Source organism: Mesoplodon bidens, assembly GCF_964165515.1.
Source record: "Mesoplodon bidens genome assembly, chromosome: 4".
Taxonomy (NCBI): Eukaryota; Metazoa; Chordata; class Mammalia; order Artiodactyla; family Ziphiidae; genus Mesoplodon; species Mesoplodon bidens.
In genome coordinates, this window is record NC_138160.1 from 150,349,941 (window position 1) to 150,491,570 (window position 141,630).

Genomic DNA, 141,630 nt, shown 5'->3' on the forward strand with positions numbered 1-141,630 from the left:
CAGGGGGCTGGACTCTCAGGGTCCCGCAAGGTTGAGGAGCTGGGCTGCGGTGGGGACTCCAGGAGGTGGGTTCTCCCCTCCAGCCACCGCCTTCCAAGGGTAGACGTTGAACGGATCTTGGCAGGGGATTCCTTGGTTCTTGCAGGAGGGGAGCAGGGAGAAAATGGAAAGATTGAAATTTTTCCCCCTTCAGGGTCCTTCTAGACCTAAATCTTTCTCCTTGCTTAACAGTGGGGTTAAACCACGGTCTTCCAACCTACCCTCCTGCACTGTGGACAATTTGGGAGGCTGTTTTGGGGGCGTCCTACGCATTGTGGGGTGTTTGGCAGCATCCCAGGTTTTGATGCCAGGAGGAACCCCAGGTGTAACAACCACAAATGTCCCCAGACATCGCCCAGTGTCCCCTGGGAGTGGGGGGACAAATTGCCCCTGGTTGAGACCCTCTGGGTTTAACCTCTTTAACCAGAATGAATAACCGGATTTGCTCATTAGCATGTTTTAAAAATTAGCATGTTTTGCCTGGGAGAGTCAAGAGGTCCCTTTCGCCTACTGTAGAGATGGGAAAGTGAGGCTGGAGTCGGCTGGGGCCCCAGAGCAGTACTGGAACCAGACTGCATCCTGGTCTCCGGGAACAAGCTCTCCGGTGCCACAGGGCAGCAGCAAACTGGACTCGGGGAGTGACTGCAGCGGGTGGCGTGTGCCCCTCCACCTCAGTCTCTTCACTCTGCTGATTTCCCAAAGGGCCCCCAGGGTCGGACTTTTCCCGCCGCCCTGATGGGTCTCGAACCCTCAACTCAGAGCTCGCTCCTCTCTCCTGCAGGTCACAGGAGCAGCGTTCAAGAAGGGGCCGAGCGAGGCCGCGCGCGCGCGCGCGCGCCCTTGTGGGGATTGTAGTCCCGGCTCCGCCTCCGCTTCGCGCTGACTCCGCCCCTGGAACTACGCTCCCATCGTGCGCCGCGGCGCCAGGCGGTGGCGGAGGCGGGGCAGGCGGGCCGGTTGCTAAGACTTGGTGGGGTGCGGCGCTTCCGCCCGTCTCGTCAGGTAAGCGCACGGCCCCGGGGTCTCGGGCTCTTGCGTCCCAGGCTCCCGCGGAGGGCGAGCGGGAGCTGGGGCGGGGATCGCGGCTGCGGTGGACGCCGGCCGCGCGGGGAGCTAGTAAGCAAACTGGGCCGGGCTCGTGCGCGCCTCGCGCGGGCGCGGGGAGCGGCGCGTGTGCGTGTGCGTGTGCGCGTGCGCGCGGGGCTGCCGGGCCGCGGGACCCCGGCCTCCGCGCCATCAACCTTCTGCGCGTGCGCGCGCCCCTGCCGTCCGTGGTGGAGACCCCGTGCCCCAGCTGTTTCCGGCGTGCTTTGCCCAGGGGTCCTCTCGGCCAGCTCTCTACCGCCGGGATGTCCACTGGACTGTCCACTTACCAGCTTCCCGCCCGCTTTGGGGGAAAGGCCCCAATCTTTCTGTACGTCCTAAACATTGATAATCCTTCCTGATACTTAAGGAAAGTGAGTTTTCAAGACCTTTTAAAATTGTGACTTCTGGTCTCTCCCACACCCCACATGCGCGAGGTTCTCAAATTTTCATGCACGAAGGCCCACTTATAGGGTGGCCAGGTTCTGCAAATAAACATGCAGGTTGCCCTCTTAAATTGGAATTTAGTGTAAACAACACACACACATATATTTTAAAATACGTATATCCCAGTGATTGCATGGGACAACAATTATACTAAAAATTTATCTGCTCATCTGGAATTCGAATTTAGCGAGACGTCCTGCATGTTATTTGCAGACCCCACTCTGTTGGGGAGCTTGTCAGAAATGCAGATTTTGGGGCCCTCCCCCTCCTATGGGGCCGAGTCCTGGAAACAGTATTTCAAACCAGCGCACACCCAGACAGTGTGAGTCAGGAGACTCCAGCCCTGGCTGTTCTGCTCAGGGCTCCCCACCCTCCCTCCAGGCCCAGCTCTGGGTCACCACCTCCGAGGAGCCCTCCTGGAGTCTGCCCGTCGCAGGGCACTGGGCCCCTGAGCCTCCTGTGGATTTTCTCACTTTCTGCCCCAGGCAGCCATGCATGGCAGTGGCAGTGGATCCCATTTCACAGTGGGGGAAGCTGGGGGTGGGGTTAGGACAGGTAACACCAGGTCTCAGCCAGGAAACTGTGGGCTGGGTGAGGGCTTCGGGCAGGGCCTAGACACACCCAGGGGTGAGATAAGGCCCCTTCCTCTGGTTGGGTGTCACCTTCAGAGCCTGACTCAGCTTGCTGAATAAGCCCCGTTGCCTCCTCGGACCCCAGACCCACAGCCCAGGAGTTCCAGGGCACCCAGTGAGGGGACTGGCTGTTAGGTGTCCTGGCTCCCTGGTTCCGCAGACCCTCCAGGGCCTGCCCCACGCAGTTGAGCCCTCCCTGAGCCTGGCAGCTGGTGCCCGCCACAGAGGCTACAACCATAAGTGTAAACAGTTGTGAAAGGGGCTGCCCCCCCCCATTGTAGCACAGGCACCTTTAGGAGGTGCCCTCGCTGTAGGCAGAAGGAGGTGGATGCACCCAGGGAAGGGCCTGAGCTTGGCGGGAGCAGCAAAGAGCACAGCGGGGGGGGGCGCGCAGTGGGGTGCCCAGAGCTGGGGGGTGGATGTGGGGCTTCAAGGATGAAAAGAGGACCAGGTCAGCCTCTGAGTGCGCGCGCTTAGGTCCCCGGGGATGATGAAGCAAGTCGCTGGGCGGGTCACCCTCTGCAGACCCTGTTTCTCATCTGTAGAAGGGCCTCAGGACCCCCATTGTCCGGGGCTCAGAAGGCAGATTTGGGGAGCTGCTGGCCACCTGGCCTTAGCGTCAGGTCCTGCTCTGTCCTCCCAGCCACGTGGCCCCAGGCAAGTTCCTTGGCCTCTAGAAAGGGAACAGCCCCACAGTCTCTGTCCTGGGTCATGGGAAGGAGTCGGGGATCCTGTTCACGGCAGTGTGAGGACGTGCGGTGGTTCCAGCACCAGCAGCAGTCACGAGGTGCTGGGCCTCGTTTGGGGCCGGCTGCCCTGGCGACCACCAGATGTCCTCCATCACCCCCAAGAAGCAGCAGCTTTACTGAGATATGATTCACACACTGTGTGGTTCACCCACTTAAAGTGTATGTTTGAGTGTTTTTTAGTGTATTTACTATGTTGTGTGATCATCACGTCTAATTCCAGAACATTCCATCCCCCCAACAGGAACTCTGTCCCCATCCGCAGTCATTCCCCATCCCCTCCACCAGCCCCTGACAGCCACGAACTCACTCTCTGTGTCTGTGGATTTGCCTGTTCTGGACGTTTCCCACCAATGGAAGCACACACTGTGTGTCCTTCTGTGTCTGGCTTCTCTCACTGAGCATCGTGTTCTCAGGGTCCATCCACGCTGTAGCGGGTGTCAGGACTTCACCCCTTTTCATGGCTGAGTGATGCTCCCGTGTGTGGAGGGACCACGTTGTGTTTATCTGTCCATCTTTCTGTGGACATTTGGGTTGTGTCCACCTTTTGCTGCTATGAATCCTGCTGCTGCAAACATGCGTGTGCAGGTGCCTGTGTGGATGTGTGTCTCAGTTCTGGACACACACCTAGGAGCGGATGGTGGCCTGCTGTGGTTTTTAGGCATCCTCCCTGGGAGCCGGCAGCCCGGCCAGCAGTGTCCCAATGGCAGCCCCCTGTATTTGTCACTTGTTTTATTTTGATCAGACAGAGCTTGCATTCTTGGAGACACAAACGGGACTGTGTCTGTCTTGCCTGGGAGACAATTCTCTCTTGCCTGGGAGACAATGGGAGCTTTTGTGGCCTGGGGCAGGCTGTGCAGGCCCTGGCATCCTGGGCACAGTGTGTGCCGGGAGCAGATTCAGAGCCAGTGCCCCGGACCCTCCTGAGGGCCCCGCCTGGCCCGGGCGTCATGGGCGCCCGAGGGGCCCATCCACGCTGGCCGCTTCTCAGAGCTGCCATCTGCACCCCTGGTCCTGTGCGTTTGCCGAGCTTGTATCGTGAGCTTCAGACAGGCAGTGGTGGGCGAGGATCTACCGTGTCCTCTGGGGGGCCTGTGAGCTGGGGCACATCACAGGAGCAAAAGCCTCGTCCCGGGGGAGAGGCGGAAGGGGCTGGCCCACTCCAAGACGCCGCCAGGGTGCAGGGCGCTGCGGGCATGGCACCGAGATCCTCTGGGGTTCTGCGAAGGTCATCTGTAGTGCATCTCTAATGTCATCCAAGGCAGCCCTGACCAGTAGGAATATAATGCGGGGCATGTATGTGAGATGGAGCGTTTAGAAGCCATGTTTTTGAAAAGTACGAAGAAACAGGTGACCTTAACGTTAGTAATACGTTTCTTTAACCTGAGACAGGCAGAGTGTTCCCACTTCAGCACGTAGTCAACACAGTCGTTCCCCGGTATCCATGGGGAACTGGTTCCGGGACTCCCAAGAATAACAAAATCCGAGGATGCTCAGAGCCCTTATATAAAACGGTGTAGTGCAGACGGTCCTCGGTATCCGTGGAATACAGAAAAAACTGAGACAGTTCATGTTCATTCTTTTGTATTAAGTCTCTGAGGTCCGGTGTGCATTCTCCCAACATGAGACATCTCAAAGCAAAAGGGGGAAAAAAGACACCGTAACGAGGGCGGTTTAAACTCTGTGCAAAGCAAGTATTAGTAGGCGATGAGTGAGAGCACGACCGCTGATGCGTCTCGCTCGGTTGGACGAGCCTCCAGATTCGGCACGCTCCTGGGACCGACCCCTCGTCCGGCCCAGCAGGCTTCCCGCAGCTGAGGATGATGCCCTGCTCCGGTGTCTGTCCCCGCAGTCGGAGCCCTGCAGAGGATGGACCCCACGCCGGGCGACGTGGAGCCACACAGAGACGCGAAGGCCGGGAGCTCCGAGCGAGAGCCGGTGTGGCAGGCCCTCCCCATCCTGTCTGAGCAGCAGTCGGGTGCTGTGGAGCTGGTGCTGGCCTACGCCGCGCCGGTCCTGGATAAGCGCCAGACCTCACGCCTCCTCAAGGAGGTGTCAGCCGTCCACCCGCTGCCCGCACAGCCTCACCTCAAGAGGGTGCGACCCAGCCCCCGCCCCGGCTGCCCACACGCGCTGGAGATCCTGTTGTGCCTGGCGGGGCCGGCCGCGGGCATGAGATCGCTGGCCGAGCTCCTCCCACCGCCGGCCGTGGACCCCCGTGGCCTGGGGCAGCCCTTCTTGGTGCCCGTGCCCGCGCGGCCGCCCCTGACCAGGGGCCAGTTCGAGGAGGCGCGCGCCCACTGGCCCACCACCTTCCACGAGGACCGGCAGGTGACCCGAGCCCTGGCCGGGCAGCTCTTCTCGGCGCAGGAGCGGGTGGCGATGCAGGGCCACATGGAGCGGGCCGTGTGGGCTGCGCAGCAGGCAGCCTCGCGGGGCCTGCGGGCCGTGGGGGCAGTGGTGGTGGAGCCGGCCTCGGGCCGCGTGCTGGCCACGGGCCACGACTGCAGCAGCGCGGCCGGACCCCTGCTGCACGCCACCATGGTGTGCATCGACCTGGTGGCCCGGGGCCAGGGCCGCGGCGCCTATGACCTCGCACCCCACCCCGCCTGCTCCTTCGCCCCAGCCGCCACCCCCCCAGGCGTCCGCGCGGGCTCCGTGCGCAAGCTGGACGAGGACGCCGATGGCCTGCCCTACGTGTGCACCGGCTACGACCTGTACGTCACCCGTGAGCCCTGCGCCATGTGCGCCATGGCCCTGGTCCACTCCCGCGTGCGGCGCGTCTTCTACGGGGCGCCCTCGCCCGACGGCGCGCTGGGCACCCGCTTCCGCCTCCACACCCAGCCGGACCTCAACCACCGCTTCCAGGCCTTCTGTGGTGTGCTGGAGGCCCAGTGCCGCCGGCTGGACCCCGACGCATAGGCCCTGCCCGGACCTTCCTCAGCCTCCCTCATGTTGCCAGGGGCTGTCGACCCATCTCGGCTTGGGGACACTTGTGCTGTTGCTGCTGGCGCGTGGGGTGCACGCCTGTCTGGGTGAGCTCTTCCCCGGGCTTGGGCGTAACGGAGCTCCAGCCAGGCTGAGTAGCCGGGCAGCTTCAGACCTGGGCCTCTGGGGCCACCGGGATTGTGTCTCCTTTTCTCAGGTGTCAGGAAACAGCTCTGACGTGTGAAAATAAACAACTGAAAACTAGGTCGGTGTCTGGGACTTCCCTGGCGGTCCAGTAGTTAGGGCTCTGTGCTTCCAGTGCAGGGGGCGCGGGTTCGATAAGATCCCACGTATCACGCGGTGCGGCCAAGAGGAAAAAAGAAACCAGGTCGTTGTCTGTTGACGGAGGAGCGAGGGTCCCTGGGTTGGGGTGGCTGCTCCTGCCGACACCTGGGCTTGTACTGGGGGGCGGGGTGGGCCACGCATGGGCAGGGCGGGGCCCCCGGAGTCTGGAAGGCTGTGGCTGGACTCTGGGGAGAAGCCCGGCCAGCCTGGACTCCGCTGACCACATCAATTTCCCGTCCTTTGCAGGTGCCCACGGGGTCCCCACAGGGGCTCTTGGGCTCTTCCAAGGCGGGTTAGCACTAGGACCCGTGTGCGTGGGGCTCGGAGCAGCCTGTTTGTCCATCCAGCAGACACACTTTGACTGACCACAGGGCCCTGAGACATCCCTGCTCTGAGCCCCCACTCCAGCCCCCAACCCGGGGATGCTCCCAGCCCGTGGGGACAGGGCAGGGGGGCTCAGCCAGAGCCGGAGCAGTGGGCAGACAGTGGGGCCTGCAGGCAGGAGGGCAGGGCCAGGCTGGGCTGAGGGTCCCGGTGGGGCCCTCACTGAGCAGGGGGCTGGGGGTGCACCCAGAGAAGTCTCTGTCACTGGATCCTTCCCACCTGGACCACCTCCAGGCAGGGCTCCCCCACCCACTCTGGTGCCAGGCACAGGGGGCAGTGCAGGGCCAGCTGTACCGTGAGGGCCTAGTGGGCGCTAGGCATGGCCACATTGCCTGGCCCGTTTCCTGAAGATGGCACCATCTGTCCGCAGGGCCCTCATGGAACAGGTGAATTCAGCTCAGTTACACGCCTTGGTGGTGTCTCCTGTGAGGGGCTGCTCTGTGACACGGGCTCCTGGGTTCCTTCTGGGCAGGGCCGCTGGGTGCCGGGCCTGTCCCCTGGCGTTTTACCTGGATTGCAGTGGGGTCCTTGGCCTTGCAAGGCTCACAAGGGCAAAAACCGCAGACCAGAGAGGTTGTGTGGTTTGCCTGAGGTCACACAGCAATGAGCATGGACCTATTTATCAGTGATTCAGAGATTCTTTGTGGCCATAGGAGGTGCTCAGAGCCATCCGTGGATAAAGGGGAAGTTTGGGGGGGTGGGGGAGATGAGGCAGGAGGGCAGTGGGGGTGGGTTGCCGGGATCCTCTGGCCTGATGCCTCCCCTCGCAACGTGCCAGGCTGCCCGGGGGGGATCTGAGGTGAGGTGGTGACTGGGATCGCACATTCAGGGCTGGGCCAGCCTTTGGGCCAAGAGCCCAGATACCCCTGTGGACGGTTTGGTGGTTAGGACGGTGCCCACGGTGGCCCTCTGGGTCTGCAGCTGGCGTTGGGGTCGCCCAGCAGCCATGGGGACCCCCTGACTGTGACTGTCTCCCCTCCAGGTGGCTTCAGGCTTCCGCCCCTGCCCTGTCTTCACAGCGGAAATGTCAGGTGAGTCCTGGCTGCATCGCGCAGCGAGGGTTCCGGCTTCTCCACCCCTCTGGGAAGCGCTCAGGCGCTGGACGCTGTGCTGCGGGCAGGATCACGTCCCCCTTGAGGCCCGTGCAGTGCCTGCCATGGCAGCGTGTGCGCTAAAATGGAGCCATACAGAGATGAGCACGGCCCCTGGGCCGGGGGACACGCGAAACCGGAGAAGTTTCGTGTTGAAAACCATGCAGTCTGGACCCTGGGACCCTGGAACAGGACCCTACTGCAGATGTAACTTAATTTGAGGTCCCAATGGAATAGGGTGGCCCTGATGTCTCATGGCAGACGTCTAAGAAGGAGGAAACGTGGGCATAGACACACACAAGCCAGGGAAGATGGGGGCGGACACTGGAGGGAGGGGTCCACAAGCCCAGGACGCCTGGAGCCCCCAGAAGCTGGAAAGGGCAGGAAGGACCCTCCCTTGGAGCGTGGCCCTGTCACACCTGGATCTCAGTCATCTGGTGTCCAGAATGGAGATGGATAAATCTCTGTTGTGTTAAGCCCCCCAGTCTGTGGTCGTTTGTTACAGCCGCCCTGGGAAGTTCGTATGTCCCGAGTGCCAGAACCTTCCCTGGAGTCAAAGGTGTGAATGGCACGTGGGCCCCACCATCGAGTCTGTGTGTGTTCCTGTGACTTCTGAGAAATCACCACCAACTCAGTGATTTAAATAAAATTTGTTCTCTGACAGTCCTGAGGTCAGGAGTCCGACTGGGGTCTCACGGGGCTAAATCCAGGTGTGGGCAGGGCTGGTCCTTCCGGAACCTCCAGGGCAGCATCGGTTCCCGCCTTTTCCAGCTTCTAGAGGTGCAGCATTCCTGGCTCGTGGCCCCTCCTGCATCCTCACAGCCAGCAGTGTAGCATTTCCCGTCTCTCTCTGCGTCTGATCCTCCCGCCTCCCTCTTATAAGGACCCTGGGATGATGCTGGGCCTCTCGGGGAATCCAGGGTCCTCCCCATCCCAGGGGCCTTAGTCCCACCTGCAAAGTGCCCTCTGCCCTGTGGGGTGACATGTCCACAGGTCCTGGGACCAGATGGGGCACATCTTTGGGGCCGCTACAAGCTGATGGCAGTGTGGGTTTTGTTCTGGCCCCTCTGTCCCTGCAGGAAAGGAGAACAACTTCCCCCCACTGCCCAAGTTCATCCCCCTGAAGCCCTGCTTCTACCAGAACTTCTCTGACGAGATCCCTATTGAGCACCAGGTCCTGGTGAAGAGGATCTACCGCCTGTGGCTTTGTGAGTGGACAGGGCAGGAATGGGTGGCCACCTGCACCACCCAGAGACCCAAGACTGGGACAGGGGCAGGCTAGGAGGCCGCCCTGCACCCGGGCGGTGAGAGCCTGAGGGTTTGGTAATAAAGCTCCTTTCTGATGAGCTTCTGTCCGGTGTGGATGGAGCAGGTGGGGGGACTGGGCCCTCTGGACCCTTCTCTGGCGTGGGGTCCCTGCACTCATGGGAGCTGCCGTCCAGGGGTGGGGGGTGTCCCGGCTCAGCCCCTCTCTCCCCCCTCGCCCCCTCCCCACAGTCTACTGCGCCACCCTGGGCGTCAACCTCGTCGCCTGCCTGGCCTGGTGGATCGCCGGCGGCTCAGGAGCCAACTTCGGTCTGGCCCTGCTCTGGCTGCTGCTCTTCTCCCCCTGCGGCTACGTGTGCTGGTTCCGGCCCGCATACAAGGCCTTCCGGTGAGTGGGGTGGGCGGCCTGCACCCTCCAGGGCCCTCAGGGAGTGTCTGGTGCTGACAGCCCCAAACTGAGGGGAACAGGATACCTCACTGCGTGTGCTCCCCTCCGTGCCCAGCCCCGCATGGGCTGCATCCTGGTCTGCGTCTGCCGCCGGGCCCAGGTGTGAGCTCCACCCCTTCCTCTTGTCCAGTTTGGATGGCACTTTATATCGGGTCTGCAGACAACGGCCCACGGGCCAAAACCAGCTGCTGCCTGTTTTGTTCACTTTTAATAACTATTGAGATAATATTTTACATATTCTGCAGCTCACCTGCTTAACCATTCAGTGTTTCTAGTATCTTCACAAGGTTGGACAACCATCACCACTGTCTAATTCCAGAACATTCCATCACCCCAAAGAGAAACCTCGTGCCTATTAGCATCCCCCCATCCCCCTCCCCAGCCCCTGACAACCATGAACCTGCTCTCTGTGTCTGTGGATCTGCCTGTTCTGGACGTTTCCTGTCAGTGGAATCACAGCCTATTTGTCCTGTGTCTGGCTTCTCTCACTGAGCATAGTGTTCTCAGGGTCCATCCACGTTGTAGCGAGTGTCAGGGCTTCACCCCCTTTCATGGCCGAGTGATGCGCCCGTGTGTGGAGGGACAGCAGGTTGTTGTTTTTTTTTTTTTTAAATAGTATTGTGGGGTTTTTTGTTTGGCTGTGTTGGGTCTTTGTTGCTGTGTGCAGGCTTTCCTTAGTTGCAGAGAGCAGGGACTACTCTTTGTTCCAGTGCGCAGGCTTCTCATTGCGCTGGCTTCTCTTGTCGCCGAGCACGGGCTCTAGGCGCACGGGCTTCAGTAGTTGCCGCACAAGGGCTCAGTAGTTGTGGCTCACAGGCTCTAGAGCGCAGGCTCAGTAGTTGTGGCGCGTGGGCTTAGTTGCTCTGCGGCATGTGGGATCTTCCTGGACCAGGGCTCAAACCCGCGTCCCCTGCATTGGCAGGCGGATTCTTAACCACTGCGCCACCAGGGAAGTCCCCCCACAGTTGTTTATCCATCATCCATTGATGGGCGTTTGAGTTGTTGTCACCTTTTGGGTGCTGTGAATCTTGCTCTGTGAATGTTCACCCCCAGCCAGCTCCCTGCTACTCAGGTGTGTGCCATGTTTGCCCCTGGAAGGTCCCTGAATCCAAGACTCAGTGGGAGTCAAACAGGGCCCCTGGTGCCCTCTTGGAGGCAAGAACCAGAAACCCACTCTCATGTGCTGAAGCAAAAGGGGCCTGTTGCTTGAGGCCCCAGGCTGGCTGGTGCGACTGTGTGCAGGAACGGGGACCCCCAAGGGCTTCGGGGACTGCCTGGGAGCAGCCCTGAGCTACGCGAGCATCCCTGCCTCCCCCACCCTTCCTCTGCTGTGGGTCCCCCAGCGCCTGCCCTCCTTTCATGATCCGGAAGTGGCCTGGGTGAGCCCCGTGCAGCCTCCCTTGTCCGGGGCAGCAGGCATGGGTCCAGCATGCAGAGCACCTGAAATCCACGATGAGTCTCCCTCGGGCCACGCGGGTGCGGGCACGTGCTTAGGACGCAGGAGGCTCTTAACCTCCCCAGGAGGAGTGTGTCTGGGTGACATCCTCTGGGAAGGGCAGCGCTGGGCCCCTCCTGATGGGAACTGCACGGGAGGGGCCGTCCTACTCCCGCAGCCTCTGCCTCTTCCTCCTCGGCCTCAGTAACGGCTCTTTTCCTTTCCTCCAGATCTGACAGCTCCTTCAATTTCATGGCGTTTTTCTTCATCTTCGGAGCCCAGTTCGTCCTGACCATCATCCAGGCTGTCGGCCTCTCGGGATGGGGCGCGTGGTAAGCAAGGCCCCCGAGAGCCCGCAACGAGCGGGGTCAGCTCTGGGGCCACGAGTCACTTGCTCATAACTGTTCGTGCAGGCTGAGCTCTGTGACGAGGACCCCAAAACTCTGACAGCTGGGAGAGGGCTGACGTTTGTTCCTTGCTCTTGTCTACCCTCCAGGGAGGTGCCGGCCCAGGGGGCCGGGTGCGGCGGATCTGCCCGCCTTCTGCCGCCTCGTGCGTGGTCACCCGGCCCCAGGAGGACCTGGGAAGCGTGGTCCATGATGTGTCTGGGGGGTGGGAGAGCAGCTCGAGGGCCTGCCCTGAGCAGCCACCTGTGCCTAGGCCTACCTAGGGGGTGAGCCGTTTTCCATTTGTTTGCTTTTGGGGTATCATATGAGGTTTCTGTGGCTACTGTAACAAATTACTCCAGATGTAGTGACTTGAAATGAAAGAAACATGTCACGTTCTGGAGATCAGAATTCACTTAACCTGTGAGTGGGCAGGGCCGGTCCTTCCGGAGGCTCCAGGGGAGCATCGGTTCCCGCCTTTTCCGGCTTCTAGAGGCGCCGCATCCCTGGCTTGTGGCCCCTCCTGCATCCTCACAGCCGGCAGCGCAGCATCTCCTGTCTCCCTCTGCCTCTGACCCTCCCACTTCCCTCTTATAGGGACCCTGGGATAATGCTAGGCCCCCTGGGGTATCCAGGGTCCTCCCTGTCTTAGGGGCTTTAACTTAAGCCCACCTGGAAAGTCCCTTTTTCCACCTAAGGTGCCACATCCGCGGGGCCCTGGAGCAGGACGTGGCAGTGTTGGGGCAGCGGGTCCGTCTGCGGCAGGCAGTGCCCAGAGGTGGCGCTGGGCGGTTGCTCTTCCTGCCTTGTGTGCCACCAGGCGTGTCCCCACGTCTCTTGGTAGAATTTCTCGGCATGTCAGGACCTTGGCCGTGTGAGCGGCGGGGAGTCTTCTGGGTCACGCCCTGTGGTGCATCTTCTGGCTCCTAGGTGGGGGGCGCCTGTTGCCATTGCCTTCAAGGTGTCTGTCCCCGTCACTGCCATGTCCGTGGGGACGGCTGCCACATGCCCTTGGCAGTGGTGAGCTGTGCGCGCTCCTTTTGTTCTTGAGGCCCCGCTGAGGTTGCACGGCCTCTCGGTGTCCGTTTGCCGCCGGGCCTTCACCCCTCCCCAGGATCGTCACCCAGGGTCACCCAGGGTCATCTCCAGGGTGCGTCTCTCTGGGTTCCTGACATCACTCCCTCCCTGCATGGTGAGCAGACCCTGAATGCTGGGCCTCCTCTTGGCCGATGCCTTCCCAGATGCGGGTCTGGGATCCCCAGGACCACCCCAGGTGCAGGGATTCACTGGGCGACCCCCAGGCATGGCCGAGACCCCAGATCCAGCGGGAGAGTAGGTGCCCGGGTGGACTCCACGTTTGCACAGGTGGTGTTGGGACGGGGAGCCCCCGAGGTCTGGTTCCAGACGCAGCCTCACGCCGGCACCCAGCTGCCTTCTGCTTGGCCCCCCATTGCCGTGGTTTCTGCACGGACGGGCAGGGTGCACACACCTTCCTTGGGGCCCAGCCTGCAGAAAGGGAACATCGGAGCCGACCTTCCCACCTCCCGTGGGGGCCTCCCCAGCTGGTGACCTCACCTCGCGCAGGGGCTGCCCCGAGATGTTCCCCTTGTCTGGGAAGTCGTGGGGAGAGGGAGGGGGGTAGTAATAACAACGGTGACAGTGATGGTGACAGTGCTCCTGGGTGTGCAGGGGGGCTTGGGCACCTCCCGAGGGCTGGCTCATTTGCTCCCCTTGAAGGGGTCTCCTGACTTCCTAGTCTGCAGACGGGGATGGGCGTGGATGGGGGCAGGGGGTAGGGTGAGGGTTAGGCTCCGTACCTGGTACCCAAGGCCCTCCCCTTCCTGCCATTGTGGGCAGCTGTCCTGGCTCTGGTCCCGTACGGGGACCCCCAGGCTCCACAGACGTGGGGGAGTAGATGGTGCCTGGCCCGGGGGCCACCTTGGGGCTCAGTGCTGGGGCTGGGGCCGAGGAGCTGCAGCTCTGCCCGTCTGCGTTCACCCTGACGGGCCAGCCTGGGCTTCCCCCACCTGGGGTCTGCCCCGCTGCTGAGCCTCCCCGCCCGGGGTCTGCCCACTCCGGGGGTCTCCTCCTGGCTGGCTGGGGTCTCCCTGTTCCCAGGGTCTCACCCTCCTGCCCAGGTGGCCGCAGTCCTGCAGGTCACCTCCAGGGAGCGAGTGGACCACCCTGGGGTCAGCGTGTGGAGCCTCGGGGATACCTTCCGGGGGCACCGGCTCCCATCCAGTCCCGGGCCCGCAGGTCTGTCCCTCCCCGCTCACCCCAGACGCTTCCCTGTGAGTCCGTGCAGGAGGTGGACTTTTAAAACCTCTGACACGTCTTATACGTAAAAGGCCGCGATGCTGCTTTGCACCAGGAAGCCAACAGTGACCCCAGCACCTCAGATGCTCACATGTGTCCTTCCTGCCCTCTCGTGACCTTCTCACGTGGGGCCCCTTAGAGGTTCACGGACCCGGGGCAGAGCCCGCTGCCCACCACTCAGCCAACTCCCCGCCCACGTCCTCGCCTCGACCACACATGGTGGGTGCAGTGCTCTTACCCACCTGCAGGTGTCTTGGGTTTCCACAGTGTTTCCATGACAAGTCTTTCCCCTCGGGGATCCCTGTGGGTTGTTAACGTCTGGTCTTTGTGGTTGGTTCACATCAGACTCCAGGTGAGGTGTGCACGCCTCTCTGATCCGGGAGCTCGACCGTCTGTAGTCTCCACGGTAAGGGCTTTATCTAGGTGTCTTCACAGCCAGGAAGGCAGCCTCTTAAGCGCACGATTCAGTGGTTTTCAGTGTATTTACAAGGATAGAGGTTCATCACCTCTATCCAATTCCAGCACATTCCGTCACCCCAAAAAGAAGCCCGTCCGCATCATCAGTCACCCCCACCCCCTCCCCAGCCCCTGACAACCACGCATCCCCTCTCTGTGTCTGTGGACTTGCTTGTTCTGGACGTTTCCCATCAATGGAATCACACACTGTGTGTCCTTCTGTGTCTGGCTTCTCTCACTGAGCGTCGTGTTCTCAGGGTCCATCCACGTGGTAGCGAGTGTCGGGGTTTCTCTCCTTTTCATGGCTGAGTGATGTTCCCGTGTGTGGAGGGACACGGTATGTGTATCCATTTACAGAGACATGGGTGGACGCTTGGGTTGTGTGTGCCTGTCTGTTATTGCGAGTCGTTCTGTTGTGCAGTTTCTACAGGTATCCGTGTGAACGTGTGTTCTCGTTTCTCTTCCACCTGGTTGTGGAATTGCTGGGCGACACAGTAACTATTTAGCCGTCTGAGGAGCTGCCAGGCCCTCCCATAGCTTTTGCAGGCTGCACCCCTGTGCTGTCCTTTTGCACCTTCTGTCCCCATATCCCTGGCTCTGTCCCCTCAAGCTCCTGGCCGAGTGGCCTTGGGGGAGCACCTGGCACCCTCGTGTCCCTGCTGCTTTGTCTCCAGGCCTGTCATCCTCCCTGCCCTCCCCCCACTGCCACTTGCCTTGGCTGACCCGCCTGGTGGGTGCAGCAGGCTCTGCACGTCTGTCCGTAGCTGGTCAAGGCCGGTTTATCACCCACTGTCCTGAGTGGGTCACCCTGGGCTGTTGGTGAGATCGTTCTCTGGAAGCTCCGGCTGCTGGTCCCTCTGGGAGGCTGGGCAGTGGAGCAGGTCCCCATCCTACAGCCCCACCCTCCCCAGTGGCCAGGATCCATGGCCCCAGATCCGATGCGAGATTATTGGTCCCCAGAGTGGCCCCTCCCCCAGCAGAGCCAGCCCCTCTTCCCCTCCCAGTAGCCCACAGGACAGCATCCAGCCCCCCACTGGCCCAGCCCCAGCTGCCTGTCTACCCACCTGAGCCCCCCAGCCGCCCAGCTGTGCTCATACCCCTCAAAGTGTAAAGCAGTGTGTTCTGTTGTCCTTGTTTGTACACAAGGACGTCTCTCCTGGTTTCACAGAGGGGCGAGGCCTGTTCGTGTGTGCCTGCAGCAGGTTGCATACATCTTATAAACTCTCTCAGGAAGGATACATAGTAGATGAGCTACACCAGTTCCCTCTGGGCTGGGGAGGGGGTCGGCAGGAGAGAGACTGTCTATTGTGTATTTTTTTTTAATTTCCTGAATCTTGAACCGTGCGGTGTCATTACTTGCTAAGAAGAAACATTCTCAAAAACACCCTATTTCCTGCCTCTCCCTCCCAGAGACCAGATGGGTGTTCTTCCGCATGTGGACTAGGGACGCACCCAGTGACCACCAGCTTTCTCTTGTTTTGCTGTCTCCTTAATAAACTGATGTTCCAGTCATTCCCAGCCAGTGGGCATTTACAGGTTACCCTCAGCTTTTCCTTCTTACAGCAATGGCCGTGGCGTAAATTTTTACAAGTGAAATAGTTGGGGGAAAAGGAATGAGCACTGGGGCTTCCCTGGTGGCGCAGTGGTTGAGAGTCCGCCTGCCAATGCAGGGGACACGGGTTCGTGCCCCGGTCCGGGAAGATCCCACATGCTGCGGAGCGGCTGGGCCCGTGACCCATGGCCACTGAGCCTGCGCGTCTAGAGCCTGTGCTCCGCAACAGGAGAGGCCACAACAGTGAGAGGCCCGTGTACCACAAAAAAAAAAAAAAAAAAAGGAATGAGCGCTTAAGTCTTGTTCTGGGTCACACCCCATTGCCCTCCAGGAAGGGTGCACCCCACACTGACAATGTAGTGTTTGTTTCTCTATTCCCTCACTATGTTTGCCGGGACGATGGTGTCAGAACGAGACTTTTTCTAACTTGCACATCTTTGTTGGTGGGTTCGAGCATCACTTCCAAAGTTCGTTGCTCCTTGTGAATTGCCCATTTTCTCTGCCGGTCATTTACCTTTTTCTTGTTGATTTATTGGAGCTCTTTACACATGAGGGATGGTGGGCCCTTGTCCGGTGGTCATGCTGGCTCCCACACACTCTCTCGTCCCTTGCAGTGGTTGGCTGGCTGCGATTGGGTTCTTCCAGACCAGTGTCGGGGCCGCCGTGGTCATGCTGCTTCCGGCCATCATGTTCTCCATGTCGGCCGCCATGATGGCCATCACGATCATGAAGGTAACTCCTCTAGGTCCCGAGACATCCCGCTTCCTCTCTCGCATCCTGTGTCCTGACCTCCCAGCCCCGGGGGCTTGTCTTACCCTGTTTCGGTAGCAGGAGACCGAGCATCGGGAAGTGAAGTGAGCGCTGTCAGCAGGGCACACCCTCCGTGGTCCAGACCCTCGACCTCTCAGGCCAGGGCACTGCTTTCCCGCCCACATGGCCTTCCAAGGAGGAGGGACTCAGGGAGACAGCGCCCTGTGGCCGATGGCGACCACTGCCTGCCAGAGCCCCTAGCACGCGTGTCCCAGAGGGTGGTCCACACTGCCAATTCAGCCACCACCGGCCACTAATCACTGTTTCCAGTTAAATGCAAATTGAGTAAAGTTAACTAAAACTAAAAATTCCTTGTGTCCGTCGCACCCACCTCCTCCCGAGCGCTCAGGCCGTGAGGGGCTGGCGCCAACCAGCTCCACCGTCACGGGCTCTCCCTGGACAGCCCCACTCCAGGCATTTGGAGGATTCCAGCTGGAACATGAGCCCTATAGTCTGGGGGCATCGGCTGCGTGAGGGTTGTCCTGGGGCCATGTGGAAACCGACGGGTGACGAGGCTGACGGTGCGTCCACCTGGCCTTCCCGGAGGTGACCCTCTCGGCCGTGCCCCTCCTGTGCGCCCAGTACCGCTGCTCAGGGAAGCCAGCCCTACCCACGACTTTTTTTTTTTTTCTTCCCCATGCCGTGGGGCTTGTGGGATCTTAGCTCCCTGACCAGGGATCGAACCGGCACCCTTGGCAGTGAAAATGCAGAGTCCTGAGCACTGGACTGCTGGGGAAGTCCCTGAAAGCTCGGTTTTGAGTCCCTTCCAGCCTCCGTGCCGTGGGATCTCAGCTGTTTTGTCAGGTTTTGAGGCCTGCACTGTTCCATCGGAGCCCTGGGTCATCTGGAAGGACAGAGGGGTGCCTGCTCCTCCGTGTTTGCCCCTGAAGTCCCCTGGCTTTATGGATGACCCGAAGGGGGCAGGAGGAACCAGCAGAAAGCAGACCCCGGGAGGCTTGGGGAGATGCTGGGACGAAGGCCACACAGGGACAGCTGTGGTTCCACCAGGAACATCTCAGCAGCAGACGGGAGGGGTTCCAAGCTGAGCGAGTCCTCCAGAGCAGAGCTGCCCCATCGGGGTCCCCAGCACCACCCCGGTTTGGGGGTTCGCCGGGAGGCCATTGCACAGGAGAAAGATAAAGGACAAAAGTGTCAGCTTCACTGCTCAAGAGCCTCAAGTTAAAACAAATGCCATCTTTTCAGTTAGTGGATTTGCTGGGATTTCCAGAAATAGCCCAGCCCCATGTCTGAGGGGCCCAGCCTTCCTGGACGGTGGGGAGGAGGCAGTGGTCCGTCCCCAGAGGTCTCTGCTGAGGAAGTCATTGCAGAGATGCCCTCGGCAACACGGGGGCCCGGGGCCTGATGTGCCCCGGGGGGTGAGTCACCGGGTGGTCGCCAGGCAGCAGACCTGTCCTGGACGAGCCCCTTTCTGCTGGGGCGGTGGAGACCCTCGGACGGGCAGGCAGTGGTCACAGCGCAGGCGTGGCCTTCAGAGCCCCCGTCTCAGCTTCTGCACTTTTTCTAAAGTTCCTGCAGTTTGTCATCCGTTTAAGAAAAGCCCCGCCTCGAATCCAAGTGGGTCTCTGCACTGTCCTTTTTTCCACCCCCGCAGGTGCACAGCATCTACCGCGGGGCTGGCGGGAGCTTCCAGAAGGCACAGACGGAGTGGAGCACAGGCGCCTGGCGGAATCCGCCGTCCCGGGAGGCCCAGTACAACAACTTCTCAGGGAACAGCCTGCCAGAGTACCCCACCGTGCCCAGCTACCCAGCCAGCGGCAGCCAGTGGCCTTAGCAGGAGCCCGGCGGCCCCGCTGCCTGTCTTCCACCGGCCCACCTGCCCCTCGCCATCCACTCCCGCCACCCTGGGTTTGATGAGGCCCCTCCGCCAGCCGGGACGGCAGACCCGGGGGCTCTCGGGGACCCGCCCCTGCATTCACCTCACTCCCGAGAGCAGGGCTCCCTGCAAGCTCTGCCCAGAAGCTGTCCGGCCGCCGCTGTCCAGCAGAAGGACACCCCCTGTGGTCCTGAGTGTGTTTAGTCACCGTGACATCCACTGTGCTGCAGCCACACCCTCTCCCCTCGGGGTCTCGGGGGGCTGACCTGGGCCTTGCAGGTCAGAGGTGGGCCGACTGCCCCCTTTCCAGAGCTGCTGACGCAGAGAAGGGCCCCGGCCCTGCGTCCACCCTTCCCGGCCTTGCGTCCACCCTTCCCGGCTTCCATCCGGGTGGTTGCCCTCGGCCCAGCTTCCAGTAAGAGGGAAAGAGGGAGGCCTTCCCAGCACCAGGTTCTGGTCCCTGGTGGGAGACAGAGGGGCTCGACGGTAGCTGGATCCTCCATGTGTTTGCCCTCTTGTGGACTTGCCGCCTCACTGCCACGATCTGAGCTTCACCCCGTCTGGCTGGCTGGCTGTCTGTCCATCTGTCGGTTGGCAGCTTGCCTCCAGTCCCCCTGCCCGTGGCCATGCTCATTCTGAGATGCTCTCATCCCCCCCGGAGGGGTCTTAGAGCTGGGACCGTCAGGTAGGACCTCGTCAGATCCGAAACCTGGGACCAACTCGCTCTGCGGGGAAGGGGAGCCGCCGGTCTGTCTCAGATGGAAGCAGATGGGAAACCAGACGCATCTCCGCAGAGCGCGCGCCCCAGGCCAAGCGCTGGGCCCGAGGCTCGTGGGCTGCCATCCACGCAACCCTCCTGGGACCGCGGGACCAGGAGTTGGAGTCCCTGAGGGGACAGAGGAGAGTGACAAGTCTGTGCCTTATTAGGAATCTGAACCTGCCCCTTCTCTCTGCCCTCCGGTCCTTCCAGCTCCTTCCCAGACAAGCAGCCTGCACCTGTGTGAGTGGATGGGCCCCCGTCCAGGCTCCCGGGTGCCCCACACGCTGCCCCTCGGCTCCTAGTCACCCAGCCCTCGGGGCAGGACGCCCTTCCTGTCGCACCAGCTGGGCCGCCCCCCACGCCCCCGCCTGCTTGCTTGGCTACTCGTGCTGACCACCCCGCGGTGCCCGAAGGCGGCCGCGAGAAAGCACCCGGGTCTGGGACCCTAATGGGCCCCTGAGATGGGAAACCCGGGTCCCGTCGCGTCCCCAAGGCCACCTCCCGTGACGGAGGCGTGCGCCACACTCCCCGTGGGGCCGAGTCGCGCGTGAGCGGGGCGCCACCAGTGACGGGCGATGAGCAGGCATCAGCCAGCCCGGGATCGCCCACGGCACCCACCCCCACCCCACTCCTCGCTGTGCGTTGTGGTTTTTGTTACGTGAGAATATCCAGGAAATAAAGACATCCTTTCTGCATTAGAGGAGCATCCGCGGGGGCTGTTTTTGGCGCCACGTGGTATCACCTCCGGGGCCTTCATCCCCTGGATCCCAGCGCCCACGGCCTCCGGCGGGATAAACCAGGACCAGGCTGTGTGCTGGGCCAAGTCCCGTCCACGCTGCCGGCCGCCCCTGCCAGGGACCCTGCCCCACCCACCGCGGAGCCTCGCCCGCAAGCCATGTCCCTTCGTGTTCTTGCTTTCAGTCACATTTTCTTCATGCTCAACAGCTTTCAACCGAAAAAGAAAATTTGCAGGAAGTGAGACAGCAGCTCCACTTGCCATGAAGGAGACGTGGGGGCTGAAGTGGCTGGGATAGGAGCAGTGTGGGTCTGCAGAGGCCCCAGTCCGGCTCACGGGGGGCCCTGGTGGTGGAGTGGACACCCCGCGTGGACACGGGAGAGCGGCGGCGGGTCTGTTACCCCACGGACACCAGGGGAAGGAAACGAAGTCCGCAGAGAGGAGGCAGACAGAACCCAGAGCAAGTGGCGTGGGTTTCCTCGCGTCCACCCAAGTTCACTTGAAGTCCTGACCCAGCACCTCAGAGTGGGACCTGTGTGGGAACGGGGTCTTTGCGGGAGTAGTTAGTTAAGGGGAGGTCACACAGAAGCAGGTGGTCCTAACGCAGCAGGACTGGTGTCCTTAAGAGGGGGCCGTTGGGACACACACGGGGAGGGGCCGTGTGAAGGCAGAGGCAGAGACGGGGTGAGGCCGCTCCGAGCCCAGGGTTGTGGGGACCCCCGGAAGCCAGGGGAGAGTGGGGGCGGAGGGTGGCAGGTGGTCCCTGGGCAGGAGCCAGCCTGGGACCCCGGATCTTGGGCTCTGCCCTGCCGAGCTGAGGGGATACACGTGTGTGAGCTGCGCAGTCTGCAGTGCTGGGTCGTGGGCGGTGTAGGGCTCGCCTGTCGGTGTGGGGGACGCGGGTCTGGGGAAGGGCATCTGCGTCCTCGGCTCAGAGGTGATGTGGGGGACCCAGGACAGGTCGAGAAGGGGACCGTCTGCTGGGGCGGCTGTGACAGGACCACTGACCTGGGACCTAAACGAAGGATTTATCCCTCCCGGTTCTGGATCCAGGTGTGGCTGGACCGCACTCCCTCCAGACTCCAGGGGAGGGTCCTTCCTGCCTCTCCCACCCTCAGGGCGCTCCAGGCTCTGCCTCTGTCCTCACAGCCTTCTCTTCTGTCTCTTACGAGGAAACCATCCTTGGATTTGGGGCCCACCCCACATCCGGCATGATCTCAGCTGGATCCTTACCTTTAATACATCTGAAAAGACCCTGTTTCCAAGTAAGGTCACGGGTTCCGGGCCACCGCTCAGCCCGTCCAGGGAAAGAGAACCGAGGCTGCACCGAGGGGCTTGGCTGTGGGGATGGGTCCCTGGGATGGACGAGAGCATCATTCACGGGGGAAGGGGCGCAGGTGAGGGTGAGGGAAGGGCACCTGCAGACGCCCGTGGGAGCCTTCCTGCAGGGGAGACTGGGCTCAGAGCATCCTCAGTGGGATCCGAGGGGAGGGGCTGACCTTGGTCAGAAGCAGGGACAGGTCACCTCTGGTGACGGGAGGCCGGAGGCCGGCGGACCAGGCAGGTCCTGCAAATTGTGAGTAGTTGATAGCTGACAGCTTCTCACCAGCTGTCCTCCAGCTCGGGGTCCCCTGGGCACTGTGAGCACTGGGGTTGGAGCATCTTCTGAGGACCGTCCGGGGTGCTGCGGGGTGTGGAGCAGCCTTGCTGGCCCCACCCCCTTGATGCCAGTAGTCCCCCAGTCGTGATGACCACAGACGTCCCCAGACATGGCCCCATGGCCCCTGGGGCAGGACCACCCGGGTGAGATCCCTGCTTTAGCTGCAAGATCTGACCTGGCAAATCTGTTCTCAGTGGAGGTCAAGAGCAGCAACTGAACAAGAAAACTTGATGAAGTTTTTTTTTTTTAATCTGATTGAGGGATCAAGTACCCTCAGTTTCATCACAAAGCATCGATGATGATGGAAGTCACTTCCAGGAGTAAGAACATGAAACAAAAAAAACGAGAAAGTTTTTAAAAGGGGACTTGCCTGGGCGTCCAGTGGTTGAGACTCCGCGCTCCCAATGCGGGGGGCCCAGGTTTGATCCCTGGTCAGGGAACTAGATCCCACATGCTGCATGGCATGGCCAAAAAACAAAAAACAAAAAAACGGTAACTGGAAGCGATTTAACTTTGCTATGGAGAAAATGAATGATTGATCAGGATTACATTTGATTCGTAGAGTTTACTCTGAACCTCCTCTCAGAGAAAGCTCATCAGTTTGGGGGCGGGGAATCTGGATTTAGATGCTGTGCCTTCATCAACAAAGATCCCGGGGCCAGGGGGCAGGTGGAAAGGTCCATATAACAGACGACCACAGACTGGGTGGCTTAACACGGCAGGAATTGACGCCCACGTTCTGGAGGCCTGAGCGCAAGGCTGAGGTGTCACAGGGCCCTGCTCCCTCTGAGACCTTTGGGGGGGCCCTTCCTGCCTCTCCCAGCTCGGTACTGTTATTTACTATATTAGGATTGAAGACAGAAAATTTTGAAACATTTTTAATGTCATTTAAAAAATAAACTCATTACATTTGAACTGTTTTTTTTTTGAAGTAGAGTTGATTTACAATGTTATGTTAGTTTCAGGTGTACAGCAAAGTGATTCAGGTATACATACATATATATATATATATATGTTCTTTTTCAGATTCTTTTCCATTATAGGTTTTTTTTAACATCTTTATTGGAGTATAATTGCTTTACAGTGGTGTGTTCCATTATAAGTTATTAAAAGGTATTGAATATAGTTTCCTGTGCTATACAGTAGGTCCTTGTTTATTTTATATACTGTAGTGTGTATATGTTAATCCCAAATTCCTAATTTACGCCCCCTTCCCCCTTTGGTAACCATAAGTTTGTTTTCTATGCCTGCATTTTAACGTTTTTAAAAACCACATTTTCCAAAAATAAAAATAAAAAGAAAAGGATGAGTGACATTGCTTTCATTTTTCAAATCTCTGACTTGTGGCTTCAGAGAGGAGGAGCTGGATTCTCCCGTGGGCTCCTTTGCAGCAGGATGTTTTGGACCCGAGACACAGATTGAGGGTGAAAGCTTTACCCGGGAGGCGGAAGGCATAAATGAGCAGGTCACAGCTGTGGGCAGTCAGGAGGGCTCAGTCCCTCGAGGACCCTGCCTCAGGTTGTCTGCCCATGGGGGTGGGGTGCTGGGGGCATTCATCCTCCACCTCACACACCTGGGCTGGGGACCGGGGGGGACTTGACTCTGCCCTCAGGTGGAGAGTGCTGGTCTGTGTGCCTGCGTCTGTGTGTGTGCACATGCGTGTGTGTTTGTGGGGAATGTGTTTGTGTCTTGTTATGAGTTGAATTGTTTCTCCCCGTCACCCCCCCCCCAAATTTGTATGTTTAAGTCCTAAACCCTAGGACCTCACTGGGAGCATATTTGGAAATCGGGTCATTGCATGTGGGATTAGTTAAAATGAGACTATAGTGGAATGGGGTGGTCCAAACACAGCAGGGCTGGTGTCCTTATCCCAGGGGGAGTTTGGACACAGACGAGACACGCAGGCAGAGAGAACACCGGGGGTGGCTGAAGTGTTGCTGTCACAGCCAGGGAACCACCAGAAGCTCAGGGAAGGGCCTCCCCTCTCCCCTTCGGAGGGACACCTCAACCTTGGACTTACAGTCTCCAGAACCAGGAGAAAATAAATCTCTGTTGTTGAAGCCACTCAGTCTGGGTGCTTTGTTACAGCCATCCCCAGACACATCCACAGATGGGTTGTCCTGTCGCCTGGCCAGTCTTCATCTCTGCTCCTGTGACCCCAGCTGTCACCAACCAGGTCCTTCACCCACAACCCAGAATGTCTCCCCACTGCCTCGTGGCTTCTGTTCACCCATCGGGTAAGCCGGGCATCTCGCCTCAAGCATCAGAAACCAACTCCGGCTGTCTCGAGACGGCCCCGGAATTCACTGGAATTGATTTTTCAGAATAAATTGATTTATAGGAACTTAGCAGATGCCCACGGAATTGTTGGGTGGCTGGGGACCCTGAATCAGACCCCAGACCAGGAGCGAAGGTGGCTGTGAGGACCAAGAGATGCTAATAGAACATCATCTTTCATTTATTTATTTATTTATTTTTTATTTTTTATTTTTTTTGCGGTATGCGGGCCTCTCACTGTTGTGGCCTCTCCCGTTGCGGAGCACAGGCTCCAGACGTGCAGGCTCAGCGGCCATGACTCACAGGCCCAGATGCTCCGCGGCATGTGGGATCTTCCCGGACCGGGGCATGAACCCACGTCCCCTGCATCGGCAGGCGGACTCTCAACCACTGCGCCACCAGGGAAGCCCAGAACATCATCTTTTAAAGCATCCTGCGTGGTGAGAGGATAGGACCACGGCCTTGCCCCTGGAGTGAGCTGGTGGGAGCTGGCTCCAGGCTCCAAATCCCGAACAGGACTGTTCAGTGGCTGTTTTAGTCTCCTGGGGCTGCTGTAACAAATTAACACAAAGACCGTGGTTTAAAAGAGCAGATTTGGACTTCCCTGGTGGCACAGTGGATAAAGAATCTGCCTGCCAATGCAGGGGACATGGGTTTGATCCCTGGTCCGCGAAGATCCCATGTGCCATGTAGCAACTGAGCCCGTGTGCTGCAACTAAGAAGCCCATGTGCTACAACTAAGGAGCCTGCCTGCCACAACTAAGACCCAGTGCAACCACATAAATAAACTTTTTTTTTAAAAGAGCAGAAATTTGGGAATTCCCTGGCAGTCCAGTGGTTAGGACTCTGTTCTTCCACTGCTGGGGGCCTGGGTTTGATCCCTGGTTGGGGAACTAAGATCCTGCAAGTCATGTGGCGTGGCCTAAAAAAAAAAAAGAAAAAAGAAAAGAGCAGAAATATATTCCCTCCTGTTTCTAGAGGCTGGAAGTCTGAAATCAGGGTGTCAGCTGGGCTGGTTTCTTCTGAAGCCACCAGGGAAAATCTTTTCCATGTCTTTCTCGGCTTCTAGTGGCTCCAGAAATCCTTGTCATTCCTTGGCTTGTAGACACATCACTCCAATCTCTGCCTCTGTGGTTATGTGGCCTCTCCCTGTGTGTCTGTGTCCAAATGTCCCTCTTCTTACAAGCACACCAGCCATTGCATCAAGGCCGCCCTAATCCAGTGTGATCTCATCTTAACTTGATCACGACTGCAAAGACCCAATTTCCAAATAAGATTGCATCCCAGGTCCCAGGGCTCAGGACTTCAACATACCTTTTGGGGACCACAATTCATAACAGTGGCTAAATCTGGGTGCACATCTGTATGCGTTTCCTGGCATGGCCGTAACAAAGTACCACAAACTGGGTGGCTCAAATCAGCTATTTTTCCTCTGAGGGTCCTTCCTGCCTCTTCCAGCTTCTGGGGGCTCCAGGTATCCTTGGTTTGTGGACATATCCCTCCAGTCTCTGCCTCCGTTTTCATGTGGCTGTTTTCTCTCTGTGTCCCTCTTCTTATAAGGACGCAAGGCATTGGATTTAGGGCCACCCTAATTCAGCACGACCTCATCTTAACTAATTACATCAGCAAACACCCTATTTCCAAGAAGGGTCACATTCTGAGGTTCCAGGTGGATGTGAATTTGGGCGGATGCTATCCAACCCTCTACCTTGCCCAGGCCTTGGCCCCCAGGAGTGGGGTGAAGGAGCTCCTCGTGGAGGCTCCTTGGGGACAGGTAGGACATTATATGCCCCATGCTCGGGTGATTAAGCCTTCCTGGTTTGGTGGGATTTTCGGGATTTTAGCAATGAAAGGTCCGGGTCCCAGGAGACCCGGGTATATTGGGGTGCTTGGTCACCCTACACTGTGTCTCAACAATGGGGGGTGGTGGATGCCAGAGAAACCACACAATGGCAGGCCACCATCTGGGTCACATCTCACACAAGTCATGTACCTTGTCCTCCATCCGCTGAGCAGTCCTAGAGGAGGATCTGATTGGCTCATGCTTGGCCAATCAGAGATGGCTGGGAAATCACATGGTACAGACCTGGTTGCTGGGGGCTGTTCTCAGAGGATGGGGAGGCCCCTGGGGTGAACAGTTTGCCCTGGGGAGCTTCTGCATCCTCAAGGCCTTGGTTTCTTCATGGCCGCCCCTCACTGCCCTGTATGTGTCTTCTGGCCTGTTTTCCCTCCATAGCTCACAATGACCAAAGAGAGAAATTTGATTTGTCCCAATCACTGGTGAGCTCATGGTGCCAGTCCTCGCCTGCAGCCACTGGGATTGAGGCGGGGTGTGTGTGTGTGCTGGGCCCACCTTCTACCCACTGGTGGAAGGCAGCAGCGTTGGAGGTTTGAAGCTGGTAGACACTGGGCATGTCACTTGGCCTCTGTAATCCTCAGTTTCCACAGCTCGAAAATGGAGATGTAGGTGTCCAAGCTCCTGCCCCACTGGGGCAGAGGCCTGGCTGCACAGAGGGCTAATTCCATTCAATTCAACAAAAGCTAACTGGGGCACCCGCTTGTGTCTGTGGGCTGGTGCTGGACACCAGGATGCAGCCCTGATTCTGTCCTGGGGTCTCTCCATGCACCTGCCTCTTACAAGGGTAAAGGAACAGAAGGGGGTGCTTCCTGCTTGTCTCTTCCCTGAAATCTACAGCTGTTTGGGATTTATGGGGAGGCTGGGATGTTGTTTGACTTTCCCTGGCGGATGGGTAGGGGTGGGGGGAGGGGGCAATGTGGAGACTAGCTCATCCTCTTTGCAATGTTCTTATTATTTTATCGAGCCCCAAATGGGCTGTTTCCTAACCCAGCTTCCCCAAATGGTGTCCCCATGATCAAAGCCAAAAGGAAGCAGGAACATGTGGAGCACCTTTGAAGTGGGTTAAAAAAGAGGGAGCATGAAAGGCTGTTTGCTTTTTCAAAGATCCCAAGTGATTAGAGAGGAATATGTCCATTTGAGGCAGAAGGTCCTATGCTGGCAGTTCTTTATTCACTAATTCATGGATTCTCATGATGTACCCGAGGGGGCTATCGTTAGTTACAACTTACAAACGAAGATGCAGAGGACCCGAGGGGGTTAGTGACCTACTCATAGTCACAGAGCCTTTGGCCGGCAAGCCCCAGTCCCGTGGCCTTTCTGCATTCTTTCCTTTGCACAAGCCCCCCTGCCTTTTACAGGGACAAGGCTGGAGCTCGGGTTTAAGGCTCAAATACATGTGGAGGAGAGGCCACCATGCCTCCTGCTCCCCTGGGAGTTGAGCACCTGAGGGCAGATTGTTTTTGAACGTCAAGAGTAGGTGCCTACTGAATACAGGCACAGCATTGAGCAAAACAGATTCAGTCCCTGTTCTTGTACGGCTGGTGGAAGCCTTTGATTTGAAACAAACAAAGTTAAGGCTCAGGTTGGAGAGTGAGGATGCAGTGAGAAAGGACAACAGGGGAACGTGTCTTGGGCTTCCCGGAGGCGGTGACACTGCAAGTGGGGCTGAAGGAGGAGGACTGGGGCAGGACAAACCCTAAACCGTTGTCATTCCGCCGCCCCCCTCCAGTTTAATTCTCTCCCCCGTTTTTGGCTGCCGAGACCATGGAAATCTTCTTCCCGTCTGCTACATCTAGCTCTTAGCCTTTAGGGCCTGGCCCTTGGTCACTCTGCCCCAAGTCACCTTGTAACACCATCTGAAACCGTCGTGTCCATTTATTCACCGTCCTGTCCATCCCCCGGCTCAGGACTTAGAACTCGCTGGGAATCCATGCCAAGAGCCTAGCTCACCATTCTATTTTCAGAGCCGCTGGCAGGCACTTAATAAAGACGAGAATGAGTGAGTCTCCTCCAACGGTAAAAATGCCCCGCCGGAGGAGGCCCTGTCCCGGGGGGAGCAGAGCCTCACTGCAGGGCCCTTGCCAGTCGCCCCCTCCCCAAGCTTCCTCTCGGTCCGGGGTGGACTGACAGTGCGTGAGCCAGCACTCTGCAGACGACACTTGTTGAGCGCCAGCTGCGTGCCAGGGCCCGTACTCGGCCGGGAGGCCCAGCTGGACCAGTGCCTTGGGTGACCCCCTCCTTGGCTCCTCGCTTACGTCACTGTTTCTTAGGACGCGGAGAAGTGCCGCCAAGCCGCTCGCCCGTCGACCTAAAGGCCTCGCCCCTCCCGGCCCCACCTAGCCGACTCCCGCCGCCCGCTCCGGAAGTCGGCCTGCCCCGCGGTGACCACGCCCCGCGGCAGCGCCCCGCCGTGACGCCAAGTGGCGAGACGTTGACGTCACAGAAGCGCGGTGGGGCGGTGTCCGGGCGACCGGCCACGCGTCGCCATGGCAACGGCAGGGCGGGCCAGGGCCGGCGGCGGGAGCCCCACCTCCCGGGAGGGTGGGTGGGGCCCGGTTCCTTCCCCCCGCCCGTGCGCGCCCTCGCGGCCGCGCGCCTCCAGTGGTCCCGCGGGCTGAGGCCCGGCCGCGCTGGAGCGGCCGCAAAGCGCGGCGGTCGTCGCGCGGCTCCACCCGCTGCCGCGAAGCGGCGGGCGCGCCGCCGGGCCCCGCCCCGCGCGGTGACGTCACGCGCGCGCCCATGGCCGCCGGCCGCTGCGCAGTGGGCGCCGGGCCCTCCCCCGCGACGCTGGCGGCGTAAACGCGGGCCGCGAGCGACGCTGAGAGACAGGGGCGAGCCGGGCGCCCGCGCGGCGGGTACAGCCCGCGCCCAACATGCGGAGGCCGGCGGCGGCAGCGGCGCGGGAGCGGGGGCCCGAGCGGGCGCCGGAACCGGAGCCAGAGCGCGAACGGGGTCCGGAGCGGGGGCCCGCGCCGCGCTGCTGAGGGAGCCCGAGCCGCCCAGCCCGGCCGTCCGGCCGCGGGGCCACGGCCACGGCCACGGCGGAGGCCGTCAGGTAACGACGCGGACGCCCTTGTCGGCGGCCGCGGCCACGCGCCCCGGCCCTGCGACCCCACCCCCGCGGACCCCCGGACCCCGCCGCCCTTATACCCCGAGGACCTCCCAGATCCGGCACCCCGCAGCCCCTACACCCGCACTTCGGACCCCCGCAGACCCCTGCACCCCGTGTCCCGCACCCCGCGGACCCCACAGTCCTGACCCTTTCCTGTGGACCGCTGCACTCCCGACTCTGCTTCCCCACTGACCCCTGCACTGCGACCCCCCTGCCTCTCCAGCTCACTGACCCCCACACTCTAGACCCCAACCGCTCAGCACTTCTCCCGTGCACCCCTGATCTTGCCGCTGCCAGCGACCCCCGAACTCAGGCCCTGTCACCTCTCACCCCCACTAATCCCCATACTGCAGACCTCATTGTCCCTCCCGATTCCTCGCTCCAGACCCTACTGTTCCCTGACTCCAGACCTCAGTGTCCCCCACTGTCCCTCAGCCCCACCCCACCTCCCCCCTTCACCACCCCCCAGCGCTCAAGCCCACGGTCCGCTCCCCGCGTCCTCCCACCCCTCCAGCTCTCTCTACTGGGCCCATCGCTCCTCCCCACGCTGGCGCATACACTCGCCCCTCTGTGGCCCTGCAGGTTTTAGCGGGGAGCTGGGAGCAGGGAAGGGGAGCAGCAGTAGGGGTCTGGTCTGGGGGACCTGTTGTGGGCTGCTCAGGAACTCCCGGCTCTCGCCTGGCTGCGCCTCCCCCTTCCGCCCTCGCCACCGGCTTTGTTTTCCGGAAACACTTCTGATCAGGGAGGGGGGTGCGGTGTCTGCGTGCCCAGCAGCCACACTCATCCCCTCCCTGCCCTGTGCTTCCCCTGTTTTCTCTGCCCTAGTTTTCTCAGGGGAAGTGTTCACTATCGGGCTGGGGGCCTGAGAGCCCTGCTGTGACGTCCGAGGCGTCGTCCTGGGCAGGCTTTGGGCAGCTGGGGTAGTCCCTTGGCCTCCGGATGGCATTGTTTTCAGGAAACGGCCTGGAGAGCTCTGTGCACGTAGGTGGAGCCTAGCATTCTCTCCCCAGCCCCTTCCACAGGGGGACCCTGGCCCGGCCAGCATCTGGGATTCCAGGCTTGTTCACACATCTATCCCCGAGGGGCTTCTGGGGGCCGTCCCCGTCCCTGCCCCAGGGGACACGGACAGGCTCAGTTGGCGTTTCCGGGCCCCCACGGGCTCCTGTGGCTCAGGGATGTGAGAGATCAGTGGGAGAGCACAAAGGTTCTGATCTGGGGGCAAGACCAGGGGCTGGGGGATGGCTCTGATTGGAGGGGGCGGAGGCTGCCCTTGAGAACAGGCTGAGCTGGGCCGCTGGTTTGAAAGGGGGAAGTTTGTGGTCCTCGCCAGGAGTTTGTTTTTATCTTCTGCGTCTCCACCAAGTTGTGGCTCTAGAGGCACGTGGCCAGGTGGGTTGGGGGGTTGACTGTAGCACCCCCAGGAGCGCTCACAGGCCTGGACAGGCCCGCCTCACTGTCTCCAGGGCCCCAGGTGTTCAGTTCCCCTGCTGCGGTGGTGTCTATGGCCCTGCCTCTGAGGAGTGGAATGGGAGGGCCACTTGGGGGTGGTGGGTGTGGGCCGGGGGTCCAGCTGGTGGGGGGCAGCTCCCAGGCTGGGGGGCCAGTTGTGTCTGCTGCATTTGGCCGTGGAGGGAGGGAGGTCGGGAAGGAGCTGGCTGGACCCCCACCCTAGGGGTGGGCCAAACCCCGGGGTCTGCAGTGGTCGTCCAGCCTGGCTCTGGTTTTTCTGTGTGCAGTTGCCAGTTGGGTCTTCTGGTCTGATTTCGGGTTCCTCTAATTTTCCTGAAGCGGGTTGGGGACAGGCGTCTCATTCCCTGGCTCAGAGGTGTGACAGCAGAGCCCTGTGTACACAGACTCCTCCGAACTGCTGCTGCTGGTTCCATCTTAACCTCCTCCTTTAAGCTACATAGTGATTACCTCTGGATTGCAAGAGGAAGCAGGTGAGGTTTTTTATTTTAACACTGAAAGCTTTCTATCTGTTCGTCCCAGCTCTGGGGAAGCCAGCCAGCCAAGAGGCGTTCTGGACAGCTGCAGGGGCAACCTGTGTCCTGGTGGGTCTGAGTGAGCACTCAGTGTGGGCCCAGTCCCCGCAAGGTTGTACCTGGGGAAGTAGCACGTCCCCTGGACATCCTGGGGCACCAGGAACTCCTTGTTCCAGTGCTGCCCCGGCCACCTCAGAGCAGCAGGGTTTCTCCTCATGGTTGTTGTGGGTTTGGGTTGCTGCCCTCCCACCTCCCCGCAGAGGCCTTACTGGGAGGCCTTACCAGACTGCAGGCTGGGGAGGGAGCTGGCAGCGTGGTGTCATGGCCAGGGGCATTGGGTGGGTCAGCATGGGTGGTGCATGCTGCTTGGGGTCGCGGAAGGCCCTACCTCGGGCAGCTCCGTGTCTGCCCGTCCCCATTTGGGAGCTTTGGGGGGCCTGTGCTGGGCGATGGCCCAAGTGCCCGTCCTGCAGATGAGGAGGTGAGGCCTGAGTGAGCTCCAGTAGGAAGACCTGTGCTCCTTGGGAACCTCTGTGCCCGCTGGCTGTGGCCTGCGCAGGAGGCTGGTGGCGGGAGGACCGGCTCCCTGGGCTCCTCTGGCCCACAGGGGCTGTGAGTACCCATCTCCTCTCCTGGCCTCAGCCCCTCCCTCCTGTCCAGGCCGAGCCCACGCCCGCCTTTGTAGTGCGGGGCTCCATGCAGAGGGTCGGTGGGACTCTCCGGGAGAGTGGCTGGTAGCAGCACCTCCTTCTCCGAACCCCGTGCGTCCCCTGGTACCCGGCACGGTCTACGCATGTGGGCCCGCCCTGCTGTCACGCAGCTCTTCCTATAAGCCCCTTTCAGTGAGTGGCAGAAGCCAGGTTGCTGGGGACAGACTACGGTGCTTTAATTCTAGAGGGCGAGCCCCTCCCCTCACCGTGGAGACCCAGCCTGCAGACCCTGTGCAGAGTGCGTGCGGGGCGCCAGGAGGTCCCAGCAAGTGCAAGTGTCGCGGTGCCTGAGCACCCCTGGTGCGGGACTGCTCTCCCCCAGTGCCCCCGCCAGCAGCTCGCCCTTTGGAGAACGGAGAGCTGCCCACCATCCTCCCGCTGCTCGGAGCCTCTCCTGCCGGTGGCGGGCAGGGGCACCCAGGTGCTAGATCTGGTCCCGGGTCATCCTGGCTCATGGTAGGATTGCTATTTAAAGGTAGAAATAGATATACGGTATGTGTTACAATTTTACGTCGGTCCATGATGCACCTCAGTCTTAAAAAGTTGTTCTTGGGGACTTCCCTGGTGGCGCAGTGGTTAAGAATCCACCTGCCAATGCAGGGGACACGGGTTCGAGCCCTGGTCCGGGAAGATCCCACATGCCGCAGAGCAACTGAGCCCATGTGCCACAACTACTGAGCCCGCGCTCTAGAGCCTGCGTGCCACAACTACTGAAGCGCGTGCACCACAACTACTGAAGCCCGCGAGCCTAGAGCCCGTGCTCTGCAACAAAGAGAAGCCACCGCAGCGAGAAGCCCGTGCACTGCAACGAAGAGCTAAGGCAGCCAAAAGTGGAACTTCCGCCCTCTTTTTTTTTTTTTTTGCGGTACGCGGGCCTCTCATTGCTGTGGCCTCTCCCGTTGCGGAGCACAGGCTCTGGACGCACAGGCTCAGCGGCCATGGCTCACGGGCCAGCACGGGCCCATGCTGCTCCGCGGCATGTGGGATCCTCCCGGACCCGGGCACAAACCCGTGTCCCCTACATCAGCAGGCGGACTCTCAACCACTGCACTACCAGGGAAGGCCCTCTGCCCTCTTGAATCAGGGGACAGCCCTGCCTGGTGTTGGGGCCAGGCCGCTCCCCCGCCAGCCCCCTGCAGGACGTAGGGTTGTAGGGCAACGTCGCTCACTGTGGGGCCTTGGTGAGTGTTTGCGGTGCTCCCTCGTGGCCGCGCCCGTCATGGGGGGCTCTGCTCACTGTGGTTCCAGGGCTTGGCTGGTGGGCACGTGGCAGAGCTCTGCTGGGCGCCCAGTGGGTGACCCAGCCAGGACTGTGGGGCAGCTGGCTGGGGAGTAGCCTGAGATTAAGAATCCCAGGCAGAGAATTCCAGAAAGACCAGGGACTTTCGTGGGGGGACGGTGGGGTGACGAGGGCTGAGGTTGGGAGAGGTGCCTGGGGATACGTGCAGGCTCCCTTCCTCGTTGCTTCTAGAACAGGCCTTGGGTGTCATTTCAGGGGGCCACGCTGGGAGACTGGTGTCTTTACAGAAACTTGACCGTGCTGTGTGCCAGGCCGCACCGTCTCGGGGATCACCCACATGGACGGGCTGGCCTTGAAGCCAGCCGCTCGTGTAGCTTAACCTGAGCGGGCTGGGAGGGCCCAGGTCAGTGCCGATAGCTCCCAGGACCCCCCGTGCCACCCCGTGCACCTGTCGCCCCACCAGAGCCCACCTTCATCTTTGCTCTCACGCCTGCACGGGGGCAGTTTGGGGAGCTCCCGCCCTGGCCTGGGCCCTCCCTCGGACTGCTGGCCCTCAGTCATGAGCTGCTTGTTTCCTGAAGCTGCGGCCGTGGGTCTAGTGGGAACCTGCGTGAGGGACTCTTTCTAGAACCAGGTCTTTCCTCTCAGCACTGTGGGCGTCGGGGCCGGGTCATTCTCTAGGGCCGCCCCATCGTGACAGCTGCAAACATCCCAGGCGCTGCCTGGTGTTAGGGCGGCAGGATCAGCCCGGCGAGCGCCCCAGCTGGGTATTTCCTGCACCCCGCAGCCTGCGGTGAGCTGCATCTGAGGGCCCGGTGGGTGCCCGTTTCAGGTGCTCCCTGAGTGCGTCTCTGGGCCTCCACAGGCCCACCGTTGCCCCCCGGAGCTGGAAGTCTGTGGAAGCAGGTGGGGAGGGGACCAGCAGAGGGGAGGCCCGGAGGGATGCGGCTCATGTGGACTGGATGTGGTGGCCGGCCAAGGTCCCCCCATGGGGCAGTGTCTGTCCCCTCACCTCGGGCCGCCCTGCTGCTCGTCCGAGGGTGACCCTCATGCTCCCTCCTGGTTTCGCCCCCTGCCTCCAGGCTGCTGCCCGGGGAGTTGGGGCTTTCTCTGTGGCCAGATGAAGGGGGCAGAGCCAATCAGGAGACCGTCTCCCCTGGACGCTCCACTGCCTTCCCTCCAAAGCTGGGGCTCCAGCCTGGCCAGTCCCTGCGCACCCCTGGGTAGTGCCCCTCGCCCAGGCAGGCTGCAGGGCGTGCCCGGCGCCTCTCACACCCCAGCCTAGGCTTCGCCGTCTGAAATGGTCATGACAGTACCCAGCTTGCAGGCGGTGCGGAGTATTTTGGAGGCCCAGGTATCTATCAGGGTCCCCAGCCCCGGTCTGCAACACAGACAGGATGTAAGCCGTGTGGATGGTGGACAGTGTGCCGGTACCTGGTTGAAAAGTAGAAAGCAACAGGTGACGCTCTGTTTATGTCATTTAATTTCGTTTTCTGAGGTATGATCATTGAAACGTTAATTGGTACGAGAAGTTACCCGTTGAGGCGGTTTATGTCCTTCCTATTTGGGTATATATCCATACTCGTGGCTCATCACCATTTGGAAGCTAAGTTTTCATCGGAAACGCTTGATTTTAACAAATACACGGACTTGAGTAGAAAACCTCAGTGCCTTTGGGAATGTGAGTCCTGCCGGAGGCTGTCTGCGCTGCTGTCAGGCATGGCCACATGTAGCTGATAAAAGTGCGGGGCGCCCAGTGAAATTTTAGTTTCAGACAAACCACCGAAAATTGCTTAGTATAAATAGGCCTCAAATAGCGCGTTGGACATACTTGTAGCAGGACTTATTAGTTGCTTATCTAAGTTTCCGTGTCGGCTGGGTGCCCTGTGTTTTTATCTACGTCTGGCCACCCTGGGCTGGTGGCAGCCTACCATCTGGGGCTCAGGGCTTTGTTGGCCTCAGTGGGTTGGGGCCGGTGGCCGGCCTGCGAGGTGTAGAGGGGAACCTTCGCGATGAGGCGGTGGTGCTCCCAGGCGGCTGCAGGCCCCGCCCCGGCCTCCGCATCTGGGGGTGGGCTGGGCATCTCGTGACTCTGATGCAGCCTCTGGGCAGTGGAGGCTGCTCCAGCTCGCGGCCGATCTGGGGGACCAAAGTCAGGGTGCTGCTTGCTCGCTGAGCGGGGCCAGAGGCCAGCGGGGCAGTTCTGGGGTGAGAAGGGAGCTCCCGAGGGTGCCGGGGTGAGCGTGAGCCCGTCCTGGGCCATCGTGGGGACACCTCTGCGCCCCTGGGGCCTTGTCCAGGGCTGCTGGGAAGCACCGAGGCTGTGAGTCAGCCCTTCCTCCTCTCCCCACCTTCTCGCTGGTGTCTGCGTCTCTTACTTCCTGTGGGCACGAACCCCTTGATTCCTCTGAAGGATTTATTACATGTCTGTCATAGAAGCTGCTTCAACTGGTGGGAGTGGGAGGCGTGGCTCTGGCAGCTGCAGGTGCGTCGGACTTTGATCTGCGCTGGACAAGCCCTGTTCTCTGGGCTGCCTGCCAAGCCCCACGCCCTGTGCCCCTCCAGACAGCTTTGTGGAGATGCCACACACGCCCCTGGTTTTAGCTGAGGTACGACTCCCCAGACCATGAAGTTCGCTGGCGAGTACACCTCGGTGGTTTTAGTGTATTCACAAGTTGTGCAGCCGTCACTAAAATCATTTCCAGAACATTCCATCACCCCCAAAAGAACCATGTCCCCATGAGCAGTCACTCCCCAGCCCGTGACAACCACTCACCACTCTCTGTGTCTGTGGATCTGCCTGTTCTGGACGTTTCCCATCAGTGGAATCACACCCTGTGTGGCCTTCTGTGTCTGGCTTCTCTCACTGAGCATCGTGTTCTCAGGGTCCATCCACGTGGTAGCGAGTGTCAGGGCTTCACCCCTTTTCATGGCTGAGTGACATTCCCGTGTGTGGAGGGACCACATTATTTATTCACTCCTCAGTTGATGGACATGTGGGTCGTGTGTACCTCTTGGCCATCATAAGTCATGCTGCTGTGGATGTGTGGACACAGGTCTGCGTGGACGTGTTCTCAGTTGCCCCAGGTGGACACGGAGTAGGTTGAGTGGTGACTGCATGTTTAACTTTTGAGAAACCGCTGCTTGTTTTCCATGGTGGCTGCACCACCTTCTGCCCCACCCGCCGTGGGTGAGGGTCCCGTTTGTCCACGTCCCCACCAACTTCCTCTCCAGGTTCTGTGTCCTGGCCTCTCCCAGCATCTCTCCTGTCCTGGGTTGGGGTCTGTCCTTTGTGGTGGTGTCTGTCTCCTCAGAGCCTGGGAACCCTGGCCGGTTTTTGGAAGACCGTGCTCCCACTGCCCTGCACTTTCCAGAATGCCAGCCCTTTGGAGCATGTGGGCGCTGTGGCTGGTCCTGCCCTTTGACATCACAGACAGCGGGCTGGCCCGTGGACCTCGGTCCTGGCGCCCTCAGCTGCTCTCCTCTGAGCAGGCTTGTCTGGTGCCTGGAGTGACCGGCAGGCCCCACAGGGCCAGGTGGCCCCCCCAATTGTAATACCACAAAACCACTGTCCTCTCGTTGGTGTTTTCAGTAGCAAAAGCCACACGCACGTTGAGGAGAATGGCCATTGGGACGAAGCATGGGGATGTCTTGAGAACTTGCTCAGGATCTAGGAGGTGGGCACCAGCCACGCGTCGGTGAGGTCCTTCCAGACCGCTGAGCAACACGGGCGTGTTTGCAAGCGGGGCCAGCCACACGCTGTGGACGACCCCCCTCGGGATTGGCTGCGGGTTTCCTTCGTGTGGGGGAGAGAGACCGTCTCAGGCTGCGCCACGAGAAACGAAGCCCTGTGGGCCTCAGGCAAGCTCCCGGTGCACCCGGTCCGGGTGGGGGCGGTGGGGAGGGAGGACCGCGGAGGCTCCAGCCTGGATGCAGGAGCCCGGCCCATTGGGCAGGCGCTGGGCCTCCTTCCCAGAGGCAGCTACCTCGTGATGCCCCTGGCCCTGAGGGGAGGGGCCGGGTCTTTGTCCCTGATGCCTCACCCGGTGGGGGGCTGGCCGGGTGGGCTTGTGGGTGTGGTTTTCTGGCGAGTTTGCAGGTGCTCTGGGGGCCCCTTAATGTCCTCCCTCGTGTGTCTCTCCGGCCCCTGCGTCTGCGTGTTCCCCCCCAACCCCCCCGCAACCCCGCTTCCGCTCCCAGCCGGGGCTCCGCGTGAGGCTCTGTGCTGAGAACCCTCTTCCCCACCCCTTGCCCCCCTGCTCCTGAGCTCAGGAAAGTTTGCACGTGCTGGCTGGGGCAGGGAAGGCACAGAGGAGCCCCTGGGCTGCAGTCTGGCTTCCTTGCCGTGGGAGCGTGGAGGCCGCTTCTGCGGGCCCTGACGCCCAGGTTTCCATCGTTTCCATCGGCGCATGTGTCCCCACCCCACGCTCTGGCCCGCAGAGGCCTTCGCGTTTCCTCCCTGCTCTGCCCCTTGTGCTCTCGGACCCCTTTCAGCGAGTAGCCGCCATGTTCCCCCTTGGGACCTGCTGTGTCCCTGGCGAGCACGTTGGGTGGACGGGCTGCTGTCGATGGCGGTGAGCGCCGTGATGCTCTTCGAGGGGCCGGGGGTGGGGTGACATTGGAGTGAGGACTGGAGTGGGTACTGGGGGAGCTGCTAGAGGAGGTGGAGGTTGTTTTTTAAATAGACTTTATTTTTTAAAAGTTATTTATTTATTTATTTTGGCTGCGTTGGGCCTTAGTTGTGGCATGCGGGATCTTTCCTTGCGGCGCGGGCTTTTCTCTTAGTTGTGGCACATGGGCTCCAGAGCGTGTGGGCTCAGTAGTTGTGGTGGGCAGGCTTAGTTGCCCCGCGGCATGTGGGATCTTAGTTCCCCAACCAGGGATCGAACCCGTGTCCCCTGCATCGGAAGGCGGACTCTTACCCACTGGACCACCAGGGACGTCCCTAGATAGACTTTGTTTTAGAACAGTTTTAGATTTACAGAGAGGCTGTGAATCAGTTGGGAGGGTCCCCGTGTGCCCACGACCAGCCCCTTGGCACCGCCCGCGTCCCAGCTGATGGGCCTGTGTTCATACGTCGTCCTCAGCCAGAGTTCATGCTGCCCCACGTCCTCTCTGCCCCACATCCTCTCTGCCCCAGGCCCCCAGGCTGTGCTCGTGTCGCCTGCTCTCCTGGGGTGGGGGGCATGGCCGTCTCCCTGTCTCTGTCTCCTCTCCTCACAGGGCACCCGTCACAGCTTCAGGCCCACCCTCATTTGCAAATAAGGTCGCAGTCCCAGACTCCACGGGTGGGACGTGTCTTTTGGGGACACAGCTCAGCCCCCTCCTGGGACCAATGCGGGGCTGCTGACCTGAGTGCCCAGGACGAGGGGTCACGCAGGGCCCGTCATGTGGGCTGGGATGCTGCTGCCCCCTCCATGGGTGGCTAGCTTACTGCGAAGGTGTGGACAAGGCCTTGGCGGAGGGGCACCAGGGAGAGGCCAGCCTCCGCAGTGATGGAAAGTTCCAGACCTGCTCGTCCAGGGCAGTGTGTGGCAGCCCCGGCGATGCTGAGCTCCTGGCATGTGCCCGGTGCCACTGAGCGCGCTTCTGTGTGTTTGCCTTCTGTTAATGGGTGGCCCGTGTGCTGGGGCAGTACGGTCAGTTGTGCCCGTGCGGCCGGTCCAGCCCTGTCTCTGCGCCTCCAGTTGTCTTGTGTTCCACCTGGCATCATGTGGGGTTTGGACGCCCGCCGTCCCCGTGATCTGACTCCTTCTGTGTCCCTCCCCGCCCTCCCCGACCCCCTCCTGTTCTCCTTTTAGCTCTCTGTCGGGAGACTGTTAAACGTGCCCAGATGTAGGGAGAACAGTCCAGTGAGCCCGTGGCCCTGTGGCCCGGGCCCACCCGTTCCCAGCATTGCGGACGACGCAGCACCTCAGCTCGTCCCAGGTGCTGTGTCTGGGGGTCACTGCCGAGCACTCCTCCGGTAGGTTCTTGAGTCGCCCCTGTGCAGAAGCGCCCGGTGACTTCTGGGCTGAGGCTGTGGGGTCTCGTGAGAACGTTTCAAGTCTGTGGAGAGGTTTGAAGGCAAGCGCTGTCAGTTCCCCAGTCCTCCTGGGCTCGCCTCTAACTTGGCTGCACCTGTGCATCTCTGCCCACACCTGCTCTTCATGACCCCGAGCCTGCGGCTGCCCCCGAGCGTGAGGTCTGGCCGCCTTCCACACCTTTCTCCAGGGGGCGCAGGGTCTGGGCAGCAGCCCTGTGCATCCTCTCGGGGCCGCGGGCTGGCCTGTGCCACACACGGACTTTTCCTCTTGGTTGCTAAGAAGGTGACGCCGGGCCGCGGCCTCGGCGTGCTCCAGCGTTGCTGGTGGTGGTTACCTGCAGCCTCTGCCAGGTGGGGTGCTCCTTCCTCTCCCGTCTACTCAGGATTGTGTTCCATTGTCTGTAAATCAGTGTGTTGTGACCCATTTCTGCCTAATTCATTTGTAGGTGTCGACCTCGTCCCGGGGGTGGTCACTGTTCTAGGGCCACTTCCTAGCTCTGTGCTGTAACTCCACGTTGCAGTGACCTCAAGCTTCTAGGCTGCGGCCCCAGGGCTGGCACGTCTCCAGGATCCAGGTCCCTCTTGGGGAGTGGTGCATAGGCACCAAGACCTGACGCTCGGGGTGCTCATGGCTGCTGGGGTGCCAACCCCAGCTCTGGTGACCCTGGGGAGGAGGCCCTCCCTACATGTGTCACCAGGGCCCTGTGGGACGGAAATGGGCTCAGCCTGATGGAGGGACACACGTGTCCGGAGATGCCTCAAGGGGGCCACAGCCGTGATCCCACCAGAGTCCCGGCACTTCCCAGGCAGCACCCACCAGGGCCTGCCGTGTGCGGTGGAGTCAGGCAGCCTCCGAGGGGCCGCCCCCAGGAGGGAGGCTGCCCACCTCTGCCCCAGACTGGCCCTGCCTCTGGGCCAGGGCTGTGCCTGTGATGTCGGCCAGGGACTGTGACATCACTGGGTGGAGGCGCTCAGACAAGGGGGTTCCTGGGGCCTCTGCAAGGGGGACCTGGCCCGGGCCCTGACGAGATGGAGGACCCCCCAAAGAACATGGCAGGTAACTCACCTGAGCTGGAAGGCAGGCCAGGGGCCGCCTGGGGACTGGCCTGGGGCGGCGAGGGGGGTCGTCGGGGCTCAGCGGGGCCTGTGGAATTTAAGTTGGCCATGGGGGCCTGAGCAGAGCCCACACCCCTGGAGGGCCTTCCCTGTGTGTGGGAAGAGTCCAAGTGCCCCTGGGAGGACCTAAGGGCCATGTTGGTTGGATCGAGACTGGCTTTGTTTTAGGGTCGGGTCAAGGACTGGGTACCCCCACCCATGATGAGTTTTAGCTTCGGCGCTTGCACCGGGGCTGGCATCACACACACCTGCCTCCCGGTCCCCCAGGTGTGCCGGGGGGCACCTGCAGACTCCCAGGCTCCTGGCAACATTTGGCTCTGGTTTTAGCCCCGTGTCCACTCTCTGTTACCCCTGCTCCCCCCAGGTCAGCAAGGGACTCGCTCTTGCCATCCCCCCTCAGCTCCCAGGAGGGGACCCAGGATAACCGTCCTGTGGATGGTGGGGCGACCCCTCCGTGCACGCTGGGGGTGGCTGCTCTCGTCCGCGGGGTGAGCAGGGCTGGCGTCCTGTCCCTGGGAGGCTCAGGGTCTAGGACTCCTCCTCCGCCTCCCCGCGGTGGCCACACGCCTGCCTGTTGTCAGGAGGCGGATGCGGGGGCGTAGGCCTGCCCTGCTGCTGTGGGCCTGGCCGGGTGAGCTGCGGTGGGGCCTCTGGCGTCGCGTGTGGGCTGCAGGCCAGGGTGGGGAGTACACACGCCAGAGTCTCTGGTTTTGCCCCTGGCTGCCTGCCGGGAGCCCCGTGGACATCGGGGCGTGGGGACCAACATGGTGCACCTAGCACCGCAGCCCCTGTCGACGCGGGCTGTGCCCTGGCTCTCGGCTCACACAGGGCTCCTTCCCTGCTATGCCTGGTCACTCCCGTCTCTGCACGGTGCCTCCTGGACCCTCGGCCCACCGGCTGCCGCAGGTGTGCTTGGGAACGTGCCTCTCCGCGCTGGCTGGAGGGCCCCCTGTTTAACCGTGTAACTGAGAGAACAGGCCTGCTGCTGGGGGTTGTGGCCGGGAGCCCACTGCTGCCGGAGCCCTGGGCGCGGAGTAAGCGCTCACCTAACACCAGCCATCCTGGGAGGCGGCAGAGGAGAAGGGTCTGCCGAGGGGAGTGTTGCCGGACCCCGAGTCTTGCGTCCTGCAGGGGCTGGGAGCCAGGGCCTGGGAGTGAGCACCTGGGGGTAGGGGTGCTTCTGAACAAGCCCGAGGGGGCGTGTCTCGTGTCTTTGTGGCCGTCAGAGGTTCCGTGGGCTCGGAAGGGTTTGCACCCGGGGACGTGAGGCCAGGCGGAGGCGAAGGCCGTGCCTCTGTGGATCTCGGGCTGGGGCTGAGAGCATCTCCCGCCTGGCCTGAAAGCGGGGGTTGCGGCCCGGAAAGGAGGCCTGCTAGGGAGCCAGGTGCCGGCGGCTGGGCAGGGGCTCCCAGGCGGGTGGGCTTGGAGTACAGAGGAGTGGGGCCCTGGGAGGGGTTCCTTGTGTGTGCTGTGGGGCTGGGCGGTGTCGGGGTCCCCCGCCCCATAAAAGCTGCTTGCGCAAAGTGGGACCCAGACCTGAATCCCTGCCCGCGGCGGTGCGTGGGTCACGGCGGCGGGACGCAGGACGGCGAGGCGCCCGCCCTGCACTGGCGCAGACACGCCCAGCCCTCCTGGCCTTGTCTGCGTGGAGACCACCCTCAGAGGCTCCTTAAGAACCTCCGCGCTCGTCCCCTCCTGCTTGTGTGTGCGTCCCCCTGAGCTCACGGCACCATGGTGGCCTGCTGCTGGCGTCCGCCTGCCCCGCATCCTGGCTGCTTCTGCCGCTTGCAGGCGGGAGTGCCTGGCAGGAGTGCCTGGGGCGTCCTCGGGGAGTGGAGCCGAGGAGCTGGGAGAACGCAGGGCTCAGCTTTGAATCTTTGAAATTCCCGTGGGTTTTACATCCACCTCTGGTGTGCCTGCGTGTGTGTGCACAGGCGTGTGGTGTTTTATGGGGTTTTTAAAAAATTTATTTTTGGCTGCATTGGGCTTTCTCTAGCTGCGGCAAGCGGGGGCTACTCTTCACTGCGGTGCGCAGGCTTCTCACTGCGGTGGCTTCTCTTGTTGCGGAGCACGGCCTCTAGGCGCACAGGCTTCAGTAGTTGTGGCACGCAGGCTCAGTAGTCGTGGCGGGCTCCAGAGCACAGGCTCAGTAGTTGTGGTGCACGGGCTTAGCTGTTCCACGGCATGTGGGATCTTCCCGGACCAGGGCTCGAACCCGTGTCCCCTGCATTGGCAAGCGGATTCTTAACCACTGCGCTACGAGGGAAGTCCCCAGGCATGTGTTTTTAATTTCTTTCTGACAGGAAAGAAAATCCGGCTGGAAACCACCCTTAAGTATCCATCAGCAGGGTGGCCTGTAGATTTTGGTGTTCCCTCTCTATGGACTCCGGGAGGATTTCAGAGGAATGGGGGTAGAGTGTCCAGGCGTGTGGTCCGGGAACAAGGTGCCCAGGGCATACAGAACACGGGCTTGCTGTGTGTGTGCAGGTCTCGAAACAGCAGACGCAGGGGGCTGGGCACCAGGGGCGGTGGCTTCAGTTTTCTGCAGGAATCCCACGCCGGCTGGTTCCCATCTCAGGGAGTGTTTGCTTCCTGCCCGGTCCTGCTCCATCTGGCCTCTTGGTGGCTCCAAAAGTGAGTTGTGTGCACAGACTCCCGTGTGGTCAGGTGTCTGGCCGCTCTGAGCCTGGCTCCACCTGGTCCCCGTGCACACCTACCCCACTGCTGGGTGCCTTTCCCACAGGCACCCCTGAGATGAGCGTGTGTCCGGCGCTGGTATGGGCTCTGGGGGCGACGTGTACCCAGAGGTGAAGCAGGACCCCCACACCCCAGGCGGCTGTCCCAAAGCTGGGCAGCAGCAATGCCGGGGGATGCAGAGGGCATGGGCGGGCACGGGAAGGGGGGCAGCTCCTCCGGCAATTAAAAGAGAGCCTCCACCTGACCCAGCAGTTGCAGCCTAGGTCCGAGCCAGGAGGCAGCACTTGCCTCCTGGGGGCTGCACACAAACGCCCTGGCCGCACGGTTCACCGCAGCCCAAAGGTGGGCACAGCCCAGGTGTCCTCCCGTGGATGAGCGTGCCCCCCACACATAGCAGCATCACTCCGTCACGAGAAGGACAGAAGCCCTGACACTCGTGGACGGACCCTGGGAACACAATGCTCAGTGAGAGAAGCCAGACACAGAAGGACCCACGGTGTGTGATTCCATTGATGGGAAACGTCCAGAACAGGCAGATCCACAGACACAGAGAGTGGGTTCCTGGTTGTCAGGGGCTGGGGAGAGGGGGAGGAGGTGACTGCTGATGGGGACGGGGCTTCTTGTTGGGGTGATGGAATGTGCTGGAATTCGAGGCGATTGTAGCACAACTCTGCAACTGTGGTTCAGTAAGAACCGTTGAACTGTCCACTTTAGTTATTTATTTTGGCCTTGACGCGCGGCATGTGGGATCTAGTTCCCTGACCAGGGATCGAACCTGGAGCCCCTGCATTAGGGAGCGTGTGGAGTCTTAGCCACTGGACCAGCCGGGAGGTCCCACTCTTTCCTTTGTTGTTAATGTAGTAATTTCCTTGTAAGTTTGTAACAGCTGTTCCTAGTCGACTCCCAAATTCCTGATGGTGAACAGCTGTCCCCCCCCGCCCGCCCCCCAACAGGGAACTAACTGCTTACAGGTGGGGAGCGGCCTGGCCCGTGTCGTTGGAAGCCCTGAGACGCCGAGGGTGTGGGCCCGGCTTGTTGGCCACGCCCCTCCCTGCCCGCCTTTGGGCTTGCAGTGCTCCCGTGGCGTCCTCTCGGCTCAGGTTCCTCTCCTGCGAGCGCAGCCGGTGAAGGTGGAGACAGACGGGTGGCCGCCCGAGCAGGGGCAGTGCTTGGCCAGCGACCAGTGTGTCGTCCACAGGCGCGGACAGCGCTGGTCTCGGGCGGGGGCGCGCTGCTGGCGGTAGGAGCTGTGCGCGCGCGGCCCCGGGCCAGCCCCTTGCTTGGGTGGCGCGGCTGCGGTGCCGGGGTGTCGGCTGGTGGGAACCCCAGGCAGCGGTGGAGCTGGGCGTGCGTTTCTTGTTGGGGTCGGATTGTCCACACACACCGTCCATGTGGTTGGGAAGCTGCCGGACTTAAACGGTGAGGTTTGTCCTGAAGCCTGGGCCCCTGCCTGTCTGGGCATCTCCTGGGCTCCCGGGCTCTGGCCACTCCGGCCCTGCACGCCCCCTGGGCAGCAATGACCTGCATGGGTGCCGAGCACGGACTGGCGTGTGTGAGCGTCCCCCAACCCCGTCCTGCCGGCTGTGGGCCTGCCTCTGGGCGCATGGCCAGAGGTCCCCTCATTCGGGCCTGTCCTCGGCCTGCGATCTTGGCATCTGTGCCGTCGGTCACGCACGGTTGCTGGCTGGCCCTTCCGTCCATCAGGCCCTCGGTGGTAGGTGGGGACGCTGGGGGCCATGTGGGCAGCCAGTTGGGGGCTCGGGCACCCATGGGGGTGGGAGGCGACCCCCTCATCGCCCCCCCAGGGCACCGGGCCTCAGTGCTGGTCCTGCAACAGCCCGCCGGGGGCCCCCCGGATGCCTTCATGGGCTGTGGATGAGCTGCAGCTGGGCCACCTACCTGGCGTGAAGAGCCGCCGACGTGGGCAGGGCCTTCACCTGGCCTCACCTCCCCCTGACCCCTGCAGACGTTCAGGGGGCGTGGCCTCCACCAGGTGTCAGCCCTTGAGTGCTTGGTGGGGAGGGGAGCACAGGTGTGAGCCTCGCAGTGGCCGCTCTGGGCCCGAGGGGAGCGTGGGCAGGCAGAGAGCATGGGGAGGCGTTATAGGAGCAGGTTAGTGTTTTCTTTCTAAAGCGATTCCTGTGGCTTTGGCGTGAGAATTGGCCAGAGGAGACAGGAGGAGGCGAGGGCCTGTAGGAGGGCCTGTGACCCTCGCTGAGAGGAGGGGGTGGTTTGAGAGGCTAGGCCAGCTGGCAGGGGAGAGCCCCGTCCGTCTGAGCTGCAGGGTGACTGGTCCACATGGGGGTGGGAGGAGGGAGAAGCCAGCACCACAGACAGACCTTAGGGGTGTATCCCCACCCCCAGCTCGGTGGCCAGCCCCTCCCTGTAACCTGGAGGGCTATCCGGGTGCCCGCCGTTCCCTCCACAGCCCCAGCTTTCTGCTGGAGAGGCCAGGCCAGACTCGCCTTGGGCGCACGTGTCCAGCCAGTGCCATCAGGCTCACAGCCCATCTGCCCGCACTCGGGGCCCTTGCAGCCCCTCCTCCCCTCTCACTCTCCCACAGCAGCAGCCGGTCACCCACCTGACCACAGGGTCACGGGCTCCTGTAACGAGGCCCAGGGACGTTGATGTCACCTGGATATTGGGCAGGGGTGGGGTGGGGGAGAGGCAGCTCGGAGGCCCCCCAGGTCTGTGGCAGGGGCCTGTCTCCTAGCCTCGGGCACTTTCTGCTCTGCACCTGTCCTCTTCCGAGGAGCAGTGCCGGGGCCTCTGTTGCTCAACTAGGCGTCTCCTCTCCCAGCACAGCCATCCTCTAGTCTGCGGTGGACTGGCAGGCGGCATGTGGAATTCTCGCAGGCCCGAGCCTCTCTCCTCTCTGCCCCCAGAAGGTCACAGGTTGCACCTGCACGTCAGAGATCTTTCCAGAACGTGGTCCCGCCACCACTTAACGCCCAGTCCTGGGTCCGCGGCCAGGCTGTGCTCTGGGCCCCGGGGTGCGTGGCGGGCGGGCGCGTGCATCGCGGCCTTCTAACCCGCGCCTCTGTTTCTCCTGCAGCCGAGAGCCACGAGATTTGAGCCCCCGGGACCCGTCAGCAGCATGTGTCCTCCCCCCATGCGTGACCCGGAGGCCACCAAGATGAGCGCTGCGGCCGGGCCCTTGCGAGCGCCCGCGTCTCACTAGCAGGAGCCCGCCAGGCGCCATGGGGTGCTAGCCCCGAAGAGCCACCGCGACCGCAGGTCTCCGTGGAGCAGGGATTTGCACGGCAGCAGAGTCACCGTGGAGAGGCCAGGGTACCACAAACTTATGGATTTTGACAAGAAAGGAGGGAAAGGGGAGTCGGAGGAGGGCCGGAGAATGTCCAAGGCCGCCGGCCGGAGCAGCCACGGCATCCGGAGCTCGGGGACCAGCTCGGGGGTCCTGATGGTGGGCCCCAACTTCCGGGTCGGGAAGAAGATAGGCTGTGGCAACTTCGGGGAGCTCCGCCTAGGTGAGCCCCACTCGTTCAATTCCGGGGATGCGGGGGCGGGGGTGGTCATAAGGGCTGGGAACACAGGTAAGCGCGTGTGGGTTTCTGTCCCCTGCCCCGGGAGGAGGCTCTGCAGAGGCCTGGACCTCGACAGCTGTGGGGCGGTTGTGCCGGGGCCCCAGGCCCACAGAGCTCAGGAGGCTGGCAACGCAGAGCTGGGGGTCCAGGGGCATCTCTTGCACAGCACTTAGTGGTTGGAGCTTAGTGGTGGGTGACCCCCAGCCCCTGTCTAGTGGTCCGTGTCTGTCTGTCGGCTGGTGTTGCTGGTGTTTGACACGCCCAGTGGCCTGCGAGGCCGGGAGGAGAGGCCCGTCCTGAGCCTGAACCTTGGCCATGCCAGAGGTGCTGGGATGGGGCTCAGCAGCGGGTCCTCACTGCCCTGGGCTCTGGGTTTCTGAGCCAGTGGACTGTCAGCAGTGGGGGCCCAAACTGCTCATGGGAAGGGTGGAGGCGTGGGAGAGACAGGCCCCCTCCCCCGAGTGCGGGGCCCCGCGTGCCCAGCCCGACCTGCGCTGCACGGTAGCCGACTCTTCAGCTTCCCCTGACGGGGCTCCCGTGACCCAACCCTGCTGCCCCGTTGGCGTGTGCACGTATGTGTGTGCACACGCAGACTCACGTCCCCCGGCCCAGTCCTGTCCTACAGCCTGGGGGTGCCCCTTGTGGCTTTGGGGACCCAGATGGCTGTCCTGGGTTCTGGCCTTGGCATTGGGAGCTGCAGCCTAAACAGCACAGGTCTGGGTAAACAGATGGTGGAGCGTGTGTTGGGGACTATGGGGGTAGCAGCTTTTGGCTTAAAATGCTTTTTAAGAATCAAGGTTTGGTTGTTGCTCCATACCTCAGTATGTGAAACCCGCGGTACAGGGAGCTGACTGTGTTGGTTGTGCTGTGCAGTTTTGTGTCAGGGGCTGGAGCAGCTGCAGATTTCGGTATCCTCTGGGGCTCCTGGAAGCATTCCCCTGGAGGCTGAGGGGCAACTGTGTTCTTTCCTGCCAGGCTCCTCCGGCTCAGTGCCTCTGGTTTTCTGCGCCTGCAGTTAGTCGCTGTTTGTTACTCTGTCCATTTGTATGACTGCACCCCATTTCGTTCGTGCGTTCTCCTGCTGAGGGACATTTGGCTGTGCCCAGATTTGGGGTGTTGTGAATAAAATTGCCCTGAGCACCCTTCTTCAAGTCTCGTGTACGAGTGTTTTCATCAAAGTGCTGGGTCACGTGTGCTTATGAGAAACCGCCAGGCTGGTTTCCAAAGCAGTCGTACCACTTTAAACTCCCACGGGCAGCGTGTGAAGGTTCTCAGTATCCCACATCCTCATCAACACTTGGAGTTGTCAGGCTTTTCCATTTGGAGCGTGCTAGCGGGTGTGAAGTGGTGCCTCACTGTGGACTTTATTTGCATTTCCTTGATGACTACTGTTGACCACTGTTCTCCTGTATATAGTATGTCTTGTCTTGTGCCTGTTTCAGAGATTTTCTTTTCATCTCTGGGTTCGGATTTTGATTCGGCCTTAATTTAGGTGTGGTTTTTTTTTCTGTTTATCCTGTTTTGGGTTCATTGCACTTCTAGGATATGTATGTTAGCACTCTTTTAGTAAATTTGGAAACACTTGGCCATCATTACCTCAAATGTTCTTTCTGCCTCTGTTTGGTCTCCTCTCGTTCTCATACTCCAGTCACACATTCGGAGGGTTTGATGCTGTCCCACAGGTCCCTCAGGTTCCCCTCAGTTTATTTTTCAGTCTGTTTTCTTTCTTCAACCTGGATAGTTTTTATTGCCTTATTGTAAGTTCACCCTTCTTTTTTTCCTGCAGCGTCCAATATATTATTTGATACATCCACTGAATTTTTCATTTGATACACGGTATTTTTCACTTCCATTTGATTCCCTTATTTTTTTTTTTAATTTTTTTTTTTTTGCGGTACGCGGGCCTCTCACTGTTGTGGCCTCTCCCGTTGCGGAGCACAGGCTCCGGATGCGCAGGCTCAGCGGCCATGGCCCACGGGACTAGCCGCTCTGCGGCATGTGGGATCCTCCCGGACCAGGGCACGAACCCACGTCCCCTGCGTCGGCAGGCGGACGCTCAACCACTGCGCCACTAGGAAAGCCCTGATTCCCTTATTTTTCTGATGAGATTTCCCATCTGCTTGTTCATTTTGCCCATCTTTTCCTTAAAATCCTCGAACATACTTGCAATAGCTTTTTAAAAATATATATTTATTTTACTTATTTATTTTTGACTGTGTTGGGTCTTAGTTGTGGTGCGCGGGATCTTTGTCACAGTGCACGAGCTTCTCTCTAGTTGTGGCACCTGGGCTTCTCTCTAGTTGTGGCGTGCAGGCTCCAGAGCACATGGGCTCTGTAGTTGTGGTGCATGGGGTCTCTAGTTGAGGCGTGTGGGATTAGTTGCCTCGCGGCGTGTGGGATCTTAGTTCCCCGACCAGGGATCAAACCCGCATCCCCTGCACTGGAAGGCGGATTCTTAACCACTAGACCACCAGGGAAGTCCCAGCTTTTTAAAAATTGAGGTATAGTTGATTTACAATGTTGTATTAATTTCTGCTGTACAGCAAAGTGATTCAGTTAGTTATACATATATTCTTTTTTAAATATTCTTTTTCATATTGGTTTATCATAGGATGCTGAATATAGTTCTCTGTGCGATACAGTAGGACCTTGTTGTATCTGCTGACATCTTAGCTAACATCTGCTAACCCCAACCCCCCACTCCATCCCTCCCCCAACCCCTCCTCCTTGGCAACCACTAGTCTGTCCTGTATGTCTGTGATTCTGTTTCATAGACTCCACATATAAGTGGTATCATATGGTGTTTGTCTTTGTCTTTCTGACTTGCTTCACTTAATATGATAATCTCTAGGTCAATCCATGTTGCCACAAATGGTATTTTTTTTAATGGCTGAGTAGTATTCCACTGTGTGTGTGTGTGTGTGTGTGTACACCACATCTTTTTTCTCCATTCCTTTGTTGATGGACATTTAGGTCGTTTCCATGTCTTGACTGTTGTAAATAATGCTGCTAATGAATACAGGGGTTCATGTATCTTTTTGGATTAGAGATTTGTCTGGCTATATGCCCAGGAGTGGGATTGCTGGATCATATGGTAATTCTCTTTTTAGTTTTCTGAGGAGCCTCCATACTGTTTTCCACAGTGGCTGCACCAATTTACATTCCCACCAACAGTGTAATAGCGTTCCCTTTTGCAGTAGCTATTTTAAATGCAGTGTCTGTGGTGCCTCTGACGCTGTTTTTCCTTCTTGCAGTGCTGTTCCTTTTTCACATGTCTAGTGATGTTTTATTGTATGTTGGACAATGTGGGCGCCACACGTGAGGTCTGGATCGTGCTTCATCCTGGTGACTCATCGTGACCCCATCAGGGACTATTTTTCAGCTTTGATAGGGTGGGTGGCGAGCAGGCATTACTCAAGGGCTGGAGTCACCCCCTCCCAGGGTGTGGGCTTTCCGGGTTCTCAGCCAAATGTCCGGGGAGTTCAGGGCAGCCTCCGTGCTCTGGATGGTGGAGGCTCCAGCGTCTTCCTGCCCTGTGCAGCCCCGGCATCTCCCTTCTGCTCATGGCCTCCCGGAGGCATTCTCTGTCAGGCCTTGCAGACTCTCCCACTTTTCACACCTACAGCTGAGCTGGCTGTTGGTGAGGCTCAGAGCCTGGAGCACCTGAGGTCCCTGGGAAACTGTAAATCCAGACTTCAGATGCCCGCATGCACGTGCGCGCACACACACTCTCGCCTTAAACTCAGCTGGACTCCAGGACTTTGGCTTCCCCACGTGCACGGTCAAAACAGGAGGTTTCTTGACCAAGACACAGAATAAGATGACCAATTACCAGAAAAGATCAGTTAGGCATCATCAAAGTTTAAATATCCAAAAATGTTGTTAAGAGCACGAGTAGGGGGACTTCCCTGGTGGCGCAGTGGTGAAGAATCTGCCTGCCAATGCAGGGCACACGGTTGGATCCCTGGTCTGGGAAGATCCCACATGCCGCGGAGCAGCTAAGCCCGTGCGCCACAACTAGTGAGCCTGTGAGCCACAACTACTGAAGCCCGTGTGTCTAGAACCCGAGCTCCGCAACAAGAGAAGCCACTGCAATGAGAAGCCCGGGCACCGCAACGAAGAGTAGCCCCCGCTCGCCACAGCTAGAGAAAGCCCGCGCACAGCAACAAAGACCCAAAGCAGCCAAAAATAAGTAAAATTAAATTTAAAAAAAAGCACGAGTAGGCGAGCCACAGACTGGGAGGTGCTATTTGCTGAGCACCATTGGACAAAGCGCTGGTACCCAGGACGCAGGAGAAGACAACAGCTTGGTCAGTAATAAAAAAACAGGTGCTGCGATTAAAACTGGGCAAGAGATCTGAACAGACACCACCCAGAAGCAGATGGACAAGCGGCTGGGGGGTGTGGAGGGCGCCTCACCTTGTTGGCCCCGGACAGGACTTCTGCTCCGTGCGCAGCACAAGCCAGCAAACCTGCCCGAGAAGTGACCCGACGACCCCTGCAGGAAGGCCCGTGCGCAGCATTCAGTAACGGACACTGGAGACAGGCCAGGTGTGTCCGTCATGTGACGGACGCGCCCGGGCAGGAAGCCAGAGCGAGCCGTGTCATGCGTGTGCAGGGAACCCCAAGGAGCAGGGAGCATGTGGGGTGGTGTTCCACCTCTCAGGAGTTGAGGTGGCGGTGACGCTGTCTGTCCTCACGGGATCGGGGTGGCACAGGAGCACGCATTTGCCAAAGCTCATCAAATGCTGTGCGTTTCCCAGGTAAATGCCTCCTCCCAAGGGAAAAACAAGCACTAAGTACAAATTGAAGTTGATCTGCAGGCTGCAGTGTTTAGGGGGCAGGGTACTGAGGTCTGCAACTTCCAGATGCATCTGAAAATGAGATGAACAGGTGATAGCTGTGCAGCCGTGCAACAGAACAGAGCAGTCACGAATTGTGTGACCCAGGCAGCCAGGGTGTGGAGCTCCCTGCGCACAGCTCTTCCCGCTTTTCTGAATGTGTGAAACTTTCATAATAAAATGTTGAGGGGAAACACAAGAGGCATGCCTGTTACTTAATGAAACTGAGAATGAGGACTAGATGGGCGCTTTCTTTCTCTGCCACTGGGTGCCTTTTACTCGTAGTAACCGAGGAAGTGGAATCTGCAGGAGGGGCCCCTGCGGGCATCCCCTTTGCACAGTGGCAGTGAACGGAGCAGAGCTAGAAAGCTGGGAGAGGAAGAAATACAGCTGTGACTTGTCTCGGATGGCCTGATTGTCCACGTGCGGAGGCCAGAGTAGTCTTTCAGTAAACAATTAGGAATGAGTTTAGTAAGGCTGCTGCATATACCAACACAGATCAACTGTATTTCTCTGTTGGAGCAGCGAATGGAAAATAAATATTTAAGAATAGTCCCGATCGTGTAAGAGCACTAAAACCCATCAGGTGCCTCCAGAATAAATCTCACAAAGGCCGCACACACTCTCTACGCTGAGCACTAAAAACATCGCTGAGAGAAGTTAACTCTGGAGACGTGGACGGCATGGTTCTCCGCAGACTCGGGGCCACCCCTGCAGGTGTCTGGGGACCAGCTGACCCTATAGACAGGGATGGACACCAAGGCCCTGGAGGAGCTGAGGCTGAGCGGAAGACTCCAGGCCAGGCCACAGTGATGAGACAGCCGGGATGGGCAGGGACCCGGGGGACCTACTGACAGGCATGCGGGCCCCTGACTTGGGCCTGTGGGGTCACACACACTGGTGTCTTGGCCACCCATGGGTGGGGCAGAACGGCCTGGTGCAGCTGTCTCCCAGATTGTCCCACTGCAGTGGGATGGAGAGGAAGCTGAGGCCTCTTCCCACACTGGATCCTCTCAGAAATAAGACGCAGCAGTATGGCACTTTGGGCGTGAGGTCGCCTGGAGGAGCAGCGTGCTGTGGGGCTGAGTCGGAGCTCGGGACCTGGAAAGGTGGGATGGCAGCACCGGGAGGGGCAGAGGGTGGAGCGTGTGCGCAGCGCTCACCGTGCATGCAGACAGCCACCCGGGGGCTGGCCCACACCGTCTGGGGCTCAGCCACTGGTAGGAACTGTAGCAGGTGAACAGCTCGTGATTTTGCAGTTTCGTGAGGTTGAGCGCCGTGGCTTGTTCTCCGTGGGCACCTGGAGGTCCAGGTGGGCCAGCGATGGGCCGCGGGAGACATCCTGCCCCAGGCACATCTGTCTAACCTGAGGTCGCAGGTTACACTCCTTCCTCACGGGCTCCTGGCCGGGGCCCCTGCTCCACAGTGAGGGGGCGGGGCTTGTCCACTGGACGTGTACAGCTCAAGGCCGGAGTTCCTGGCGTTGCGGAATGGGGGGGTGCCTTCGGGGGTCCCTAGAGGCTGGAGCGGTGAGCGCAGGTCAGGCGGCAGGGGGGCCTCACAGAGCATCTGGGGACGGTGGGGGGAGAGTGTGTGGGAGGGGTGTGATGTCTCCTCCAGATTCCCTGCGGCTGGAGCTGAAGAAAGGCCTTGGGGTCACCAGGACTCTTTGTTGTGTTTTCACTTTTTTAGATGGGAGAAGTTGGAGCGCGTTGGCATGCTGGCGGGAAGGATCCCGCAGAGGACTTGGGAGCAGCCCCGAGTGGGCGGAGGCAGGGTTGGCCTGGGGGGCGGTGCTGGAGGAGAGGGCAGGACGGCAGGGAGGGGGCCCAGGAGATGAGGGCGTGGGGGGCAGATGTGGGTTCCCACGGCCGGTGGGAGTACCTTGCGGGCCTGGGAGGGATGGGCCCATCCTTTTCCCTTCCAGGTCTGGGAGGGATGGGCCACGCTCCAGGAGGGCTGCCGCAGAACAGGAGGTGCCCCTTGGAGTGGTGGGTCGTGAGCAGTCTCCTGTGTGCTGGGAGTCCTGCCGACCTGACGTGCCTCTCCTCCCACAGGAAAGAATCTCTATACAAATGAATACGTAGCTATCAAATTGGTGAGTCCGGGCCCTGCCCCCTTCCCCCAGTCCCCAGCCCGGGCCGGCCCCTCTCCGGCCCCCCAGCAGAGGCTGTCCCCACGGGCTGGGAGGAGGGCAGGACAGTGCCCTGCGTGACATCCACGTGTCCCCTCGTCCCTCCCAGGAGCCCATCAAGTCCCGGGCGCCGCAGCTGCACCTGGAGTACCGCTTCTACAAGCAGCTCAGTGCCGCAGGTACCCCGGGGCCGGGTGTGGGAGAGCAGGGGGAGCCCGCCCGGGCGTGGCGTGAGCCTGTGTGTCCTCCACCTGCAGAGGGCGTCCCTCAGGTCTATTACTTCGGCCCGTGCGGGAAGTACAACGCCATGGTGCTGGAGCTGCTGGGACCCAGCCTGGAGGACCTGTTCGACTTGTGTGACCGCACGTTCACGCTCAAGACAGTGCTCATGATCGCCATCCAGCTGGTGCGGGCCACGGGAGGGCGAGGGGGCCGGACGCTGTGGGGCGGCAGAGGGAAGGTGGGCGGGGCGGAGGGAGCCCGCTGAGGCCTGCCTGCCCGCAGATCACGCGCATGGAGTACGTGCACACCAAGAGCCTCATCTACCGCGACGTGAAGCCCGAGAACTTCCTGGTGGGGCGACCGGGCACCAAGCGGCAGCACGCCATCCACATCATCGACTTCGGCCTGGCCAAGGAGTACATCGACCCCGAGACCAAGAAGCACATCCCGTACCGCGAGCACAAGAGCCTGACGGGCACAGCGCGCTACATGAGCATCAACACGCACCTGGGCAAGGGTGAGCGGCGCGCGGGGCGGGCGGGGGGGCGCGAGGGCTGCGCTGACCTGCCGTCCCCGCCCACAGAGCAGAGCCGCCGTGATGACCTGGAGGCGCTGGGCCACATGTTCATGTATTTCCTGCGTGGCAGCCTGCCCTGGCAGGGACTCAAGGTGGGCGCGCTGGGGCCGGGGTGGGGATGGGGGTCTCCCGCGGGCAGTGCCTCGGTGCCGACCACGCTCTCCCCGCAGGCCGACACGCTCAAGGAGCGCTACCAGAAGATCGGGGACACCAAGCGGGCCACGCCCATCGAGGTGCTCTGTGAGAGCTTCCCAGGTGAGGGTCTGCCCCCTGTCCCCCGCACTCCCCACAGACCCCCTGCCCAGTGCCGCCCGCCCCCGCTCCTCCACGTCCCCCAGCCCTGTCGCTGTCCACAGAGGAGATGGCCACGTACCTGCGCTACGTGCGGCGCCTGGACTTCTTCGAGAAGCCGGACTACGACTACCTGCGCAAGCTCTTCACCGACCTCTTTGACCGCAGTGGCTTCGTGTTCGACTACGAGTACGACTGGGCCGGGAAGCCCCTGGTATGTGTGGGGAGGGGAGGCTGGTGCTGGAGGGGCCCCTGGCGTGTGGGGGCAGCTGGCAAGGACCCTGAAGCCCCTGTGCTCGGGGGCGGGGGTGGCTGGCACGTGATGTGGGGCGGGGGGTGGCTGCCGGGCCTCAGCCGCATCCTGCCCCCTTGCAGCCCACGCCCATCGGCACGGTCCACACCGACCTGCCCTCGCAGCCTCAGGTTCGGGAAAAAGCCCTGCTATACAGCAAAAACCAGGTGAGGGGCCGGCCGAGGACCCCAGCAGCGTGGGGGGGGGCAAAGCAGGGCCTACAGGACTCCCCTGCCCCTCTTGCCTCACAGGCACTGAACTCCACCAACGGGGAGCTGAATGCCGATGACCCCACTGCTGGCCACTCCAACGCCCCCATCACGGCCCCCGCAGAGGTGGAGGTGGCCGACGACACCAAGTAAGGCCCCTGCGGTCGCTGGAGGCTGGGACTCCCTGGGCCCACCCCCTCGTGCCCATTCCCTCATCCCCCTCTTCTCCAGCCTGCGCCCCCTTTTGCAGCCTGTGCCGCCTCCTAGCCTGTGCCTTCCCCTTCCAGGTGCTGCTGTTTCTTCAAGAGGAGGAAGAGAAAATCTCTGCAGCGACACAAGTGACCCCGGGGCAGTGGCCTCTGAAGCCTCCCGCTGCAGCCCCTCGGGGCCCACTTGTCCACGGCCGCGTGGCCACCGCTGGACGCAGAGTGCAGGCCCGGCAGAGCTGCCAGCCCCTGCGTGGGGTGACTTCGTTCACGTAAGACTTTGGCCGCGATTTCTACACCTGTGTCTAGTTCTCCCCTCCGAGAGCATTAACTATTTAAAACAAGGAAGAGAGAAAACCACAGCGGCCGCCCTGCCTTGTGCCCCCGTGCGTCTGCTGAGTGAGTAGCGCGGCCGCCTCCATCCAGCCTGCCGCTCGCCCGTTAGTGTCATAAAGTGCAGCTTGTCTCCCTCGATCCAAAGGCCGTTTTCTCGAGGGGGCGCTGCGGGGCGTTGCTGCCAGGGGTGAGCCCGCCCTGGGCCTCCCCAGACCAAAGGGGAAGGCGGGATGGGACCGGCCCCCAACTAAAATGCTGCACCAAAGCCTGGGCCGGTGGGCGCGGCCCACGGGGGTCCTGCACACCTGCTCGTGGAGCCGTCGGCCTGGAACTCGGGGTGGCCACCGCGTGGCCCGTGGGTGGCGCGTGCCCGCAGGCTCCTTGTGTCGCTCTGCGCTGCCGGCCGAGCCTTGGAGACAAGCGCCTTAAAGCCCATCCGAGCCCCGCAGGTGCGTGCGGAGCGGGCAGCCCGTCGGTGCGGCCCCCATGGTCCCCTGGGGCCCGCGTGCTGAGGGCAGAGCAACTGGGGGTGCCCCGCGTGTGCGTCTAGGTCTTGCTTTACAAAAAGTGTACAGAAATGGCACTTCCGTTTCTCTGATGCTTCCTGGAAGCCATAGAACTTAGGGGCTTTTTTAAAAAAATAAAGGAAAATGAAACCAATTCTGAGCGTGGTGTCCAGTCTTTCCAAGGGTCTTGGCTGAGCAGCAGCTCAGATAGCCAAGTCCCTGGGAAGGGACAGGCTAGGAGGCAGGACAACTTGGGGAAGGAGCCGGGGAGTGGCAGCCCCCTTGCTCACGAGAAATGAACAGTCGGAAACAAGGTAACAGAACTGAAGTGGATGTAAGAACCAGGTTTAGGACTTCCCTGGTGGCGCAGTGGTTAAGAATCCACTTGTCAGTGCAGGGGGACACAGGTTTGAGCCCTGGTCCCGGAAGATCCCACATGCCACGGAGCAACTAAGCCCGGGCGTCACAGCTACTGAGCCTGCGCTCTAGAGGCTGCGAGCCACAACTACTGAGCCCATGTGCCACAACTACTGAGCCTGTGCAGCTGGAGCCCGTGCCCTGTAACAAGAGAAACCACCGCAGTGAGAAGCCCGCGCACCGCAACGAAGACCCAACGCAGCCAAAAAAAAAAGAACTAGGTTTGGTCTACTCGGGGCTGGTGGAGAAAAGAGCCATTGAAGTAAATCACAGTGAGAACAGCAAACACGGGAGCTGAAGGACGGGCTCCTTGCCCTTGTCTGCACAAGTCCATCTAAAACCCTAACCCTAAGGCTTCCCTTCCAGGAGCAAAAAGGTGCCAGCTGTATGTGAATGGTTAGGTCTTGAGTGAACCCAACAGCACAAAGTGGGAAGCCTTGTGACGGCATCACAGTCACTGTGGATGCGGCTGAGGAAAAATGACTTTGGTGGCTATGGACTGATTGTTTATGTCCCCCAACATTCAGATGGTGCTGCCAGACCCACAGTGGGGGACAGTGTTAGGAGGCATGGGGCCTTCATGATGGGACTAGGGTCCTTGTAAGGAGAGGAAGAGAGACCAGAGTTCTCTGTGCAGGGTGAGGATACAGCGGGAAGGTAGCTGTCTGCAGGCCGGGACGCGGGCCCTCACCAGGAACCGGCTACACCGATCTCGGACTCCAGGAGAGTGAGAGATATCATCTGTGGTTTCAGCCTGTGTTGTTCTGTTACGGCAGTATCAGCTAAGAAAGCACAACAGCAGCAGTTCTTGAAACAGTTTCACAAGGATTCCAGGTAGTTGAAAACGATGATAACCCACCATCTGTCCCAAACAACATAGAACCACTGGGAGGAATGCCTGCTGTGTGCAACGTCCTGCCCACATTTCCAAAGTAAGTAACACCGCCAAGTCCCCCGTGGGAGCCTGGCCTCCCGCCCACCCCTTCCTCTCTGCTGGGCCTTGTGGGAGCATTGGCAGGGGGCAGCCAGCAAGGTGGGCAGAAGCCAAAAGGCAGAGGTTCACAGCACAACCTGAACATGTCCCTTGCCTCAGCCGGGAACCCCAGCTTCCCCAGGAGAGAGCATAAGGGTCGGAGAAGGGCAAGACTGTCCCAACAGCGTCAGAAGATACGAAACCATCTTGGATCAGAAATTCAAAAACAAGGGACGGATGAGGACAAAAACCAGACTTGGAAATGGCTGATCCAATTCTGGAAGGAAATGAAAGAACAAATGATTTTAGAAACGAAGGATAAACTAAGGTGCCCGAGGCTCCAGGGAAGATCTGAGAAAAGGCCTGGGAAGCAGAACAAGACGGTGAAGAGTTGACGCAGTTGCTGACGCAGGAGATGGTGGCTGAGTGAGTGTCGGTCTCGGAGTCTGAAGGAGATCAGAGTGGGTATTTAAAGCGGTTGCTAGGAGTTCCCTGGTGGTCTAGTGGTTAGGACTCCATGCTTTCACTGCTGTGGCCAGAGTTCAATCCCTGGTTGGGGAACTGAGATCCTGCCAGCCATGCAGTGCAGCCAAAAAATAAAAAAAAAAGCTGCTGCTGAAGGGAACTTTCCAGGTAGAGCCCAGAATCTCCACCATGAATTAGAGACAATCACCCACAAGGCACATCCTCGCAAGGATGTGGGACGACCTTACGAGGACGTGCACGGGGACGGCCATGATTGGGGCCTGCAGGCAGAGAGGTAGTAGAATCATGCACCGAGGCCTGAGAACTCGGCAGCTCAGCCTTTTCAGAACCTGGTGGAACGAGCCTGAGCTGAGGCTTCCACGTGCTGCCAGGGTATCCCTCCAGCACCGAGGCCTCGGAAGGCCAGTGCTGCCCAGCCCGGGATGGAGGGGTAGAGGCCACCTCTGTGTTGTGGGGAAGTGGAAATGGCGCAGCTGGGAGAGAAGGCGGAGAGGAGGCAAGGCCAGCCCTCTGGCAGTGACGGAAACAGAGGGGTCAGCTCATGTGGTGGTTTTCGTTATAAACAGGGAAGGAACGCAGAAGAGAGGGGCGCCTGTGTGATGTTGGCCTATTCCCACTTACCCCCACTTGTGCTATTTTTGCCATTTATTTTACTTCTGACATATGTTATAAGCCGGCAATTCCATCATTATATACGGTCAGCCTTTCAAATACATTTTAAAATAAATTTATTTTATTTATTTTATTTTTGGCTGCGTTGGGTCTTCGTTGCTGTGCACAGGCTTTCTCTAGTTGTGGCTTGCGAGCCCTAGAGCGCAGGCTCAGTAGTTGTGGCGCACGGGCTTAGTTGCTCCGTGGCATGTGGGATCTTCCCAGACCAGGGCTCGAACCCGTGTCCCCTGTGTTGGCAGGCGGGTTCTTAACCACTAATTTATTGATTTTTGGCTGCGTTGGGTCTTTGTTGCTGCACGCGGGCTTTCTCTAGTTGCCATGAGCGGGGGCTACTCTTCGTTGCTGTGCACGGGCTTCTCATTGATGTGGCTTCTCTTGTTGTGGAGCATGGGCTCTAGGCTCTTGGGCTTCAGTAGTTGTGGCATGTGGGCTCAGTAGTTGCGGCACGCAGGCTCAGTAGCTGTGGCACACGGGCTTAGTTGCTCCGTGGCATGTGGGGACTTCCCCAACCAGGGTTCGAACCCGTGTCCCCTGCATTGGCAGGTGGATTCTTAACCACTGCGCCACCAGGGAAGCCCCTCAAATACATTTTTAAAAAGAGTTTTGTATGTTTACCCACGTGGTCACGCTTCCCACTGCTCTTTGTTTCATCTGCTGACCCACCAGAGGTTCCATCTGAGATCCTATCCTTTCGGCCTGAAGAGCTCCCTTTAATACGTCTTGTGGTGCGGGTTTACTGGCAAAAATTCTCCCAGCTTTTAGTGGCCTAAAAATATCTTTATTTCGCCTACACTAGCAGAAGGTATTTTTAGTGGGAATGGGATTCTGCGTTGGCAGGTGGTTTGGGTTTGACTTTCTTGCCTCAGCATTTTAGAGATGCTATTCCGTTGTTCCTGATGAGAGGTGAGCTGGCACTGTTAACCCCTTCAAAGGAATGTGTCTTTTTTGTCCGGCTGCTTTTTTTTTTTTTTTTTTTTTGCGGTACACAGGCCTCTCACTGTCGCGGCCTCTCCCGTTGCGGAGCACAGGCTCCAGACGCGCAGGCCCAGCGGCCATGGCCCACGGGCCCAGCTGCTCCGCGACACGTGGGATCCTCCTGGTCCGGTCCTGGTCACGAACCCGTGTCCCCTGCATCGGCAGGCAGACTCTCAGCCACTGCGCCGCCAGAGAAGCCCCCGGCTGCTTTTTAAAAAAAATTTATTTTTGGCTGCGTTGGGTCTTTGTTGCTGTGTGCGGGTTTTCTCTACTTGGCGGCGAGCGGGGGCTACTCTGTTGCGGTGTGCGGGCTTCTCGTTGCAGTGGCTTCTCTTGTTGCGGAGCACGGGCTCTAGATGCACGGGTTTCAGTAGTTGTGGTGTGTGGGCTCAGTAGTTGTGGCTCACAGGCTCAGTTGCTCCGCGTCATGTGGGATCTTCCCGGACCAGGGCTCAAACCAGTGTTCCCTGCATTGGCAGGCGGATTCTTAACCACTGTGCCACCAGGGAAGCCCTGCTTTTTATATTTTGAACTCATTTGACTCTGATGGGTGTTTTTGTTTGTTTAAAGTACAGTTGATATACAGTGTTGTGTTAGTTTCGGGTATATAGTAAAGTGATCAGATTATATATGTATACATATATGTGTGTGTGTGTCCTTTTTCACGTTGTTTTCCATTAGAGTTTGTTACAAGATATTGAATATAGTTTCAGGGCTATACAGTAGGTTCCTGTTGTTTATTATATTTATAGTAGTGTGTTTCTGTTAATCCCAAACTCCTCATTTATCCCTTCCTCCCATCCTCTTCATTTATCCCTTCCTCCCATCCTCTTTGGTAACTGTAACTTTGTTATCTGTGTCTGTGAGTCAGTTTCTGTTTTGTAAATATGTTCATTTGTATTATTTTTTGTATTCCACATATAAGTGATATCACATGGTATTTGTCTTTGTCTGACTTACTTAGTATGATAATCTCTACGTCCAACCAGGTTGCTGCAAATGGCATTATTTCATTCTTTTTTATGGCTGAGTAGTATTCCATGTATAGATGTACCACCTCTTCTTTATCCATTCCTATGTCGATGGACATTTAGGTTGCTTCCGTGTCTTGGCTATTGTAAATAGTACTGCTGTGAATACTGGGGTGCATGAGGCTTTTCACATAAGAGTTTTGTCTGAGTTTATTCCCAGTAGTGGGATTGCTGGATCGTATGGTAGTTCTATTTTTAGTTTTCTGAGGAACCTCCATACGGTACACCATAGTGGCTGCACCAATTTCCATTCCCACTAACAGTGTAGGAGGGATCCCTTTTCTCCACACCCTCTCCAGCATTTATTATTTGTAGACATTTTAATGATGGCCATTCTGACTGGTGTGAGGTGATTCCTCATTGTAGTTTTGATTAGTGATGTATGTGTATCTACACATATATATGTATATGTATATAAAAAGATATATATGTATTTGTACTGTATGCAGATTAGGAATGATCCTGAACTGAATGATAATGTGATTATAATATACCAAAAAAATGTATATATCATATTTTCTTTGTCTATTCATCCATCAAGGGACACTTAGGTTGTTTCCATGTCTTGGCTATTGTGAATAATGCTGCAGTGAACATGGGGGGTGCATATATATCTTCAAGATAACCTGATTTCACTTCCTTTGGATATATACCCAGAAGTGGGAGTGCTGAATCATATGGGAATTCTATTTTGAATTGTTTGAGGAACCGTCATGCTGTTTTCCATTGTGGCTGTATCTATATATGATTTCTGTAGTGAATCTGTTCTTTTTCTAGTTTTATTTTTAACCGTCTAAAGGTATGGTCTTCCACAACAGTCTATATCGTAACCAGAAATTGAACCCCTTTTATTATCTCTTTCATGTCTGTAGGATCTGTAGTGGTGTCCCCCTTCTCTTGTTTTTTTTTTTAAAGGGAAGTTTATTTTTATTTATTTATTTACTTATTTATGGCTGCGTTGGGTCTTCATTGCTGCGTGCGGGCTTTCTTTAGTTGCAGCGAGCGGGAGCTGCTCTTCATTGCAGTATGTGGGCTTCTCATTGCGGTGGCTTCTCTTGTTGTGGAGCACGGGCTGTAGGGCGCGCAGGCTTCAGTAGTTGTGGCACGAGGGCTCAGTAGTTGTGGCGCACGGGCTTAGTTGCTCCGCAGCACATGGGATCTTCCCGGACCAGGGCTCGAACGCGTGTCCCCTGCAGTGGCGGGTGGATTCTTAACCACTGCGCCACCAGGGAAGCCCCCGCTTCTCACGTTTGGTGTTAGTCATGTGTTTTCTCTTTAAAAACAAACAGACAGAAACGTTTGCTGTTGTTTTATCAAAGGACCAAAGGTTGGTTTGTATGTCATTCGTTTTCTGCTTCATTTTTGGCCTCATTATTTTGTTATTTCTCCTGTTTGGGGTTGAACTTGCTGTTAATTCTCTAGTGTCTTAAGATGAAACCTGAGACCATGGATTTTAAACCTCTCTTCTTGGGAATACCCTGGCGGTGCAGTAGTTAGGACATGGCACTTTCACTTCGGGGCCCGGGTTAAATCCCTGGTCAGGGAACTAAGATCCTGCAAGCTGTGTGGTGCAGCCAAAAAATTAATGATAATAAATAAGTAAAATAAACCTTTCTTCTTTTCCAACCTATGCATAAAGTATAAGTGTTCCCCTCAATTCTGCTTTAGCAGGATCTTCAAATTTTGGTGTATTATAATCACCATCATTCAGTTCAAAGTAGTTCTTAATTTCCATGTGGTTTCTATTTTAGCCTATGTTTATGTCAAGGGGTTAATTACCAAACATTGGGGGATTTCTTGTCGTTATCCTGTGATTGATCCTAGTTTGATTCCACTTTAGCCAGAGAACATGCTCTGCAGGAGATAAATTATTCTTAAACCTGCATTAGGGTACATAGTATTACCTGTTGTGGTCATCGTTTCCTGTGCACTTGAGAAGAACCTGTGTTCTGCAGTTGCTGGGAGTAGTGTTCTGTGTATGTCCACTAGGCAAGTCTGCTGTTCATGTTGTTCCGATCTTAATGATCCTTCCTGATTTCTTCTGTCATTTATAGAGAGCTGTGCGATGGTGTCCATCTCCAACTATGAATATAGATTTGCCTATTTTTCAATTTTGTCCTGTCAGTTCTTGTTTTTAATATATTTTTTAAAATAGTTATTTATTTATTTATTTATTTATTTATTTATTTGGCTGCACCGGGTCTTAGTTGCAGCACATGGGATCTTTAGTTGTGGCATGCAGGATCTAGTTCCCTGACCAGGGATTGAACAAGTGCCCACTGCATTGGGAGTGCGGAGTCTTTTTTTTTTTAATTATTATTTTTTAAAAAAATTTTTAATTTATTTTTGGCTGCATTGGGTCTTCACTGAATGGAGTCTTCTTCATTCTTCCTCTTCCCCTCCTCTGGGACTCCACTGACAGACGTCAGGCCCTTTGTGTCCCACATCCCTTATGGTCTGTTTCATTTTCCCATTCTTATTACTGTTTACTTTCTTCACCTTGGACATTTCTTTGTTTTTTTGTTTTTTATTTTATTTTTTTGGTGGTACGCGAGCCTCTCACTGTTGCGGCCTCTCCCGTTGCGAAGTACAGGCTCGGACGCGCAGGCTCAGCGGCCATGGCTCACGGGCCCAGCCGCTCCGCGGCATGTGGGATCTTCCCGGACGGGGGCAGAAACCCGTGTCCCCTGCATCGGCAGGCGGACTCTCAACCACTGCGCCACCAGGGAAGCCCCACCTTGGACATTTCTTATTGCCCTGTCTTCTGTTGTGTCCAGTCTACTGTTGCTCCTAGCTGCCAATATTTTCATTACAGATATTGTATTTTTCAGTGCTAGACTGTCAAATATAGATATGTTCCAACTCTATTGAATTTTGTTATTTTTTTCTTATGTATTCATTTATTTTAATTTTTTTTTTACATTGGTGTATAGTTAATTTACAATGTTGTGTTTTAGGTGTACAGCAAAGTGACTCAGTTATACATATATCTATTCTTTTCCCACTTCGAATATTACAGACTGTTGAGTAGCGTTCCTTGTGCTATACAGTAGGTCCTTGTTGGTTATCTATTTTATGTCCAGTAGTGTGTATTTGTTAATCCCAACCTCCTAATTTATCCATCCCCCCACCTTTCCCCTTTGGTAACCATAAGTTTGCTTTCTAAGTCTGTGAGTCTGTTTCTGTTTTGTAAATAAGTTCATTTGTATCATTTTTTTTAGATTCCACATATAAGTGGTATCATAAGATATTAGTCTTTTCTGTCTGACTTCACTTAGTATGAGAATCTCTCGGTCCATCCATGTTGCTGCAAATGGCATTATTTCGTTTTTTTATGGCTGAGTAGTATTCCATTGCATGTATGTACTGCATCTTCTTTATGTATTCATCTGTCAGTGGACATTTAGGTTGCTTCTGTGTCTTGCCTATTGTGAATAGTGCTGCTATGAACATTGGGGTGCATGTATCTTTTTGAATTATGGTTTTCTCTGGATATATGGCCAGGTGTGGGATTGCTGAATCACATGGTAGCTCTCTTTTTAGTTGTTTAAGGAACCTCCATACTGTTGTCCATAGTGGCTGCACCAATTTTCATTCCCACTAACAGGGTAGGAGGGTTCCCTTTTCTCCACACCCTCCCCAGCATTTATTGTTTGTGGAGGGGTTTTTTAAATTAATTAATTAATTTTAATTTTGGCTGCGTTGGGTCTTCATTGCTGTGCGCGGGCTGTTTCTCTAGTTATGGTGAGCGGGGGCTACTCTTCGGTGCGGTGTGCGGCAGTGGCTTACTGCAGTGGCTTCTGTTGTCGCGGAGCATGGGCTCTAGGCGCGCAGGCTTCACTAGTTGTGGCACGCGGGCTCAGTAGTTGTGGCTCGTGGGCCCTAGAGCGCAGGCTCAGCAGTCGTGGCTTGCGGGCTGTAGAGTGCAGGCTCAGTAGTTGTGGCGCACGGGCTTCGTTGCTCCGCGGCATGTGGGATCCTCCCGGACCAGGGTTCAAACCCGTGTGCCCTGCATTGGCAGGCGGATTCTCAGCCACTGCGCCACCAGGGAAGTCCCTGTTTGTAGACTTTTTGATGATGGCTGTTCTGACTGATGTGAGGTAATACCTCGTATTATAGTTTAGATTTGCATTTCTCTAGCAGTTAGTGACGTTGAGCATCTTTTCATGTGCTTTCTGACCATCTGTATGTCTTCTCTGGAGAAAGGCCTATTTAGGTCTTCTGCCCATCTTTCGATTGGGTGTTTTACTCTTTTTGATATTGAGCTGCATGAGCTGTTTGTATATGTTGGAGATTAATCCCTTGTAGGTCGCATCGTCTGCAAATGTTTTTTCCCATTTCTTAGGTTGTCTTTTTGTTTTGCTTATGGTTTCCTTTGCAGTTCAAAAGCTTTTAAGTTTAGTTAGGTCCCATTTGTTTATTTTTGTTTTTATTTTCATTACCCTAGGAGGTGAATCCAAAAAGACACTGCTGCAATTTATATCAGAGAGTGTTCTGCTTGTTGAAATTATTATTACATCTATTTTGTCCATTTTTCTACTGTCTTGAATATATGAATTCTCTGATAACTCCAATTTCTTTTATTGTTTTTGAAGTATAGTTGATTTACCGTGTTCTGTTAGTTTCAGGTATACAGCGAAGTGATCCAGTTACCTGTGTATCTGTTCTTCTTCAGATTCTTTTCCATTATAGGTTATTACAGGATATTGGATATAGTTTCCTGTGTTATCAGTAGGTCCTTGTTGTTTATTTTAGACATAGTAGTGTGTGTATGTTAATCCCATACTCCCAACTAATCCCTCCCCCCACACCTTTCCCCTTTGGTAACTGTAAGTTTGTTTTCTATGTCTGTGAGTCTGGTTTGTACATATGTTCATTTGTATTATTTTTTAGATTCCACGTGTAGTGGATATCATGTGACATTTGTCTTTCTGATTTACTTTGTATGATAATCTCTAGGTCCATGGATGTTGCTGCAAATGGCATTATTTCATTCTTTTTTTATGGCTGAGTAGTATTCCATTTTATACATGTAGCATTTCTTTATCCATTCATCTGTCAGTGGACATTTAGATGGTTTCCATGTCTTGGCTATTGTCAACTATTATAGCGCCACTATTAGAGTGCTACTATGAGTGAGCATAGGGGTTACATGTACCTTTTTTTTTTTTGACGTGGACCGTTTTTAATGTTTTTATTGAATTTGTTACAATATTGCTTCTGTTTTATGTTTTGGTTTTTTGGCTTGAGGCATGTGGGATCCTAGCTCCCCATCCAGGGATTGAACCGACACCCTGTACACTGGAAGGCAACGTGTTAACCACTGGACCACCAGGAAAGTCCCTGCATGTACCTTTTTGAATTACGCTTGTGTCCAAATATATGCCCAGGAGTGGGATTACTGGATCATACGGTAGTTCTAGGTTTAGTTTTTTACGGAACCTCCGTACTATTCTCCATAATGGCTGTACCAGTTTACATTCCCACCAACAGTGCAGGAGGGTTTCCTTCTCTCAACACCCTGTCCAGCATTTATTATTTGTAGACTTTTTAATGATGGCCATTCTGACTGGTGTGAGGTGATTCCTCATTGTTGTTTTGATTTGCGATATATGTATCTATACATATATATGTACATAAATAGATATATATGTACTTATACCGTATGCAGATTAGGAACGATCCTGAACTGAATGATAATGTGATTATGGTATACCAGAAAAAAATGTATATATCATATTTTCTTTGTCTGTTCATCCATCAAGGGACACTTAGTTTGTTTCCATGTCTTGGCTATTGTGAATAATGCTGCAGTGAACATGGGGGGTGCATATATGTCTTCAAGATAACCTGATTTCACTTCCTTTGGATATATACCCAGAAGTGGGACTGCTGAATCATACGGGAATTCTATTTTGAATTGTTTGAGGAACCGTCATGCTGTGTTCCATTGTGGCTGTATCTATATATGATTTCTGTACTGAATCTGTTCTTTTTCTAGTTTTATTTTTAACCGTCTAAAGTTATGGTCTTCCACAACAGTCTATATCGTAACCTTTTATTATCTCTTTCATGTCTGTAGGATCTGTAGTGGTGTCCCCCTTCTCTTGTTTTTTTTTTTTTAAAGGGTAGTTTATTTTTATTTATTTATTTACTTATTTATGGCTGCGTTGGGTCTTCATTGCTGCGTGCGGGCTTTCTTTAGTTGCAGCGAGCGGGGGCTGCTCTTCATTGCAGTATGTGGGCTTCTCATTGCGCTGGCTTCTCTTGTTGTGGAGCACGGGCTGTAGGGCGCGCAGGCTTCAGTAGTTGTGGCACGAGGGCTCAGTAGTTGTGGCGCACGGGCTTAGTTGCTCCGCAGCACGTGGGATCTTCCCGGACCAGGGCTCGAACGCGTGTCCCCTGCAGTGGCGGGTGGATTCTTAACCACTGCGCCACCAGGGAAGCCCCCGCTTCTCACGTTTGGTGTTAGTCATGTGTTTTCTCTTTAAAAACAAACAGACAGAAACGTTTGCTGTTGTTTTATCAAAGGACCAAAGGTTGGTTTGTATGTCATTCGTTTTCTGCTTCATTTTTGGCCTCATTATTTTGTTATTTCTCCTGTTTGGGGTTGAACTTGCTGTTAATTCTCTAGTGTCTTAAGATGAAACCTGAGACCATGGATTTTAAACCTCTCTTCTTGGGAATACCCTGGCGGTGCAGTGGTTAGGACATGGCACTTTCACTTCGGGGCCCGGGTTAAATCCCTGGTCAGGGAACTAAGATCCTGCAAGCTGTGTGGTGCAGCCAAAAAATTAATGATAATAAATAAGTAAAATAAACCTTTCTTCTTTTCCAACCTATGCATAAAGTATAAGTGTTCCCGTCAATTCTGCTTTAGCAGGATCTTCAAATTTTGGTGTATTATAATCACCATCATTCAGTTCAAAGTAGTTCTTAATTTCCATGTGGTTTCTATTTTAGCCTATGTTTATGTCAAGGAGTTAATTACCAAACATTGGGGGATTTCTTGTCGTTATCCTGTGATTGATCCTAGTTTGATTCCACTTTAGCCAGAGAACATGCTCTGCAGGAGATAAATTATTCTTAAACCTGCATTAGGGTACATAGTATTACCTGTTGTGGTCATCGTTTCCTGTGCACTTGAGAAGAACCTGTGTTCTGCAGTTGCTGGGAGTAGTGTTCTGTGTATGTCCACTAGGCAAGTCTGCTGTTCATGTTGTTCCGATCTTAATGATCCTTCCTGATTTCTTCTGTCATTTATAGAGAGCTGTGCGATGGTGTCCATCTCCAACTATGAATATAGATTTGCCTATTTTTCAATTTTGTCCTGTCAGTTCTTGTTTTTAATATATTTTTTAAAATAGTTATTTATTTATTTATTTATTTATTTATTTATTTATTTGGCTGCACCGGGTCTTAGTTGCAGCACATGGGATCTTTAGTTGTGGCATGCAGGATCTAGTTCCCTGACCAGGGATTGAACAAGGGCCCACTGCATTGGGAGTGCGGAGTCTTTTTTTTTTTAATTATTATTTTTTAAAAAAATTTTTAATTTATTTTTGGCTGCATTGGGTCTTCACTGAATGGAGTCTTCTTCATTCTTCCTCTTCCCCTCCTCTGGGACTCCACTGACAGACGTCAGGCCCTTTGTGTCCCACATCCCTTATGGTCTGTTTCATTTTCCCATTCTTATTACTGTTTACTTTCTTCACCTTGGACATTTCTTTGTTTTTTTGTTTTTTATTTTATTTTTTTGGTGGTACGCGAGCCTCTCACTGTTGCGGCCTCTCCCGTTGCGAAGTACAGGCTCGGACGCGCAGGCTCAGCGGCCATGGCTCACGGGCCCAGCCGCTCCGCGGCATGTGGGATCTTCCCGGACGGGGGCACAAACCCGTGTCCCCTGCATCGGCAGGCGGACTCTCAACCACTGCGCCACCAGGGAAGCCCCACCTTGGACATTTCTTATTGCCCTGTCTTCTGTTGTGTCCAGTCTACTGTTGCTCCTAGCTGCCAATATTTTCATTACAGATATTGTATTTTTCAGTGCTAGACTGTCAAATATAGATATGTTCCAACTCTATTGAATTTTGTTATTTTTTTCTTATGTATTCATTTATTTTAATTTTTTTTTTACATTGGTGTATAGTTAATTTACAATGTTGTGTTTTAGGTGTACAGCAAAGTGACTCAGTTATACATATATCTATTCTTTTCCCACTTCGAATATTACAGACTGTTGAGTAGCGTTCCTTGTGCTATACAGTAGGTCCTTGTTGGTTATCTATTTTATGTCCAGTAGTGTGTATTTGTTAATCCCAACCTCCTAATTTATCCCTCCCCCCACCTTTCCCCTTTGGTAACCATAAGTTTGTTTTCTAAGTCTGTGAGTCTGTTTCTGTTTTGTAAATAAGTTCATTTGTATCATTTTTTTTAGATTCCACGTATAAGTGGTATCATAAGATATTAGTCTTTTCTGTCTGACTTCACTTAGTATGAGAATCTCTCGGTCCATCCATGTTGCTGCAAATGGCATTATTTCGTTTTTTTATGGCTGAGTAGTATTCCATTGCATGTATGTACTGCATCTTCTTTATGTATTCATCTGTCAGTGGACATTTAGGTTGCTTCTGTGTCTTGCCTATTGTGAATAGTGCTGCTATGAACATTGGGGTGCATGTATCTTTTTGAATTATGGTTTTCTCTGGATATATGGCCAGGTGTGGGATTGCTGAATCACATGGTAGCTCTCTTTTTAGTTGTTTAAGGAACCTCCATACTGTTGTCCATAGTGGCTGCACCAATTTTCATTCCCACTAACAGGGTAGGAGGGTTCCCTTTTCTCCACACCCTCCCCAGCATTTATTGTTTGTGGAGGGGTTTTTTTAATTAATTAATTAATTTTAATTTTGGCTGCGTTGGGTCTTCATTGCTGTGCGCGGGCTGTTTCTCTAGTTACGGTGAGCGGGGGCTACTCTTCGGTGCGGTGTGCGGCAGTGGCTTACTGCAGTGGCTTCTGTTGTCGCGGAGCATGGGCTCTAGGCGCGCAGGCTTCACGAGTTGTGGCACGCGGGCTCAGTAGTTGTGGCTCGTGGGCCCTAGAGCGCAGGCTCAGCAGTCGTGGCTTGCGGGCTGTAGAGTGCAGGCTCAGTAGTTGTGGCGCACGGGCTCCGTTGCTCCGCGGCATGTGGGATCCTCCCGGACCAGGGTTCAAACCCGTGTGCCCTGCATTGGCAGGCGGATTCTCAGCCACTGTGCCACCAGGGAAGTCCCTGTTTGTAGACTTTTTGATGATGGCTGTTCTGACTGATGTGAGGTAATACCTCGTATTATAGTTTAGATTTGCATTTCTCTAGCAGTTAGTGACGTTGAGCATCTTTTCATGTGCTTTCTGACCATCTGTATGTCTTCTCTGGAGAAAGGCCTGTTTAGGTCTTCTCCCCATCTTTCGATTGGGTGTTTTACTCTTTTTGATATTGAGCTGCATGAGCTGTTTGTATATGTTGGAGATTAATCCCTTGTAGGTCGCATCGTCTGCAAATGTTTTTTCCCATTTCTTAGGTTGTCTTTTTGTTTTGCTTATGGTTTCCTTTGCAGTTCAAAAGCTTTTAAGTTTAGTTAGGTCCCATTTGTTTATTTTTGTTTTTATTTTCATTACCCTAGGAGGTGAATCCAAAAAGACACTGCTGCAATTTATATCGGAGAGTGTTCTGCTTGTTGAAATTATTATTACATCTATTTTGTCCATTTTTCTACTGTCTTGAATATATGAATTCTCTGATAACTCCAATTTCTTTTATTGTTTTTGAAGTATAGTTGATTTACCGTGTTCTGTTAGTTTCAGGTATACAGCGAAGTGATCCAGTTACCTATGTATCTGTTCTTCTTCAGATTCTTTTCCATTATAGGTTATTACAGGATATTGGATATAGTTTCCTGTGTTATCAGTAGGTCCTTGTTGTTTATTTTAGACATAGTAGTGTGTGTATGTTAATCCCATACTCCCAACTAATCCCTCCCCCCACACCTTTCCCCTTTGGTAACTGTAAGTTTGTTTTCTATGTCTGTGAGTCTGGTTTGTACATATGTTCATTTGTATTATTTTTTAGATTCCACGTGTAGTGGATATCATGTGACATTTGTCTTTCTGATTTACTTTGTATGATAATCTCTAGGTCCATGGATGTTGCTGCAAATGGCATTATTTCATTCTTTTTTATGGCTGAGTAGTATTCCATTTTATATATGTAGCATTTCTTTATCCATTCATCTGTCAGTGGACATTTAGATTGTTTCCATGTCTTGGCTATTGTCAACTATTATAGCGCCGCTATTAGAGTGCTACTATGAGTGAGCATAGGGGTTACATGTACCTTTTTTTTTTTTTTGACGTGGACCGTTTTTAATGTTTTTATTTAATTTGTTACAATATTGCTTCTGTTTTATGTTTTGGTTTTTTGGCTTGAGGCATGTGGGATCCTAGCTCCCCATCCAGGGATTGAACCGACACCCTGTACACTGGAAGGCAAAGTGTTAACCACTGGACCACCAGGAAAGTCCCTGCATGTACCTTTTTGAATTATGCTTTTGTCCAAATATATGCCCAGGAGTGGGATTACTGGATCATACGGTAGTTCTAGGTTTAGTTTTTTACGGAACCTCCGTACTATTCTCCATAATGGCTGTACCAGTTTACATTCCCACCAACAGTGCAGGAGGGTTTCCTTCTCTCAACACCCTGTCCAGCATTTATTATTTGTAGACTTTTTAATGATGGCCATTCTGACTGGTGTGAGGTGATTCCTCATTGTTGTTTTGATTTGCGATATATGTATCTATACATATATATGTACATAAATAGATATATATGTACTTATACCGTATGCAGATTAGGAACGATCCTGAACTGAATGATAATGTGATTATGGTATACCAGAAAAAAATGTATATATCATATTTTCTTTGTCTGTTCATCCATCAAGGGACACTTAGTTTGTTTCCATGTCTTGGCTATTGTGAATAATGCTGCAGTGAACATGGGGGGTGCATATATGTCTTCAAGATAACCTGATTTCACTTCCTTTGGATATATACCCAGAAGTGGGACTGCTGAATCATACGGGAATTCTATTTTGAATTGTTTGAGGAACCGTCATGCTGTGTTCCATTGTGGCTGTATCTATATATGATTTCTGTACTGAATCTGTTCTTTTTCTAGTTTTATTTTTAACCGTCTAAAGTTATGGTCTTCCACAACAGTCTATATCGTAACCTTTTATTATCTCTTTCATGTCTGTAGGATCTGTAGTGGTGTCCCCCTTCTCTTGTTTTTTTTTTTTTAAAGGGTAGTTTATTTTTATTTATTTATTTACTTATTTATGGCTGCGTTGGGTCTTCATTGCTGCGTGCGGGCTTTCTTTAGTTGCAGCGAGCGGGGGCTGCTCTTCATTGCAGTATGTGGGCTTCTCATTGCGCTGGCTTCTCTTGTTGTGGAGCACGGGCTGTAGGGCGCGCAGGCTTCAGTAGTTGTGGCACGAGGGCTCAGTAGTTGTGGCGCACGGGCTTAGTTGCTCCGCAGCACGTGGGATCTTCCCGGACCAGGGCTCGAACGCGTGTCCCCTGCAGTGGCGGGTGGATTCTTAACCACTGCGCCACCAGGGAAGCCCCCGCTTCTCACGTTTGGTGTTAGTCATGTGTTTTCTCTTTAAAAACAAACAGACAGAAACGTTTGCTGTTGTTTTATCAAAGGACCAAAGGTTGGTTTGTATGTCATTCGTTTTCTGCTTCATTTTTGGCCTCATTATTTTGTTATTTCTCCTGTTTGGGGTTGAACTTGCTGTTAATTCTCTAGTGTCTTAAGATGAAACCTGAGACCATGGATTTTAAACCTCTCTTCTTGGGAATACCCTGGCGGTGCAGTGGTTAGGACATGGCACTTTCACTTCGGGGCCCGGGTTAAATCCCTGGTCAGGGAGCTAAGATCCTGCAAGCTGTGTGGTGCAGCCAAAAAATTAATGATAATAAATAAGTAAAATAAACCTTTCTTCTTTTCCAACCTATGCATAAAGTATAAGTGTTCCCGTCAATTCTGCTTTAGCAGGATCTTCAAATTTTGGTGTATTATAATCACCATCATTCAGTTCAAAGTAGTTCTTAATTTCCATGTGGTTTCTATTTTAGCCTATGTTTATGTCAAGGGGTTAATTACCAAACATTGGGGGATTTCTTGTCGTTATCCTGTGATTGATCCTAGTTTGATTCCACTTTAGCCAGAGAACATGCTCTGCAGGAGATAAATTATTCTTAAACCTGCATTAGGGTACATAGTATTACCTGTTGTGGTCATCGTTTCCTGTGCACTTGAGAAGAACCTGTGTTCTGCAGTTGCTGGGAGTAGTGTTCTGTGTATGTCCACTAGGCAAGTCTGCTGTTCATGTTGTTCCGATCTTAATGATCCTTCCTGATTTCTTCTGTCATTTATAGAGAGCTGTGCGATGGTGTCCATCTCCAACTATGAATATAGATTTGCCTATTTTTCAATTTTGTCCTGTCAGTTCTTGTTTTTAATATATTTTTTAAAATAGTTATTTATTTATTTATTTATTTATTTATTTATTTGGCTGCACCGGGTCTTAGTTGCAGCACATGGGATCTTTAGTTGTGGCATGCAGGATCTAGTTCCCTGACCAGGGATTGAACAAGGGCCCACTGCATTGGGAGTGCGGAGTCTTTTTTTTTTTAATTATTATTTTTTTAAAAAATTTTTAATTTATTTTTGGCTGCATTGGGTCTTCACTGAATGGAGTCTTCTTCATTCTTCCTCTTCCCCTCCTCTGGGACTCCACTGACAGACGTCAGGCCCTTTGTGTCCCACATCCCTTATGGTCTGTTTCATTTTCCCATTCTTATTACTGTTTACTTTCTTCACCTTGGACATTTCTTTGTTTTTTTGTTTTTTATTTTATTTTTTTGGTGGTACGCGAGCCTCTCACTGTTGCGGCCTCTCCCGTTGCGAAGTACAGGCTCGGACGCGCAGGCTCAGCGGCCATGGCTCACGGGCCCAGCCGCTCCGCGGCATGTGGGATCTTCCCGGACGGGGGCACAAACCCGTGTCCCCTGCATCGGCAGGCGGACTCTCAACCACTGCGCCACCAGGGAAGCCCCACCTTGGACATTTCTTATTGCCCTGTCTTCTGTTGTGTCCAGTCTACTGTTGCTCCTAGCTGCCAATATTTTCATTACAGATATTGTATTTTTCAGTGCTAGACTGTCAAATATAGATATGTTCCAACTCTATTGAATTTTGTTATTTTTTTCTTATGTATTCATTTATTTTAATTTTTTTTTTACATTGGTGTATAGTTAATTTACAATGTTGTGTTTTAGGTGTACAGCAAAGTGACTCAGTTATACATATATCTATTCTTTTCCCACTTCGAATATTACAGACTGTTGAGTAGCGTTCCTTGTGCTATACAGTAGGTCCTTGTTGGTTATCTATTTTATGTCCAGTAGTGTGTATTTGTTAATCCCAACCTCCTAATTTATCCCTCCCCCCACCTTTCCCCTTTGGTAACCATAAGTTTGTTTTCTAAGTCTGTGAGTCTGTTTCTGTTTTGTAAATAAGTTCATTTGTATCATTTTTTTTAGATTCCACGTATAAGTGGTATCATAAGATATTAGTCTTTTCTGTCTGACTTCACTTAGTATGAGAATCTCTCGGTCCATCCATGTTGCTGCAAATGGCATTATTTCGTTTTTTTATGGCTGAGTAGTATTCCATTGCATGTATGTACTGCATCTTCTTTATGTATTCATCTGTCAGTGGACATTTAGGTTGCTTCTGTGTCTTGCCTATTGTGAATAGTGCTGCTATGAACATTGGGGTGCATGTATCTTTTTGAATTATGGTTTTCTCTGGATATATGGCCAGGTGTGGGATTGCTGAATCACATGGTAGCTCTCTTTTTAGTTGTTTAAGGAACCTCCATACTGTTGTCCATAGTGGCTGCACCAATTTTCATTCCCACTAACAGGGTAGGAGGGTTCCCTTTTCTCCACACCCTCCCCAGCATTTATTGTTTGTGGAGGGGTTTTTTTAATTAATTAATTAATTTTAATTTTGGCTGCGTTGGGTCTTCATTGCTGTGCGCGGGCTGTTTCTCTAGTTACGGTGAGCGGGGGCTACTCTTCGGTGCGGTGTGCGGCAGTGGCTTACTGCAGTGGCTTCTGTTGTCGCGGAGCATGGGCTCTAGGCGCGCAGGCTTCACGAGTTGTGGCACGCGGGCTCAGTAGTTGTGGCTCGTGGGCCGTAGAGCGCAGGCTCAGCAGTCGTGGCTTGCGGGCTGTAGAGTGCAGGCTCAGTAGTTGTGGCGCACGGGCTCCGTTGCTCCGCGGCATGTGGGATCCTCCCGGACCAGGGTTCAAACCCGTGTGCCCTGCATTGGCAGGCGGATTCTCAGCCACTGTGCCACCAGGGAAGTCCCTGTTTGTAGACTTTTTGATGATGGCTGTTCTGACTGATGTGAGGTAATACCTCGTATTATAGTTTAGATTTGCATTTCTCTAGCAGTTAGTGACGTTGAGCATCTTTTCATGTGCTTTCTGACCATCTGTATGTCTTCTCTGGAGAAAGGCCTGTTTAGGTCTTCTCCCCATCTTTCGATTGGGTGTTTTACTCTTTTTGATATTGAGCTGCATGAGCTGTTTGTATATGTTGGAGATTAATCCCTTGTAGGTCGCATCGTCTGCAAATGTTTTTTCCCATTTCTTAGGTTGTCTTTTTGTTTTGCTTATGGTTTCCTTTGCAGTTCAAAAGCTTTTAAGTTTAGTTAGGTCCCATTTGTTTATTTTTGTTTTTATTTTCATTACCCTAGGAGGTGAATCCAAAAAGACACTGCTGCAATTTATATCGGAGAGTGTTCTGCTTGTTGAAATTATTATTACATCTATTTTGTCCATTTTTCTACTGTCTTGAATATATGAATTCTCTGATAACTCCAATTTCTTTTATTGTTTTTGAAGTATAGTTGATTTACCGTGTTCTGTTAGTTTCAGGTATACAGCGAAGTGATCCAGTTACCTATGTATCTGTTCTTCTTCAGATTCTTTTCCATTATAGGTTATTACAGGATATTGGATATAGTTTCCTGTGTTATCAGTAGGTCCTTGTTGTTTATTTTAGACATAGTAGTGTGTGTATGTTAATCCCATACTCCCAACTAATCCCTCCCCCCACACCTTTCCCCTTTGGTAACTGTAAGTTTGTTTTCTATGTCTGTGAGTCTGGTTTGTACATATGTTCATTTGTATTATTTTTTAGATTCCACGTGTAGTGGATATCATGTGACATTTGTCTTTCTGATTTACTTTGTATGATAATCTCTAGGTCCATGGATGTTGCTGCAAATGGCATTATTTCATTCTTTTTTATGGCTGAGTAGTATTCCATTTTATATATGTAGCATTTCTTTATCCATTCATCTGTCAGTGGACATTTAGATTGTTTCCATGTCTTGGCTATTGTCAACTATTATAGCGCCGCTATTAGAGTGCTACTATGAGTGAGCATAGGGGTTACATGTACCTTTTTTTTTTTTTTGACGTGGACCGTTTTTAATGTTTTTATTTAATTTGTTACAATATTGCTTCTGTTTTATGTTTTGGTTTTTTGGCTTGAGGCATGTGGGATCCTAGCTCCCCATCCAGGGATTGAACCGACACCCTGTACACTGGAAGGCAAAGTGTTAACCACTGGACCACCAGGAAAGTCCCTGCATGTACCTTTTTGAATTATGCTTTTGTCCAAATATATGCCCAGGAGTGGGATTACTGGATCATACGGTAGTTCTAGGTTTAGTTTTTTACGGAACCTCCGTACTATTCTCCATAATGGCTGTACCAGTTTACATTCCCACCAACAGTGCAGGAGGGTTTCCTTCTCTCAACACCCTGTCCAGCATTTATTATTTGTAGACTTTTTAATGATGGCCATTCTGACTGGTGTGAGGTGATTCCTCATTGTTGTTTTGATTTGCGATATATGTATCTATACATATATATGTACATAAATAGATATATATGTACTTATACCGTATGCAGATTAGGAACGATCCTGAACTGAATGATAATGTGATTATGGTATACCAGAAAAAAATGTATATATCATATTTTCTTTGTCTGTTCATCCATCAAGGGACACTTAGTTTGTTTCCATGTCTTGGCTATTGTGAATAATGCTGCAGTGAACATGGGGGGTGCATATATGTCTTCAAGATAACCTGATTTCACTTCCTTTGGATATATACCCAGAAGTGGGACTGCTGAATCATACGGGAATTCTATTTTGAATTGTTTGAGGAACCGTCATGCTGTGTTCCATTGTGGCTGTATCTATATATGATTTCTGTACTGAATCTGTTCTTTTTCTAGTTTTATTTTTAACCGTCTAAAGTTATGGTCTTCCACAACAGTCTATATCGTAACCAGAAATTGAACCCCTTTTATTATCTCTTTCATGTCTGTAGGATCTGTAGTGGTGTCCCCCTTCTCTTGTTTTTTTTTTTTTAAAGGGTAGTTTATTTTTATTTATTTATTTACTTATTTATGGCTGCGTTGGGTCTTCATTGCTGCGTGCGGGCTTTCTTTAGTTGCAGCGAGCGGGGGCTGCTCTTCATTGCAGTATGTGGGCTTCTCATTGCGCTGGCTTCTCTTGTTGTGGAGCACGGGCTGTAGGGCGCGCAGGCTTCAGTAGTTGTGGCACGAGGGCTCAGTAGTTGTGGCGCACGGGCTTAGTTGCTCCGCAGCACGTGGGATCTTCCCGGACCAGGGCTCGAACGCGTGTCCCCTGCAGTGGCGGGTGGATTCTTAACCACTGCGCCACCAGGGAAGCCCCCGCTTCTCACGTTTGGTGTTAGTCATGTGTTTTCTCTTTAAAAACAAACAGACAGAAACGTTTGCTGTTGTTTTATCAAAGGACCAAAGGTTGGTTTGTATGTCATTCGTTTTCTGCTTCATTTTTGGCCTCATTATTTTGTTATTTCTCCTGTTTGGGGTTGAACTTGCTGTTAATTCTCTAGTGTCTTAAGATGAAACCTGAGACCATGGATTTTAAACCTCTCTTCTTGGGAATACCCTGGCGGTGCAGTGGTTAGGACATGGCACTTTCACTTCGGGGCCCGGGTTAAATCCCTGGTCAGGGAACTAAGATCCTGCAAGCTGTGTGGTGCAGCCAAAAAATTAATGATAATAAATAAGTAAAATAAACCTTTCTTCTTTTCCAACCTATGCATAAAGTATAAGTGTTCCCGTCAATTCTGCTTTAGCAGGATCTTCAAATTTTGGTGTATTATAATCACCATCATTCAGTTCAAAGTAGTTCTTAATTTCCATGTGGTTTCTATTTTAGCCTATGTTTATGTCAAGGAGTTAATTACCAAACATTGGGGGATTTCTTGTCGTTATCCTGTGATTGATCCTAGTTTGATTCCACTTTAGCCAGAGAACATGCTCTGCAGGAGATAAATTATTCTTAAACCTGCATTAGGGTACATAGTATTACCTGTTGTGGTCATCGTTTCCTGTGCACTTGAGAAGAACCTGTGTTCTGCAGTTGCTGGGAGTAGTGTTCTGTGTATGTCCACTAGGCAAGTCTGCTGTTCATGTTGTTCCGATCTTAATGATCCTTCCTGATTTCTTCTGTCATTTATAGAGAGCTGTGCGATGGTGTCCATCTCCAACTATGAATATAGATTTGCCTATTTTTCAATTTTGTCCTGTCAGTTCTTGTTTTTAATATATTTTTTAAAATAGTTATTTATTTATTTATTTATTTATTTATTTATTTATTTGGCTGCACCGGGTCTTAGTTGCAGCACATGGGATCTTTAGTTGTGGCATGCAGGATCTAGTTCCCTGACCAGGGATTGAACAAGGGCCCACTGCATTGGGAGTGCGGAGTCTTTTTTTTTTTAATTATTATTATTATTTTTTTTTTTTTTTTTGCGGTAGGCGGGCCTCTCACTGTTGTGGCCTCTCCCCCTGCAGAGCACAGGCTCCGGATGCGCAGGCTCAGCAGCCATGGCTCACGGGCCCAGCCGCTCCGCGGCACGCGGGATCTTCCCAGACCGGGGCACGAACCCGCGTCCCCTGCATCGGCAGGCGGACTCTCAACCACTGCGCCACCAGGGAAGCCCCTTTAATTATTATTTTTTTAAAAAATTTTTAATTTATTTTTGGCTGCATTGGGTCTTCACTGAATGGAGTCTTCTTCATTCTTCCTCTTCCCCTCCTCTGGGACTCCACTGACAGACGTCAGGCCCTTTGTGTCCCACATCCCTTATGGTCTGTTTCATTTTCCCATTCTTATTACTGTTTACTTTCTTCACCTTGGACATTTCTTTGTTTTTTTGTTTTTTATTTTATTTTTTTGGTGGTACGCGAGCCTCTCACTGTTGCGGCCTCTCCCGTTGCGAAGTACAGGCTCGGACGCGCAGGCTCAGCGGCCATGGCTCACGGGCCCAGCCGCTCCGCGGCATGTGGGATCTTCCCGGACGGGGGCACAAACCCGTGTCCCCTGCATCGGCAGGCGGACTCTCAACCACTGCGCCACCAGGGAAGCCCCACCTTGGACATTTCTTATTGCCCTGTCTTCTGTTGTGTCCAGTCTACTGTTGCTCCTAGCTGCCAATATTTTCATTACAGATATTGTATTTTTCAGTGCTAGACTGTCAAATATAGATATGTTCCAACTCTATTGAATTTTGTTATTTTTTTCTTATGTATTCATTTATTTTAATTTTTTTTTTACATTGGTGTATAGTTAATTTACAATGTTGTGTTTTAGGTGTACAGCAAAGTGACTCAGTTATACATATATCTATTCTTTTCCCACTTCGAATATTACAGACTGTTGAGTAGCGTTCCTTGTGCTATACAGTAGGTCCTTGTTGGTTATCTATTTTATGTCCAGTAGTGTGTATTTGTTAATCCCAACCTCCTAATTTATCCCTCCCCCCACCTTTCCCCTTTGGTAACCATAAGTTTGTTTTCTAAGTCTGTGAGTCTGTTTCTGTTTTGTAAATAAGTTCATTTGTATCATTTTTTTTAGATTCCACGTATAAGTGGTATCATAAGATATTAGTCTTTTCTGTCTGACTTCACTTAGTATGAGAATCTCTCGGTCCATCCATGTTGCTGCAAATGGCATTATTTCGTTTTTTTATGGCTGAGTAGTATTCCATTGCATGTATGTACTGCATCTTCTTTATGTATTCATCTGTCAGTGGACATTTAGGTTGCTTCTGTGTCTTGCCTATTGTGAATAGTGCTGCTATGAACATTGGGGTGCATGTATCTTTTTGAATTATGGTTTTCTCTGGATATATGGCCAGGTGTGGGATTGCTGAATCACATGGTAGCTCTCTTTTTAGTTGTTTAAGGAACCTCCATACTGTTGTCCATAGTGGCTGCACCAATTTTCATTCCCACTAACAGGGTAGGAGGGTTCCCTTTTCTCCACACCCTCCCCAGCATTTATTGTTTGTGGAGGGGTTTTTTTAATTAATTAATTAATTTTAATTTTGGCTGCGTTGGGTCTTCATTGCTGTGCGCGGGCTGTTTCTCTAGTTACGGTGAGCGGGGGCTACTCTTCGGTGCGGTGTGCGGCAGTGGCTTACTGCAGTGGCTTCTGTTGTCGCGGAGCATGGGCTCTAGGCGCGCAGGCTTCACGAGTTGTGGCACGCGGGCTCAGTAGTTGTGGCTCGTGGGCCGTAGAGCGCAGGCTCAGCAGTCGTGGCTTGCGGGCTGTAGAGTGCAGGCTCAGTAGTTGTGGCGCACGGGCTCCGTTGCTCCGCGGCATGTGGGATCCTCCCGGACCAGGGTTCAAACCCGTGTGCCCTGCATTGGCAGGCGGATTCTCAGCCACTGTGCCACCAGGGAAGTCCCTGTTTGTAGACTTTTTGATGATGGCTGTTCTGACTGATGTGAGGTAATACCTCGTATTATAGTTTAGATTTGCATTTCTCTAGCAGTTAGTGACGTTGAGCATCTTTTCATGTGCTTTCTGACCATCTGTATGTCTTCTCTGGAGAAAGGCCTGTTTAGGTCTTCTCCCCATCTTTCGATTGGGTGTTTTACTCTTTTTGATATTGAGCTGCATGAGCTGTTTGTATATGTTGGAGATTAATCCCTTGTAGGTCGCATCGTCTGCAAATGTTTTTTCCCATTTCTTAGGTTGTCTTTTTGTTTTGCTTATGGTTTCCTTTGCAGTTCAAAAGCTTTTAAGTTTAGTTAGGTCCCATTTGTTTATTTTTGTTTTTATTTTCATTACCCTAGGAGGTGAATCCAAAAAGACACTGCTGCAATTTATATCGGAGAGTGTTCTGCTTGTTGAAATTATTATTACATCTATTTTGTCCATTTTTCTACTGTCTTGAATATATGAATTCTCTGATAACTCCAATTTCTTTTATTGTTTTTGAAGTATAGTTGATTTACCGTGTTCTGTTAGTTTCAGGTATACAGCGAAGTGATCCAGTTACCTATGTATCTGTTCTTCTTCAGATTCTTTTCCATTATAGGTTATTACAGGATATTGGATATAGTTTCCTGTGTTATCAGTAGGTCCTTGTTGTTTATTTTAGACATAGTAGTGTGTGTATGTTAATCCCATACTCCCAACTAATCCCTCCCCCCACACCTTTCCCCTTTGGTAACTGTAAGTTTGTTTTCTATGTCTGTGAGTCTGGTTTGTACATATGTTCATTTGTATTATTTTTTAGATTCCACGTGTAGTGGATATCATGTGACATTTGTCTTTCTGATTTACTTTGTATGATAATCTCTAGGTCCATGGATGTTGCTGCAAATGGCATTATTTCATTCTTTTTTATGGCTGAGTAGTATTCCATTTTATATATGTAGCATTTCTTTATCCATTCATCTGTCAGTGGACATTTAGATTGTTTCCATGTCTTGGCTATTGTCAACTATTATAGCGCCGCTATTAGAGTGCTACTATGAGTGAGCATAGGGGTTACATGTACCTTTTTTTTTTTTTTGACGTGGACCGTTTTTAATGTTTTTATTTAATTTGTTACAATATTGCTTCTGTTTTATGTTTTGGTTTTTTGGCTTGAGGCATGTGGGATCCTAGCTCCCCATCCAGGGATTGAACCGACACCCTGTACACTGGAAGGCAAAGTGTTAACCACTGGACCACCAGGAAAGTCCCTGCATGTACCTTTTTGAATTATGCTTTTGTCCAAATATATGCCCAGGAGTGGGATTACTGGATCATACGGTAGTTCTAGGTTTAGTTTTTTACGGAACCTCCGTACTATTCTCCATAATGGCTGTACCAGTTTACATTCCCACCAACAGTGCAGGAGGGTTTCCTTCTCTCAACACCCTGTCCAGCATTTATTATTTGTAGACTTTTTAATGATGGCCATTCTGACTGGTGTGAGGTGATTCCTCATTGTTGTTTTGATTTGCGATATATGTATCTATACATATATATGTACATAAATAGATATATATGTACTTATACCGTATGCAGATTAGGAACGATCCTGAACTGAATGATAATGTGATTATGGTATACCAGAAAAAAATGTATATATCATATTTTCTTTGTCTGTTCATCCATCAAGGGACACTTAGTTTGTTTCCATGTCTTGGCTATTGTGAATAATGCTGCAGTGAACATGGGGGGTGCATATATGTCTTCAAGATAACCTGATTTCACTTCCTTTGGATATATACCCAGAAGTGGGACTGCTGAATCATACGGGAATTCTATTTTGAATTGTTTGAGGAACCGTCATGCTGTGTTCCATTGTGGCTGTATCTATATATGATTTCTGTACTGAATCTGTTCTTTTTCTAGTTTTATTTTTAACCGTCTAAAGTTATGGTCTTCCACAACAGTCTATATCGTAACCTTTTATTATCTCTTTCATGTCTGTAGGATCTGTAGTGGTGTCCCCCTTCTCTTGTTTTTTTTTTTTTAAAGGGTAGTTTATTTTTATTTATTTATTTACTTATTTATGGCTGCGTTGGGTCTTCATTGCTGCGTGCGGGCTTTCTTTAGTTGCAGCGAGCGGGGGCTGCTCTTCATTGCAGTATGTGGGCTTCTCATTGCGCTGGCTTCTCTTGTTGTGGAGCACGGGCTGTAGGGCGCGCAGGCTTCAGTAGTTGTGGCACGAGGGCTCAGTAGTTGTGGCGCACGGGCTTAGTTGCTCCGCAGCACGTGGGATCTTCCCGGACCAGGGCTCGAACGCGTGTCCCCTGCAGTGGCGGGTGGATTCTTAACCACTGCGCCACCAGGGAAGCCCCCGCTTCTCACGTTTGGTGTTAGTCATGTGTTTTCTCTTTAAAAACAAACAGACAGAAACGTTTGCTGTTGTTTTATCAAAGGACCAAAGGTTGGTTTGTATGTCATTCGTTTTCTGCTTCATTTTTGGCCTCATTATTTTGTTATTTCTCCTGTTTGGGGTTGAACTTGCTGTTAATTCTCTAGTGTCTTAAGATGAAACCTGAGACCATGGATTTTAAACCTCTCTTCTTGGGAATACCCTGGCGGTGCAGTGGTTAGGACATGGCACTTTCACTTCGGGGCCCGGGTTAAATCCCTGGTCAGGGAACTAAGATCCTGCAAGCTGTGTGGTGCAGCCAAAAAATTAATGATAATAAATAAGTAAAATAAACCTTTCTTCTTTTCCAACCTATGCATAAAGTATAAGTGTTCCCGTCAATTCTGCTTTAGCAGGATCTTCAAATTTTGGTGTATTATAATCACCATCATTCAGTTCAAAGTAGTTCTTAATTTCCATGTGGTTTCTATTTTAGCCTATGTTTATGTCAAGGAGTTAATTACCAAACATTGGGGGATTTCTTGTCGTTATCCTGTGATTGATCCTAGTTTGATTCCACTTTAGCCAGAGAACATGCTCTGCAGGAGATAAATTATTCTTAAACCTGCATTAGGGTACATAGTATTACCTGTTGTGGTCATCGTTTCCTGTGCACTTGAGAAGAACCTGTGTTCTGCAGTTGCTGGGAGTAGTGTTCTGTGTATGTCCACTAGGCAAGTCTGCTGTTCATGTTGTTCCGATCTTAATGATCCTTCCTGATTTCTTCTGTCATTTATAGAGAGCTGTGCGATGGTGTCCATCTCCAACTATGAATATAGATTTGCCTATTTTTCAATTTTGTCCTGTCAGTTCTTGTTTTTAATATATTTTTTAAAATAGTTATTTATTTATTTATTTATTTATTTATTTATTTATTTGGCTGCACCGGGTCTTAGTTGCAGCACATGGGATCTTTAGTTGTGGCATGCAGGATCTAGTTCCCTGACCAGGGATTGAACAAGGGCCCACTGCATTGGGAGTGCGGAGTCTTTTTTTTTTTAATTATTATTTTTTTTTTTTTTTTTTTTTTTGCGGTAGGCGGGCCTCTCACTGTTGTGGCCTCTCCCCCTGCAGAGCACAGGCTCCGGATGCGCAGGCTCAGCAGCCATGGCTCACGGGCCCAGCCGCTCCGCGGCACGCGGGATCTTCCCAGACCGGGGCACGAACCCGCGTCCCCTGCATCGGCAGGCGGACTCTCAACCACTGCGCCACCAGGGAAGCCCCTTTAATTATTATTTTTTTAAAAAATTTTTAATTTATTTTTGGCTGCATTGGGTCTTCACTGAATGGAGTCTTCTTCATTCTTCCTCTTCCCCTCCTCTGGGACTCCACTGACAGACGTCAGGCCCTTTGTGTCCCACATCCCTTATGGTCTGTTTCATTTTCCCATTCTTATTACTGTTTACTTTCTTCACCTTGGACATTTCTTTGTTTTTTTGTTTTTTATTTTATTTTTTTGGTGGTACGCGAGCCTCTCACTGTTGCGGCCTCTCCCGTTGCGAAGTACAGGCTCGGACGCGCAGGCTCAGCGGCCATGGCTCACGGGCCCAGCCGCTCCGCGGCATGTGGGATCTTCCCGGACGGGGGCACAAACCCGTGTCCCCTGCATCGGCAGGCGGACTCTCAACCACTGCGCCACCAGGGAAGCCCCACCTTGGACATTTCTTATTGCCCTGTCTTCTGTTGTGTCCAGTCTACTGTTGCTCCTAGCTGCCAATATTTTCATTACAGATATTGTATTTTTCAGTGCTAGACTGTCAAATATAGATATGTTCCAACTCTATTGAATTTTGTTATTTTTTTCTTATGTATTCATTTATTTTAATTTTTTTTTTACATTGGTGTATAGTTAATTTACAATGTTGTGTTTTAGGTGTACAGCAAAGTGACTCAGTTATACATATATCTATTCTTTTCCCACTTCGAATATTACAGACTGTTGAGTAGCGTTCCTTGTGCTATACAGTAGGTCCTTGTTGGTTATCTATTTTATGTCCAGTAGTGTGTATTTGTTAATCCCAACCTCCTAATTTATCCCTCCCCCCACCTTTCCCCTTTGGTAACCATAAGTTTGTTTTCTAAGTCTGTGAGTCTGTTTCTGTTTTGTAAATAAGTTCATTTGTATCATTTTTTTTAGATTCCACGTATAAGTGGTATCATAAGATATTAGTCTTTTCTGTCTGACTTCACTTAGTATGAGAATCTCTCGGTCCATCCATGTTGCTGCAAATGGCATTATTTCGTTTTTTTATGGCTGAGTAGTATTCCATTGCATGTATGTACTGCATCTTCTTTATGTATTCATCTGTCAGTGGACATTTAGGTTGCTTCTGTGTCTTGCCTATTGTGAATAGTGCTGCTATGAACATTGGGGTGCATGTATCTTTTTGAATTATGGTTTTCTCTGGATATATGGCCAGGTGTGGGATTGCTGAATCACATGGTAGCTCTCTTTTTAGTTGTTTAAGGAACCTCCATACTGTTGTCCATAGTGGCTGCACCAATTTTCATTCCCACTAACAGGGTAGGAGGGTTCCCTTTTCTCCACACCCTCCCCAGCATTTATTGTTTGTGGAGGGGTTTTTTTAATTAATTAATTAATTTTAATTTTGGCTGCGTTGGGTCTTCATTGCTGTGCGCGGGCTGTTTCTCTAGTTACGGTGAGCGGGGGCTACTCTTCGGTGCGGTGTGCGGCAGTGGCTTACTGCAGTGGCTTCTGTTGTCGCGGAGCATGGGCTCTAGGCGCGCAGGCTTCACGAGTTGTGGCACGCGGGCTCAGTAGTTGTGGCTCGTGGGCCCTAGAGCGCAGGCTCAGCAGTCGTGGCTTGCGGGCTGTAGAGTGCAGGCTCAGTAGTTGTGGCGCACGGGCTCCGTTGCTCCGCGGCATGTGGGATCCTCCCGGACCAGGGTTCAAACCCGTGTGCCCTGCATTGGCAGGCGGATTCTCAGCCACTGTGCCACCAGGGAAGTCCCTGTTTGTAGACTTTTTGATGATGGCTGTTCTGACTGATGTGAGGTAATACCTCGTATTATAGTTTAGATTTGCATTTCTCTAGCAGTTAGTGACGTTGAGCATCTTTTCATGTGCTTTCTGACCATCTGTATGTCTTCTCTGGAGAAAGGCCTGTTTAGGTCTTCTCCCCATCTTTCGATTGGGTGTTTTACTCTTTTTGATATTGAGCTGCATGAGCTGTTTGTATATGTTGGAGATTAATCCCTTGTAGGTCGCATCGTCTGCAAATGTTTTTTCCCATTTCTTAGGTTGTCTTTTTGTTTTGCTTATGGTTTCCTTTGCAGTTCAAAAGCTTTTAAGTTTAGTTAGGTCCCATTTGTTTATTTTTGTTTTTATTTTCATTACCCTAGGAGGTGAATCCAAAAAGACACTGCTGCAATTTATATCGGAGAGTGTTCTGCTTGTTGAAATTATTATTACATCTATTTTGTCCATTTTTCTACTGTCTTGAATATATGAATTCTCTGATAACTCCAATTTCTTTTATTGTTTTTGAAGTATAGTTGATTTACCGTGTTCTGTTAGTTTCAGGTATACAGCGAAGTGATCCAGTTACCTATGTATCTGTTCTTCTTCAGATTCTTTTCCATTATAGGTTATTACAGGATATTGGATATAGTTTCCTGTGTTATCAGTAGGTCCTTGTTGTTTATTTTAGACATAGTAGTGTGTGTATGTTAATCCCATACTCCCAACTAATCCCTCCCCCCACACCTTTCCCCTTTGGTAACTGTAAGTTTGTTTTCTATGTCTGTGAGTCTGGTTTGTACATATGTTCATTTGTATTATTTTTTAGATTCCACGTGTAGTGGATATCATGTGACATTTGTCTTTCTGATTTACTTTGTATGATAATCTCTAGGTCCATGGATGTTGCTGCAAATGGCATTATTTCATTCTTTTTTATGGCTGAGTAGTATTCCATTTTATATATGTAGCATTTCTTTATCCATTCATCTGTCAGTGGACATTTAGATTGTTTCCATGTCTTGGCTATTGTCAACTATTATAGCGCCGCTATTAGAGTGCTACTATGAGTGAGCATAGGGGTTACATGTACCTTTTTTTTTTTTTTGACGTGGACCGTTTTTAATGTTTTTATTGAATTTGTTACAATATTGCTTCTGTTTTATGTTTTGGTTTTTTGGCTTGAGGCATGTGGGATCCTAGCTCCCCATCCAGGGATTGAACCGACACCCTGTACACTGGAAGGCAACGTGTTAACCACTGGACCACCAGGAAAGTCCCTGCATGTACCTTTTTGAATTACGCTTGTGTCCAAATATATGCCCAGGAGTGGGATTACTGGATCATACGGTAGTTCTAGGTTTAGTTTTTTACGGAACCTCCGTACTATTCTCCATAATGGCTGTACCAGTTTACATTCCCACCAACAGTGCAGGAGGGTTTCCTTCTCTCAACACCCTGTCCAGCATTTATTATTTGTAGACTTTTTAATGATGGCCATTCTGACTGGTGTGAGGTGATTCCTCATTGTTGTTTTGATTTGCGATATATGTATCTATACATATATATGTACATAAATAGATATATATGTACTTATACCGTATGCAGATTAGGAACGATCCTGAACTGAATGATAATGTGATTATGGTATACCAGAAAAAAATGTATATATCATATTTTCTTTGTCTGTTCATCCATCAAGGGACACTTAGTTTGTTTCCATGTCTTGGCTATTGTGAATAATGCTGCAGTGAACATGGGGGGTGCATATATGTCTTCAAGATAACCTGATTTCACTTCCTTTGGATATATACCCAGAAGTGGGACTGCTGAATCATACGGGAATTCTATTTTGAATTGTTTGAGGAACCGTCATGCTGTGTTCCATTGTGGCTGTATCTATATATGATTTCTGTACTGAATCTGTTCTTTTTCTAGTTTTATTTTTAACCGTCTAAAGTTATGGTCTTCCACAACAGTCTATATCGTAACCAGAAATTGAACCCCTTTTATTATCTCTTTCATGTCTGTAGGATCTGTAGTGGTGTCCCCCTTCTCTTGTTTTTTTTTTTTTAAAGGGAAGTTTATTTTTATTTATTTATTTACTTATTTATGGCTGCGTTGGGTCTTCATTGCTGCGTGCGGGCTTTCTTTAGTTGCAGCGAGCGGGGGCTGCTCTTCATTGCAGTATGTGGGCTTCTCATTGCGCTGGCTTCTCTTGTTGTGGAGCACGGGCTGTAGGGCGCGCAGGCTTCAGTAGTTGTGGCACGAGGGCTCAGTAGTTGTGGCGCACGGGCTTAGTTGCTCCGCAGCACGTGGGATCTTCCCGGACCAGGGCTCGAACGCGTGTCCCCTGCAGTGGCGGGTGGATTCTTAACCACTGCGCCACCAGGGAAGCCCCCGCTTCTCACGTTTGGTGTTAGTCATGTGTTTTCTCTTTAAAAACAAACAGACAGAAACGTTTGCTGTTGTTTTATCAAAGGACCAAAGGTTGGTTTGTATGTCATTCGTTTTCTGCTTCATTTTTGGCCTCATTATTTTGTTATTTCTCCTGTTTGGGGTTGAACTTGCTGTTAATTCTCTAGTGTCTTAAGATGAAACCTGAGACCATGGATTTTAAACCTCTCTTCTTGGGAATACCCTGGCGGTGCAGTGGTTAGGACATGGCACTTTCACTTCGGGGCCCGGGTTAAATCCCTGGTCAGGGAACTAAGATCCTGCAAGCTGTGTGGTGCAGCCAAAAAATTAATGATAATAAATAAGTAAAATAAACCTTTCTTCTTTTCCAACCTATGCATAAAGTATAAGTGTTCCCGTCAATTCTGCTTTAGCAGGATCTTCAAATTTTGGTGTATTATAATCACCATCATTCAGTTCAAAGTAGTTCTTAATTTCCATGTGGTTTCTATTTTAGCCTATGTTTATGTCAAGGAGTTAATTACCAAACATTGGGGGATTTCTTGTCGTTATCCTGTGATTGATCCTAGTTTGATTCCACTTTAGCCAGAGAACATGCTCTGCAGGAGATAAATTATTCTTAAACCTGCATTAGGGTACATAGTATTACCTGTTGTGGTCATCGTTTCCTGTGCACTTGAGAAGAACCTGTGTTCTGCAGTTGCTGGGAGTAGTGTTCTGTGTATGTCCACTAGGCAAGTCTGCTGTTCATGTTGTTCCGATCTTAATGATCCTTCCTGATTTCTTCTGTCATTTATAGAGAGCTGTGCGATGGTGTCCATCTCCAACTATGAATATAGATTTGCCTATTTTTCAATTTTGTCCTGTCAGTTCTTGTTTTTAATATATTTTTTAAAATAGTTATTTATTTATTTATTTATTTATTTATTTATTTATTTGGCTGCACCGGGTCTTAGTTGCAGCACATGGGATCTTTAGTTGTGGCATGCAGGATCTAGTTCCCTGACCAGGGATTGAACAAGGGCCCACTGCATTGGGAGTGCGGAGTCTTTTTTTTTTTAATTATTATTTTTTTTTTTTTTTTTTTTTTTGCGGTAGGCGGGCCTCTCACTGTTGTGGCCTCTCCCCCTGCAGAGCACAGGCTCCGGATGCGCAGGCTCAGCAGCCATGGCTCACGGGCCCAGCCGCTCCGCGGCACGCGGGATCTTCCCAGACCGGGGCACGAACCCGCGTCCCCTGCATCGGCAGGCGGACTCTCAACCACTGCGCCACCAGGGAAGCCCCTTTAATTATTATTTTTTTAAAAAATTTTTAATTTATTTTTGGCTGCATTGGGTCTTCACTGAATGGAGTCTTCTTCATTCTTCCTCTTCCCCTCCTCTGGGACTCCACTGACAGACGTCAGGCCCTTTGTGTCCCACATCCCTTATGGTCTGTTTCATTTTCCCATTCTTATTACTGTTTACTTTCTTCACCTTGGACATTTCTTTGTTTTTTTGTTTTTTATTTTATTTTTTTGGTGGTACGCGAGCCTCTCACTGTTGCGGCCTCTCCCGTTGCGAAGTACAGGCTCGGACGCGCAGGCTCAGCGGCCATGGCTCACGGGCCCAGCCGCTCCGCGGCATGTGGGATCTTCCCGGACGGGGGCACAAACCCGTGTCCCCTGCATCGGCAGGCGGACTCTCAACCACTGCGCCACCAGGGAAGCCCCACCTTGGACATTTCTTATTGCCCTGTCTTCTGTTGTGTCCAGTCTACTGTTGCTCCTAGCTGCCAATATTTTCATTACAGATATTGTATTTTTCAGTGCTAGACTGTCAAATATAGATATGTTCCAACTCTATTGAATTTTGTTATTTTTTTCTTATGTATTCATTTATTTTAATTTTTTTTTTACATTGGTGTATAGTTAATTTACAATGTTGTGTTTTAGGTGTACAGCAAAGTGACTCAGTTATACATATATCTATTCTTTTCCCACTTCGAATATTACAGACTGTTGAGTAGCGTTCCTTGTGCTATACAGTAGGTCCTTGTTGGTTATCTATTTTATGTCCAGTAGTGTGTATTTGTTAATCCCAACCTCCTAATTTATCCCTCCCCCCACCTTTCCCCTTTGGTAACCATAAGTTTGTTTTCTAAGTCTGTGAGTCTGTTTCTGTTTTGTAAATAAGTTCATTTGTATCATTTTTTTTAGATTCCACGTATAAGTGGTATCATAAGATATTAGTCTTTTCTGTCTGACTTCACTTAGTATGAGAATCTCTCGGTCCATCCATGTTGCTGCAAATGGCATTATTTCGTTTTTTTATGGCTGAGTAGTATTCCATTGCATGTATGTACTGCATCTTCTTTATGTATTCATCTGTCAGTGGACATTTAGGTTGCTTCTGTGTCTTGCCTATTGTGAATAGTGCTGCTATGAACATTGGGGTGCATGTATCTTTTTGAATTATGGTTTTCTCTGGATATATGGCCAGGTGTGGGATTGCTGAATCACATGGTAGCTCTCTTTTTAGTTGTTTAAGGAACCTCCATACTGTTGTCCATAGTGGCTGCACCAATTTTCATTCCCACTAACAGGGTAGGAGGGTTCCCTTTTCTCCACACCCTCCCCAGCATTTATTGTTTGTGGAGGGGTTTTTTTAATTAATTAATTAATTTTAATTTTGGCTGCGTTGGGTCTTCATTGCTGTGCGCGGGCTGTTTCTCTAGTTACGGTGAGCGGGGGCTACTCTTCGGTGCGGTGTGCGGCAGTGGCTTACTGCAGTGGCTTCTGTTGTCGCGGAGCATGGGCTCTAGGCGCGCAGGCTTCACGAGTTGTGGCACGCGGGCTCAGTAGTTGTGGCTCGTGGGCCGTAGAGCGCAGGCTCAGCAGTCGTGGCTTGCGGGCTGTAGAGTGCAGGCTCAGTAGTTGTGGCGCACGGGCTCCGTTGCTCCGCGGCATGTGGGATCCTCCCGGACCAGGGTTCAAACCCGTGTGCCCTGCATTGGCAGGCGGATTCTCAGCCACTGTGCCACCAGGGAAGTCCCTGTTTGTAGACTTTTTGATGATGGCTGTTCTGACTGATGTGAGGTAATACCTCGTATTATAGTTTAGATTTGCATTTCTCTAGCAGTTAGTGACGTTGAGCATCTTTTCATGTGCTTTCTGACCATCTGTATGTCTTCTCTGGAGAAAGGCCTGTTTAGGTCTTCTCCCCATCTTTCGATTGGGTGTTTTACTCTTTTTGATATTGAGCTGCATGAGCTGTTTGTATATGTTGGAGATTAATCCCTTGTAGGTCGCATCGTCTGCAAATGTTTTTTCCCATTTCTTAGGTTGTCTTTTTGTTTTGCTTATGGTTTCCTTTGCAGTTCAAAAGCTTTTAAGTTTAGTTAGGTCCCATTTGTTTATTTTTGTTTTTATTTTCATTACCCTAGGAGGTGAATCCAAAAAGACACTGCTGCAATTTATATCGGAGAGTGTTCTGCTTGTTGAAATTATTATTACATCTATTTTGTCCATTTTTCTACTGTCTTGAATATATGAATTCTCTGATAACTCCAATTTCTTTTATTGTTTTTGAAGTATAGTTGATTTACCGTGTTCTGTTAGTTTCAGGTATACAGCGAAGTGATCCAGTTACCTATGTATCTGTTCTTCTTCAGATTCTTTTCCATTATAGGTTATTACAGGATATTGGATATAGTTTCCTGTGTTATCAGTAGGTCCTTGTTGTTTATTTTAGACATAGTAGTGTGTGTATGTTAATCCCATACTCCCAACTAATCCCTCCCCCCACACCTTTCCCCTTTGGTAACTGTAAGTTTGTTTTCTATGTCTGTGAGTCTGGTTTGTACATATGTTCATTTGTATTATTTTTTAGATTCCACGTGTAGTGGATATCATGTGACATTTGTCTTTCTGATTTACTTTGTATGATAATCTCTAGGTCCATGGATGTTGCTGCAAATGGCATTATTTCATTCTTTTTTATGGCTGAGTAGTATTCCATTTTATATATGTAGCATTTCTTTATCCATTCATCTGTCAGTGGACATTTAGATTGTTTCCATGTCTTGGCTATTGTCAACTATTATAGCGCCGCTATTAGAGTGCTACTATGAGTGAGCATAGGGGTTACATGTACCTTTTTTTTTTTTTTGACGTGGACCGTTTTTAATGTTTTTATTTAATTTGTTACAATATTGCTTCTGTTTTATGTTTTGGTTTTTTGGCTTGAGGCATGTGGGATCCTAGCTCCCCATCCAGGGATTGAACCGACACCCTGTACACTGGAAGGCAAAGTGTTAACCACTGGACCACCAGGAAAGTCCCTGCATGTACCTTTTTGAATTATGCTTTTGTCCAAATATATGCCCAGGAGTGGGATTACTGGATCATACGGTAGTTCTAGGTTTAGTTTTTTACGGAACCTCCGTACTATTCTCCATAATGGCTGTACCAGTTTACATTCCCACCAACAGTGCAGGAGGGTTTCCTTCTCTCAACACCCTGTCCAGCATTTATTATTTGTAGACTTTTTAATGATGGCCATTCTGACTGGTGTGAGGTGATTCCTCATTGTTGTTTTGATTTGCGATATATGTATCTATACATATATATGTACATAAATAGATATATATGTACTTATACCGTATGCAGATTAGGAACGATCCTGAACTGAATGATAATGTGATTATGGTATACCAGAAAAAAATGTATATATCATATTTTCTTTGTCTGTTCATCCATCAAGGGACACTTAGTTTGTTTCCATGTCTTGGCTATTGTGAATAATGCTGCAGTGAACATGGGGGGTGCATATATGTCTTCAAGATAACCTGATTTCACTTCCTTTGGATATATACCCAGAAGTGGGACTGCTGAATCATACGGGAATTCTATTTTGAATTGTTTGAGGAACCGTCATGCTGTGTTCCATTGTGGCTGTATCTATATATGATTTCTGTACTGAATCTGTTCTTTTTCTAGTTTTATTTTTAACCGTCTAAAGTTATGGTCTTCCACAACAGTCTATATCGTAACCAGAAATTGAACCCCTTTTATTATCTCTTTCATGTCTGTAGGATCTGTAGTGGTGTCCCCCTTCTCTTGTTTTTTTTTTTTTAAAGGGAAGTTTATTTTTATTTATTTATTTACTTATTTATGGCTGCGTTGGGTCTTCATTGCTGCGTGCGGGCTTTCTTTAGTTGCAGCGAGCGGGGGCTGCTCTTCATTGCAGTATGTGGGCTTCTCATTGCGCTGGCTTCTCTTGTTGTGGAGCACGGGCTGTAGGGCGCGCAGGCTTCAGTAGTTGTGGCACGAGGGCTCAGTAGTTGTGGCGCACGGGCTTAGTTGCTCCGCAGCACGTGGGATCTTCCCGGACCAGGGCTCGAACGCGTGTCCCCTGCAGTGGCGGGTGGATTCTTAACCACTGCGCCACCAGGGAAGCCCCCGCTTCTCACGTTTGGTGTTAGTCATGTGTTTTCTCTTTAAAAACAAACAGACAGAAACGTTTGCTGTTGTTTTATCAAAGGACCAAAGGTTGGTTTGTATGTCATTCGTTTTCTGCTTCATTTTTGGCCTCATTATTTTGTTATTTCTCCTGTTTGGGGTTGAACTTGCTGTTAATTCTCTAGTGTCTTAAGATGAAACCTGAGACCATGGATTTTAAACCTCTCTTCTTGGGAATACCCTGGCGGTGCAGTGGTTAGGACATGGCACTTTCACTTCGGGGCCCGGGTTAAATCCCTGGTCAGGGAACTAAGATCCTGCAAGCTGTGTGGTGCAGCCAAAAAATTAATGATAATAAATAAGTAAAATAAACCTTTCTTCTTTTCCAACCTATGCATAAAGTATAAGTGTTCCCGTCAATTCTGCTTTAGCAGGATCTTCAAATTTTGGTGTATTATAATCACCATCATTCAGTTCAAAGTAGTTCTTAATTTCCATGTGGTTTCTATTTTAGCCTATGTTTATGTCAAGGAGTTAATTACCAAACATTGGGGGATTTCTTGTCGTTATCCTGTGATTGATCCTAGTTTGATTCCACTTTAGCCAGAGAACATGCTCTGCAGGAGATAAATTATTCTTAAACCTGCATTAGGGTACATAGTATTACCTGTTGTGGTCATCGTTTCCTGTGCACTTGAGAAGAACCTGTGTTCTGCAGTTGCTGGGAGTAGTGTTCTGTGTATGTCCACTAGGCAAGTCTGCTGTTCATGTTGTTCCGATCTTAATGATCCTTCCTGATTTCTTCTGTCATTTATAGAGAGCTGTGCGATGGTGTCCATCTCCAACTATGAATATAGATTTGCCTATTTTTCAATTTTGTCCTGTCAGTTCTTGTTTTTAATATATTTTTTAAAATAGTTATTTATTTATTTATTTATTTATTTATTTATTTATTTGGCTGCACCGGGTCTTAGTTGCAGCACATGGGATCTTTAGTTGTGGCATGCAGGATCTAGTTCCCTGACCAGGGATTGAACAAGGGCCCACTGCATTGGGAGTGCGGAGTCTTTTTTTTTTTAATTATTATTTTTTTAAAAAATTTTTAATTTATTTTTGGCTGCATTGGGTCTTCACTGAATGGAGTCTTCTTCATTCTTCCTCTTCCCCTCCTCTGGGACTCCACTGACAGACGTCAGGCCCTTTGTGTCCCACATCCCTTATGGTCTGTTTCATTTTCCCATTCTTATTACTGTTTACTTTCTTCACCTTGGACATTTCTTTGTTTTTTTGTTTTTTATTTTATTTTTTTGGTGGTACGCGAGCCTCTCACTGTTGCGGCCTCTCCCGTTGCGAAGTACAGGCTCGGACGCGCAGGCTCAGCGGCCATGGCTCACGGGCCCAGCCGCTCCGCGGCATGTGGGATCTTCCCGGACGGGGGCACAAACCCGTGTCCCCTGCATCGGCAGGCGGACTCTCAACCACTGCGCCACCAGGGAAGCCCCACCTTGGACATTTCTTATTGCCCTGTCTTCTGTTGTGTCCAGTCTACTGTTGCTCCTAGCTGCCAATATTTTCATTACAGATATTGTATTTTTCAGTGCTAGACTGTCAAATATAGATATGTTCCAACTCTATTGAATTTTGTTATTTTTTTCTTATGTATTCATTTATTTTAATTTTTTTTTTACATTGGTGTATAGTTAATTTACAATGTTGTGTTTTAGGTGTACAGCAAAGTGACTCAGTTATACATATATCTATTCTTTTCCCACTTCGAATATTACAGACTGTTGAGTAGCGTTCCTTGTGCTATACAGTAGGTCCTTGTTGGTTATCTATTTTATGTCCAGTAGTGTGTATTTGTTAATCCCAACCTCCTAATTTATCCCTCCCCCCACCTTTCCCCTTTGGTAACCATAAGTTTGTTTTCTAAGTCTGTGAGTCTGTTTCTGTTTTGTAAATAAGTTCATTTGTATCATTTTTTTTAGATTCCACGTATAAGTGGTATCATAAGATATTAGTCTTTTCTGTCTGACTTCACTTAGTATGAGAATCTCTCGGTCCATCCATGTTGCTGCAAATGGCATTATTTCGTTTTTTTATGGCTGAGTAGTATTCCATTGCATGTATGTACTGCATCTTCTTTATGTATTCATCTGTCAGTGGACATTTAGGTTGCTTCTGTGTCTTGCCTATTGTGAATAGTGCTGCTATGAACATTGGGGTGCATGTATCTTTTTGAATTATGGTTTTCTCTGGATATATGGCCAGGTGTGGGATTGCTGAATCACATGGTAGCTCTCTTTTTAGTTGTTTAAGGAACCTCCATACTGTTGTCCATAGTGGCTGCACCAATTTTCATTCCCACTAACAGGGTAGGAGGGTTCCCTTTTCTCCACACCCTCCCCAGCATTTATTGTTTGTGGAGGGGTTTTTTTAATTAATTAATTAATTTTAATTTTGGCTGCGTTGGGTCTTCATTGCTGTGCGCGGGCTGTTTCTCTAGTTACGGTGAGCGGGGGCTACTCTTCGGTGCGGTGTGCGGCAGTGGCTTACTGCAGTGGCTTCTGTTGTCGCGGAGCATGGGCTCTAGGCGCGCAGGCTTCACGAGTTGTGGCACGCGGGCTCAGTAGTTGTGGCTCGTGGGCCGTAGAGCGCAGGCTCAGCAGTCGTGGCTTGCGGGCTGTAGAGTGCAGGCTCAGTAGTTGTGGCGCACGGGCTCCGTTGCTCCGCGGCATGTGGGATCCTCCCGGACCAGGGTTCAAACCCGTGTGCCCTGCATTGGCAGGCGGATTCTCAGCCACTGTGCCACCAGGGAAGTCCCTGTTTGTAGACTTTTTGATGATGGCTGTTCTGACTGATGTGAGGTAATACCTCGTATTATAGTTTAGATTTGCATTTCTCTAGCAGTTAGTGACGTTGAGCATCTTTTCATGTGCTTTCTGACCATCTGTATGTCTTCTCTGGAGAAAGGCCTGTTTAGGTCTTCTCCCCATCTTTCGATTGGGTGTTTTACTCTTTTTGATATTGAGCTGCATGAGCTGTTTGTATATGTTGGAGATTAATCCCTTGTAGGTCGCATCGTCTGCAAATGTTTTTTCCCATTTCTTAGGTTGTCTTTTTGTTTTGCTTATGGTTTCCTTTGCAGTTCAAAAGCTTTTAAGTTTAGTTAGGTCCCATTTGTTTATTTTTGTTTTTATTTTCATTACCCTAGGAGGTGAATCCAAAAAGACACTGCTGCAATTTATATCGGAGAGTGTTCTGCTTGTTGAAATTATTATTACATCTATTTTGTCCATTTTTCTACTGTCTTGAATATATGAATTCTCTGATAACTCCAATTTCTTTTATTGTTTTTGAAGTATAGTTGATTTACCGTGTTCTGTTAGTTTCAGGTATACAGCGAAGTGATCCAGTTACCTATGTATCTGTTCTTCTTCAGATTCTTTTCCATTATAGGTTATTACAGGATATTGGATATAGTTTCCTGTGTTATCAGTAGGTCCTTGTTGTTTATTTTAGACATAGTAGTGTGTGTATGTTAATCCCATACTCCCAACTAATCCCTCCCCCCACACCTTTCCCCTTTGGTAACTGTAAGTTTGTTTTCTATGTCTGTGAGTCTGGTTTGTACATATGTTCATTTGTATTATTTTTTAGATTCCACGTGTAGTGGATATCATGTGACATTTGTCTTTCTGATTTACTTTGTATGATAATCTCTAGGTCCATGGATGTTGCTGCAAATGGCATTATTTCATTCTTTTTTATGGCTGAGTAGTATTCCATTTTATATATGTAGCATTTCTTTATCCATTCATCTGTCAGTGGACATTTAGATTGTTTCCATGTCTTGGCTATTGTCAACTATTATAGCGCCGCTATTAGAGTGCTACTATGAGTGAGCATAGGGGTTACATGTACCTTTTTTTTTTTTTTGACGTGGACCGTTTTTAATGTTTTTATTTAATTTGTTACAATATTGCTTCTGTTTTATGTTTTGGTTTTTTGGCTTGAGGCATGTGGGATCCTAGCTCCCCATCCAGGGATTGAACCGACACCCTGTACACTGGAAGGCAAAGTGTTAACCACTGGACCACCAGGAAAGTCCCTGCATGTACCTTTTTGAATTATGCTTTTGTCCAAATATATGCCCAGGAGTGGGATTACTGGATCATACGGTAGTTCTAGGTTTAGTTTTTTACGGAACCTCCGTACTATTCTCCATAATGGCTGTACCAGTTTACATTCCCACCAACAGTGCAGGAGGGTTTCCTTCTCTCAACACCCTGTCCAGCATTTATTATTTGTAGACTTTTTAATGATGGCCATTCTGACTGGTGTGAGGTGATTCCTCATTGTTGTTTTGATTTGCGATATATGTATCTATACATATATATGTACATAAATAGATATATATGTACTTATACCGTATGCAGATTAGGAACGATCCTGAACTGAATGATAATGTGATTATGGTATACCAGAAAAAAATGTATATATCATATTTTCTTTGTCTGTTCATCCATCAAGGGACACTTAGTTTGTTTCCATGTCTTGGCTATTGTGAATAATGCTGCAGTGAACATGGGGGGTGCATATATGTCTTCAAGATAACCTGATTTCACTTCCTTTGGATATATACCCAGAAGTGGGACTGCTGAATCATACGGGAATTCTATTTTGAATTGTTTGAGGAACCGTCATGCTGTGTTCCATTGTGGCTGTATCTATATATGATTTCTGTACTGAATCTGTTCTTTTTCTAGTTTTATTTTTAACCGTCTAAAGTTATGGTCTTCCACAACAGTCTATATCGTAACCTTTTATTATCTCTTTCATGTCTGTAGGATCTGTAGTGGTGTCCCCCTTCTCTTGTTTTTTTTTTTTTAAAGGGTAGTTTATTTTTATTTATTTATTTACTTATTTATGGCTGCGTTGGGTCTTCATTGCTGCGTGCGGGCTTTCTTTAGTTGCAGCGAGCGGGGGCTGCTCTTCATTGCAGTATGTGGGCTTCTCATTGCGCTGGCTTCTCTTGTTGTGGAGCACGGGCTGTAGGGCGCGCAGGCTTCAGTAGTTGTGGCACGAGGGCTCAGTAGTTGTGGCGCACGGGCTTAGTTGCTCCGCAGCACGTGGGATCTTCCCGGACCAGGGCTCGAACGCGTGTCCCCTGCAGTGGCGGGTGGATTCTTAACCACTGCGCCACCAGGGAAGCCCCCGCTTCTCACGTTTGGTGTTAGTCATGTGTTTTCTCTTTAAAAACAAACAGACAGAAACGTTTGCTGTTGTTTTATCAAAGGACCAAAGGTTGGTTTGTATGTCATTCGTTTTCTGCTTCATTTTTGGCCTCATTATTTTGTTATTTCTCCTGTTTGGGGTTGAACTTGCTGTTAATTCTCTAGTGTCTTAAGATGAAACCTGAGACCATGGATTTTAAACCTCTCTTCTTGGGAATACCCTGGCGGTGCAGTGGTTAGGACATGGCACTTTCACTTCGGGGCCCGGGTTAAATCCCTGGTCAGGGAACTAAGATCCTGCAAGCTGTGTGGTGCAGCCAAAAAATTAATGATAATAAATAAGTAAAATAAACCTTTCTTCTTTTCCAACCTATGCATAAAGTATAAGTGTTCCCGTCAATTCTGCTTTAGCAGGATCTTCAAATTTTGGTGTATTATAATCACCATCATTCAGTTCAAAGTAGTTCTTAATTTCCATGTGGTTTCTATTTTAGCCTATGTTTATGTCAAGGAGTTAATTACCAAACATTGGGGGATTTCTTGTCGTTATCCTGTGATTGATCCTAGTTTGATTCCACTTTAGCCAGAGAACATGCTCTGCAGGAGATAAATTATTCTTAAACCTGCATTAGGGTACATAGTATTACCTGTTGTGGTCATCGTTTCCTGTGCACTTGAGAAGAACCTGTGTTCTGCAGTTGCTGGGAGTAGTGTTCTGTGTATGTCCACTAGGCAAGTCTGCTGTTCATGTTGTTCCGATCTTAATGATCCTTCCTGATTTCTTCTGTCATTTATAGAGAGCTGTGCGATGGTGTCCATCTCCAACTATGAATATAGATTTGCCTATTTTTCAATTTTGTCCTGTCAGTTCTTGTTTTTAATATATTTTTTAAAATAGTTATTTATTTATTTATTTATTTATTTATTTATTTATTTGGCTGCACCGGGTCTTAGTTGCAGCACATGGGATCTTTAGTTGTGGCATGCAGGATCTAGTTCCCTGACCAGGGATTGAACAAGGGCCCACTGCATTGGGAGTGCGGAGTCTTTTTTTTTTTAATTATTATTTTTTTTTTTTTTTTTTTTTTTGCGGTAGGCGGGCCTCTCACTGTTGTGGCCTCTCCCCCTGCAGAGCACAGGCTCCGGATGCGCAGGCTCAGCAGCCATGGCTCACGGGCCCAGCCGCTCCGCGGCACGCGGGATCTTCCCAGACCGGGGCACGAACCCGCGTCCCCTGCATCGGCAGGCGGACTCTCAACCACTGCGCCACCAGGGAAGCCCCTTTAATTATTATTTTTTTAAAAAATTTTTAATTTATTTTTGGCTGCATTGGGTCTTCACTGAATGGAGTCTTCTTCATTCTTCCTCTTCCCCTCCTCTGGGACTCCACTGACAGACGTCAGGCCCTTTGTGTCCCACATCCCTTATGGTCTGTTTCATTTTCCCATTCTTATTACTGTTTACTTTCTTCACCTTGGACATTTCTTTGTTTTTTTGTTTTTTATTTTATTTTTTTGGTGGTACGCGAGCCTCTCACTGTTGCGGCCTCTCCCGTTGCGAAGTACAGGCTCGGACGCGCAGGCTCAGCGGCCATGGCTCACGGGCCCAGCCGCTCCGCGGCATGTGGGATCTTCCCGGACGGGGGCACAAACCCGTGTCCCCTGCATCGGCAGGCGGACTCTCAACCACTGCGCCACCAGGGAAGCCCCACCTTGGACATTTCTTATTGCCCTGTCTTCTGTTGTGTCCAGTCTACTGTTGCTCCTAGCTGCCAATATTTTCATTACAGATATTGTATTTTTCAGTGCTAGACTGTCAAATATAGATATGTTCCAACTCTATTGAATTTTGTTATTTTTTTCTTATGTATTCATTTATTTTAATTTTTTTTTTACATTGGTGTATAGTTAATTTACAATGTTGTGTTTTAGGTGTACAGCAAAGTGACTCAGTTATACATATATCTATTCTTTTCCCACTTCGAATATTACAGACTGTTGAGTAGCGTTCCTTGTGCTATACAGTAGGTCCTTGTTGGTTATCTATTTTATGTCCAGTAGTGTGTATTTGTTAATCCCAACCTCCTAATTTATCCCTCCCCCCACCTTTCCCCTTTGGTAACCATAAGTTTGTTTTCTAAGTCTGTGAGTCTGTTTCTGTTTTGTAAATAAGTTCATTTGTATCATTTTTTTTAGATTCCACGTATAAGTGGTATCATAAGATATTAGTCTTTTCTGTCTGACTTCACTTAGTATGAGAATCTCTCGGTCCATCCATGTTGCTGCAAATGGCATTATTTCGTTTTTTTATGGCTGAGTAGTATTCCATTGCATGTATGTACTGCATCTTCTTTATGTATTCATCTGTCAGTGGACATTTAGGTTGCTTCTGTGTCTTGCCTATTGTGAATAGTGCTGCTATGAACATTGGGGTGCATGTATCTTTTTGAATTATGGTTTTCTCTGGATATATGGCCAGGTGTGGGATTGCTGAATCACATGGTAGCTCTCTTTTTAGTTGTTTAAGGAACCTCCATACTGTTGTCCATAGTGGCTGCACCAATTTTCATTCCCACTAACAGGGTAGGAGGGTTCCCTTTTCTCCACACCCTCCCCAGCATTTATTGTTTGTGGAGGGGTTTTTTTAATTAATTAATTAATTTTAATTTTGGCTGCGTTGGGTCTTCATTGCTGTGCGCGGGCTGTTTCTCTAGTTACGGTGAGCGGGGGCTACTCTTCGGTGCGGTGTGCGGCAGTGGCTTACTGCAGTGGCTTCTGTTGTCGCGGAGCATGGGCTCTAGGCGCGCAGGCTTCACGAGTTGTGGCACGCGGGCTCAGTAGTTGTGGCTCGTGGGCCCTAGAGCGCAGGCTCAGCAGTCGTGGCTTGCGGGCTGTAGAGTGCAGGCTCAGTAGTTGTGGCGCACGGGCTCCGTTGCTCCGCGGCATGTGGGATCCTCCCGGACCAGGGTTCAAACCCGTGTGCCCTGCATTGGCAGGCGGATTCTCAGCCACTGTGCCACCAGGGAAGTCCCTGTTTGTAGACTTTTTGATGATGGCTGTTCTGACTGATGTGAGGTAATACCTCGTATTATAGTTTAGATTTGCATTTCTCTAGCAGTTAGTGACGTTGAGCATCTTTTCATGTGCTTTCTGACCATCTGTATGTCTTCTCTGGAGAAAGGCCTGTTTAGGTCTTCTCCCCATCTTTCGATTGGGTGTTTTACTCTTTTTGATATTGAGCTGCATGAGCTGTTTGTATATGTTGGAGATTAATCCCTTGTAGGTCGCATCGTCTGCAAATGTTTTTTCCCATTTCTTAGGTTGTCTTTTTGTTTTGCTTATGGTTTCCTTTGCAGTTCAAAAGCTTTTAAGTTTAGTTAGGTCCCATTTGTTTATTTTTGTTTTTATTTTCATTACCCTAGGAGGTGAATCCAAAAAGACACTGCTGCAATTTATATCGGAGAGTGTTCTGCTTGTTGAAATTATTATTACATCTATTTTGTCCATTTTTCTACTGTCTTGAATATATGAATTCTCTGATAACTCCAATTTCTTTTATTGTTTTTGAAGTATAGTTGATTTACCGTGTTCTGTTAGTTTCAGGTATACAGCGAAGTGATCCAGTTACCTATGTATCTGTTCTTCTTCAGATTCTTTTCCATTATAGGTTATTACAGGATATTGGATATAGTTTCCTGTGTTATCAGTAGGTCCTTGTTGTTTATTTTAGACATAGTAGTGTGTGTATGTTAATCCCATACTCCCAACTAATCCCTCCCCCCACACCTTTCCCCTTTGGTAACTGTAAGTTTGTTTTCTATGTCTGTGAGTCTGGTTTGTACATATGTTCATTTGTATTATTTTTTAGATTCCACGTGTAGTGGATATCATGTGACATTTGTCTTTCTGATTTACTTTGTATGATAATCTCTAGGTCCATGGATGTTGCTGCAAATGGCATTATTTCATTCTTTTTTATGGCTGAGTAGTATTCCATTTTATATATGTAGCATTTCTTTATCCATTCATCTGTCAGTGGACATTTAGATTGTTTCCATGTCTTGGCTATTGTCAACTATTATAGCGCCGCTATTAGAGTGCTACTATGAGTGAGCATAGGGGTTACATGTACCTTTTTTTTTTTTTTGACGTGGACCGTTTTTAATGTTTTTATTGAATTTGTTACAATATTGCTTCTGTTTTATGTTTTGGTTTTTTGGCTTGAGGCATGTGGGATCCTAGCTCCCCATCCAGGGATTGAACCGACACCCTGTACACTGGAAGGCAACGTGTTAACCACTGGACCACCAGGAAAGTCCCTGCATGTACCTTTTTGAATTACGCTTGTGTCCAAATATATGCCCAGGAGTGGGATTACTGGATCATACGGTAGTTCTAGGTTTAGTTTTTTACGGAACCTCCGTACTATTCTCCATAATGGCTGTACCAGTTTACATTCCCACCAACAGTGCAGGAGGGTTTCCTTCTCTCAACACCCTGTCCAGCATTTATTATTTGTAGACTTTTTAATGATGGCCATTCTGACTGGTGTGAGGTGATTCCTCATTGTTGTTTTGATTTGCGATATATGTATCTATACATATATATGTACATAAATAGATATATATGTACTTATACCGTATGCAGATTAGGAACGATCCTGAACTGAATGATAATGTGATTATGGTATACCAGAAAAAAATGTATATATCATATTTTCTTTGTCTGTTCATCCATCAAGGGACACTTAGTTTGTTTCCATGTCTTGGCTATTGTGAATAATGCTGCAGTGAACATGGGGGGTGCATATATGTCTTCAAGATAACCTGATTTCACTTCCTTTGGATATATACCCAGAAGTGGGACTGCTGAATCATACGGGAATTCTATTTTGAATTGTTTGAGGAACCGTCATGCTGTGTTCCATTGTGGCTGTATCTATATATGATTTCTGTACTGAATCTGTTCTTTTTCTAGTTTTATTTTTAACCGTCTAAAGTTATGGTCTTCCACAACAGTCTATATCGTAACCAGAAATTGAACCCCTTTTATTATCTCTTTCATGTCTGTAGGATCTGTAGTGGTGTCCCCCTTCTCTTGTTTTTTTTTTTTTAAAGGGAAGTTTATTTTTATTTATTTATTTACTTATTTATGGCTGCGTTGGGTCTTCATTGCTGCGTGCGGGCTTTCTTTAGTTGCAGCGAGCGGGGGCTGCTCTTCATTGCAGTATGTGGGCTTCTCATTGCGCTGGCTTCTCTTGTTGTGGAGCACGGGCTGTAGGGCGCGCAGGCTTCAGTAGTTGTGGCACGAGGGCTCAGTAGTTGTGGCGCACGGGCTTAGTTGCTCCGCAGCACGTGGGATCTTCCCGGACCAGGGCTCGAACGCGTGTCCCCTGCAGTGGCGGGTGGATTCTTAACCACTGCGCCACCAGGGAAGCCCCCGCTTCTCACGTTTGGTGTTAGTCATGTGTTTTCTCTTTAAAAACAAACAGACAGAAACGTTTGCTGTTGTTTTATCAAAGGACCAAAGGTTGGTTTGTATGTCATTCGTTTTCTGCTTCATTTTTGGCCTCATTATTTTGTTATTTCTCCTGTTTGGGGTTGAACTTGCTGTTAATTCTCTAGTGTCTTAAGATGAAACCTGAGACCATGGATTTTAAACCTCTCTTCTTGGGAATACCCTGGCGGTGCAGTGGTTAGGACATGGCACTTTCACTTCGGGGCCCGGGTTAAATCCCTGGTCAGGGAACTAAGATCCTGCAAGCTGTGTGGTGCAGCCAAAAAATTAATGATAATAAATAAGTAAAATAAACCTTTCTTCTTTTCCAACCTATGCATAAAGTATAAGTGTTCCCGTCAATTCTGCTTTAGCAGGATCTTCAAATTTTGGTGTATTATAATCACCATCATTCAGTTCAAAGTAGTTCTTAATTTCCATGTGGTTTCTATTTTAGCCTATGTTTATGTCAAGGAGTTAATTACCAAACATTGGGGGATTTCTTGTCGTTATCCTGTGATTGATCCTAGTTTGATTCCACTTTAGCCAGAGAACATGCTCTGCAGGAGATAAATTATTCTTAAACCTGCATTAGGGTACATAGTATTACCTGTTGTGGTCATCGTTTCCTGTGCACTTGAGAAGAACCTGTGTTCTGCAGTTGCTGGGAGTAGTGTTCTGTGTATGTCCACTAGGCAAGTCTGCTGTTCATGTTGTTCCGATCTTAATGATCCTTCCTGATTTCTTCTGTCATTTATAGAGAGCTGTGCGATGGTGTCCATCTCCAACTATGAATATAGATTTGCCTATTTTTCAATTTTGTCCTGTCAGTTCTTGTTTTTAATATATTTTTTAAAATAGTTATTTATTTATTTATTTATTTATTTATTTATTTATTTGGCTGCACCGGGTCTTAGTTGCAGCACATGGGATCTTTAGTTGTGGCATGCAGGATCTAGTTCCCTGACCAGGGATTGAACAAGGGCCCACTGCATTGGGAGTGCGGAGTCTTTTTTTTTTTAATTATTATTTTTTTTTTTTTTTTTTTTTTTGCGGTAGGCGGGCCTCTCACTGTTGTGGCCTCTCCCCCTGCAGAGCACAGGCTCCGGATGCGCAGGCTCAGCAGCCATGGCTCACGGGCCCAGCCGCTCCGCGGCACGCGGGATCTTCCCAGACCGGGGCACGAACCCGCGTCCCCTGCATCGGCAGGCGGACTCTCAACCACTGCGCCACCAGGGAAGCCCCTTTAATTATTATTTTTTTAAAAAATTTTTAATTTATTTTTGGCTGCATTGGGTCTTCACTGAATGGAGTCTTCTTCATTCTTCCTCTTCCCCTCCTCTGGGACTCCACTGACAGACGTCAGGCCCTTTGTGTCCCACATCCCTTATGGTCTGTTTCATTTTCCCATTCTTATTACTGTTTACTTTCTTCACCTTGGACATTTCTTTGTTTTTTTGTTTTTTATTTTATTTTTTTGGTGGTACGCGAGCCTCTCACTGTTGCGGCCTCTCCCGTTGCGAAGTACAGGCTCGGACGCGCAGGCTCAGCGGCCATGGCTCACGGGCCCAGCCGCTCCGCGGCATGTGGGATCTTCCCGGACGGGGGCACAAACCCGTGTCCCCTGCATCGGCAGGCGGACTCTCAACCACTGCGCCACCAGGGAAGCCCCACCTTGGACATTTCTTATTGCCCTGTCTTCTGTTGTGTCCAGTCTACTGTTGCTCCTAGCTGCCAATATTTTCATTACAGATATTGTATTTTTCAGTGCTAGACTGTCAAATATAGATATGTTCCAACTCTATTGAATTTTGTTATTTTTTTCTTATGTATTCATTTATTTTAATTTTTTTTTTACATTGGTGTATAGTTAATTTACAATGTTGTGTTTTAGGTGTACAGCAAAGTGACTCAGTTATACATATATCTATTCTTTTCCCACTTCGAATATTACAGACTGTTGAGTAGCGTTCCTTGTGCTATACAGTAGGTCCTTGTTGGTTATCTATTTTATGTCCAGTAGTGTGTATTTGTTAATCCCAACCTCCTAATTTATCCCTCCCCCCACCTTTCCCCTTTGGTAACCATAAGTTTGTTTTCTAAGTCTGTGAGTCTGTTTCTGTTTTGTAAATAAGTTCATTTGTATCATTTTTTTTAGATTCCACGTATAAGTGGTATCATAAGATATTAGTCTTTTCTGTCTGACTTCACTTAGTATGAGAATCTCTCGGTCCATCCATGTTGCTGCAAATGGCATTATTTCGTTTTTTTATGGCTGAGTAGTATTCCATTGCATGTATGTACTGCATCTTCTTTATGTATTCATCTGTCAGTGGACATTTAGGTTGCTTCTGTGTCTTGCCTATTGTGAATAGTGCTGCTATGAACATTGGGGTGCATGTATCTTTTTGAATTATGGTTTTCTCTGGATATATGGCCAGGTGTGGGATTGCTGAATCACATGGTAGCTCTCTTTTTAGTTGTTTAAGGAACCTCCATACTGTTGTCCATAGTGGCTGCACCAATTTTCATTCCCACTAACAGGGTAGGAGGGTTCCCTTTTCTCCACACCCTCCCCAGCATTTATTGTTTGTGGAGGGGTTTTTTTAATTAATTAATTAATTTTAATTTTGGCTGCGTTGGGTCTTCATTGCTGTGCGCGGGCTGTTTCTCTAGTTACGGTGAGCGGGGGCTACTCTTCGGTGCGGTGTGCGGCAGTGGCTTACTGCAGTGGCTTCTGTTGTCGCGGAGCATGGGCTCTAGGCGCGCAGGCTTCACGAGTTGTGGCACGCGGGCTCAGTAGTTGTGGCTCGTGGGCCGTAGAGCGCAGGCTCAGCAGTCGTGGCTTGCGGGCTGTAGAGTGCAGGCTCAGTAGTTGTGGCGCACGGGCTCCGTTGCTCCGCGGCATGTGGGATCCTCCCGGACCAGGGTTCAAACCCGTGTGCCCTGCATTGGCAGGCGGATTCTCAGCCACTGTGCCACCAGGGAAGTCCCTGTTTGTAGACTTTTTGATGATGGCTGTTCTGACTGATGTGAGGTAATACCTCGTATTATAGTTTAGATTTGCATTTCTCTAGCAGTTAGTGACGTTGAGCATCTTTTCATGTGCTTTCTGACCATCTGTATGTCTTCTCTGGAGAAAGGCCTGTTTAGGTCTTCTCCCCATCTTTCGATTGGGTGTTTTACTCTTTTTGATATTGAGCTGCATGAGCTGTTTGTATATGTTGGAGATTAATCCCTTGTAGGTCGCATCGTCTGCAAATGTTTTTTCCCATTTCTTAGGTTGTCTTTTTGTTTTGCTTATGGTTTCCTTTGCAGTTCAAAAGCTTTTAAGTTTAGTTAGGTCCCATTTGTTTATTTTTGTTTTTATTTTCATTACCCTAGGAGGTGAATCCAAAAAGACACTGCTGCAATTTATATCGGAGAGTGTTCTGCTTGTTGAAATTATTATTACATCTATTTTGTCCATTTTTCTACTGTCTTGAATATATGAATTCTCTGATAACTCCAATTTCTTTTATTGTTTTTGAAGTATAGTTGATTTACCGTGTTCTGTTAGTTTCAGGTATACAGCGAAGTGATCCAGTTACCTATGTATCTGTTCTTCTTCAGATTCTTTTCCATTATAGGTTATTACAGGATATTGGATATAGTTTCCTGTGTTATCAGTAGGTCCTTGTTGTTTATTTTAGACATAGTAGTGTGTGTATGTTAATCCCATACTCCCAACTAATCCCTCCCCCCACACCTTTCCCCTTTGGTAACTGTAAGTTTGTTTTCTATGTCTGTGAGTCTGGTTTGTACATATGTTCATTTGTATTATTTTTTAGATTCCACGTGTAGTGGATATCATGTGACATTTGTCTTTCTGATTTACTTTGTATGATAATCTCTAGGTCCATGGATGTTGCTGCAAATGGCATTATTTCATTCTTTTTTATGGCTGAGTAGTATTCCATTTTATATATGTAGCATTTCTTTATCCATTCATCTGTCAGTGGACATTTAGATTGTTTCCATGTCTTGGCTATTGTCAACTATTATAGCGCCGCTATTAGAGTGCTACTATGAGTGAGCATAGGGGTTACATGTACCTTTTTTTTTTTTTTGACGTGGACCGTTTTTAATGTTTTTATTTAATTTGTTACAATATTGCTTCTGTTTTATGTTTTGGTTTTTTGGCTTGAGGCATGTGGGATCCTAGCTCCCCATCCAGGGATTGAACCGACACCCTGTACACTGGAAGGCAAAGTGTTAACCACTGGACCACCAGGAAAGTCCCTGCATGTACCTTTTTGAATTATGCTTTTGTCCAAATATATGCCCAGGAGTGGGATTACTGGATCATACGGTAGTTCTAGGTTTAGTTTTTTACGGAACCTCCGTACTATTCTCCATAATGGCTGTACCAGTTTACATTCCCACCAACAGTGCAGGAGGGTTTCCTTCTCTCAACACCCTGTCCAGCATTTATTATTTGTAGACTTTTTAATGATGGCCATTCTGACTGGTGTGAGGTGATTCCTCATTGTTGTTTTGATTTGCGATATATGTATCTATACATATATATGTACATAAATAGATATATATGTACTTATACCGTATGCAGATTAGGAACGATCCTGAACTGAATGATAATGTGATTATGGTATACCAGAAAAAAATGTATATATCATATTTTCTTTGTCTGTTCATCCATCAAGGGACACTTAGTTTGTTTCCATGTCTTGGCTATTGTGAATAATGCTGCAGTGAACATGGGGGGTGCATATATGTCTTCAAGATAACCTGATTTCACTTCCTTTGGATATATACCCAGAAGTGGGACTGCTGAATCATACGGGAATTCTATTTTGAATTGTTTGAGGAACCGTCATGCTGTGTTCCATTGTGGCTGTATCTATATATGATTTCTGTACTGAATCTGTTCTTTTTCTAGTTTTATTTTTAACCGTCTAAAGTTATGGTCTTCCACAACAGTCTATATCGTAACCAGAAATTGAACCCCTTTTATTATCTCTTTCATGTCTGTAGGATCTGTAGTGGTGTCCCCCTTCTCTTGTTTTTTTTTTTTTAAAGGGAAGTTTATTTTTATTTATTTATTTACTTATTTATGGCTGCGTTGGGTCTTCATTGCTGCGTGCGGGCTTTCTTTAGTTGCAGCGAGCGGGGGCTGCTCTTCATTGCAGTATGTGGGCTTCTCATTGCGCTGGCTTCTCTTGTTGTGGAGCACGGGCTGTAGGGCGCGCAGGCTTCAGTAGTTGTGGCACGAGGGCTCAGTAGTTGTGGCGCACGGGCTTAGTTGCTCCGCAGCACGTGGGATCTTCCCGGACCAGGGCTCGAACGCGTGTCCCCTGCAGTGGCGGGTGGATTCTTAACCACTGCGCCACCAGGGAAGCCCCCGCTTCTCACGTTTGGTGTTAGTCATGTGTTTTCTCTTTAAAAACAAACAGACAGAAACGTTTGCTGTTGTTTTATCAAAGGACCAAAGGTTGGTTTGTATGTCATTCGTTTTCTGCTTCATTTTTGGCCTCATTATTTTGTTATTTCTCCTGTTTGGGGTTGAACTTGCTGTTAATTCTCTAGTGTCTTAAGATGAAACCTGAGACCATGGATTTTAAACCTCTCTTCTTGGGAATACCCTGGCGGTGCAGTGGTTAGGACATGGCACTTTCACTTCGGGGCCCGGGTTAAATCCCTGGTCAGGGAACTAAGATCCTGCAAGCTGTGTGGTGCAGCCAAAAAATTAATGATAATAAATAAGTAAAATAAACCTTTCTTCTTTTCCAACCTATGCATAAAGTATAAGTGTTCCCGTCAATTCTGCTTTAGCAGGATCTTCAAATTTTGGTGTATTATAATCACCATCATTCAGTTCAAAGTAGTTCTTAATTTCCATGTGGTTTCTATTTTAGCCTATGTTTATGTCAAGGAGTTAATTACCAAACATTGGGGGATTTCTTGTCGTTATCCTGTGATTGATCCTAGTTTGATTCCACTTTAGCCAGAGAACATGCTCTGCAGGAGATAAATTATTCTTAAACCTGCATTAGGGTACATAGTATTACCTGTTGTGGTCATCGTTTCCTGTGCACTTGAGAAGAACCTGTGTTCTGCAGTTGCTGGGAGTAGTGTTCTGTGTATGTCCACTAGGCAAGTCTGCTGTTCATGTTGTTCCGATCTTAATGATCCTTCCTGATTTCTTCTGTCATTTATAGAGAGCTGTGCGATGGTGTCCATCTCCAACTATGAATATAGATTTGCCTATTTTTCAATTTTGTCCTGTCAGTTCTTGTTTTTAATATATTTTTTAAAATAGTTATTTATTTATTTATTTATTTATTTATTTATTTATTTGGCTGCACCGGGTCTTAGTTGCAGCACATGGGATCTTTAGTTGTGGCATGCAGGATCTAGTTCCCTGACCAGGGATTGAACAAGGGCCCACTGCATTGGGAGTGCGGAGTCTTTTTTTTTTTAATTATTATTTTTTTAAAAAATTTTTAATTTATTTTTGGCTGCATTGGGTCTTCACTGAATGGAGTCTTCTTCATTCTTCCTCTTCCCCTCCTCTGGGACTCCACTGACAGACGTCAGGCCCTTTGTGTCCCACATCCCTTATGGTCTGTTTCATTTTCCCATTCTTATTACTGTTTACTTTCTTCACCTTGGACATTTCTTTGTTTTTTTGTTTTTTATTTTATTTTTTTGGTGGTACGCGAGCCTCTCACTGTTGCGGCCTCTCCCGTTGCGAAGTACAGGCTCGGACGCGCAGGCTCAGCGGCCATGGCTCACGGGCCCAGCCGCTCCGCGGCATGTGGGATCTTCCCGGACGGGGGCACAAACCCGTGTCCCCTGCATCGGCAGGCGGACTCTCAACCACTGCGCCACCAGGGAAGCCCCACCTTGGACATTTCTTATTGCCCTGTCTTCTGTTGTGTCCAGTCTACTGTTGCTCCTAGCTGCCAATATTTTCATTACAGATATTGTATTTTTCAGTGCTAGACTGTCAAATATAGATATGTTCCAACTCTATTGAATTTTGTTATTTTTTTCTTATGTATTCATTTATTTTAATTTTTTTTTTACATTGGTGTATAGTTAATTTACAATGTTGTGTTTTAGGTGTACAGCAAAGTGACTCAGTTATACATATATCTATTCTTTTCCCACTTCGAATATTACAGACTGTTGAGTAGCGTTCCTTGTGCTATACAGTAGGTCCTTGTTGGTTATCTATTTTATGTCCAGTAGTGTGTATTTGTTAATCCCAACCTCCTAATTTATCCCTCCCCCCACCTTTCCCCTTTGGTAACCATAAGTTTGTTTTCTAAGTCTGTGAGTCTGTTTCTGTTTTGTAAATAAGTTCATTTGTATCATTTTTTTTAGATTCCACGTATAAGTGGTATCATAAGATATTAGTCTTTTCTGTCTGACTTCACTTAGTATGAGAATCTCTCGGTCCATCCATGTTGCTGCAAATGGCATTATTTCGTTTTTTTATGGCTGAGTAGTATTCCATTGCATGTATGTACTGCATCTTCTTTATGTATTCATCTGTCAGTGGACATTTAGGTTGCTTCTGTGTCTTGCCTATTGTGAATAGTGCTGCTATGAACATTGGGGTGCATGTATCTTTTTGAATTATGGTTTTCTCTGGATATATGGCCAGGTGTGGGATTGCTGAATCACATGGTAGCTCTCTTTTTAGTTGTTTAAGGAACCTCCATACTGTTGTCCATAGTGGCTGCACCAATTTTCATTCCCACTAACAGGGTAGGAGGGTTCCCTTTTCTCCACACCCTCCCCAGCATTTATTGTTTGTGGAGGGGTTTTTTTAATTAATTAATTAATTTTAATTTTGGCTGCGTTGGGTCTTCATTGCTGTGCGCGGGCTGTTTCTCTAGTTACGGTGAGCGGGGGCTACTCTTCGGTGCGGTGTGCGGCAGTGGCTTACTGCAGTGGCTTCTGTTGTCGCGGAGCATGGGCTCTAGGCGCGCAGGCTTCACGAGTTGTGGCACGCGGGCTCAGTAGTTGTGGCTCGTGGGCCGTAGAGCGCAGGCTCAGCAGTCGTGGCTTGCGGGCTGTAGAGTGCAGGCTCAGTAGTTGTGGCGCACGGGCTCCGTTGCTCCGCGGCATGTGGGATCCTCCCGGACCAGGGTTCAAACCCGTGTGCCCTGCATTGGCAGGCGGATTCTCAGCCACTGTGCCACCAGGGAAGTCCCTGTTTGTAGACTTTTTGATGATGGCTGTTCTGACTGATGTGAGGTAATACCTCGTATTATAGTTTAGATTTGCATTTCTCTAGCAGTTAGTGACGTTGAGCATCTTTTCATGTGCTTTCTGACCATCTGTATGTCTTCTCTGGAGAAAGGCCTGTTTAGGTCTTCTCCCCATCTTTCGATTGGGTGTTTTACTCTTTTTGATATTGAGCTGCATGAGCTGTTTGTATATGTTGGAGATTAATCCCTTGTAGGTCGCATCGTCTGCAAATGTTTTTTCCCATTTCTTAGGTTGTCTTTTTGTTTTGCTTATGGTTTCCTTTGCAGTTCAAAAGCTTTTAAGTTTAGTTAGGTCCCATTTGTTTATTTTTGTTTTTATTTTCATTACCCTAGGAGGTGAATCCAAAAAGACACTGCTGCAATTTATATCGGAGAGTGTTCTGCTTGTTGAAATTATTATTACATCTATTTTGTCCATTTTTCTACTGTCTTGAATATATGAATTCTCTGATAACTCCAATTTCTTTTATTGTTTTTGAAGTATAGTTGATTTACCGTGTTCTGTTAGTTTCAGGTATACAGCGAAGTGATCCAGTTACCTATGTATCTGTTCTTCTTCAGATTCTTTTCCATTATAGGTTATTACAGGATATTGGATATAGTTTCCTGTGTTATCAGTAGGTCCTTGTTGTTTATTTTAGACATAGTAGTGTGTGTATGTTAATCCCATACTCCCAACTAATCCCTCCCCCCACACCTTTCCCCTTTGGTAACTGTAAGTTTGTTTTCTATGTCTGTGAGTCTGGTTTGTACATATGTTCATTTGTATTATTTTTTAGATTCCACGTGTAGTGGATATCATGTGACATTTGTCTTTCTGATTTACTTTGTATGATAATCTCTAGGTCCATGGATGTTGCTGCAAATGGCATTATTTCATTCTTTTTTATGGCTGAGTAGTATTCCATTTTATATATGTAGCATTTCTTTATCCATTCATCTGTCAGTGGACATTTAGATTGTTTCCATGTCTTGGCTATTGTCAACTATTATAGCGCCGCTATTAGAGTGCTACTATGAGTGAGCATAGGGGTTACATGTACCTTTTTTTTTTTTTTGACGTGGACCGTTTTTAATGTTTTTATTTAATTTGTTACAATATTGCTTCTGTTTTATGTTTTGGTTTTTTGGCTTGAGGCATGTGGGATCCTAGCTCCCCATCCAGGGATTGAACCGACACCCTGTACACTGGAAGGCAAAGTGTTAACCACTGGACCACCAGGAAAGTCCCTGCATGTACCTTTTTGAATTATGCTTTTGTCCAAATATATGCCCAGGAGTGGGATTACTGGATCATACGGTAGTTCTAGGTTTAGTTTTTTACGGAACCTCCGTACTATTCTCCATAATGGCTGTACCAGTTTACATTCCCACCAACAGTGCAGGAGGGTTTCCTTCTCTCAACACCCTGTCCAGCATTTATTATTTGTAGACTTTTTAATGATGGCCATTCTGACTGGTGTGAGGTGATTCCTCATTGTTGTTTTGATTTGCGATATATGTATCTATACATATATATGTACATAAATAGATATATATGTACTTATACCGTATGCAGATTAGGAACGATCCTGAACTGAATGATAATGTGATTATGGTATACCAGAAAAAAATGTATATATCATATTTTCTTTGTCTGTTCATCCATCAAGGGACACTTAGTTTGTTTCCATGTCTTGGCTATTGTGAATAATGCTGCAGTGAACATGGGGGGTGCATATATGTCTTCAAGATAACCTGATTTCACTTCCTTTGGATATATACCCAGAAGTGGGACTGCTGAATCATACGGGAATTCTATTTTGAATTGTTTGAGGAACCGTCATGCTGTGTTCCATTGTGGCTGTATCTATATATGATTTCTGTACTGAATCTGTTCTTTTTCTAGTTTTATTTTTAACCGTCTAAAGTTATGGTCTTCCACAACAGTCTATATCGTAACCTTTTATTATCTCTTTCATGTCTGTAGGATCTGTAGTGGTGTCCCCCTTCTCTTGTTTTTTTTTTTTTAAAGGGTAGTTTATTTTTATTTATTTATTTACTTATTTATGGCTGCGTTGGGTCTTCATTGCTGCGTGCGGGCTTTCTTTAGTTGCAGCGAGCGGGGGCTGCTCTTCATTGCAGTATGTGGGCTTCTCATTGCGCTGGCTTCTCTTGTTGTGGAGCACGGGCTGTAGGGCGCGCAGGCTTCAGTAGTTGTGGCACGAGGGCTCAGTAGTTGTGGCGCACGGGCTTAGTTGCTCCGCAGCACGTGGGATCTTCCCGGACCAGGGCTCGAACGCGTGTCCCCTGCAGTGGCGGGTGGATTCTTAACCACTGCGCCACCAGGGAAGCCCCCGCTTCTCACGTTTGGTGTTAGTCATGTGTTTTCTCTTTAAAAACAAACAGACAGAAACGTTTGCTGTTGTTTTATCAAAGGACCAAAGGTTGGTTTGTATGTCATTCGTTTTCTGCTTCATTTTTGGCCTCATTATTTTGTTATTTCTCCTGTTTGGGGTTGAACTTGCTGTTAATTCTCTAGTGTCTTAAGATGAAACCTGAGACCATGGATTTTAAACCTCTCTTCTTGGGAATACCCTGGCGGTGCAGTGGTTAGGACATGGCACTTTCACTTCGGGGCCCGGGTTAAATCCCTGGTCAGGGAACTAAGATCCTGCAAGCTGTGTGGTGCAGCCAAAAAATTAATGATAATAAATAAGTAAAATAAACCTTTCTTCTTTTCCAACCTATGCATAAAGTATAAGTGTTCCCGTCAATTCTGCTTTAGCAGGATCTTCAAATTTTGGTGTATTATAATCACCATCATTCAGTTCAAAGTAGTTCTTAATTTCCATGTGGTTTCTATTTTAGCCTATGTTTATGTCAAGGAGTTAATTACCAAACATTGGGGGATTTCTTGTCGTTATCCTGTGATTGATCCTAGTTTGATTCCACTTTAGCCAGAGAACATGCTCTGCAGGAGATAAATTATTCTTAAACCTGCATTAGGGTACATAGTATTACCTGTTGTGGTCATCGTTTCCTGTGCACTTGAGAAGAACCTGTGTTCTGCAGTTGCTGGGAGTAGTGTTCTGTGTATGTCCACTAGGCAAGTCTGCTGTTCATGTTGTTCCGATCTTAATGATCCTTCCTGATTTCTTCTGTCATTTATAGAGAGCTGTGCGATGGTGTCCATCTCCAACTATGAATATAGATTTGCCTATTTTTCAATTTTGTCCTGTCAGTTCTTGTTTTTAATATATTTTTTAAAATAGTTATTTATTTATTTATTTATTTATTTATTTATTTATTTGGCTGCACCGGGTCTTAGTTGCAGCACATGGGATCTTTAGTTGTGGCATGCAGGATCTAGTTCCCTGACCAGGGATTGAACAAGGGCCCACTGCATTGGGAGTGCGGAGTCTTTTTTTTTTTAATTATTATTTTTTTAAAAAATTTTTAATTTATTTTTGGCTGCATTGGGTCTTCACTGAATGGAGTCTTCTTCATTCTTCCTCTTCCCCTCCTCTGGGACTCCACTGACAGACGTCAGGCCCTTTGTGTCCCACATCCCTTATGGTCTGTTTCATTTTCCCATTCTTATTACTGTTTACTTTCTTCACCTTGGACATTTCTTTGTTTTTTTGTTTTTTATTTTATTTTTTTGGTGGTACGCGAGCCTCTCACTGTTGCGGCCTCTCCCGTTGCGAAGTACAGGCTCGGACGCGCAGGCTCAGCGGCCATGGCTCACGGGCCCAGCCGCTCCGCGGCATGTGGGATCTTCCCGGACGGGGGCACAAACCCGTGTCCCCTGCATCGGCAGGCGGACTCTCAACCACTGCGCCACCAGGGAAGCCCCACCTTGGACATTTCTTATTGCCCTGTCTTCTGTTGTGTCCAGTCTACTGTTGCTCCTAGCTGCCAATATTTTCATTACAGATATTGTATTTTTCAGTGCTAGACTGTCAAATATAGATATGTTCCAACTCTATTGAATTTTGTTATTTTTTTCTTATGTATTCATTTATTTTAATTTTTTTTTTACATTGGTGTATAGTTAATTTACAATGTTGTGTTTTAGGTGTACAGCAAAGTGACTCAGTTATACATATATCTATTCTTTTCCCACTTCGAATATTACAGACTGTTGAGTAGCGTTCCTTGTGCTATACAGTAGGTCCTTGTTGGTTATCTATTTTATGTCCAGTAGTGTGTATTTGTTAATCCCAACCTCCTAATTTATCCCTCCCCCCACCTTTCCCCTTTGGTAACCATAAGTTTGTTTTCTAAGTCTGTGAGTCTGTTTCTGTTTTGTAAATAAGTTCATTTGTATCATTTTTTTTAGATTCCACGTATAAGTGGTATCATAAGATATTAGTCTTTTCTGTCTGACTTCACTTAGTATGAGAATCTCTCGGTCCATCCATGTTGCTGCAAATGGCATTATTTCGTTTTTTTATGGCTGAGTAGTATTCCATTGCATGTATGTACTGCATCTTCTTTATGTATTCATCTGTCAGTGGACATTTAGGTTGCTTCTGTGTCTTGCCTATTGTGAATAGTGCTGCTATGAACATTGGGGTGCATGTATCTTTTTGAATTATGGTTTTCTCTGGATATATGGCCAGGTGTGGGATTGCTGAATCACATGGTAGCTCTCTTTTTAGTTGTTTAAGGAACCTCCATACTGTTGTCCATAGTGGCTGCACCAATTTTCATTCCCACTAACAGGGTAGGAGGGTTCCCTTTTCTCCACACCCTCCCCAGCATTTATTGTTTGTGGAGGGGTTTTTTTAATTAATTAATTAATTTTAATTTTGGCTGCGTTGGGTCTTCATTGCTGTGCGCGGGCTGTTTCTCTAGTTACGGTGAGCGGGGGCTACTCTTCGGTGCGGTGTGCGGCAGTGGCTTACTGCAGTGGCTTCTGTTGTCGCGGAGCATGGGCTCTAGGCGCGCAGGCTTCACGAGTTGTGGCACGCGGGCTCAGTAGTTGTGGCTCGTGGGCCCTAGAGCGCAGGCTCAGCAGTCGTGGCTTGCGGGCTGTAGAGTGCAGGCTCAGTAGTTGTGGCGCACGGGCTCCGTTGCTCCGCGGCATGTGGGATCCTCCCGGACCAGGGTTCAAACCCGTGTGCCCTGCATTGGCAGGCGGATTCTCAGCCACTGTGCCACCAGGGAAGTCCCTGTTTGTAGACTTTTTGATGATGGCTGTTCTGACTGATGTGAGGTAATACCTCGTATTATAGTTTAGATTTGCATTTCTCTAGCAGTTAGTGACGTTGAGCATCTTTTCATGTGCTTTCTGACCATCTGTATGTCTTCTCTGGAGAAAGGCCTGTTTAGGTCTTCTCCCCATCTTTCGATTGGGTGTTTTACTCTTTTTGATATTGAGCTGCATGAGCTGTTTGTATATGTTGGAGATTAATCCCTTGTAGGTCGCATCGTCTGCAAATGTTTTTTCCCATTTCTTAGGTTGTCTTTTTGTTTTGCTTATGGTTTCCTTTGCAGTTCAAAAGCTTTTAAGTTTAGTTAGGTCCCATTTGTTTATTTTTGTTTTTATTTTCATTACCCTAGGAGGTGAATCCAAAAAGACACTGCTGCAATTTATATCGGAGAGTGTTCTGCTTGTTGAAATTATTATTACATCTATTTTGTCCATTTTTCTACTGTCTTGAATATATGAATTCTCTGATAACTCCAATTTCTTTTATTGTTTTTGAAGTATAGTTGATTTACCGTGTTCTGTTAGTTTCAGGTATACAGCGAAGTGATCCAGTTACCTATGTATCTGTTCTTCTTCAGATTCTTTTCCATTATAGGTTATTACAGGATATTGGATATAGTTTCCTGTGTTATCAGTAGGTCCTTGTTGTTTATTTTAGACATAGTAGTGTGTGTATGTTAATCCCATACTCCCAACTAATCCCTCCCCCCACACCTTTCCCCTTTGGTAACTGTAAGTTTGTTTTCTATGTCTGTGAGTCTGGTTTGTACATATGTTCATTTGTATTATTTTTTAGATTCCACGTGTAGTGGATATCATGTGACATTTGTCTTTCTGATTTACTTTGTATGATAATCTCTAGGTCCATGGATGTTGCTGCAAATGGCATTATTTCATTCTTTTTTATGGCTGAGTAGTATTCCATTTTATATATGTAGCATTTCTTTATCCATTCATCTGTCAGTGGACATTTAGATTGTTTCCATGTCTTGGCTATTGTCAACTATTATAGCGCCGCTATTAGAGTGCTACTATGAGTGAGCATAGGGGTTACATGTACCTTTTTTTTTTTTTTGACGTGGACCGTTTTTAATGTTTTTATTGAATTTGTTACAATATTGCTTCTGTTTTATGTTTTGGTTTTTTGGCTTGAGGCATGTGGGATCCTAGCTCCCCATCCAGGGATTGAACCGACACCCTGTACACTGGAAGGCAAAGTGTTAACCACTGGACCACCAGGAAAGTCCCTGCATGTACCTTTTTGAATTATGCTTTTGTCCAAATATATGCCCAGGAGTGGGATTACTGGATCATACGGTAGTTCTAGGTTTAGTTTTTTACGGAACCTCCGTACTATTCTCCATAATGGCTGTACCAGTTTACATTCCCACCAACAGTGCAGGAGGGTTTCCTTCTCTCAACACCCTGTCCAGCATTTATTATTTGTAGACTTTTTAATGATGGCCATTCTGACTGGTGTGAGGTGATTCCTCATTGTTGTTTTGATTTGCGATATATGTATCTATACATATATATGTACATAAATAGATATATATGTACTTATACCGTATGCAGATTAGGAACGATCCTGAACTGAATGATAATGTGATTATGGTATACCAGAAAAAAATGTATATATCATATTTTCTTTGTCTGTTCATCCATCAAGGGACACTTAGTTTGTTTCCATGTCTTGGCTATTGTGAATAATGCTGCAGTGAACATGGGGGGTGCATATATGTCTTCAAGATAACCTGATTTCACTTCCTTTGGATATATACCCAGAAGTGGGACTGCTGAATCATACGGGAATTCTATTTTGAATTGTTTGAGGAACCGTCATGCTGTGTTCCATTGTGGCTGTATCTATATATGATTTCTGTACTGAATCTGTTCTTTTTCTAGTTTTATTTTTAACCGTCTAAAGTTATGGTCTTCCACAACAGTCTATATCGTAACCTTTTATTATCTCTTTCATGTCTGTAGGATCTGTAGTGGTGTCCCCCTTCTCTTGTTTTTTTTTTTTTAAAGGGTAGTTTATTTTTATTTATTTATTTACTTATTTATGGCTGCGTTGGGTCTTCATTGCTGCGTGCGGGCTTTCTTTAGTTGCAGCGAGCGGGGGCTGCTCTTCATTGCAGTATGTGGGCTTCTCATTGCGCTGGCTTCTCTTGTTGTGGAGCACGGGCTGTAGGGCGCGCAGGCTTCAGTAGTTGTGGCACGAGGGCTCAGTAGTTGTGGCGCACGGGCTTAGTTGCTCCGCAGCACGTGGGATCTTCCCGGACCAGGGCTCGAACGCGTGTCCCCTGCAGTGGCGGGTGGATTCTTAACCACTGCGCCACCAGGGAAGCCCCCGCTTCTCACGTTTGGTGTTAGTCATGTGTTTTCTCTTTAAAAACAAACAGACAGAAACGTTTGCTGTTGTTTTATCAAAGGACCAAAGGTTGGTTTGTATGTCATTCGTTTTCTGCTTCATTTTTGGCCTCATTATTTTGTTATTTCTCCTGTTTGGGGTTGAACTTGCTGTTAATTCTCTAGTGTCTTAAGATGAAACCTGAGACCATGGATTTTAAACCTCTCTTCTTGGGAATACCCTGGCGGTGCAGTGGTTAGGACATGGCACTTTCACTTCGGGGCCCGGGTTAAATCCCTGGTCAGGGAACTAAGATCCTGCAAGCTGTGTGGTGCAGCCAAAAAATTAATGATAATAAATAAGTAAAATAAACCTTTCTTCTTTTCCAACCTATGCATAAAGTATAAGTGTTCCCGTCAATTCTGCTTTAGCAGGATCTTCAAATTTTGGTGTATTATAATCACCATCATTCAGTTCAAAGTAGTTCTTAATTTCCATGTGGTTTCTATTTTAGCCTATGTTTATGTCAAGGAGTTAATTACCAAACATTGGGGGATTTCTTGTCGTTATCCTGTGATTGATCCTAGTTTGATTCCACTTTAGCCAGAGAACATGCTCTGCAGGAGATAAATTATTCTTAAACCTGCATTAGGGTACATAGTATTACCTGTTGTGGTCATCGTTTCCTGTGCACTTGAGAAGAACCTGTGTTCTGCAGTTGCTGGGAGTAGTGTTCTGTGTATGTCCACTAGGCAAGTCTGCTGTTCATGTTGTTCCGATCTTAATGATCCTTCCTGATTTCTTCTGTCATTTATAGAGAGCTGTGCGATGGTGTCCATCTCCAACTATGAATATAGATTTGCCTATTTTTCAATTTTGTCCTGTCAGTTCTTGTTTTTAATATATTTTTAAAAATAGTTATTTATTTATTTATTTATTTATTTATTTATTTGGCTGCACCGGGTCTTAGTTGCAGCACATGGGATCTTTAGTTGTGGCATGCAGGATCTAGTTCCCTGACCAGGGATTGAACAAGGGCCCACTGCATTGGGAGTGCGGAGTCTTTTTTTTTTTAATTATTATTTTTTAAAAAAATTTTTAATTTATTTTTGGCTGCATTGGGTCTTCACTGAATGGAGTCTTCTTCATTCTTCCTCTTCCCCTCCTCTGGGACTCCACTGACAGACGTCAGGCCCTTTGTGTCCCACATCCCTTATGGTCTGTTTCATTTTCCCATTCTTATTACTGTTTACTTTCTTCACCTTGGACATTTCTTTGTTTTTTTGTTTTTTATTTTATTTTTTTGGTGGTACGCGAGCCTCTCACTGTTGCGGCCTCTCCCGTTGCGAAGTACAGGCTCGGACGCGCAGGCTCAGCGGCCATGGCTCACGGGCCCAGCCGCTCCGCGGCATGTGGGATCTTCCCGGACGGGGGCACAAACCCGTGTCCCCTGCATCGGCAGGCGGACTCTCAACCACTGCGCCACCAGGGAAGCCCCACCTTGGACATTTCTTATTGCCCTGTCTTCTGTTGTGTCCAGTCTACTGTTGCTCCTAGCTGCCAATATTTTCATTACAGATATTGTATTTTTCAGTGCTAGACTGTCAAATATAGATATGTTCCAACTCTATTGAATTTTGTTATTTTTTTCTTATGTATTCATTTATTTTAATTTTTTTTTTACATTGGTGTATAGTTAATTTACAATGTTGTGTTTTAGGTGTACAGCAAAGTGACTCAGTTATACATATATCTATTCTTTTCCCACTTCGAATATTACAGACTGTTGAGTAGCGTTCCTTGTGCTATACAGTAGGTCCTTGTTGGTTATCTATTTTATGTCCAGTAGTGTGTATTTGTTAATCCCAACCTCCTAATTTATCCCTCCCCCCACCTTTCCCCTTTGGTAACCATAAGTTTGTTTTCTAAGTCTGTGAGTCTGTTTCTGTTTTGTAAATAAGTTCATTTGTATCATTTTTTTTAGATTCCACGTATAAGTGGTATCATAAGATATTAGTCTTTTCTGTCTGACTTCACTTAGTATGAGAATCTCTCGGTCCATCCATGTTGCTGCAAATGGCATTATTTCGTTTTTTTATGGCTGAGTAGTATTCCATTGCATGTATGTACTGCATCTTCTTTATGTATTCATCTGTCAGTGGACATTTAGGTTGCTTCTGTGTCTTGCCTATTGTGAATAGTGCTGCTATGAACATTGGGGTGCATGTATCTTTTTGAATTATGGTTTTCTCTGGATATATGGCCAGGTGTGGGATTGCTGAATCACATGGTAGCTCTCTTTTTAGTTGTTTAAGGAACCTCCATACTGTTGTCCATAGTGGCTGCACCAATTTTCATTCCCACTAACAGGGTAGGAGGGTTCCCTTTTCTCCACACCCTCCCCAGCATTTATTGTTTGTGGAGGGGTTTTTTTAATTAATTAATTAATTTTAATTTTGGCTGCGTTGGGTCTTCATTGCTGTGCGCGGGCTGTTTCTCTAGTTACGGTGAGCGGGGGCTACTCTTCGGTGCGGTGTGCGGCAGTGGCTTACTGCAGTGGCTTCTGTTGTCGCGGAGCATGGGCTCTAGGCGCGCAGGCTTCACGAGTTGTGGCACGCGGGCTCAGTAGTTGTGGCTCGTGGGCCCTAGAGCGCAGGCTCAGCAGTCGTGGCTTGCGGGCTGTAGAGTGCAGGCTCAGTAGTTGTGGCGCACGGGCTCCGTTGCTCCGCGGCATGTGGGATCCTCCCGGACCAGGGTTCAAACCCGTGTGCCCTGCATTGGCAGGCGGATTCTCAGCCACTGTGCCACCAGGGAAGTCCCTGTTTGTAGACTTTTTGATGATGGCTGTTCTGACTGATGTGAGGTAATACCTCGTATTATAGTTTAGATTTGCATTTCTCTAGCAGTTAGTGACGTTGAGCATCTTTTCATGTGCTTTCTGACCATCTGTATGTCTTCTCTGGAGAAAGGCCTGTTTAGGTCTTCTCCCCATCTTTCGATTGGGTGTTTTACTCTTTTTGATATTGAGCTGCATGAGCTGTTTGTATATGTTGGAGATTAATCCCTTGTAGGTCGCATCGTCTGCAAATGTTTTTTCCCATTTCTTAGGTTGTCTTTTTGTTTTGCTTATGGTTTCCTTTGCAGTTCAAAAGCTTTTAAGTTTAGTTAGGTCCCATTTGTTTATTTTTGTTTTTATTTTCATTACCCTAGGAGGTGAATCCAAAAAGACACTGCTGCAATTTATATCGGAGAGTGTTCTGCTTGTTGAAATTATTATTACATCTATTTTGTCCATTTTTCTACTGTCTTGAATATATGAATTCTCTGATAACTCCAATTTCTTTTATTGTTTTTGAAGTATAGTTGATTTACCGTGTTCTGTTAGTTTCAGGTATACAGCGAAGTGATCCAGTTACCTATGTATCTGTTCTTCTTCAGATTCTTTTCCATTATAGGTTATTACAGGATATTGGATATAGTTTCCTGTGTTATCAGTAGGTCCTTGTTGTTTATTTTAGACATAGTAGTGTGTGTATGTTAATCCCATACTCCCAACTAATCCCTCCCCCCACACCTTTCCCCTTTGGTAACTGTAAGTTTGTTTTCTATGTCTGTGAGTCTGGTTTGTACATATGTTCATTTGTATTATTTTTTAGATTCCACGTGTAGTGGATATCATGTGACATTTGTCTTTCTGATTTACTTTGTATGATAATCTCTAGGTCCATGGATGTTGCTGCAAATGGCATTATTTCATTCTTTTTTATGGCTGAGTAGTATTCCATTTTATATATGTAGCATTTCTTTATCCATTCATCTGTCAGTGGACATTTAGATTGTTTCCATGTCTTGGCTATTGTCAACTATTATAGCGCCGCTATTAGAGTGCTACTATGAGTGAGCATAGGGGTTACATGTACCTTTTTTTTTTTTTTGACGTGGACCGTTTTTAATGTTTTTATTGAATTTGTTACAATATTGCTTCTGTTTTATGTTTTGGTTTTTTGGCTTGAGGCATGTGGGATCCTAGCTCCCCATCCAGGGATTGAACCGACACCCTGTACACTGGAAGGCAACGTGTTAACCACTGGACCACCAGGAAAGTCCCTGCATGTACCTTTTTGAATTACGCTTGTGTCCAAATATATGCCCAGGAGTGGGATTACTGGATCATACGGTAGTTCTAGGTTTAGTTTTTTACGGAACCTCCGTACTATTCTCCATAATGGCTGTACCAGTTTACATTCCCACCAACAGTGCAGGAGGGTTTCCTTCTCTCAACACCCTGTCCAGCATTTATTATTTGTAGACTTTTTAATGATGGCCATTCTGACTGGTGTGAGGTGATTCCTCATTGTTGTTTTGATTTGCGATATATGTATCTATACATATATATGTACATAAATAGATATATATGTACTTATACCGTATGCAGATTAGGAACGATCCTGAACTGAATGATAATGTGATTATGGTATACCAGAAAAAAATGTATATATCATATTTTCTTTGTCTGTTCATCCATCAAGGGACACTTAGTTTGTTTCCATGTCTTGGCTATTGTGAATAATGCTGCAGTGAACATGGGGGGTGCATATATGTCTTCAAGATAACCTGATTTCACTTCCTTTGGATATATACCCAGAAGTGGGACTGCTGAATCATACGGGAATTCTATTTTGAATTGTTTGAGGAACCGTCATGCTGTGTTCCATTGTGGCTGTATCTATATATGATTTCTGTACTGAATCTGTTCTTTTTCTAGTTTTATTTTTAACCGTCTAAAGTTATGGTCTTCCACAACAGTCTATATCGTAACCAGAAATTGAACCCCTTTTATTATCTCTTTCATGTCTGTAGGATCTGTAGTGGTGTCCCCCTTCTCTTGTTTTTTTTTTTTTAAAGGGAAGTTTATTTTTATTTATTTATTTACTTATTTATGGCTGCGTTGGGTCTTCATTGCTGCGTGCGGGCTTTCTTTAGTTGCAGCGAGCGGGGGCTGCTCTTCATTGCAGTATGTGGGCTTCTCATTGCGCTGGCTTCTCTTGTTGTGGAGCACGGGCTGTAGGGCGCGCAGGCTTCAGTAGTTGTGGCACGAGGGCTCAGTAGTTGTGGCGCACGGGCTTAGTTGCTCCGCAGCACGTGGGATCTTCCCGGACCAGGGCTCGAACGCGTGTCCCCTGCAGTGGCGGGTGGATTCTTAACCACTGCGCCACCAGGGAAGCCCCCGCTTCTCACGTTTGGTGTTAGTCATGTGTTTTCTCTTTAAAAACAAACAGACAGAAACGTTTGCTGTTGTTTTATCAAAGGACCAAAGGTTGGTTTGTATGTCATTCGTTTTCTGCTTCATTTTTGGCCTCATTATTTTGTTATTTCTCCTGTTTGGGGTTGAACTTGCTGTTAATTCTCTAGTGTCTTAAGATGAAACCTGAGACCATGGATTTTAAACCTCTCTTCTTGGGAATACCCTGGCGGTGCAGTGGTTAGGACATGGCACTTTCACTTCGGGGCCCGGGTTAAATCCCTGGTCAGGGAACTAAGATCCTGCAAGCTGTGTGGTGCAGCCAAAAAATTAATGATAATAAATAAGTAAAATAAACCTTTCTTCTTTTCCAACCTATGCATAAAGTATAAGTGTTCCCGTCAATTCTGCTTTAGCAGGATCTTCAAATTTTGGTGTATTATAATCACCATCATTCAGTTCAAAGTAGTTCTTAATTTCCATGTGGTTTCTATTTTAGCCTATGTTTATGTCAAGGAGTTAATTACCAAACATTGGGGGATTTCTTGTCGTTATCCTGTGATTGATCCTAGTTTGATTCCACTTTAGCCAGAGAACATGCTCTGCAGGAGATAAATTATTCTTAAACCTGCATTAGGGTACATAGTATTACCTGTTGTGGTCATCGTTTCCTGTGCACTTGAGAAGAACCTGTGTTCTGCAGTTGCTGGGAGTAGTGTTCTGTGTATGTCCACTAGGCAAGTCTGCTGTTCATGTTGTTCCGATCTTAATGATCCTTCCTGATTTCTTCTGTCATTTATAGAGAGCTGTGCGATGGTGTCCATCTCCAACTATGAATATAGATTTGCCTATTTTTCAATTTTGTCCTGTCAGTTCTTGTTTTTAATATATTTTTAAAAATAGTTATTTATTTATTTATTTATTTATTTATTTATTTGGCTGCACCGGGTCTTAGTTGCAGCACATGGGATCTTTAGTTGTGGCATGCAGGATCTAGTTCCCTGACCAGGGATTGAACAAGGGCCCACTGCATTGGGAGTGCGGAGTCTTTTTTTTTTTAATTATTATTTTTTAAAAAAATTTTTAATTTATTTTTGGCTGCATTGGGTCTTCACTGAATGGAGTCTTCTTCATTCTTCCTCTTCCCCTCCTCTGGGACTCCACTGACAGACGTCAGGCCCTTTGTGTCCCACATCCCTTATGGTCTGTTTCATTTTCCCATTCTTATTACTGTTTACTTTCTTCACCTTGGACATTTCTTTGTTTTTTTGTTTTTTATTTTATTTTTTTGGTGGTACGCGAGCCTCTCACTGTTGCGGCCTCTCCCGTTGCGAAGTACAGGCTCGGACGTGCAGGCTCAGCGGCCATGGCTCACGGGCCCAGCCGCTCCACGGCATGTGGGATCTTCCCGGACGGGGGCACAAACCCGTGTCCCCTGCATCGGCAGGCGGACTCTCAACCACTGCGCCACCAGGGAAGCCCCACCTTGGACATTTCTTATTGCCCTGTCTTCTGTTGTGTCCAGTCTACTGTTGCTCCTAGCTGCCAATATTTTCATTACAGATATTGTATTTTTCAGTGCTAGACTGTCAAATATAGATATGTTCCAACTCTATTGAATTTTGTTATTTTTTTCTTATGTATTCATTTATTTTAATTTTTTTTTTACATTGGTGTATAGTTAATTTACAATGTTGTGTTTTAGGTGTACAGCAAAGTGACTCAGTTATACATATATCTATTCTTTTCCCACTTCGAATATTACAGACTGTTGAGTAGCGTTCCTTGTGCTATACAGTAGGTCCTTGTTGGTTATCTATTTTATGTCCAGTAGTGTGTATTTGTTAATCCCAACCTCCTAATTTATCCCTCCCCCCACCTTTCCCCTTTGGTAACCATAAGTTTGTTTTCTAAGTCTGTGAGTCTGTTTCTGTTTTGTAAATAAGTTCATTTGTATCATTTTTTTTAGATTCCACGTATAAGTGGTATCATAAGATATTAGTCTTTTCTGTCTGACTTCACTTAGTATGAGAATCTCTCGGTCCATCCATGTTGCTGCAAATGGCATTATTTCGTTTTTTTATGGCTGAGTAGTATTCCATTGCATGTATGTACTGCATCTTCTTTATGTATTCATCTGTCAGTGGACATTTAGGTTGCTTCTGTGTCTTGCCTATTGTGAATAGTGCTGCTATGAACATTGGGGTGCATGTATCTTTTTGAATTATGGTTTTCTCTGGATATATGGCCAGGTGTGGGATTGCTGAATCACATGGTAGCTCTCTTTTTAGTTGTTTAAGGAACCTCCATACTGTTGTCCATAGTGGCTGCACCAATTTTCATTCCCACTAACAGGGTAGGAGGGTTCCCTTTTCTCCACACCCTCCCCAGCATTTATTGTTTGTGGAGGGTTTTTTTTAATTAATTAATTAATTTTAATTTTGGCTGCGTTGGGTCTTCATTGCTGTGCGCGGGCTGTTTCTCTAGTTACGGTGAGCGGGGGCTACTCTTCGGTGCGGTGTGCGGCAGTGGCTTACTGCAGTGGCTTCTGTTGTCGCGGAGCATGGGCTCTAGGCGCGCAGGCTTCACGAGTTGTGGCACGCGGGCTCAGTAGTTGTGGCTCGTGGGCCCTAGAGCGCAGGCTCAGCAGTCGTGGCTTGCGGGCTGTAGAGTGCAGGCTCAGTAGTTGTGGCGCACGGGCTCCGTTGCTCCGCGGCATGTGGGATCCTCCCGGACCAGGGTTCAAACCCGTGTGCCCTGCATTGGCAGGCGGATTCTCAGCCACTGTGCCACCAGGGAAGTCCCTGTTTGTAGACTTTTTGATGATGGCTGTTCTGACTGATGTGAGGTAATACCTTGTATTATAGTTTAGATTTGCATTTCTCTAGCAGTTAGTGACGTTGAGCATCTTTTCATGTGCTTTCTGACCATCTGTATGTCTTCTCTGGAGAAAGGCCTGTTTAGGTCTTCTCCCCATCTTTCGATTGGGTGTTTTACTCTTTTTGATATTGAGCTGCATGAGCTGTTTGTATATGTTGGAGATTAATCCCTTGTAGGTCGCATCGTCTGCAAATGTTTTTTCCCATTTCTTAGGTTGTCTTTTTGTTTTGCTTATGGTTTCCTTTGCAGTTCAAAAGCTTTTAAGTTTAGTTAGGTCCCATTTGTTTATTTTTGTTTTTATTTTCATTACCCTAGGAGGTGAATCCAAAAAGACACTGCTGCAATTTATATCGGAGAGTGTTCTGCTTGTTGAAATTATTATTACATCTATTTTGTCCATTTTTCTACTGTCTTGAATATATGAATTCTCTGATAACTCCAATTTCTTTTATTGTTTTTGAAGTATAGTTGATTTACCGTGTTCTGTTAGTTTCAGGTATACAGCGAAGTGATCCAGTTACCTATGTATCTGTTCTTCTTCAGATTCTTTTCCATTATAGGTTATTACAGGATATTGGATATAGTTTCCTGTGTTATCAGTAGGTCCTTGTTGTTTATTTTAGACATAGTAGTGTGTGTATGTTAATCCCATACTCCCAACTAATCCCTCCCCCCACACCTTTCCCCTTTGGTAACTGTAAGTTTGTTTTCTATGTCTGTGAGTCTGGTTTGTACATATGTTCACTTGTATTATTTTTTAGATTCCACGTGTAGTGGATATCATGTGACATTTGTCTTTCTGATTTACTTTGTATGATAATCTCTAGGTCCATGGATGTTGCTGCAAATGGCATTATTTCATTCTTTTTTATGGCTGAGTAGTATTCCATTTTATATATGTAGCATTTCTTTATCCATTCATCTGTCAGTGGACATTTAGATTGTTTCCATGTCTTGGCTATTGTCAACTATTATAGCGCCGCTATTAGAGTGCTACTATGAGTGAGCATAGGGGTTACATGTACCTTTTTTTTTTTTTTGACGTGGACCGTTTTTAATGTTTTTATTGAATTTGTTACAATATTGCTTCTGTTTTATGTTTTGGTTTTTTGGCTTGAGGCATGTGGGATCCTAGCTCCCCATCCAGGGATTGAACCGACACCCTGTACACTGGAAGGCAACGTGTTAACCACTGGACCACCAGGAAAGTCCCTGCATGTACCTTTTTGAATTACGCTTGTGTCCAAATATATGCCCAGGAGTGGGATTACTGGATCATACGGTAGTTCTAGGTTTAGTTTTTTACGGAACCTCCGTACTATTCTCCATAATGGCTGTACCAGTTTACATTCCCACCAACAGTGCAGGAGGGTTTCCTTCTCTCAACACCCTGTCCAGCATTTATTATTTGTAGACTTTTTAATGATGGCCATTCTGACTGGTGTGAGGTGATTCCTCATTGTTGTTTTGATTTGCGATATATGTATCTATACATATATATGTACATAAATAGATATATATGTACTTATACCGTATGCAGATTAGGAACGATCCTGAACTGAATGATAATGTGATTATGGTATACCAGAAAAAAATGTATATATCATATTTTCTTTGTCTGTTCATCCATCAAGGGACACTTAGTTTGTTTCCATGTCTTGGCTATTGTGAATAATGCTGCAGTGAACATGGGGGGTGCATATATGTCTTCAAGATAACCTGATTTCACTTCCTTTGGATATATACCCAGAAGTGGGACTGCTGAATCATACGGGAATTCTATTTTGAATTGTTTGAGGAACACAGCATGACGATGCTGTGTTCCATTGTGGCTGTATCTATATATGATTTCTGTACTGAATCTGTTCTTTTTCTAGTTTTATTTTTAACCGTCTAAAGTTATGGTCTTCCACAACAGTCTATATCGTAACCTTTTATTATCTCTTTCATGTCTGTAGGATCTGTAGTGGTGTCCCCCTTCTCTTGTTTTTTTTTTTTTAAAGGGTAGTTTATTTTTATTTATTTATTTACTTATTTATGGCTGCGTTGGGTCTTCATTGCTGCGTGCGGGCTTTCTTTAGTTGCAGCGAGCGGGGGCTGCTCTTCATTGCAGTATGTGGGCTTCTCATTGCGCTGGCTTCTCTTGTTGTGGAGCACGGGCTGTAGGGCGCGCAGGCTTCAGTAGTTGTGGCACGAGGGCTCAGTAGTTGTGGCGCACGGGCTTAGTTGCTCCGCAGCACGTGGGATCTTCCCGGACCAGGGCTCGAACGCGTGTCCCCTGCAGTGGCGGGTGGATTCTTAACCACTGCGCCACCAGGGAAGCCCCCGCTTCTCACGTTTGGTGTTAGTCATGTGTTTTCTCTTTAAAAACAAACAGACAGAAACGTTTGCTGTTGTTTTATCAAAGGACCAAAGGTTGGTTTGTATGTCATTCGTTTTCTGCTTCATTTTTGGCCTCATTATTTTGTTATTTCTCCTGTTTGGGGTTGAACTTGCTGTTAATTCTCTAGTGTCTTAAGATGAAACCTGAGACCATGGATTTTAAACCTCTCTTCTTGGGAATACCCTGGCGGTGCAGTGGTTAGGACATGGCACTTTCACTTCGGGGCCCGGGTTAAATCCCTGGTCAGGGAACTAAGATCCTGCAAGCTGTGTGGTGCAGCCAAAAAATTAATGATAATAAATAAGTAAAATAAACCTTTCTTCTTTTCCAACCTATGCATAAAGTATAAGTGTTCCCGTCAATTCTGCTTTAGCAGGATCTTCAAATTTTGGTGTATTATAATCACCATCATTCAGTTCAAAGTAGTTCTTAATTTCCATGTGGTTTCTATTTTAGCCTATGTTTATGTCAAGGAGTTAATTACCAAACATTGGGGGATTTCTTGTCGTTATCCTGTGATTGATCCTAGTTTGATTCCACTTTAGCCAGAGAACATGCTCTGCAGGAGATAAATTATTCTTAACCCTGCATTAGGGTACATAGTATTACCTGTTGTGGTCATCGTTTCCTGTGCACTTGAGAAGAACCTGTGTTCTGCAGTTGCTGGGAGTAGTGTTCTGTGTATGTCCACTAGGCAAGTCTGCTGTTCATGTTGTTCCGATCTTAATGATCCTTCCTGATTTCTTCTGTCATTTATAGAGAGCTGTGCGATGGTGTCCATCTCCAACTATGAATATAGATTTGCCTATTTTTCAATTTTGTCCTGTCAGTTCTTGTTTTTAATATATTTTTTAAAATAGTTATTTATTTATTTATTTATTTATTTATTTATTTGGCTGCACCGGGTCTTAGTTGCAGCACATGGGATCTTTAGTTGTGGCATGCAGGATCTAGTTCCCTGACCAGGGATTGAACAAGGGCCCACTGCATTGGGAGTGCGGAGTCTTTTTTTTTTTAATTATTATTATTATTTTTTTTTTTTTTTTTTTTTTTCTTTTTGCGGTACGCGGGCCTCTCACTGTTGTGGCCTCTCCCGTTGCGGAGCACAGGCTCCGGACGCGCAGGCCCAGCGGCCATGGCTCACGGGCCCAGCCGCTCCGCGGCACATGGGATCCTCCCAGACCGGGGCACGAACCCGTATCCCCTGCATCGGCAGGCGGACTCTCAACCACTGCGCCACCAGGGAGGCCCTAATTATTATTTTTTTAAAAAATTTTTAATTTATTTTTGGCTGCATTGGGTCTTCACTGAATGGAGTCTTCTTCATTCTTCCTCTTCCCCTCCTCTGGGACTCCACTGACAGACGTCAGGCCCTTTGTGTCCCACATCCCTTATGGTCTGTTTCATTTTCCCATTCTTATTACTGTTTACTTTCTTCACCTTGGACATTTCTTTGTTTTTTTGTTTTTTATTTTATTTTTTTGGTGGTACGCGAGCCTCTCACTGTTGCGGCCTCTCCCGTTGCGAAGTACAGGCTCGGACGCGCAGGCTCAGCGGCCATGGCTCACGGGCCCAGCCGCTCCGCGGCATGTGGGATCTTCCCGGACGGGGGCACAAACCCGTGTCCCCTGCATCGGCAGGCGGACTCTCAACCACTGCGCCACCAGGGAAGCCCCACCTTGGACATTTCTTATTGCCCTGTCTTCTGTTGTGTCCAGTCTACTGTTGCTCCTAGCTGCCAATATTTTCATTACAGATATTGTATTTTTCAGTGCTAGACTGTCAAATATAGATATGTTCCAACTCTATTGAATTTTGTTATTTTTTTCTTATGTATTCATTTATTTTAATTTTTTTTTTACATTGGTGTATAGTTAATTTACAATGTTGTGTTTTAGGTGTACAGCAAAGTGACTCAGTTATACATATATCTATTCTTTTCCCACTTCGAATATTACAGACTGTTGAGTAGCGTTCCTTGTGCTATACAGTAGGTCCTTGTTGGTTATCTATTTTATGTCCAGTAGTGTGTATTTGTTAATCCCAACCTCCTAATTTATCCCTCCCCCCACCTTTCCCCTTTGGTAACCATAAGTTTGTTTTCTAAGTCTGTGAGTCTGTTTCTGTTTTGTAAATAAGTTCATTTGTATCATTTTTTTTAGATTCCACGTATAAGTGGTATCATAAGATATTAGTCTTTTCTGTCTGACTTCACTTAGTATGAGAATCTCTCGGTCCATCCATGTTGCTGCAAATGGCATTATTTCGTTTTTTTATGGCTGAGTAGTATTCCATTGCATGTATGTACTGCATCTTCTTTATGTATTCATCTGTCAGTGGACATTTAGGTTGCTTCTGTGTCTTGCCTATTGTGAATAGTGCTGCTATGAACATTGGGGTGCATGTATCTTTTTGAATTATGGTTTTCTCTGGATATATGGCCAGGTGTGGGATTGCTGAATCACATGGTAGCTCTCTTTTTAGTTGTTTAAGGAACCTCCATACTGTTGTCCATAGTGGCTGCACCAATTTTCATTCCCACTAACAGGGTAGGAGGGTTCCCTTTTCTCCACACCCTCCCCAGCATTTATTGTTTGTGGAGGGGTTTTTTTAATTAATTAATTAATTTTAATTTTGGCTGCGTTGGGTCTTCATTGCTGTGCGCGGGCTGTTTCTCTAGTTACGGTGAGCGGGGGCTACTCTTCGGTGCGGTGTGCGGCAGTGGCTTACTGCAGTGGCTTCTGTTGTCGCGGAGCATGGGCTCTAGGCGCGCAGGCTTCACGAGTTGTGGCACGCGGGCTCAGTAGTTGTGGCTCGTGGGCCGTAGAGCGCAGGCTCAGCAGTCGTGGCTTGCGGGCTGTAGAGTGCAGGCTCAGTAGTTGTGGCGCACGGGCTCCGTTGCTCCGCGGCATGTGGGATCCTCCCGGACCAGGGTTCAAACCCGTGTGCCCTGCATTGGCAGGCGGATTCTCAGCCACTGTGCCACCAGGGAAGTCCCTGTTTGTAGACTTTTTGATGATGGCTGTTCTGACTGATGTGAGGTAATACCTCGTATTATAGTTTAGATTTGCATTTCTCTAGCAGTTAGTGACGTTGAGCATCTTTTCATGTGCTTTCTGACCATCTGTATGTCTTCTCTGGAGAAAGGCCTGTTTAGGTCTTCTCCCCATCTTTCGATTGGGTGTTTTACTCTTTTTGATATTGAGCTGCATGAGCTGTTTGTATATGTTGGAGATTAATCCCTTGTAGGTCGCATCGTCTGCAAATGTTTTTTCCCATTTCTTAGGTTGTCTTTTTGTTTTGCTTATGGTTTCCTTTGCAGTTCAAAAGCTTTTAAGTTTAGTTAGGTCCCATTTGTTTATTTTTGTTTTTATTTTCATTACCCTAGGAGGTGAATCCAAAAAGACACTGCTGCAATTTATATCGGAGAGTGTTCTGCTTGTTGAAATTATTATTACATCTATTTTGTCCATTTTTCTACTGTCTTGAATATATGAATTCTCTGATAACTCCAATTTCTTTTATTGTTTTTGAAGTATAGTTGATTTACCGTGTTCTGTTAGTTTCAGGTATACAGCGAAGTGATCCAGTTACCTATGTATCTGTTCTTCTTCAGATTCTTTTCCATTATAGGTTATTACAGGATATTGGATATAGTTTCCTGTGTTATCAGTAGGTCCTTGTTGTTTATTTTAGACATAGTAGTGTGTGTATGTTAATCCCATACTCCCAACTAATCCCTCCCCCCACACCTTTCCCCTTTGGTAACTGTAAGTTTGTTTTCTATGTCTGTGAGTCTGGTTTGTACATATGTTCATTTGTATTATTTTTTAGATTCCACGTGTAGTGGATATCATGTGACATTTGTCTTTCTGATTTACTTTGTATGATAATCTCTAGGTCCATGGATGTTGCTGCAAATGGCATTATTTCATTCTTTTTTATGGCTGAGTAGTATTCCATTTTATATATGTAGCATTTCTTTATCCATTCATCTGTCAGTGGACATTTAGATTGTTTCCATGTCTTGGCTATTGTCAACTATTATAGCGCCGCTATTAGAGTGCTACTATGAGTGAGCATAGGGGTTACATGTACCTTTTTTTTTTTTTTGACGTGGACCGTTTTTAATGTTTTTATTTAATTTGTTACAATATTGCTTCTGTTTTATGTTTTGGTTTTTTGGCTTGAGGCATGTGGGATCCTAGCTCCCCATCCAGGGATTGAACCGACACCCTGTACACTGGAAGGCAAAGTGTTAACCACTGGACCACCAGGAAAGTCCCTGCATGTACCTTTTTGAATTATGCTTTTGTCCAAATATATGCCCAGGAGTGGGATTACTGGATCATACGGTAGTTCTAGGTTTAGTTTTTTACGGAACCTCCGTACTATTCTCCATAATGGCTGTACCAGTTTACATTCCCACCAACAGTGCAGGAGGGTTTCCTTCTCTCAACACCCTGTCCAGCATTTATTATTTGTAGACTTTTTAATGATGGCCATTCTGACTGGTGTGAGGTGATTCCTCATTGTTGTTTTGATTTGCGATATATGTATCTATACATATATATGTACATAAATAGATATATATGTACTTATACCGTATGCAGATTAGGAACGATCCTGAACTGAATGATAATGTGATTATGGTATACCAGAAAAAAATGTATATATCATATTTTCTTTGTCTGTTCATCCATCAAGGGACACTTAGTTTGTTTCCATGTCTTGGCTATTGTGAATAATGCTGCAGTGAACATGGGGGGTGCATATATGTCTTCAAGATAACCTGATTTCACTTCCTTTGGATATATACCCAGAAGTGGGACTGCTGAATCATACGGGAATTCTATTTTGAATTGTTTGAGGAACCGTCATGCTGTGTTCCATTGTGGCTGTATCTATATATGATTTCTGTACTGAATCTGTTCTTTTTCTAGTTTTATTTTTAACCGTCTAAAGTTATGGTCTTCCACAACAGTCTATATCGTAACCTTTTATTATCTCTTTCATGTCTGTAGGATCTGTAGTGGTGTCCCCCTTCTCTTGTTTTTTTTTTTTTAAAGGGTAGTTTATTTTTATTTATTTATTTACTTATTTATGGCTGCGTTGGGTCTTCATTGCTGCGTGCGGGCTTTCTTTAGTTGCAGCGAGCGGGGGCTGCTCTTCATTGCAGTATGTGGGCTTCTCATTGCGCTGGCTTCTCTTGTTGTGGAGCACGGGCTGTAGGGCGCGCAGGCTTCAGTAGTTGTGGCACGAGGGCTCAGTAGTTGTGGCGCACGGGCTTAGTTGCTCCGCAGCACGTGGGATCTTCCCGGACCAGGGCTCGAACGCGTGTCCCCTGCAGTGGCGGGTGGATTCTTAACCACTGCGCCACCAGGGAAGCCCCCGCTTCTCACGTTTGGTGTTAGTCATGTGTTTTCTCTTTAAAAACAAACAGACAGAAACGTTTGCTGTTGTTTTATCAAAGGACCAAAGGTTGGTTTGTATGTCATTCGTTTTCTGCTTCATTTTTGGCCTCATTATTTTGTTATTTCTCCTGTTTGGGGTTGAACTTGCTGTTAATTCTCTAGTGTCTTAAGATGAAACCTGAGACCATGGATTTTAAACCTCTCTTCTTGGGAATACCCTGGCGGTGCAGTGGTTAGGACATGGCACTTTCACTTCGGGGCCCGGGTTAAATCCCTGGTCAGGGAACTAAGATCCTGCAAGCTGTGTGGTGCAGCCAAAAAATTAATGATAATAAATAAGTAAAATAAACCTTTCTTCTTTTCCAACCTATGCATAAAGTATAAGTGTTCCCGTCAATTCTGCTTTAGCAGGATCTTCAAATTTTGGTGTATTATAATCACCATCATTCAGTTCAAAGTAGTTCTTAATTTCCATGTGGTTTCTATTTTAGCCTATGTTTATGTCAAGGAGTTAATTACCAAACATTGGGGGATTTCTTGTCGTTATCCTGTGATTGATCCTAGTTTGATTCCACTTTAGCCAGAGAACATGCTCTGCAGGAGATAAATTATTCTTAAACCTGCATTAGGGTACATAGTATTACCTGTTGTGGTCATCGTTTCCTGTGCACTTGAGAAGAACCTGTGTTCTGCAGTTGCTGGGAGTAGTGTTCTGTGTATGTCCACTAGGCAAGTCTGCTGTTCATGTTGTTCCGATCTTAATGATCCTTCCTGATTTCTTCTGTCATTTATAGAGAGCTGTGCGATGGTGTCCATCTCCAACTATGAATATAGATTTGCCTATTTTTCAATTTTGTCCTGTCAGTTCTTGTTTTTAATATATTTTTTAAAATAGTTATTTATTTATTTATTTATTTATTTATTTATTTGGCTGCACCGGGTCTTAGTTGCAGCACATGGGATCTTTAGTTGTGGCATGCAGGATCTAGTTCCCTGACCAGGGATTGAACAAGGGCCCACTGCATTGGGAGTGCGGAGTCTTTTTTTTTTTAATTATTATTTTTTTAAAAAATTTTTAATTTATTTTTGGCTGCATTGGGTCTTCACTGAATGGAGTCTTCTTCATTCTTCCTCTTCCCCTCCTCTGGGACTCCACTGACAGACGTCAGGCCCTTTGTGTCCCACATCCCTTATGGTCTGTTTCATTTTCCCATTCTTATTACTGTTTACTTTCTTCACCTTGGACATTTCTTTGTTTTTTTGTTTTTTATTTTATTTTTTTGGTGGTACGCGAGCCTCTCACTGTTGCGGCCTCTCCCGTTGCGAAGTACAGGCTCGGACGCGCAGGCTCAGCGGCCATGGCTCACGGGCCCAGCCGCTCCGCGGCATGTGGGATCTTCCCGGACGGGGGCACAAACCCGTGTCCCCTGCATCGGCAGGCGGACTCTCAACCACTGCGCCACCAGGGAAGCCCCACCTTGGACATTTCTTATTGCCCTGTCTTCTGTTGTGTCCAGTCTACTGTTGCTCCTAGCTGCCAATATTTTCATTACAGATATTGTATTTTTCAGTGCTAGACTGTCAAATATAGATATGTTCCAACTCTATTGAATTTTGTTATTTTTTTCTTATGTATTCATTTATTTTAATTTTTTTTTTACATTGGTGTATAGTTAATTTACAATGTTGTGTTTTAGGTGTACAGCAAAGTGACTCAGTTATACATATATCTATTCTTTTCCCACTTCGAATATTACAGACTGTTGAGTAGCGTTCCTTGTGCTATACAGTAGGTCCTTGTTGGTTATCTATTTTATGTCCAGTAGTGTGTATTTGTTAATCCCAACCTCCTAATTTATCCCTCCCCCCACCTTTCCCCTTTGGTAACCATAAGTTTGTTTTCTAAGTCTGTGAGTCTGTTTCTGTTTTGTAAATAAGTTCATTTGTATCATTTTTTTTAGATTCCACGTATAAGTGGTATCATAAGATATTAGTCTTTTCTGTCTGACTTCACTTAGTATGAGAATCTCTCGGTCCATCCATGTTGCTGCAAATGGCATTATTTCGTTTTTTTATGGCTGAGTAGTATTCCATTGCATGTATGTACTGCATCTTCTTTATGTATTCATCTGTCAGTGGACATTTAGGTTGCTTCTGTGTCTTGCCTATTGTGAATAGTGCTGCTATGAACATTGGGGTGCATGTATCTTTTTGAATTATGGTTTTCTCTGGATATATGGCCAGGTGTGGGATTGCTGAATCACATGGTAGCTCTCTTTTTAGTTGTTTAAGGAACCTCCATACTGTTGTCCATAGTGGCTGCACCAATTTTCATTCCCACTAACAGGGTAGGAGGGTTCCCTTTTCTCCACACCCTCCCCAGCATTTATTGTTTGTGGAGGGGTTTTTTTAATTAATTAATTAATTTTAATTTTGGCTGCGTTGGGTCTTCATTGCTGTGCGCGGGCTGTTTCTCTAGTTACGGTGAGCGGGGGCTACTCTTCGGTGCGGTGTGCGGCAGTGGCTTACTGCAGTGGCTTCTGTTGTCGCAGAGCATGGGCTCTAGGCGCGCAGGCTTCACGAGTTGTGGCACGCGGGCTCAGTAGTTGTGGCTCGTGGGCCGTAGAGCGCAGGCTCAGCAGTCGTGGCTTGCGGGCTGTAGAGTGCAGGCTCAGTAGTTGTGGCGCACGGGCTCCGTTGCTCCGCGGCATGTGGGATCCTCCCGGACCAGGGTTCAAACCCGTGTGCCCTGCATTGGCAGGCGGATTCTCAGCCACTGTGCCACCAGGGAAGTCCCTGTTTGTAGACTTTTTGATGATGGCTGTTCTGACTGATGTGAGGTAATACCTCGTATTATAGTTTAGATTTGCATTTCTCTAGCAGTTAGTGACGTTGAGCATCTTTTCATGTGCTTTCTGACCATCTGTATGTCTTCTCTGGAGAAAGGCCTGTTTAGGTCTTCTCCCCATCTTTCGATTGGGTGTTTTACTCTTTTTGATATTGAGCTGCATGAGCTGTTTGTATATGTTGGAGATTAATCCCTTGTAGGTCGCATCGTCTGCAAATGTTTTTTCCCATTTCTTAGGTTGTCTTTTTGTTTTGCTTATGGTTTCCTTTGCAGTTCAAAAGCTTTTAAGTTTAGTTAGGTCCCATTTGTTTATTTTTGTTTTTATTTTCATTACCCTAGGAGGTGAATCCAAAAAGACACTGCTGCAATTTATATCGGAGAGTGTTCTGCTTGTTGAAATTATTATTACATCTATTTTGTCCATTTTTCTACTGTCTTGAATATATGAATTCTCTGATAACTCCAATTTCTTTTATTGTTTTTGAAGTATAGTTGATTTACCGTGTTCTGTTAGTTTCAGGTATACAGCGAAGTGATCCAGTTACCTATGTATCTGTTCTTCTTCAGATTCTTTTCCATTATAGGTTATTACAGGATATTGGATATAGTTTCCTGTGTTATCAGTAGGTCCTTGTTGTTTATTTTAGACATAGTAGTGTGTGTATGTTAATCCCATACTCCCAACTAATCCCTCCCCCCACACCTTTCCCCTTTGGTAACTGTAAGTTTGTTTTCTATGTCTGTGAGTCTGGTTTGTACATATGTTCATTTGTATTATTTTTTAGATTCCACGTGTAGTGGATATCATGTGACATTTGTCTTTCTGATTTACTTTGTATGATAATCTCTAGGTCCATGGATGTTGCTGCAAATGGCATTATTTCATTCTTTTTTATGGCTGAGTAGTATTCCATTTTATATATGTAGCATTTCTTTATCCATTCATCTGTCAGTGGACATTTAGATTGTTTCCATGTCTTGGCTATTGTCAACTATTATAGCGCCGCTATTAGAGTGCTACTATGAGTGAGCATAGGGGTTACATGTACCTTTTTTTTTTTTTTGACGTGGACCGTTTTTAATGTTTTTATTGAATTTGTTACAATATTGCTTCTGTTTTATGTTTTGGTTTTTTGGCTTGAGGCATGTGGGATCCTAGCTCCCCATCCAGGGATTGAACCGACACCCTGTACACTGGAAGGCAAAGTGTTAACCACTGGACCACCAGGAAAGTCCCTGCATGTACCTTTTTGAATTATGCTTTTGTCCAAATATATGCCCAGGAGTGGGATTACTGGATCATACGGTAGTTCTAGGTTTAGTTTTTTACGGAACCTCCGTACTATTCTCCATAATGGCTGTACCAGTTTACATTCCCACCAACAGTGCAGGAGGGTTTCCTTCTCTCAACACCCTGTCCAGCATTTATTATTTGTAGACTTTTTAATGATGGCCATTCTGACTGGTGTGAGGTGATTCCTCATTGTTGTTTTGATTTGCGATATATGTATCTATACATATATATGTACATAAATAGATATATATGTACTTATACCGTATGCAGATTAGGAACGATCCTGAACTGAATGATAATGTGATTATGGTATACCAGAAAAAAATGTATATATCATATTTTCTTTGTCTGTTCATCCATCAAGGGACACTTAGTTTGTTTCCATGTCTTGGCTATTGTGAATAATGCTGCAGTGAACATGGGGGGTGCATATATGTCTTCAAGATAACCTGATTTCACTTCCTTTGGATATATACCCAGAAGTGGGACTGCTGAATCATACGGGAATTCTATTTTGAATTGTTTGAGGAACCGTCATGCTGTGTTCCATTGTGGCTGTATCTATATATGATTTCTGTACTGAATCTGTTCTTTTTCTAGTTTTATTTTTAACCGTCTAAAGTTATGGTCTTCCACAACAGTCTATATCGTAACCTTTTATTATCTCTTTCATGTCTGTAGGATCTGTAGTGGTGTCCCCCTTCTCTTGTTTTTTTTTTTTAAAGGGTAGTTTATTTTTATTTATTTATTTACTTATTTATGGCTGCGTTGGGTCTTCATTGCTGCGTGCGGGCTTTCTTTAGTTGCAGCGAGCGGGGGCTGCTCTTCATTGCAGTATGTGGGCTTCTCATTGCGCTGGCTTCTCTTGTTGTGGAGCACGGGCTGTAGGGCGCGCAGGCTTCAGTAGTTGTGGCACGAGGGCTCAGTAGTTGTGGCGCACGGGCTTAGTTGCTCCGCAGCACGTGGGATCTTCCCGGACCAGGGCTCGAACGCGTGTCCCCTGCAGTGGCGGGTGGATTCTTAACCACTGCGCCACCAGGGAAGCCCCCGCTTCTCACGTTTGGTGTTAGTCATGTGTTTTCTCTTTAAAAACAAACAGACAGAAACGTTTGCTGTTGTTTTATCAAAGGACCAAAGGTTGGTTTGTATGTCATTCGTTTTCTGCTTCATTTTTGGCCTCATTATTTTGTTATTTCTCCTGTTTGGGGTTGAACTTGCTGTTAATTCTCTAGTGTCTTAAGATGAAACCTGAGACCATGGATTTTAAACCTCTCTTCTTGGGAATACCCTGGCGGTGCAGTGGTTAGGACATGGCACTTTCACTTCGGGGCCCGGGTTAAATCCCTGGTCAGGGAGCTAAGATCCTGCAAGCTGTGTGGTGCAGCCAAAAAATTAATGATAATAAATAAGTAAAATAAACCTTTCTTCTTTTCCAACCTATGCATAAAGTATAAGTGTTCCCGTCAATTCTGCTTTAGCAGGATCTTCAAATTTTGGTGTATTATAATCACCATCATTCAGTTCAAAGTAGTTCTTAATTTCCATGTGGTTTCTATTTTAGCCTATGTTTATGTCAAGGGGTTAATTACCAAACATTGGGGGATTTCTTGTCGTTATCCTGTGATTGATCCTAGTTTGATTCCACTTTAGCCAGAGAACATGCTC

The 141,630-nt window shown here is 49.1% G+C and overlaps 3 protein-coding genes across 8 annotated transcripts; all 3 read left to right on the forward strand.

The window, feature by feature from the left end:
- The first annotated feature begins 979 nt into the window (after positions 1–979).
- On the forward strand, positions 980–19,654 carry SCAMP4 (secretory carrier membrane protein 4). Its single transcript, XM_081231692.1, has 7 exons — positions 980–1,041; positions 7,587–7,635; positions 8,775–8,903; positions 9,193–9,349; positions 11,075–11,176; positions 16,169–16,286; positions 17,977–19,654. Exons 2-7 carry the CDS (start codon positions 7,629–7,631, stop codon positions 18,154–18,156), a joined length of 693 nt encoding a protein of 230 aa, XP_081087818.1. The 5' UTR covers positions 980–1,041; positions 7,587–7,628; the 3' UTR covers positions 18,157–19,654.
- Positions 2,665–6,135, forward strand: ADAT3 (adenosine deaminase tRNA specific 3). Its single transcript, XM_081232968.1, has one exon. The coding sequence runs from the start codon at positions 4,817–4,819 to the stop codon at positions 5,867–5,869; it is 1,053 nt and encodes a 350-aa protein (XP_081089094.1). The 5' UTR covers positions 2,665–4,816; the 3' UTR covers positions 5,870–6,135.
- An 8,602-nt stretch (positions 19,655–28,256) lies between the features above and the next one.
- Positions 28,257–55,684, forward strand: CSNK1G2 (casein kinase 1 gamma 2). 6 transcript variants are annotated; one of them, XM_081231902.1, is made up of 11 exons: positions 28,257–28,544; positions 36,126–36,394; positions 45,427–45,859; positions 52,815–52,855; positions 53,001–53,297; positions 53,396–53,630; positions 53,697–53,782; positions 53,861–53,945; positions 54,047–54,195; positions 54,357–54,631; positions 54,770–55,684. In XM_081231902.1, the coding sequence occupies exons 3-11, from the start codon at positions 45,676–45,678 to the stop codon at positions 54,822–54,824; spliced, it is 1,407 nt and encodes a 468-aa protein (XP_081088028.1). In that variant the 5' UTR covers positions 28,257–28,544; positions 36,126–36,394; positions 45,427–45,675; the 3' UTR covers positions 54,825–55,684. The 6 variants fall into 6 exon arrangements, with proteins under 6 accessions (XP_081088028.1, XP_081088027.1, XP_081088029.1 ...); XM_081231904.1 differs by lacking the exon at positions 36,126–36,394 and having other exon boundaries at positions 28,259–28,544; positions 54,357–54,440; positions 54,525–54,631; XM_081231906.1 differs by lacking the exon at positions 36,126–36,394 and having other exon boundaries at positions 28,259–28,544; positions 53,001–53,070; positions 53,149–53,297; ... (1 more) ...; positions 54,357–54,440; positions 54,525–54,631.
- The last annotated feature ends 85,946 nt before the right edge of the window (positions 55,685–141,630 follow it).

Excerpts from the sequence above, each read along its gene's own strand:
- ADAT3 (XM_081232968.1), top strand. The coding sequence starts at position 4,817 with ATGGACCCCACGCCGGGCGACGTGGAGCCACACAGAGACGCGAAGGCC.
- SCAMP4 (XM_081231692.1), top strand. Across the intron at positions 9,350-11,074 it reads CCCGCATACAAGGCCTTCCG|ATCTGACAGCTCCTTCAATT; the intron begins GTGAGTGGGGTG and ends CCTTTCCTCCAG. Across the intron at positions 16,287-17,976 it reads TGGCCATCACGATCATGAAG|GTGCACAGCATCTACCGCGG; the intron begins GTAACTCCTCTA and ends CCACCCCCGCAG.
- CSNK1G2 (XM_081231902.1), top strand. The coding sequence starts at position 45,676 with ATGGATTTTGACAAGAAAGGAGGGAAAGGGGAGTCGGAGGAGGGCCGG. Across the intron at positions 53,783-53,860 it reads TGCCCTGGCAGGGACTCAAG|GCCGACACGCTCAAGGAGCG; the intron begins GTGGGCGCGCTG and ends CTCTCCCCGCAG. Across the intron at positions 53,946-54,046 it reads GCTCTGTGAGAGCTTCCCAG|AGGAGATGGCCACGTACCTG; the intron begins GTGAGGGTCTGC and ends CGCTGTCCACAG.